The 144,179-nt window shown below is 36.8% G+C and overlaps 2 long non-coding RNA genes and 1 pseudogene across 3 annotated transcripts; 2 read left to right on the plus strand and 1 right to left on the minus strand.

Annotated features, from left to right (window-relative positions):
* The first annotated feature begins 4,920 nt into the window (after positions 1-4,920).
* Positions 4,921-77,269, plus strand: LOC144284150 (glyceraldehyde-3-phosphate dehydrogenase-like; annotated as a pseudogene).
* Positions 77,270-85,880: 8,611 nt separating this feature from the next.
* LOC144284366 (uncharacterized) lies at positions 85,881-114,487 on the minus strand. 2 transcript variants are annotated; one of them, XR_013352708.1, is made up of 3 exons: positions 114,383-114,487; positions 111,923-112,200; positions 85,881-86,791 (listed from the first exon to the last, which is right to left on the minus strand). It is a non-coding gene; the product is annotated as an uncharacterized LOC144284366 (long non-coding RNA). The 2 variants fall into 2 exon arrangements; XR_013352707.1 differs by lacking the exon at positions 85,881-86,791 and adding an exon at positions 106,770-106,963.
* Positions 114,488-130,193: 15,706 nt separating this feature from the next.
* On the plus strand, positions 130,194-131,619 carry LOC144283978 (uncharacterized). Its single transcript, XR_013352460.1, has 3 exons — positions 130,194-130,275; positions 130,348-130,591; positions 130,823-131,619. It is a non-coding gene; the product is annotated as an uncharacterized LOC144283978 (long non-coding RNA).
* The last annotated feature ends 12,560 nt before the right edge of the window (positions 131,620-144,179 follow it).

The following is a 144,179-nucleotide window of genomic DNA, read 5'->3' on the forward strand; positions in this document are numbered from 1 at the left end:
TATCTCAGCACAGATGCTCAAATGGGATGGTTACTTTCTTAGAAATGAAGAAATAGTAATACATGTCCCTAGGGATAAGTAAGTCATAACAAGAGAAAAAAATATTTAAGAAAAAGTACAAGGGGCTAAAGTAGCATCAAGCATTTCTAGGTTTAAAGAAGTTGCATGACAAAATAAGAGGAAGATACAGTAATAAAGAGCTTCCTGAATGGTTATCAATAAAAATACTTCTCATAGAAATTAATGGTTTTGGGGATGCCTGGGTGGCTCAGTGGTTAAGCGTCTGCCTTTGACTCAGTTCATGATACTGGGGCTCCAGGATAGTGTCCCCATGGGGTTCCCTGTGGGGAACCTACTTCTCCCTCTGCCTATGTCTCTGTCTCTGTGTCTCTCTCATGAATAAATAAAGTCTTTTAAAAAAAAAAAAAAGAAATTAGTGGGTTTTGTTTTGATTGTTTTTTAATTAGTAATTGGAACTTTCCCCATTTCCTGGATCAATGAGTCCCAAACTGGATGTACAGAAGTACACAGGTACAGTATTCAGGTAGCTTTTGAGGATAAGCTATTGAAATAGATTGAGGACTGACTTCTTTTCATAGCTGTGAGCAAAGTATCAGGAAACAAGTCTGCTCCAGACTGTGAAATAGAAAAAGTTGACCTGGGGAAAGGGGCCTTTCCATAGTCCATTTCTGGCCTTTCTCTTTCTTGTGTTCTCATGTACTCTTCAGTTGAAATGAATTCAATTTTGTTTACACTAAGGAACTGATATCTGTTAACAGCTTAATGTGTTTTCTCTCCCACTGATTTTTGCAACAATTCCTTAGATTCAAAAGGATGAATTGTTTGGGGCAGGTTGATGGAAAAGATGAAGTGTTGGAGAAGGGCAGGTTCTCAACCTCCTGTGGTTTGCTGACTGGGCTAGCTTACAGAATTAGATCAGGAGGGACCTAGACCACTGCTCCATGTGCAGGCAGGGACACTCAGAGACCCTGAGAATCTGTCAGTGATGATGTAAGGTCAAAACTACTTATACAATAAGAAGAAATCATTTGCCATTTTTACTCTCATTCTTTCACACAGTAAAGTTTTCCAGAGATTGATGACAGTGAGTATCACAACAGATCAAATGCCAAAATGGGAGAATCCAGACATCTATTGCCACATATAAAGGAGATATGGAAAAATGTAAAAACAATTTTTAAAAAAATTTTTGATTTTAGTGTTTAAAAAAAATGTTTAATAAAAATATTTTAAAGTAAAAATTCAATAAAATTTAAAAAGTGAGTTAATTTTCAATTCAACTTAAATTAAAATTTTAAAAATTTTTTACATTTAAAAACCTAATTTTTAACAAAAAACTTTATTTTACCTATGTTGGTTATTAATACTTTCTAAATTTTCTATTTTTAGTTATAATAACAAATATTTACAAATTTGTTTATAAATATATAATTTTATTAACATATATTCTATGTCTTTGTAAATTTATATCCTATATAAACAGAAATTCTTAAGGTTCTCAATACTTTTTTTTTTTTTTTAATGACTCCAGCTCCTTCTCACCAATTTGGTTTCTTTCTTTCTTTCCTGTTTTTTTTTTTTTTTTTTTAGTAAACCCTACCCCTAACATAAGTCTGTAACTCATGAGCCTGAGATCAAGAGTCATACACTCTAGTGACTAAGCCAGCCAGACACTATAGATCCTTAATAATTTTTGAAGCATGTAAAGAAGCTCCTGAGACCAAACAGTTTGGGGACCATTGAATTGGACATCTTTGCTCTGACCCTGTCAGTTCTGTGCAGTTTATCTGTTTAATTCTTCTGGGCGATATTTAAGTTACAGAACATTCATGGAACCTGTATCTCATAAATAAGGCCAGCAAGGGAGAGAGGGAAGAAAAGGGGGAAAAAAAGAAAAGAAAGAGGAAGGAAAAGAGGAAAGAGATAGATTAAAGAAGTAGAGGAAATGTACTAAACTGCTTAGGAATGTGCCCTGAAAGGACCACTGAGTTATTTATTCAATTCCTACCAGGTTCATAGTCAATACTGTCACATATAAACGTAACATGTGTTTGTTTACTTAACATGTTGTAAATAGATTTGCCTTTAAGATAGGTTTTGTTTGGTCTACTTGCTGCTTTTCCAAAAAGAAAAAAAAAAAAAAGCCTCAAAAACAAAGAATAAAAACAAACAAAAAACTGCCAGCAGTTTAATCTAGAAAGTTTTATGAAAAAATCTGGATTTCCAGTTGCTCTTGAAACTTGAAAATAACTGCTATAACAGATTACAAAAGACCTGTAATACAGCAAACTAGCTGGGACTAAGGAGCCCTAGTCTGTTTCTGCAGACTGTGGATTCAACAGATTTCTTGCTCTATAAGATTTACAGCTTACCTGCCCCAATCATCTGTTACGTGCCTCACCGGGCAGGCTCTGAGACACTGACTTCTGTCATCAAGATAATCTTTAAACCTCTTCAAATCCAAGATAAGAATGTTCTATATGTCAAGAAAAATATAACTTGAAATGCAAAAAATTTCTAAAAATCACCCAATCTCACCACACAATGGCAGCCCTCAACAGTTTAATGTGTTTTTCCTATGCTTAGTGTGACATAGTCGTGATCATATATGGAATACAATTACAATTCCGTTATCTTCCCTAGCTATTTTAGAATAACTATTTGACATCATTAAAAAATCTTTTAAACATAGGGTCAACTGTTGTGTAATATTTCATTGTGTGAATCTGCCATACTGCATTATTTCTTTTGTTAAATATTTAGGTTTATTGTTTCTTATCATAAAAAATGGTGATGAATATCTCATATCCCAAGTTAAAAACTAAAAACACTATTTAACTGAAATTGGAATCCCCGAAATGTATCTTAAGTGGTACATTTTAAATACATTAGGGTTGTCTATGTTAAACTACACAGAAACATCCAAAATATGGATTTGTGCCCAAATATTGGGTAGCACCATTCTTTTTGGGATAGTATTCTCATTTTTAAACTCCTGTGATATTTTCAGGGGGTTTTGTATCTCCATTAGGGTATTTTGGATTACTACGTCAAGGCAACCTTCCTAACAGGCTGCTATTATTTTATTGTAATTAATGTCTACATGAGCAGCTGTGCAGAAGTCCTGAACAAAATTCTGTTTAAATATTGAGTGTCAGACACTAATGGACATTCAAATTGGCTGGTAATAAAATGGGTGTGGGAAAGCTTTCACCAACTGAGCAGAAGGGCAGAAAATTAAAATAAAATCACTGAGTGGGTGTGACTCAGCCAGGAGACAAGCACAACCTGACAGAAAAATCAAGCATCAATTAAAACCGTATCCCAGGAAAGCAAAGAAAACCATCTATGATATCATTCAGCAAAATGAGCACATGACAGCTATGATATGTGTGGCAGTTTCTGTGTACCTTCTCTCCTGGTCAGACATAGCAAAGATTCTATGATGCAGACTTCAAAGAAAGTTTCACTACAAGAAACCCACTTCAAAGTCATCCACATCTGGATGGCTCAGTGGTTGAGTATCTGCCCTGGCTCAGGGCGTGATCCCAGAGTCCTAGGATCGAGTCCCATATCAGGCTTCCCGCAGGGAACCTGCTCCTCCCTCTGCCTATGTCTCTGCCTCTGTGTTTCTCATGAAAAAAAAAAAAAAAAAGTCATCTACACAAACAATGAAACCCTCATGCAACCCATGCTAAATATAATGCAGCACAGCAAAATGACCTCCACTTTTGGAGAAGTAGTCAGGAAGAGGGAAATAGTACAGTTTTGTTATCATGTCCCTTGAAGAAACAAGAATGCATGATGTTTTATTAATAGGCATGATCCCTTTATCTAAGTAACCTGGTAAAAGGTAATAGGGTGATTTCATGCTCTGCTGAAAAGAAGTGGGATGGCTTTCTACCCTAAAGCCATTGGTGCTCTTTCAAGCAGCACAGGACGCATATTTGCTATTTCTTTACCACAAATACCACTACAGTTATATGAAAGAGTTGATCAGAATTCCTGCAGAAATGCTCATATGCTCCAGGGCCTGATGGCTCATGCAGTCATATACAATATGGACACTGACAACTGGAATCCAATGACAGCAATCCTTTTTCTTTCCTGTCATTGGGTTATATCACAATATGCTCATTAACACAAGATCATAAGGTCAGTACTTTGTCATGTTGAAGTGATACCTTTTATAGTGTGAAAATTCCTAAGAAAGATTTTAAGACATATTACCAAGAACCACAAAATTCTGATATTTTTAACAGGATTTATTAATCATAAAGTCCTGGAGGTAGATCTTCCATCCCACCTTGATTCAAAAATGCTATTCATTTACTCAATTAACAAATAAGTCTGTACTAAATGCTAGTATGGGCAGGCACTTCTAGCCTCTAAGCCTAAAGCAGTAAATAAAACCAATAAAAATGCCTGGCCTTATGAAGAAAAATAAAGCAGTGCAGAGACAGGGAGTGCAACCTTGCCGTTTGAAACATGATCAGGGAAGGCTTCACTTAGAAGCCAGTTGAGCAAGATATAAAGAAGTGAGAGAGCAATCCACAAGGGTATCTGGAGAAATAATGTTCCAAGCAGAGGCCCCAAAAAAGGAGCATAACCTCCCAAGATTGAAGAGTAGCAAGGTGTATGGAACAGGGTGAACAAGAGGATACAGGAGGTGCAGGAAGAAGGGCAAAGTGGCAACCAGGTGGTATGAGTCTTAAATGCTGTTGTAGGGTTTTTGGTTTCTACTGAGTAGGGTGGGAAGCCATTGGAGGTTTTGTACAAAGAACTGATATTACCAGATCTGCCTTTTAACAGGACCCCTATATAGAAAATAGTCTGCCAAGAAGTACAAATAGAAGAGGGAGCCCAGTTAAAAGACTACTGCAATAATACAAGTGCAAGATGATGGTAATTGGGACCAAGGTGCAGCAAGGTAGGTAATGAGAAGTTATCGGAATATGAAAGTGGTATCACAGAATTTGCTGACAGGTTGAATGTAGTGCATAGGACAAAGAGGAATGCAAGAATTATATCCAACACAGCTGGATATGCAAGTTTAGAGCTCAGGGACAGGGTCTGGGCTCAAATTTGAATCTGAGTGATCAGTGTATAAATGGTACTTAAAGCTCTAAGACTGTGTGAGAGCTCTGAGGCAATAAGTGAAGTTGTAGAAGATGTTAGATGAGTGAGCTCCAGTGAGTAGAGGTCAAGATGAAGAGAAGAAACCAGCATGCCCAGGAATGGCCAGTGACGAAGGAGTATGGTATGATAAAACTAGGTGAGAAAGTGTTTTAGGAAAGAGAGGAAATGAGGGCACCTGTCTGGTTCAGTTGGCATAGCATACAACTTTTAATCTCAGGGTTGTGAGCTTGAGTCCCATGTTGGGTGTGAAGATTACTAAAATGGAATGGAATGGAATGGAATGGAATGGAATGGAATGGAATGGAATGGAATGGAATGGAATGGAATGGAATGGGAATGGGAATGGGAATGGGAGAGGGAGAGGGGGAGGGCGAGGGAGGAGAGTAAATCACCAGTTGTGCAAATGCCAGCTGACCACTGGATTTAACATGGGAGTTATTAGTACTCTAACATTAGAAATTCCTTTGATATGATGGAAGCAAACATCTGATTGAAGTGAGTTTAAGAGGAATAGTGAGGTGAGAAATGGAGACAGCAAATATGGAAACTCAAAGAATTTCACTCCAAAGAAAACAGAAATAGGGCAGTAGCTAGAGGGAAACTGAAGATCAGGAAAAGTTACATTTAGTGGGAGAAATTCCACTGTCATAGAGAGGTAACTAACAGTCGGTGCTATGGGGGCAGGGAGAGAAAGGCTGGATTGGAGGGAGATGTTGAGACTTAGTGCCCCAGCATAACCCATAGAGTAAGGGGAAAGAAGGTGGAGTGTCTGCACACAGAGATAGATTGCCGTGTCGATGAGGGAACGGTGGTCTATAGAAACTGTCATCTTTGTACTTCTGTTCTTGTTTTTTCAGTGAAATATGGTCCAAGGTCACCAACTGAGAGTGAAGATGGGAGAGGAAATGCTGGAGGCTTTGAAGTGGCCTCAGGCAAGCATGAATGAACTATGGAAAGAGTAGGATGTTGGTGTCCACAGGAGTCCATGAGGGTCACAGGACCATCTTCATTGACATGTGACCTATACAATTACACAGGACCCTATACTCAGAAAGGCTCCATGGTTAGTTTTAAGTATTGCTATTTCCATCTTAAAATTCATAATATTATCTTTGAAATCCTGTTGTGTAAGCCTGGTGGGACAATGGAGCACATGAATCAGCAGAGATATGTCAGGGTGCAGCACACACAGATGGCTGTAGTCCATTGGTAGCCTGCACTGGCATAGAACCCAACCTATGGGCAGATGAGGGCTGCAGACTTACACTGCAGTTAGCCTGATGGATGACTCAGGGCAGTCCTGGGCACCACAGTCTAGACAGGTGGCTCAGAATAGCAGTCACAACTATAGAGACAGGAGCACAAGTGGTAGGGGCCCCAGGAGAAGGAAAAAAACTCTGCATTCAGGCAGCTCCTAGAACCATGAAGAGAAGGCATTTGCCCCTCTGTTGGAACCTGCCTTGCATTGTCTGCCCAAGTATTAATTCACTGGCCCCCACAGTGGGACAGGAACTGTTGGCTCTCAGGCAGCAAACTTGTTAGTAAATTGTTATAAAATAAAAGAATACACATGAATACTGCAGCAAGGCATAGAAGGGAATTATTGGAACTCTTCAAAAAATGTAGAATCTCTAGTTTCAAAACCTGCTGCTACATTACACAGCAAAGAGCCACAAGCTTAGAAATAGGAATGAAATTAAAAATCATCATACTCAGCAGAAAATATTATTTTCATATGAAGCTTCAGATGAAGTTATTACTAATGAAGAAACGATTTTGTTCTTGCAACTGAAGATACAGCAAGAGCGTATATAAACTAGTATTGTGAATTACATATACTTTCAGTTATGTATGCGATCTGTAGCCATTACAAGAAATATCAGAAGAAATATTAAAATACTATTGTATAAATTTATATCTAAATTTAAATTCAGATTTATTTTAAAATGATTTTATGAGAAAATAAAATAAAATGATTTTATGAAGTTAAATATTTCTAGAAAAATTGGTCAAAAAGAATCATTAGTTCCAGCAGTACTAAAATTTGTATTTCAAAGTAATTTTTCAGAATATAGGCCAGTCTTGTCATAGTATAAAGAAACTTTTGAAAGTTCCAATAGCAGTTGCATCACCAGAAAGATCCTTCTCAAAATTAAAATTTGTTAAAAAAATTTAGTGTTGTTTGCTTGAAGTTGCTTTTAATTATATTGACTGAAAATGTTTATTAAAAAATGTTTTGATCATCTAATATAAATTTCATTGTATTAAATTGTGACACCAAAAATATTAATTTTCTTGCAATTTACAAATGTCTTTTATAAAATGTCCCACTTTTTTTTTTAGTAGAATCTTTTTTATTCAGAAAAAAAAAAAAAAGTTTTCCAACCACACAGCGGAGGGGTTTGGGTAGGGGGAGATGTCTGTCCATCCACCCCCAGCCCCCAGCCCATGTGGTTTTGGCAGCAATAAGGGGTGTGGGATAATGGCCCAAAAAATAAAACTGGTGTATGTGTATATGGGGAGGAGAGGGGTGCAAAAGCAGTGGGGAGTGGGGGCGGGGGGGGGGGGCGGGGACGGATGAGGTCAGTACTGGGAACGCCGCAGATGGTGGTTATTACTATTCATGTACCACTATTACCCTGTAATATGGTTTATAAGTCATAAAATATTTTTAAAGTGAAAAAACTTTGATTATTTTAGTGCACTTAATGACTTTTTTCCTGCCTTTCAAACAAGGGGCCCCACAGTTTCATCTGGCACTAGACCTGCAAATTATGAAGCCAACCTGGCTAGTGATCATGAATTTTAAGCAAGACCAATCAATGTGCCGGTGGGTTTTTTCCAGCCACATTTAGCTGGGTTGGAAAAGTGGCATTTCAAAAGTTGGAGTTGTGCCAGGTAGGTATCATGATGTAAGAGAGGGACAAGTTTGTTGAGAATATATGAAATTGATAAATTAAAGATCAATTGGTAGTGAATAGACTCCAACTTGCCCCACTGAATATAAAAGTGAGGGCATCAGTATATATTTTAAGTATCATATAAAACCTCGGAGAATGACCATTCTCCAGGGCTCTTTGCATGGGATCCAGTAGTGTCTGGGCTAGCTCACTAGTTCTTTTGATAGAAGTACCTGTAATTATATCAGCTAATGCTGGTTACAGGCAGACTGTCGTTCAGTGGTAGATTGCTCTCAGAGGGTATAACACCTGGGTAACTGCCAAGGTTTCCTCTGAGAAAGTTACCTTAGATAAGCACGTAAATTGAAATTCTCCTTCAGCCAAGAAAATTCTTCAGTATGCACATGCTTATCCCCTTTCAAGTTCACATACTCATTCGACATATTGGCTTTCGCTACTACTCTATTAACAGCACATCATTTCCTATTCCAGTAATAGTTATCCCAATTACTTTTTCTGATGATTAATTTTATGCATCAACTTGACTGGGCCATGAAGTGCTCAGATATCTGGGCAAACATTCTAGGTGTGTCTGTGAGGGCGACTTAGACAAGATTCACATTTGAATTGGTTGACAGAATAAAGCATTTCCTGAGGTAGATGGACTATTCATCTGATCAGCCTCAAGCCTGAGTAGAGCAAAGGACCCTCCTGCAAATGAAAGGGAACTCCTTGTGCCTATTTGAGCTAGAACATCAGTCTTTTCCAGATTTTGGACTTGACCCAAAACAAGTACTCTTCTTGGGTCTTGAATCCACAAGCTTTTGGATTGGAATTTACATATTCACTCTCCTGGTTCTCAGGACCTTGGACTCAGACTTAGGACCTTGTCAGCCTCCATGATCACAGAAGCCAACTCTTTATAATAAGTACACATGAACACACAAACACATGCATGCATCCATCCTGTCTGCTCTATATCTGTGGAAAACACCAAAACACTCTTATTCCTTAGTTTAAAGATATTACTCTTTATTGCAAAAAGATATTACTCTCTTTATTGCAATAGCCATAATGTGTTAATATTCCTCAGCCACTGCATAGCCATGGGCTGCACAACAAATTCTAGCCAGCCAGTCAATTGAATATAATTCACAATACAATCCAGGTAAAAGAACTTAGGGTGCCTTGCCCAAAACCCCACTGCAAAAACAATTCAAACATCTGATATGCTGATGGTTGCTCAGTAGTGTCATTGTCATACTTTCATATGCAATAAATATATTAAGAAAGCTTGACTTTGAGGTGCCTGGGTGATGCTATCATTGAGCATCGACTCTTGGTTTCAGCTCAGGTCATAATCTCAGGGTCATGGGATCAAGCTCCCAGCCTAGAGCTCTGTGATCAGTGCAGATTCTGTTTGGGACCCTCTCCTCCCCCTTTGCCTCTCCTTTCCCCTCTCTAAATAAATAAATAAATCTTAAAAAAAAAAAAAAAACATGTGAAATGTGAAAAAATGTGAAACATTTTTACAACTATTAACTCCTGAAATTCTTAAAATATTTCTGTGAAGAAATTATTAATATGCCCATTTGAAAATGAGGCACAGGGAGATTAAGTAGTTTGATGAAGTTCATACAGTTAGAACTGAAGACAGAACATGAGTTTTTTGAAATCCTAACTTGTCCACTAACCCTTTATAATTTACCTCAACTCTGAGATTGAAATTTGCCATATACGAAATGGGAATAACACTGTCCACTGCATTTGGTCACTGTGAAGAAGTAGGCAATCACATAAGTCCAAATACCTAATATGATGCCTGATGTTTATTAGACACTCAATAAATTTTAGTCCTTTCTCATGCAAGTTCTTATTGTAAAATCAGGAAAGATAGTAAATTGCATAGATATCTCTGAAATAAGAATGAAAATAGTTCTTCAAACTCTAATTTACTCAAAACTGGTAATTATAAGGCTATAATTTATTGTTGTTTTATGAGCACAGTCTTTGTTTTCCACACCTAAACTTGAAAATCCTTAGGAGAAGCATATAATTTTAGTTCTCCACAGACTTCACCATTCTCTATTGTCCTACATCCTATCTGATTCATGTATTCATGTCACCCTTCTAGTTCCTACAAGGTTGGAAATTTCAGAATTTACAATGAGTGTATCCTATGATTCTGCCAATGACTTCCTGGTTTGGGCACAATTACTTGATTTTTAAAATTTGGAAAATAATACAAAGAATACTTTGGAGAGTGATACAAAGAATCCACATGGTCTGATGAACAAATTAAATTCCTTTCCCTTCATCACCAGCAATATTGCCACATTAGCTACATACAAAGTTTAGAGCTCAGCAATAATTCATAACTGTCAATATACCTAGCAACTCTAAAAAAAAAAAGAGGGGGTGAGGAGGTGGGAAGGGATTAAATTTATAGTGAAATAACCTAATTTTCAATGAATTGTTAAGTCCATGTCTTCAAGTTATATGTGGTCTTTTTTTTTTTCTTTTCTCTGGAGTGCCTTCAAAAATAACTATTGTAATTTGAGATGTAGACCATACAAAATGGACAAAATGATAAGATAATGAGCAAAAGCATTTCCAAAATGAGACCAGCTGTCGACCTTGTCTTTGGAAGGGAGGTTCTGGCAAACTTCCATTGGCCCCTAGCCTACTCTTGTTTCGAACTGATTAGCAAACATTCTAGTCAATCAATCCTGTCCCAAATTAAGTTGTTGGTAAGAAGCAGGATGATTTGCATTTCAAAGCTCTCAGGAATCTGATGATGAGATGTGACTTCCCTGAGGCTTCTTCATATTCAGTAAAAACAAGATTCCTCTTCTTTCTAAATCAACAGTGAGGGACAAGTAAGCTCAGAGTATTTTATGTACTACGAATGGACTAAAATTGAGCATTCAAATGTTTCTATATTTGTTGGCAATGTAAATGAATAGTCTTTATATAAACTGTATTTCTACCTTCATAGGTATCTTGGCTCATATGCAGAAATGCTTACACAACTCCCCTTGGTTCTAGAAATAGATAGCTGGCCTATTCTGAGATAGGACCATTGTCTTTGTTATTGGCTAACCCTATTAAATTAGGCTCTTATCATATTTTACAATGCTTTAAGAATTATGATGTAACCTGAGACATATTCCAATCTTCAGGACAACAATGCTAAAATAAAATTCTCTTTTTCTCCAGTTACCTGCAGATTCTATAAAAATTGAATGTTATTCTAAGTTACTGCCTGAAAGTATGTTACTTCCAGAGTATTAAACTAAATTATGGCCTTAGAGCATAAAACAAACTTTATATTCAGGATAGGTCTAAGAGACCATCTAGGTCAAAGTTGTGGTTTTAAAGTTTAGGAGACTGTGGCTCAAAGACATTAAATGAACTACTGTCTATTAGTACCAGAGCTTGAACCAAAAGGTAGGTTTTCCTGATTCTATTCCAAATGCTTTTCTACTGTAAGACTAATAATTTTGTGTTCTTGGGAAGCCAAAGTTATTGTCCCAGAATAACTTAAAAGAATGTTAATCCTCGTGAATCATTTGAAATACAGATATAAGGTGGTTTTTAATGTGTCTAGAATTGATCATGTGACCCTTTATAAAACAGTAAGCCAGAGACAGATGTGAAATAAAGCTAGCAATAAGCCATGCCATGCTTAATATACCCAAGCTAGAGGATAATATAATTTCTACCTTACCCACCTTATGACAGTATGAGTCACTTCTAAGTATTCAAATCCTAAAGTGCTGTCTGCATTCTAGTGATAGCAGTTGGGGTGCACATAAGCTTGGAAGCTCTTTAAGCTATAGTACCCTCAAAATGTAAGAATGGAGGAGAAAGAATCAAATCCATCATTATTGTAAATCAGAGAGAAATATTTTCATCCTAAGCATTCTGTAGAGCAGAAAAAACTTTTTGTCTACTCTCTTATTTTCTTTGTCTGAAGCCCTGTGAATTAAACTGACACAAGAAAGATCAACAGAAGAAAAAAGGCATACAAATATAATTGATGCTTTGAATTTTACATGCATAAGGGCAACACAGAAAAGTAGTGAAAACCTAAAAAAAAAAAAAAAAGACTTGGAAGCTTATATACTATTTTAACAAAGGATGATAAATTATGGAGAACTGACTAGACAAAGGAAAGGGGAGGTTTGTGCTTCAAGGGAGTTAAATTGTGGGAAGGAAAATATATGGGGGAGCTAAAGAAAAATAAAGATTATTTAAGTAAGGTTTGTTTGTACAGACTCTTGATGCCAATTTGTCATCTTCATGGATACAATTCCCCCAGAAAGATTTATGGCAGTCATCATTTCTCAGCATTTTTTGCATTTAGTCAGATAAGGGAAAGCTCTGAGGCATCTTTCTGTATCTATTGACTCTCGATTGCCTTGAGCTCAAAAGAATCCATATGTCAAAATGGCATATTTTGATCCCCTTCAATCCAATAAGAAACAGGAAAGACCACACAGAACCACTTTATACAGAAAAAGAATCTAGTGGATAGAAGAACAAGTGAAATTTTAAATATTAGTTGCTGGAAGATGATTTAAAGACAAATGTACAGCTCACAGATTTTATGGTTGAGGAAAGCAAGGCTGCTATAGTTTTGTCCATGGTCTTTAGCTAATGGATAACAAAGAAAGTGCTTGGGCAGCCTGGGTGGCTCAGGGGTTTAGTGCCACCTTCAGCCCAGGGCATGATCCTGGAGACCTGGGATTGAGTCCCACCTCAGGCTCCCTGCATGGAGCCTGCTTCTCCCTCTGCCTGTGTCTCTGCCTCTCTCTCTGTCTCTCTCATGAATAAATAAATAAAATCTTTAAAAAAAAAAAAAAAAAAAGAAAGTGCTTAAGCAGATCTCTTGACTTCCAGTCCAGCTCAATACTTCAGTAAAGTCAATTCATCAATCAAGGATTTGCCAGCAGATGTGCCCTACAATATTACATAGAAAACATGATCTTCATCCTTGACATAATCAACATCAATACAAACAGAATGGCTATAGCACTTTCTTATAAGCACCCATATCTCTGATTCCAAGTGGGACTTGAAAGATTGTTCTCATACCAATTATAATCTAATATATATCAATAAAATTCAGACCAAAAACCCACAAAGAAAAAATAGATCTCAGTATTCTTTTTCTAGCAATCCTACAGAAAGCAAGTTATAACTGAAAAAAATATTCATTATAGAAAAAGAAAAGTATGCCTATTACCTAACAAATATCATGGATTATTATTATTTGAAAATAAAGACTCCAAATTTCAAATAGATGTATCTTTTGATACTATTTTTCCTTTCATTTGAGGAGTCCCAAAGTGCTATCTGAATAGAACGAAGCTTATAAAATGGAAAGACCATTTGTAGGCTGAACATTTCCTTACATCTGGCCACAAACATTGAGGCCAGTTTCAGAGATTCTTTAAAAATATATTCCTGGGATAATCTTTGACTCTTTCAATATAAAACTTTAAGTATTAAAACTATGCTAAACTGGGATGCCTGCATGGCTCAGTGTTTGGGTGGCTTACCTCCAGCTCAGGTCATGATCCCAGCATCCAGGATCGAGTCCCACATCGGGCTTCAGTGAAGAGCCTGCCTCTCTCTCTCTGTCTATGTCTCTCGTGAATGAGTGAATAAATCTTAAAAAAATAATAATAATAAAGTAAAATAAAACTATGCTAAACATGAGGAAAAGAGGGTTAGACTGACACTAACACTTCACAGCACAGTTCCATTTTTGTAATTCTAGAATAGCTCCTACCGATCTCACCAAAGTAGGAGAGGCATACAAATCAGCATTTGAAAATGAAAAGTTATATGGGCAGTAGGAGTTTCAGTTTGGAGGAAATATAAGCAAATATATAGAAATGGAAATTTATTAGTATGTTCCAAGAAATTAATTCTGGAAATATGTTCCAGGTGAGAAATTCCACTGCCATTTTGGCTCTGGAGTCCAACAAATCTGAGCCTAAATTGCTCGTTTGTCTTCTATCAGAAAATGTACCCCTTTACCTCAATTGCTGTCCTGTAGAATGGGTACAAAAATAGAACTTACAGTGTTGAGGCAAAGATAAAATGAAATAAATGAATATAAGGTTTTTCCCACAATTCCTCACAAATAATGAGATAAGCAAATATAAGCATTAATTATTACTATAACAAGTTTATATAAACAAATAGGAAGATGTGGACTAGTATATAGTTGGGTTAGAAAAATTTCAGAAGTCAAGCTGTTCCAAGAAAAACCAACTGCACCCATCAATAGCTCATAATCTGGGCACTTAAACAGGATTTCTTCTCATTCGGAGATGCTTTGGATTAGTGTTTAGGAGAGGCACTGGCTCCTAATAAATTTTGCTTTGTAGTCGTTAAAGTGAAAAGCCAACAATGCTTTCTTGGATCCTTTTCTGATATGGCAATAACTATCCAAATCACATGCTCTGTTAAAGCATTTCAAAGAACATATACAACAAAGCTAGTGAACTGCTCTGAATGTCTCCTAAATGAAATAGTCTCTGTATCTCCTAAAATAAAACTGTCATTTTGAAGACTTTAGTACAAAAACTTTTCCTGAGGAACAAGAGAAGCCTACTAGCTTGATATGTAGTTACATTTACCTTTGCTGATTGTGCATGGTTACTGATAATTCTTAGCAAATGTGTTTAACTTGTATGATGTAATATTTAACTTTTTCATGGAGTTGTTCTGTGTATGTCTCTTTCTAAATCTTCATAATACAAGTTCCTCAGAGGCAGCACAATCATGTTTGGGGTTATTCTTCATGACAAAAGTAGTCATAGTAAAGTTCAGTGCACACACAATAAATATTGAATAAATTGGACTTTTAGCCAAAAGCATGAACTACCCTTCCCAAACATATTACCATGTATATAGGATATTTTGTATCCAGGGAATTTAAGAATTAATAAAACTAGATGAAAGACCTTGGAGTATCAGACATAGTGAAATAAGCTCCAGTTACTAGAGTTTTAGAAAGTCTGTGCACCACGAGAGTGTTTCAAGAGATTCATAGATAGAGGTTGCACAAAATGAATCACTAATGTCCCTCAAAACTCAAAATATGTGATTTAATATTCTATCAATGCTATTTCACAAAAATATATATGTATTTAATGGTTCTTACCAGATTCTATTTTACTCACTTTTGAAAGGTCATTTAAATTTTTTTAAGTGAGCTAATTAGTGAGCAAGGTAGTCTTGAATGATTGCAGGTGGCAATACTATCCTATTACCCTACTAAAAGCTAAGGTGACACCAATTAAATTAAGGGTGACTGATAATTCTCCTTTATTACTACACCTGTATTCATATTTAGATACTTTTCATTAATGCTCTTGGGGTCAGTTAAAAGATAAAGGAGAACTCAACTTAGCTCATTAATAAAATTTAAAAGTTAAGTTTCCAGGCTCTATGTATTAATTACTCTCTGCCACCACTAAGGCATTTTAAATCTGCACAGATGAGCACACAAGCAATGAAAAGAGACTCTCTAGAAAGTGAACCAAGAAGAAGAAAAAAAGATAAGAGAGTATAAACAAGATCAGCAGTCCTGCCAATTCTTCTCTCATCCCAATGGTACTTTCAACTTATTAATGTTGGCTAATGCTGTACTCAGGTGACCTGCTGTTATAAATGCCTCATTGTTTGGGGACTAAAGGAAAAAAGCAGTCTTATTGCTGATAACCTGATTAAGAATTTTGAAAACAGACATAGCAGGTAATGATCTTTCTGCATGGGACCTCTGCATTTTGTAACCACTCAAGCTTTCAAAATATTAAGATGTGACCTTTCCAGTCCTTGTGCTTCCTCCATTGTTCACTGCTGGTTGGTACAAGGAAAACACCTATAGAATACTTCTAATTAGTTCCCAACACAAAGGGAGTGATCATCATGTAAACCATTATGCCAGACTCATGTTATTTACTCTAAATAAAAAAGCGTTAACAAGTTTATTCTATTTAAATGTGCCTTTGTGTGTGTGTCCATCTTTTAAAAGTATAACTAGATAGTACCCTGAAGACCTTTCCTGGTAATGTAAGCTCTTGTTTATTTCCAGCTTTTTCCTGACATTGGCATTCCATTGAATGCTGATTATTAAAATGTTTTAATGAAATAATTTAGAGCATCCTATAATTCCATTTTTTAAATGCAGTACATATGAATATTTCCCTTAAGATGCTGGTAAGTAGTGAAAACTCTACACTGGCATTTTTCTATTAAACTGTAAAGCTAAAGTTAGAATATCACTTGATGCTTTCTCCCACAGTGTGAAAGGTGACTTTCCATAGGGAAATTGACTACATTTTATCTATTCTACATATTGTTAAAGGACCCCATTCCTTCTTTAAACAATTGTTCTTTAAGAAAAACATACAATTCCCTTGAAGTCAATACACACAGTGTAATTGATACCTCCAAATAATACCTCTTCTGGAGAATCTTTCTTGATATACTCCCAAATGAAGTAGATTTTTCCTCCACTTACCATTTTCCACATGTATATTCTTTTGCATTTGTTTTCTCTTTTATATGAGTCCATGGTAATGGTATATGATATGAAAGATGCTTTATAAATTCTTGTTAAGTGAAATGAGTAAGTGGTCTGATGCCAATTTTTCTCAAAATTACTTTCATTCTCAATATGAGGGACACTTAGTACTCTATGCTTTCCTGATGATTAAACATAGGGAAATCCTTGGTCATCCACAAAGCATATGATTCTGATCATTTTGCCTTCTAATTTTTCCCAGGTACCATTTGAGCATAAAATGTCTATTAACACCTCTATACCCAGGTTTCACCTAAGCACTCATTCTGACCCACTCCAACTTACTAACCAGCACTGACCACAACGTTCTAAGCAAACTTAATTGCCCCAGTAGTAGTAGTACCCACTATAATGATAAAAGCAGAGAAAAGGAAAGGTTACACATTTGGAGAGATAGGTAGTCTTTTGCCAAACATTGACATCTCCTACTGATACATCATATGTAAAATATGTTAAGAATAAAAATGTAGTAAGCATTGGCAATACATATTAAACTATTCCCAAGCCTTAGAAAAGTCTAGGAGCTCCATTAGAGATGTGGACTAGAGTACTATTAGGTGACATGCCAACCATAGTGCATAAACAGCATCTCTCACCACTGTTCCTAGAAATGACACTAAAAGCAGCAAAAATATTTTTTTAAAATACAAATACCATTTTCAGCAAAATTAGGGAAAAATACACAAACTCTAGACTCCAAAAATATCTGTAGAAACTCAAAATAGCTGAGATCAAGAAAGTCATGTAGCTAGGCGCAATGGTAGCTGATTTCAGATAGTGTTGGCAAAAATCACACATCCTAAAGGCCAGAGAGTCACTCTGAAATACAAAAATTATACACTTTGTTTGCAACAATGGCTTTAGGAACTGAGATAAACAATATGTCACCAGAAGCCCTCTTGGATCCAATCTATCTAGGCTATAAAAAAAGTGGCACTATTAAAAAAGAAACAAAGCTATTAGCCACATTTGCAGCAGCAGTCTGTTTCTATGGTAACAGAAGACAGACTCTTTGGGTTGTTAAGCCTGCAAGAAACTTTGCCCCCCCCCACCCCCCCCCACCCCCCCCCCCCGTGTTCTCTGCAGGAACTTCCCATGAATTATTGATTCAAAAAAATCAATTAATTCAGTAACAAATAATTACTGATTTATATGAAATCACTATATTATGTAAAAGAAAAGCAAAATTTAGGTATGGATTAAAAAGTACATAACAAGTATCTTTGCCAAAGATAAGATGAAAAATTTGTCCAAATATTTTGCCATGAAATAAAATTTAGTGATGATGGCACTTAAAAAATAGAAGACCATGAAGCAGAAATACAAGAACTCAGGGAAGAAGTGGTAATATGATAAAAAGAGGTCAAATATATGCTGGAAAAAGCTAGGAAAAAATAAAACTCAAAAATCACCGAAATGAATGTAAACATGAAAGAAATACAAAGATGAAAAGAGACTATGGAAAACACACTAAAGAATATAGAGGATAGGGCAGCCTGGTGGCTCAGTGGTTTAGAGCCACCGTCAGCCAAGGGCATGATTCTGAAGACCTGGGATCAAGTCCCATGTCAGGCTCCCTGCATGGAGCCTGCTTCTCCCTCTGCCTGTGTCTCTGCCTCTCTCTCTGTGTTTCTCATGAATAAATAAATAAAATCTTAAAGAAAAAATATATAGAGGATAGAAATGAAAGAAATAAATGAAATGAAATTGAAATAAAGGAAGAGTTTTAAAGGGATTAGAGAGAAAATAATGACTACAGAAAATAAGCCAAGATGATGAGATACCACCTCCCCCAAACAGAGGGGAGTATTGAAAGAAGAAAATCAAAGTATTGAAACAGCACAATGACTTGAAGAGCTAATTCAAGAAAACTTTTCAAAAATAAGATTAGGTTCCCAAAAAAGGAAAATACTAAGAATATCCTAGAAACTCTTAAAAACTCACAGAAAAAAATCCTTTAGTCTGTCAGGAAAAAGGATCAAGTCTTTCGCAAAAAAAGAGAATGCAACTATCTGACATATTTTTTTCACAACAGCATTTAAAACCAAAAATACAGTGAAACATTTACAAGCTATTCTAAAAGAGAAACTGAAAGGGGCACCTGGGTGGCTCAGTTGATTGTGTCCAACTCATGATTTCATCTTAGGTCATGATCTCAGGGTCATGAGATTGAGCCCCACCTAGGGCTCCACACTCAGCAGAGAATCTATTTGATATTCTTTCTCTCTCCCTCTGCTCCTCTCCCTGCTTGTACTCTCTCTCCTCCCTCTTTCTCTCTCCCTCTCATTCTCTCTCTCTCAAATTAATAAATAAAATCTTTTTTAAAAAAGAGAAACAGAGAACCAAAAGTTTTATACCCAGCCAAACTGGCTTTCAAATACAGACCTCAGGCAGTTTTAAATACACAAGAACTCAGGCAATATACAAATATTACAGCTAACAAAAACCAAAAGAAGAAAGAATGTAATACAGAGAGAGTAAATTAAGAGTCTGCACACAGATATGCAGTTTGTATAATTCACAATGCCAAATTATATCATTCTCCTAAATTCTAATATGAATGGCAACCTCTAGAGCTGTGTAGAGACAATGTAGTCAAACACAGTAATCCTGAGATTTACCTAATTACCTTATCTATAATCACTAGGAGTCAAAGTTTATCATTTAAAGTGATAAATCACTAAATACTACCTCTAAAACTAATAATACATTATATGTTAATTAACTGAATTTAAATTTAAAAACTAAAATTAAAGAATCACCTGCAAAAAAAGAAATTAAATTTTAAAAAATAAAGTGATAAATCAAATTTTAGAAATTAAATCATATTTAACAGTAAAATGGCAAATACTAAATAGGAAAACACTGAGATTCTTATTGATTAAATTCCAGAAGCGAAAGAGATAGGAGGAAGAAGCATAAAGAGAAACCTAATTTTAATACTGAGCAATATAGGAGAACAGCACTGTAAATTAATGGATGATTTAAAATATTATATAAAGTTATCATTTAAAAAGTAACTACCAAGCAATTATGCAAACCTAACTGCCACAAAGATTGTTCGTAAACAAATCAGACCACATAGTGAAAAACTTTGAAAATTGATAAACACATAAAAAACAGATGAAAAGCCAGTCATAACTATTATATCAGTAAATCTTTACACACACATCACATATTTAAATGTGATATTTATAAAAAACTGTTATATTAAAACATTGATAAGAACACAAAAAATTTGATGAGACTTTCAAAATAGCTGCATAAGGAACTTGCATATTATAAAATACAAATTTTTAAAGTACCTGGAAATGTTTTTAAAAAGTATCTGGAAACTAAGTGCATACAGTAAATTAATAAGCATTTATTCCAAAAAGTCACCTAAATGTCCATAAGAATGGTGGGAGGCTATAACATTTGAGGCAGAACCTGCTCCCATTCCTTCCTCAGCTACATATTACAGAATGCCTACTCCATATCTGGCGGCCAAGAAAATGGGAGCTCCTTTTTAACATCACTGACAGTTAAAAAGCTAGGATCTCACCCCAGGAGGGCAATTTGCCAGGATTTCTCACCTGGGTCACTCTCCATCCCATTTTCATGTAAATGAGATAAAGATGGCATCTCAAATTGTAGAACAAAGATGGAACGTTTTGACAAACGGTGTTTTGATAACTAGGTAGAAATATGAAAAAATGAAATTGAATCCATTTTTCGCATTACATACTGGAATAAATTTCTCTCAAAATTTAAATAAAATAAGGATAAAACCATAAAAGTAACATAGTATGAAATTTTTTAAAGCCTAATAGAGAGTAAAGCCTTTCTACCTAGTTCTGAAAAATGAGAATCCATGAAATATTAACAATTTACTACACAAACATAAAAAGTTTCTAATGGCAAAAACAATAAGCAAAACTAAAAGACATATAAGTTGGAAAAAACATCTGTAACCATATCAAAGCTAAAGTGCTAATCTAATATATAGTAAGTTCTTAAAAACTGAAATGGAAAGATTTAACAATAAGCAAATATATCCAAAGATATAAACAGATAGTTCTCAGAAAAATTTAAATGACTGTTTGACAGATGTCAACCTCAGTTATAAAATGAGAAATGCAAATTAAATTATGCTGAAATACTATTTGTTACCTTTTAGATTGGCAAAAACTCAGTTTTATAACATATGCCATACATGAGGCTATGGAATATAAAATTTTATATCCCTATGGAGGGCAAATAGTACCTATCAAAGTTACAAATACATATAATCTTTGACAACGTAATTTCACTTTTGGATTTATAAGCACATGAATGTGTGCAAAATAATGTATGCATAAGCATACTTGTTGAAGCATTATTAGCAAACAATTGGAAATTAACCTTACCATTTTTCAATAAAGGGACTAGTTAAGTAAATTATAGCATATAGATATCTATACAATGTAATGCTATGCAATCATAAAAGAATTGCAGATGGGGATATGATGTACAACATGGTGACTACAGTTAATAATATAGTATTGTATACCTGAAAGTTGCTAAGAGAATAAATCATAAAGTTCTCATCACAAGAAAAAGAATTGTAAATATGTACGGTGACAGATGTTAGCTGTACCTTTATGGTGATCATTTCACTATACGTTTAAGTATCAAGTCATCATATTGTATACCTGAAACTAATATGTTATATTTCAATTATACCTCAATATATTTTTTTAGTTGCAAAAACACTGCATATTGGCTGATATGGAATATGTTTAGAGAAAAAGCAAGGTTTAATACAAGTGTGTTTATTATGATATCTTTATGTAAAAAGCAAGAAGGGAATACATTTTTGTTTGCATGTGCAAATAGAAATTCAAGAAGGATGCACAACAAACAAATAAAAATAATATTTTAATGATGTGGGACCATGGCAGCTGGACGGGGGACAAGTATGAGATTCGGAGGCAGAATTTTCAGTGTTTACTTTTTTAAATATTTTAAATATTTAGCCACATGCATTAGTTTCTTAATAAAAATACAATTTTTAATTTAAAAAATTATGGTATAGGTCAAGTAATTCACTCTCCATAAACCAGTCATCACTCCTTCCTGTGAAACCCTCTAGAAAAACATACCCACAGAGAACAATTGTAAAATTTTTTTTAAAAAGTAAAGCAACATTTATTACTTTTGATTACTAGATGAGTGAGGTTTGGGTCCAAACTCCACAGGCTAAATCACCTGAAGAACTCATACAGCTTTGTACTAAAACCTAAATGGACTACTACTTCTTGAAAGGAAATGTGAATCTCAGAGTTACATACCCACCAGGCCGATAGAAAAGGAAAGCAGGAAGAAGACAGAAACAACACTTTCTTCAAAGCCCAGCATTAACCTAGGCCTTAGCCAGTCAGAGCAATAGCTGAGGGCCAGGGTGCCATGAAGCTAGAGGCAGATACCAACATTGGCTGTGAAGCCCTCACTCTGCCTCCTCCTAGAAATGTCTAAAAGGAGATAACTATCTGTTCAGTGACATGGTGGTTAGAATGAAAAGGAAGACCAAAAACACAATGATTTATAACCTATAGAAAATGTGAACCTATCAGTATCACAAAATGAGAACACTATACTTTGTTTTGTGGAAATGGATGTTAGTATCCTTAATCGACACTCAGAAACAAGAGGTTAGAGAAAGAGCCCCATGATCCCTGAAGGAACTAACTGGTTTGTTTTTTTTTTTTTTTTCCAAGGGTAAATTCAGGAGTTTATTAGTTACAGAAGACATGAGTTTAATGCTTCCTATCAATAAATATTTGAATATACATAACCATCGTGAATTGAATCTCCAATGAGCATATATTTCTTGTAACTTGAAAAACTCTAACATTAAACCAAGTAGAAATGTAATTATAGATATTACAATACACACAGTTATAGCTTAAATTTTAAATGGAGCGTTTTTGCATGCTAGGGTAGACACAGAAGCTGTTTGCTACTGAGGCCCTGGAGAGACATCTATGAAATCACTTCCATAATATTAAATGATACTTTTCTAGTGAAACTAGAAAATATTAAACCTATATCCATGTGTTTCCCAATCTATTTGATCAATGTTGCCATGAGAGATTCAGAGATTGAATATTTCCATGTGTGGCTCTTCCATTTTATTCATAGTACATATAAATTAGAAGTTTAAATGTAGAGTAAAAATTTATAGAAAACTCAATTCCCTGAAGTCTTTGGAATAGGAGAATTCTAGGCAGCCAAAAATTCTAAATAATTGAGTTATTCATAACTATGAATATTAAGTTATACCTATATTAGGTATATATAATTTTATTCTATGCACATATACACAATAGATAAATTACTAAAGTATATGGGTTTGTTTTGCTTAGTTTTGTCATCTATGTCATGATTGCTGTCAGCACCCCCATGTAGAAGTTTTTCTCCCTATTTTATATCTACTGCAGGCTTTGAGATAATATATTGAAGTTTCTTCAAATAATATGTAACATAAGATTAGACTTTGAAATAAGGGCTAAAAGGAATTGCTGGAAGCCATGACCATAAGATTTTAATGCAGGCACTTAGAGCCATTCACTTTGGATGTGTAGGGCTTTGTTGTTCATTGCTTAGGTCTGTGTGTAATGGAACACCGTGTGAATATGTGAGTTTGAGCAAGATTAGGCATCACTTCGTGTAAAAAAAAAAAATCTACCCTATTTATGCCTTGCTTTTTAATAAAAAATGAATTTTATTAAAATGTATACAAAATCACAAAATAAAATACTTTTTCTAAGTAAAGAAAAATTAGGTACAGTGTAAGGCAAAGGATAAGAAAAGACAGGCTCATCATATGGAGCATGCCAACTGGTCCTCTTCTGCTTGCCAGAGTAACAAGTTTGGTTTTATGCTCTGTATTCATTCCAAAGAAGGTAACAAAACTCATACTGTCTACTTAGAGTAAATAAAACAGCTGCTTCAATATAGCACAAAGTTTTTTGGATAGTGTGTCCAGAAAGCAATTTTTCTTTAGTTCTTCATCAAGAAATCACTGTGAAATATTAAACTATCATCTGCAACAACTTTATAAGAATCAAAGATGAGTTTCAACAGACTTTTTGTAAAACTCTACAATGTGAATCAACAGCACAACTCGAAAGGAAAAAAAATCAAGGGAAAAAGAAAAGGTTCCAGTTCACTGAAAACAATAAAATGACCAATTCCAAAACACAACAGCTATCTGTGGCTGTTCCTGGTGGCCCACTGGCAGTGTCCTTGAGTGTCGAGCACACAGTAAGTTGACAACATAAGTCTACTTAGCTCCTCAAGTCCCTGCAGGGTGCTCAAAAGAACTTTCTAGTTCCCACCAGTTTGTCCCAGTTCCTGAACACATTAAGTCTTGATGTAAGCCAAAGAAACACAGTGGGAAACTTCATTGTTATTCCAAATATCCACTTAAAATATGGTTGCTGGCTATAGGATTTAGAACAAGGGAAATAGAGACAAATTAATCAGAAGAAACAAAACATTCATTAAAGACATTACTGTCAGTAGTTAATGACCACTGCATGAAGCAACCTGAAGTACTCACTTATTGCTGCAGGCACAATTCAACATAAAGAGAGGGAAAGTGGGAAAAAAAAAAAAAAAAAAAAACTTGCAACACATGAATACAGTACTTCTCTTTCTTGCCTGTGAAAGCAAGCCAAAATGTCAGAACTGACTCCTTTGCTTTACTTTCTATATAAACAAGCATCATTAGCATTTCCCCAGAGGAAAGAGAAGAAAATTGTTCATAATGAGGTAAGATTTGGAATTAAGAATACAAACAGTGGTGTGCTTGAACAAAGCCAGATTATTTAATGCAAACAATGGATCAATTGTCAGTTGAGTGAAAGATAACCAAATCTTTAATGCCTAGAGGCCTGGAAGGATAGTTATTACACCAGAAGTTTTTATGCATCAATTTTCCTATGTGTTAGAGAAGGGAATGGTTTAACTTTAACCAAGAGCTCCATCCATACCAATGCCTAAATGTAACCTAGCACTCCATTGGAGTAGGTCTGAATCTCCTGGAAAGATGGATGATGACTTTCAACTATTAATTTTTAACACGTACCCCAAAAGTGAACATTAAAGATTCATTGAGATTAGCAGTCCTAGAGAGAGTGCCAGACTTACAGCTCTTAGAATGCAAACCATTAAAATACAGAGACTGTATCTACATAAATCACTTTGTCACCAAAAATATGTCCACGAGTAACAAAGTATTTACCAATATTTTTTTGATGAAGATGCTAAGGAATCAGAACTCTTGACTGGAAGAGATATTTACCCAACCCAAACCAGCCATCTCAAGAAAAGTAACTGGCAGCTTCCCTAACCAAACTTCAGGATGATTGTGGGCAAAGCTGGACCTCAAGTGGGAACCAAGGCATGAGAAGAGGCCAGAACTCCCTATCTCTTTGGTTCTTGCATTGCCAATTTCTTGGTATGTTGGCTTTATCTTCTCCAACCTAAAACCTATTTCTTCCCCCACAGCAGGAAACATATGTCCAATGGCTCTCTGCTGGCATCTTAGATGAAAAGCTTCTCTTAATTTATTTTTGTGTTTGGTCCAATCGAATCACCAGTCTAATCTTAGACTGATGCTATATCTAGGGGTGGGGTGTTTTGCCATTGGTCCAGATTGGGTCATGGGCCTACCATTATACAAGGCACAAGGATTTATGATGGGGCTGAAGAAAGAGAATAGTCCCTGTAAAAAAAAAAAAAAAAAAAAAAAAAAAAAGGAGAATGCACTGCACTACAAGAATAGAGGTAAGTAATGAGTCAAATAAACTACCCATATGAAACTTTGCTTATTTTGCTCTACTGGAGCATTTTGGTCACTTCAGGTCATACAGAAGTTGCCTACAGAATGTACAATTGCCTTGGAACAGTGGATACAGGATCTCATTAAGGTCATTAAGGTCTTAGCAATCTTCATTTATGACCTACCTTGGACCAGCATGGATTTAAGGATGATTTGAATGTTATATAACTGGCAACAAGAGTCACACTAATGTATACTGATGGTAATAGAAGCCAATAGTCCATAAGGAACAAACAAAATTATAAAGTTCATTCAAAGAAGTACAATTGTGTTAAGAGAACAAAGATTATTATGTGGCTCAGCAGGACTACTTGAGAGTCCCATGTGTCAAGAGGCAAGAATGGCTTTTATATAAGCTATTACTTGAATGGAATTGGATATTTCTAAGGTACATTAAAACAAACCTCTTCTAGCAATAAGTTGAACTGGATATTCTGAAAAGCCCTTACTGCAAAACACATAGAAATAGTAGATAAAATATAGCAAACATCCATTTAAATGCATAGTTGTGCTTCCAAGAGAGCAAGGGAAATATCCAAGGGGAAACAATAAGACAAAGCAGAAAACCTGAATGATCAATGAATACAAACACCATGGCTGCTCTGCAAACATTTGCCAATCCCAACACTCTAGGGATGTGGATTTCAAGGCTGTGCAGGGGACAGAGGAAAAGGCTTTGGACCCCAGCAAGGTAGAGTATAAATTCAGTATAAATTTCTGTATAAATTAAGAAGTCATGAATCGGGATCCCTGGGTGGCTCAGCGGTTGAGCACCTGCCTTTGGCCCAGGGCATGATCCTGGAGACCCGGGATCGGGTCCCACGTCGGGCTCCCTGCATGGAGCCTGCTTCTCCCTCCTCCTGTGTCTCTGCCCCTCTCTCTCTCCCTCTCTCTCTCTCTCTGTGTGTCTCTCATGAATAAATAAATAAAATCTAAAAAAAAAAAAAAAAAAAAAAAAAAAAAAGAAGTCATGAATCAGGAAAGAAAATCCCCTAGTGAAAGTAAAGAGATGAAAGGGAAGCTTGTCCATCTCAGTCTGAGTCCTGGGAAAGGGAAAAAAAAAATTCCTCCTTGAGAATGAAAAACCACAGTCCTACCTCCAAACAGGTTTGGATTTTGAATTTGTACAAAGCGGGGTCTAAGAAAATTTAAGCCTAGAAAAAAGGCATAGAAATCCCAAGTAGGAATGTTTTAGAACACAAGGCTAAACAAATGTAAAACTTACCTTAGTGACATACTCACAAGGGGGACCTCAGACTTCCCATCAATTAAGAAAAGCTGAACAAGCACTCACAAGTCAAAATGGCAAAACAAAAAATTTGTTGGTTCTGCTGACTCTGGTCCATGGTAGCAAATTTCCTTAAGTAGAAGTAGAAGGGGGTAAGAATTTTTAAAAACTTCATTGATCTATTAGAAGGAAAGGAAAGGGGGGGAGAATCGTAAAAATTTTAAGGCAAAAAAAAAAAAAAAAAAAAGCACCTAAATAGTATAATAAATTTAAATGTCTGTAATCACTATAAATCTAAATAGCTTAACCCAATCATCTAAACACAATAAGACAAGGCTCAAAAACTGAATCTAGGGGCACCTGGGTGGCTCAGTGGTTGAGTGTCTGCCTTTGACTCAGGTCATGATCCTGGGGTCCTGGGATCAAGGCCCACACTAGGCTCCCCACAGAGAATCTGCTTCTCCCTTGCCTATGTCTCTGTATGCCTCTAAATAAATAAATAAATAAATAAATAAATAAATAAATAAATAAATAAATAAAATATTAAAAGGAAAAAATGAATCTAGCAATATGCAGTGTAAGTATAAGAGCCCATTATGGGTGCTTGGGTGGCTCAATCGGTTAAGCATCAGACTCTTGATTTCAGCCCAGGCCATGATCTCAGGGTTGTGAAATCAAGCCCTGTGCCAGCTCTGTGCTGGGCATGGAACCTGTTTAAGATTCTCTCTTTCTTGGGATACCTGGATGGTACAGTCAGTTAAGCTTCTGACTCTTGGTTTTGGCTCAGGTTGTGATCTCAGCATCATGAAATCAAGCCCTGCATCAGGCTCTGCACTCAGTAAGGAGTCTGCTTAAGACTCTCTCTGTCCCTTCTCCCTGTACTCTCTCTCTCTCAAATAAATAAATCTTTTCTTAAAAAAAAAAAAAATCTCCTTTCTTAAAAAAAAAAAAAAAAAGATTCTCCCCCTCTCTCTACACCTTCCTCCTCTCTAAAAAATAAAATAAATATAAATAAACAAAAGAGCCACCCAAAATGATATATATATACAAAGAACTCCTAAAACTCAACAATAAAAAAGCAAACAACATTATTTAAAAATGAACCAAAGACTTTAACAGGTACTTCACCAATGAAGATATCCAGTTGGCAAATAAGCAAATGAAAAGATGCTTCACATCACATGTCATCAGGGAAATGTAAATTAAGACAAGGTTCCACTAAATACGTATTAAAATAACCAAAATCCAGAACACTGAGAATGCCAAAAGCTGGGATGTTGTGGAATCACAGGAATGTTCATCCACTGCTAGAAGAAATACAAAATAGTACAACCGCTTTGGAAGAGAGTTTAGTTTCTTACAAAACTAAACATGTGGGGATTCCCTGGGTGGCTCAGCGGTTTGGTGCCTGCCTTCAGCCCAGGGCGTGATCCTGGAGACCCGGGATGGAGTCCCATGTCGGGCTCCCTGCATGGAGCCTGCTTCTCCCTCTGCCTGTATCTCTGCGCCTCTCTCTCTCTCGTTCTCTTTCTGTGTGTGTCTTTCATGAATAAATAAATAAAATCTTAAAAAAAAACTAAACATGATCTTACCATGTGATCTAACAACCATATTCCTTAGCAGTTACGCAAAAGTGTTGAAAACATGTCCACACAAAAACCTGCACACAGATGTTTACAGCAGTTCCATTCCTAACTGCCAAAACTTAGAAAAAACTAAGATATCCTTCAGTAGGTGAATTGTGGCACATCTATACAAAAAACTATTATTCAACAATAAAAGTCTATAAACTATCAAGCCATGCAAAAACATAGAAGAAGCTTAAATTCATATTACTAACTGAAAGAAGCCAATCTTAATAAGGCTATATACTGTATAATTCCCATTTACAACATTCTGGAAGAGGCAAAACTATGAAGACAATGAAAAAACAGTTGCTTGGGGAAAGAGAATGGTGAAGGGATGAACAAAAAGCACATATGATTTTTAGAGGAGTGAAAATATTCTGTATAATATTGTAATGATAGATATAAATCATTATATTTTTGTCCAAACCCATGGAAGGTACAACACCAAGAGTGAACCCTGAGGTAAACTATGGACTTTGGGTGATTATAATGTGTTCATATAGGCTCATCATTGGTAAAAAATATATATATATTCTAGCAGTGATGCTGATAACGAAGGAGGCTATGCAAGCATAAGGGTAAGGAATATATGAGAAATCTCTGTACCACCTTCTCAATTTTATTGTAAACTTAATACTACTTTATTTTTTTTAATACTACTTTAAAATCATGATGATAAAGCTTGGAATTAAAAGATAGGAGTTACCAAGCAAATGTTAATATTAACCAAAAGAAAACTGATATAACATTGTTAATATCTGTTAAAATAGATTAAAAGTTAAAAGCAATATGAGATTATAATGGTCAAACTCTTAGCTATAGAGAACAAACTGATGGTTATCAGAGGGGAGGGACATGGGGGGGATGGGTGAAATAGGTGATGGAAATTGAGGAATGCATTTGTTCTGATAGACACTAGGTACTGTATGTAAGTGCTAAAATCACTATATTTTAAAATGAATGAATGAATCCCTACAAAAATACCAACAGTATTTCTCACAAAACTAGAACAAATAATCCTAAAATTTGTATGGAACCACAAAAGACCTGTAATAGCCAAAGCAATCTTGAAAAAGAACAAAGCTAGAGGTATCACAATTCTAGATTTTAAGTTATATTACAAAGCTGCAGCGATCAAAACAGTATGATACTGGCATTAAAAACATGCATAGATTAATAGAATAGGACAGAAGGCCCAGAAATAAACCCATGATTATATGGTCAGTTAACCTTCAACAAAGACAGCAAGAATAATCAATTGGAAAGAGACTGTCTCTTCAGCGAATTGTGTTGGGGAAACTGTACAGTTACATGCAAAAGAATGAAACTAGAACAAATGGATTAAGGACCTAAATATGAGACCGGAAACCACAAAAATCCTAGAGGAGAATACAGTCCTTAACATTGACTGTAGTAACTTTTTTCTAATGATGTCTCTGGAGGCAAAGGAAACAAAAGCAAAAATAAACAATTGGGACTACATCAAAATTAAAAGGTTCTGCACAACAAAGGAAACAATCAATAAAACTAAAATACAATCTAATGGAATGGGAGAAGATATTTACAAATGTCATAACCAATAAGAGATTGGTATTCAAAGTAATAAAGAACTTACATAACTCAACACTAAAACCCCACAAATAATCCAATCAAAAATGGGCAGAAGACATGAACAGCTATTTCTCAGGAAAAAAAACAACAACCACAGATGGCCAACAGACAATGAAAAGATATTTGACATCACTCAACAGGGAAATGCAAATCAAAACTATAATGAAATACCACCTCACAGCTATCAAAATGGCTTAACAGCACAAGGAACAGCAAGTGCTGGTAAGAATGTGGAGAGAAAGGAATCCTTGTGCACTGCTGGTGGGAATGCAAACTGGTGCAGCCACTGTGGTAAACAGTTATGGAGATTCCTCAAAAAATTAAAAATAGAACTACCCTACGATCCAGTAATTCTTCCACTGGGTTTTTACCCATAAAATACAAAAAATACTAATTTGAAAAGATATATGCACCTATATGTTTGTTGCAGCATTATTTACAATAGTCAGATTATGGGAGCAACCCTATTGTCTCTGGGTATTTGAATGGATAAAGATGTAGTAGAATATTATATATATATATATATATATATATATATATATATATATATATATATATAAAATACACAATGAAATATTACTCTGCCATAAAAAAAATAAAATCTTGCCATTTGCAACAACATGGATGGATATAGAGAGTATAATGCTAAGTGAAATAAGTCAGTCAGAATCAGACAAATACCATACAATTTCACTCATGTGTAAAAGAAAAAAAAAGAGAAAGAGAGAGAGTAAAAAAGAGAGAGAGAGAAGCAAATAAATATACTCTTAACTATAGAGAACAAACTGATAGTTACCAGAGGGGAAGTGGATGAGGGCATGGGAAACAGATAAAGGGCATTAAGAGTACACTTATCCTAATGAGCAGAGTAATATATAGAACTGTTAAATCACTATATTATGCACCTGAAACTAGTAGAACACTGTATGTTAACTATACTGGAATTAAAATTAAAAACTCAATAAAAAATGTTTAAGTCAAACTCTTAAAACGGTAAAAAAGTGGTTGCCAGGGGCTAGGGGTAATAAGATGAAGTTAGTGAAAGTGTACAAACCTTCAGTTATAAAATGAATAAAGTCTGAGGATCTGCTATATAACCTGGTGACTGTAGTTGCTAACAATGTATTCTATAATTGAAATTTGCTAACAGAGTAGAACTTAAATATTCTCAACAGAATAGTTTTTAAAAAGATAAATATGCTGGGTGATGCATGTGTAAATTATGCCAATGAGGGAATTCTTTCACAATGTATATGTATATTCAATCATCATGTTGTACACCTTAAATATTTTACAATTATATTTGTCAACTAGACTGCAATGAAGCTAAAAAATGAAAATAAACAAAAAATGAATGAATGAAATGATCTAGCAACTCTACTTCTGGGTATACACCCAAAAGAATTTAAAACAAGATCTTGAAGAGACATTTGCACATCCATGTTCATTGCAGCATTATTCACAATAGTCTAAAGGTAAAAGTAACTTGAATGTACATCAACAGATGAACGGATAAAGAAAATATGAAATACGCATACAATGGAATATTACTCAGTTCTAAAAAAGGAAACCCTCTCATATGCTACAAATGGATGAACCTTGAGAACATTATGCTAAGTGAAATGTCATTTACAAAAAAATACTACATGATTCTACTTATATGAGGTATCTGAAGTAGTCAAAATCTTAGAAACAGAAAGTAGAAATACAGTCAATGTGGCTAGGCAAGGAAGAAAAGAGCTTTTGTAATATAGGTACAGACTTTCAGTTTTCTAGGATTAAAAAGTTCTAAGGATCTGTCATACTATATTATACACATATTAACACTACTACACTATACACTTAAAAATAGTTAAGATAGTAATTTTTATATTATTTATTTGTACCTCATTAAAAAAACTAAGAAATGAAGTATCTAAGGTAAAAAGGGGGAAAAGGTAGAGTAAATCTAAAGAAACAGAAGAAAGGAAATAATAAAATCAAGAGCAAATAGTAATTAAATGGGGAAAGTTTTCAATGAAAAGGATCAACAAAACTCAATGTTAATTCTTTCAACAGATTAATAAGATAATCAACCCTATCTAAAATGGACCAATAAAGAAGGGAATAGAGAAGAGATTGTTACCAGAGGGGAGGTGGGTGCAGGGTGGATGAAATAGCTGACAGGGATTAAGGAGCGTACTTGTGATGAGCACTGGTTGTTGTATGGAAGTGTTGAATTACTATATTGCACACCTGAAACCAATATAACACTGTATGTTAACAAACTGGAATTTAAATAAAAACTTTTAAAAATAAAATATTTAAAGTATATTTCAATAAAATATTTTTAAATGAGAATCTCTCAAAAAGAAAAAGACTGAAACACAAGATATGCCTGTAGATATAGCCGAAATTTATAGGATTATAATATGAATAACTTTACAGTAATAAAATTGAAAACATGGATGAAATGGATGATTTTCTGTAAAAGTACAATACTGAAGAAGAATAAGCTGAAAATAAGAATGGCATAATAGCCTTTACAGAGGTTTAACTGGCAATTAAAAATAGACTTCACCATTCTTCTTTCCTCACCAAAATTTAAACTAATAAAAAATACACTGAGTTCAACAGTTTCATAGGTAAATTCCAAACTCCAATCCTACTCAAGCTGGTCTAAAGAACAAAAAAACAATGGAGAGAAGAGTACAGATTTTTGAAGGGTAAAGTGCATAAACCAACCATTCTATAAATAGCCAAATTGTCATTCTTACATGAAGAAAAAAAATTCTCAGACAAGATCTTATGATGCAACATCATTTGTATAACCTTACTGAAATCCATTCTCCAAAATAAAGTCTAAACAGAGATCAAATTATTAAAAATTATAATACCTAGGCTTTAGCAAGTACTTTATCACTTCTAAGATTTTTACTAAACATTTGACAATTAGGTATTTTTGTCTATTCAAACGTGTAAAATAGATATTCTACCCATTTCATAGATGAAAAATCTGAGAGTCAGAGTGGTTAAGGAATTTATAAAACATCACATAGTTGGAACTGGAGTTTGATCTGGATCTTACCCATCTTTTGAGTTAAGTTCATGATGAAACGTGTTGGGTTGACTAGCCGACAACTCAAACTCAGCCTAGAGCCCAAGGACCTTGGAACTCTGTCCCAACTGGTAAAGGGCCGACCACTAAAATAACCAGTCCATCAATCCTCCCTCTTGAGGACTCACATCATCAAAAGTGTATCAAATCTTAGTGTAATATCATGTATACAAGAAGCATTCAATCTACATTTTCAATAAAAATAGAGGTTTTAGGAAAAGAACTATAGTAGTAATAGCTGAAGGCCAAACTGTATTCTATCTCATACTTCAAGGTTTCAATCTTCCACCCCCACCACCATTTCTACCTCCCTGCTCTGTGATCTTTCTTATTTCTATTTCTAGATCTAGATACTGCTTTCCTTTCTTCCATTCAGACTCAAAGTGACAGAACAGGAAGGGATGGAAATCACAGACTGATGAGACCTGGAAAATGGGGCCCAAGATGACCTTTTGACCCATATTACACAGGGCCAGACCTCCTTGTTAGGTGCTTTTCTGTGTTGGATCTTTCTTAGTTCCTCCTTTTCTTTCACTGGCTCCTATCAAAGGGTCACCTGCTCTGACTTTAAACACTGCTTCTATCATCTCGTAACACAAAGGAACAACTGAAGCCCTGAAAGGGTTGGAGATCAGTGATAGATACTTCAAGCATTTGACTTTAAACTAATTCTTAAGAAATCCATCACCTTCAACATGGCATCTACATACACACAGAAAAATGCATCCACACATCACCACAAAAGCAGTAGTAGCCCTTGTCATGGATCTTGTGCCTCCTCACCTTTCTCCTTAGATGCAAAGGATCAGTAGGCCTACTTTGTCAGGGATGACGTTGTGTTATATAAGAATCATAGTTGGGTGGGGCTGCTGGATGTGTTAATGGTTTATAAAGATGAAAGTGGGAGGTATTTATTTAAAAAAAAAAAGATTTACTTACTTATTTTAGAGAGAGAGAGAAAGCATGAGCAGAAGGGATAGTGGGAGAGGAAGAGAGTATCTCAAGCAGACTCCACCCACACTGAATGTAGAACTGGACATGGGGCTCAATCCCACAAACCTGATATCACCATTTGAGCTGAATCCAGGAGTCAGTCGCTTAACCAACTGGGCCAGCCAGGCACTCCTGGGAGATGTTTATTTACAAAGGTTTGTTCTTTATTCTCCAGAATCTGTGTTCACACCCCTCAGATTCTTCATATCTTTGCGCAAAATCTCACTGCATTGATGTCATAATTCCATTGACTTTAATCTGATTTTATATGCACTTATCTTTTAAAAAAAAGAGTAGTTTTTTTTCCAGCAAAGAATTTACCATGCCTACAGTATATATGGAACTAGTTTTCTTTTAGACATAATGTATTTAAAGGATAGTGTCTATAAATCTGTGTTGCATCATGCATTTCATATAGATTAATGTCCTCAGCTTGATTTGATATTGTTCTTACCTTTGTTGCCATCACTGCAGAATTAATATTTTTGTCATTATTAGAGAATCAAAACTATCATCTTATTTCACCACATTTTGAAGTCAGTACATGCTTAGAACCCCTTTCAAAGGTCATTAAGCATCACAGAATGAGTGATGACATAAGTTTCCTTGCACATCCAGGAAGCAGAAACCCCAACACTCTAATTGATTTGGCTACCATATGAGGAACTGGTACCTGGAAATACGGCTTATTAGCATTGAGTTCCTGTGTAACCATTTACACAGAACTTCATTTATGTTACCAAATAAAAATTGACTAGGGGCCATTAGTGTGATGGTATTTGGGACTGACAATGGTGCTGGAGGAATAAGGACCAATGCTCAGAGCAGATCTATAAATGGCAAGGTGATAATGTATTTTCAATCACACGATTTCTACAATGAGCAAATAGTATTCCAGAGAGCTAATCCAACCCTGAAGTGAATATACAGTTAAAAGCGACCATATCTTGACTCTAAATCCCAAAATCAGTGAGTTTTATGAATATGCTATTTTGTTCTATCAAATTCTATTCCTTGATTCCTTAAAACAACTTCTGCAGCACTTTATAGGTAAAACTAAAATTTTCATTTGAAGTAAGTCTGCAAAATTGACTCAACTGATTTTCACTGAATTTTAATCATTAAGTAAAACAGTACTTTTCCCCTCAAAAACATACCAATTTCCTGGAAATGTATTTCATGGCTTTATTTCCTTTGCTAATTGATTCTGGTCATTTAATTCAATAAATTTTATAAAGTTAAAATTATGAGGAATTAATTGACTTTTGCTTAACTTCCAATTATGCCTAATTTGTTTCTATTCAGTCTCATTAAATTCAATTATTGTTGGACTAATTGTAATTTCTGCCAATAGTTCATTTACTTTAAAATAAGGATTCTGTCCTCTGTTACTTACAAGTAATTTTTCATCAGGGTTAGGTAGGGTCTCTTAATTATATTAATACAAATGGCTTTCTATATGCATCAATAAGTTTGCATTTAGTACCTAAGCAATTCCTTGCAACTCAGCAAAGCTGGCTAGACCCTAGATACAGCATAGTAGCTATATGGGTAGCTTTCCAGTAGCCAAAATTAGTTTTAGTTGTAACTGGGACAATTTCTTCACATTTCACTTCATGTTTCATTACCCTAGTTATAGAAAATTGTAAAAGAAAAAATACAGAATTTGAATAAAAGGGACTGAAGTACAAACTTTAGCACTTGGGACTCTCCCAAAACTTTACAATGTATCTCTTCATCTGGTTGTCCTCTGTATCCTTTATATAGCTTTTATGATATAACAAACTGGTAAATGCAATCATTTGATTACATCAAATTGGAGTGGGGCAGTCTTATGGGATCTGATGCCATCTCCAGGTAGATAGTGTCAGAATTGAGTTAAACTGTAGGGCATCCAGCTGGTATCACAGAATTGTTAGGTGGGGGCATGGAGGGAGGAGGAATCCCCATACATCTGGTGTTAGAAGTGTCCTGAGTGTGATAGCAGAGGAGATACACACCAGAGAAGGAGCATAGGCTTTCTCTCCAAAAACAATATTTATATTTATAAAGAGACAGTAATGGTAAGAAATTTAAATGTGGGAATAAAGGATAATCTTGATAAGATTGCATTGGCAAAATACATAGAAAAGACAAAATAAAGGAATTGGGAAAAAAAAATCAAATATCCCAGGATTGTGGGGAAATCCTGGGACTGAGGAAAAAGAGAGCTGGAATTATATTATTTTTCTGCCTCAAAACTGTTCTATAATCTTATATAACTCATTCCCTTTTCCTCAACTCTTAATTTCCTTTCTACAAAGAATGAAATAGGTCATCTCCAAAGTCCCAAAATACTGGCATTCTCATGATCCATATGGAGTGTGACTTGTTCCCTAATTTCAATTTTAATAATGCTTATGCACAGTACTGCAAGTGGTATGTCTAAACACTCATGCTAGTCCTAATAAATAATTAAATCTAGCATTTGGCAGCTGGAGGCTATTGCACTCTGTTAAGTATTCTTGAAGTTTATTCTATCAGTGTATCAAAATAAAATGCCAACAACTTAGTAGATATAAAGCCTATTAGCAACTGTGACTGCTGTGTTATCTCAGAAAAGCTTGCGAGGATAGTGCTAAGTGGATCATGCTGAAAATTAGCCTAATTTTTCCTCCAAGATGCACCAAAATGATTAACCATTCCATTTATGGAAATTCACTGCTCTCAAATATTCAAAAACCTTCCTAAGATTTTCAGTTTAAAGGCTGACACTCCTCCAGTTCCTTATGTAATTATTAATTGCACCTTCACTGGATTAAATATCAGGCATAATAGCAGCCTTGCCATTCATTGCAAATTTTTGATATATCTGTTCATAATTGTGATCATGATAATATCAACCTTAAAATTCTTATCAAAAATTTTAGGGAAAAAGTATATAACATGGGGTTAAATATCTAGGATGCCTATACATAATCAAAAGGTAAAAGCAATACCAGTAACCTTTAACAATCCTATGAAAAGACATCAAGTTTAGAATTATCAAGTTAATAAAAAAAAATTCTTAACAAGCTGCTGGACTTTAAAGTTGTAATGTTGCCTGCAACTGAGATATGGGCCTATTCAAGATTATAGGTAAATATACACATGAACATTTCTAGTAAACTCTACATGACCTCATCATGAGCGGAAACAGGGAGAATGGATAGTGAGAGAAAAGCTCTCTCAATACAAGTCTTGAAACTTCAAGAAGTGAGGGAATAGGATTCTTGCCCCATTGTGCCTCTTTTCCATCTATTTTGATCAGGTACACAGACCTATACCGAAACAAAATGAAAGTACTAACAGAGTTTTCTTGGCTGTATTTTTCTTAGTTTCACACTGAGAAACACTTAGTAACTGCACTCCTGACCCCAGAACTTTGCATTTTCAGGCTATTGGTTATAAGATACAGAAGGTAGTACAAATTCATCACTCTAACTGGAAATATTGAACAAAAGAGACATGCTACAGATGACTGTCAAAGCAAAAACATGGTTCTGGAACATCAAAAACCTCACCTAACATGTCTTAACTGTTTTGTGGACTACCGGTTGCTCCCCACCCCACTTCTGGCACAGCAGAATGCAAACAGGCCAATCAATAGATTCACCAGCTCCCTGGGAGATTGTCAGACATTAGAAATTCTGTGCAAAGATAGAAAATGAACCAGTGTGATTCTCTTCCTTGGCAATTTAAATTAGAAATGTGTAGAAATCAGGCACTTGGCAATAGAAGCTCAAGTGGAAAAACTGTGATAGAGAAGAACCAAAAGTGAGCCAAGGTTAACACAAGAATGCAGACTAACTGCTAGGCCCTCCCCAACCTCCAGTCTGAGCTAGAGTACAGAAATACATGGAGACAATTTATAGCTCAGATCAGATAGATAATACTTTTAACTGCCCAGTTCAAAGGGAGCTATATTCCCCAGTGCCAAACTCCCATACTGTACTAAGCCCAGACAGAAATGGTTTAGAGACTTTTACTCACCACAGAAAGACATAATAAAGGACAAAGAGAATTTTGAAGGAAGGCATTCAGAAAGCCAAGAGAATAGGCCACTTAATCTTCCTCCAATTGATGTGATTGTATGATAGGTGGGGAATCTAAGGCCAGCATACTTGAAAAATCTGTGAAATTTGGATCACACCAGGATCCCCAAAAAGTAAAGGGTGGTGGGTCAAAGATTCTCAGGTTATTTGTGGTCATAGAAAAGCCACAGAAGACATTTAGATAACAGGTGGCCTACTAGTCTCCCTCATTTAAGGGCTTCAAATAGGATAAATGGATTTTCATGGAGAATATGTACATGGAATTGCCTGATATTTATGAAAGGAATGAAGACTGTGAAAGTAAACCTCTCTGTGTACCTAAGACCACTAATTTCTCTCCAATAGACAAAGTTTCAGCGCCTACTTGCATGTCAAAAGACCAGACCAGATGCAAACAATATCCCAAGTTGCCAGTGGCATGACCATGAAACAGCTGCCGAACTATCTTTTTCTATCAGCCCTCACCCCTGTTTGTATCCTGCCCTCTTTCCCTGATGCCTCTTCTTCCTGGATGTGAATAAATATGGAGTTATCTGGGAGTTTAGGGATAGCCTGCCAGAAATAGAAAGGAAGCTGAGAGAGCACTTGTATAACCATTTTGGTATACTATTTGTTGATACTAAAACTGAAACTTTTCATACCTAAGTCCCAGGAATTCCAATCCTAATGATATACTAAACAAAAATTATTATATTTGTGTACCAAAATCCACAAAATGAATGTTAATAGCACTTGAAATCAGTAAAAAATGGAAGCAACTAAAATGTCCATCAACAACAGAGTGGTAAATTTATGTGGGGATATTGTACAATAGTAACAAAAATGGAAATACTATTTCTACATACGATAACATGTATTAAATCTCACAAACAGAATGTAAAGCAAAAGAATCCAGCCACAAATAAAATTCAAAGTATAATTTCAGTTACATAAGATTTCAAATCTGGCAAAACTAATCTATGGTGTGTGAAATCAGGAGAGCAATTTCTTTGAGGTAGGTAGTAAAAGTAATGCCTAGAAGGGGACTTATAAAAGAGCTTCAAAAGGGCAAGTAACACTTTGTATTTTGATCAGGATTGTGGTTATATGAGCATGTTCACTTCAGGATGATTCATCAACCTGTACACTTTTGATTTGTTTGCTTTTATGTAATATATACCATACTTTAGTAAAAAGTTTATTTGAAAAAAGATAAATACATACACCCCAAAAAGGGCATGCTATGACATTAATTAAAATAGAGATAATGAGAAAAATCTTAAAAGCAACCAGAGAAAAATTACAATGCACACAGAGGAACATAGAGATCATGAGATTAGATAAAAATTCAAGAATCTATAATATGCTGCCTGCAAGAAACACACTTTAAATACAAGAGAATAAGAGGATGAAGATAGATGTACAGTATAAACACTAATAATTAAAAAGGAGAATGCTTTTAATATCATAAAAAGCAGACTTAAGAAGAAATATTATCAGCAACAACAAAAAAGAAATTTCAAAATGACAAATGGTCAATTCATCAAGACTTAGCAATCCTAAATATGTATGATAATATAGCCTCAAAGTACAGAAAGCAAGCACTATTAGAACAGGAAAAATAGAGATTTCAACACTCCTCTTTTGAAACTTGATAGTAGGCCAAAAATCAGTAAGATAATGAAGACTCATAATGTCAAATAACTTGACCAATTATCAGCACAATACACAGATTTTTTTCAATTACACATGATACATTCACTAATATGAGCCATATTCTGGCATTCAAATAACAATAAATTTAAAAGGATTAGTTTAGTATCCTGCAGTTAATTCTCTGGCCAGAATTAAAGTAAACCAAAAAATATTCAAAATTTCTAAATATTTTAAAATTAAACAACACATTTCTAAATAAGCCAGATAAGGCAGAAGAAAGGGGGCTGTAAGAAAAGCTAGAAAGTAATTTTAATAATTAAATCACAAATACCAAAATTTATGGAATGTAGCAAATCAAGTATTATATATATTTTTAGATACTTCCATTATAATCAACTACCTAAGCCACCACCTTAAAAAAAAGGAACAAATTAAACCAAAAGTAGAAGAAAATAATATAGGAAATCAGAGATATACAAAACAAAAACAACAGAACAAACCTGGTTCTCATAAAAGATCATTAAAATTGCAAGCCTTTAGTCAGACTGATTAAGGGGGGAAAAGTAGAAAGAAGACACAAATTTTCAAATCAGGAATAAAAGATGGGACATCACTGAGGCTGTAGACTTTAAAGAGTTAATAAAGGATATTTTTAACAACTTTATGACAATAAATTCAACAACTTTGATGATATGAATTCCTTTAAGACACCTAAGCAAAATATGGGCAAAACACTTGAGCAGAAATATCCAAGTGGCTGATAACCACATGAAAATTTCTCCATATCGTTAGTCATCAGAGAAATTTGTATTTAAGCTATGATGAGATTCCACTTCACAACCACTAGAATAATGAAAATTATAAAAAACTGAAAATATCAAGTGTAAGTGAGCATGTGAAGCAACTGGTAAACTTGTACTTGGCAAGGGGCAGAGCAGAATGGTAGAACTACTTAGGAAAACAGTTTATTTGGCAATATCTTATAAAGTTAAAAATACCGTATGACCCAGCAACTACATTCCTTAGGCATTTATCCAAGAATATAAAGATATGTCTAGGGCAACCAGGGTGGCTCAGCAGTTTAGTGCCGCCTTCAGCCTAGGGCGTGATCCTGGAGACCCGGGATCGAGTCCCGTCAGGCTCCCTACATGAAGCCTGCTTCTCCCTCTGCCTGTGTCTCTGCCTTTCTTTCTCTGTGTGTCTCATGAATAAATAAAATCTTAAAAAAATATTTTAAAAAAAGGATATGTCTACACAAAGACCAGTACCAGCTGATTCACATCAGTTATATTCATAACATCTAGTAACTGGACACAATCCAAATGTCCATCAACAGATGAACTGTGGTACATCTGTTACTCAGCAGTACAAGAAACCAAATAAAAGAAGAAGGAATAAACTACTGATGCATGCTACAACTTGGATAAATCTCAAAAACCTTATACTAAACAAAAGAAGACAAACACAAGAGTCATACTGTAGGAGTCCAAATGTACTAAATTCTGAAATAGGTATTGACATAAAACGAGTCAGTAGTTGCCGGGGACTGGGGATAAGGGGATTAATTTCAAAATAACATGAAGGAACTTTGAGGGGACAGGAAATGTTCTCTACCTTGATTGCAGTGGTGATTACCCAGATATACACATTTGTCAAAATTCATTGAGCTATACCTTTAAAATGTACGCATGCTCAGAATTCTATGTAACTCTTGTAAATTCTTATGTAGTGTGTTCAGTTCCAATAAATATGATGTTTCAACATTACCCACTGTAGAAATTTTAACCTTATTTTTTAGAGATCCCCCTGATTGGATGCATACTCTATCAAATAAATAAATCTTTTTAAAATGACTATTTATTTGAGAGAGAATGAGAAGGTGAGTGAAAGAGAGAGCATGAGTTGGGTGGAGGGGCAGAGGGAGAGGGAAAAGCAGACTCCTCGTCAAGCAGGGAGTCCCTACATGGGGCTTGATCCTAGGATCCTGGGATCATGACCTGAGCCAAAGGCAGATGCTTAACCAACTGACTCATGCAGGTTCCCCTAACCTTATTTTTTTAACTCCATACATGTATTGAAATGTTAATAACTCTCATATACCTACATATATCTATATAGATCTGTATCTACATCTATAAATAATATAGATGTATATCTCTTAGCCTAAATAAAGAGAAGGGACCATGAAATCCCTAAGTGGACACAAAGGGCTCTTTCCATGGTGTTCAAGTGAGTCCACACAGAGTTCCCTATTCTGCCTCCACTGCAGGAGACCTGAAGTTCCTTCTAATAACTTAAAGACTGAAAAAGAGCACAGTAGGAAAGATTGCAGGGGTCACAATTTGGGATGACGAGGTGAAAGATGAATATAAAGTGGCAGATTTAAAACTGAGAAAATTAACATCAATGTACTCTTTCATCCCTATTATAACTCATAAACAATGAAAAGTTTCCAGCAACTGAGGAATTATTTAGGAGAGAGCAATACAGGTTACCCAAGAGGATGAATACTCAGGAACTATGACAAGGAAATTTAGAAATTATAACACTAATAAACTGTCTCAGAATACCTACCTTTGGTGTATTTAAACATATGTATAAAACAGACCATGAGGTAGAGCTAGGAGAGCTCTTTTACATCTACCTACTGTGTGAAACAAAACATCTCCATACGTTCCTATGAGGGCCAGGCAATGAGAGCCAGATTTAAGCTCTAGGTTTTCCTGCCTAATATCAGCCTAGATTACTTCTCAAAAATAGATCCTGACATAAGGGCCCGAGTGCAAGTAGTATAGTTTGTAATTAATTCCTGGAAATAAGAGTGTGGTCTTGGAATAGTGAAGCAGGGAATGAGGGAAAGTGACTCCAAAGGTACATCATGTAACTCATCACCACTGTGGGTAATAGAGGCTCAACCCTACTGGGACACTGAGGAATTTGTGTAGAATGAGTTGTCTTTGTAGAACGCACTGAGAAATTTCCACCCAAGAGATGAATTTCTACCAGTTCTATCCACCGTTGATCGAGGGCAGAAAGCCCTAGACAATTCTCAACCTTGGCTGTTTATCAGAATCACTTGGATAGTTATTAAATATCCTGATTCTGGCTGCACAATAAAGCAACTAAGTCAGAATATCCACAGGTGGTACCCAGGAATATGTTTTTTTAATCATCCCCAGATTCCAATGTTAGTCATTTTTTAGTTCCACTGCCCTAGACAATAATGCCCTCATACTTCCAGATGTCAGGAAGTTTCCCTTAGTGTTCTACACCAGAGCATCAGAGAAGCCCCAGAGCATTCAAGGGAAAAGCACCTTAGTACAGCTGAGGTGAGGTGCTTTCAGATGCACCTGTGAAAGGTGGGCAGAGAGAATGAGTCAGGGCATGAGATGGCTCACACACTATCCCCACTGTGGCTGTCTACTCACTTCTAGCTCCAAATGTTGGGTTGAGAAAAAAAAAAAAGATCACACGCATCACTCCTGAGAAAGGCAAATGTGAACTATTAAGAGCCCAGGACGATCTAATTATCCTTGATCACCGTGAGGCTCTTATTAGTCACATGCATTGTACATAGTAGATACTCCATTAATGTTGTTCAATTGAACTAAAAAATTCTCAAAGACACCAGTGACACAGTCTCAAGGGAGGAAGGAATACATCACTGGAGTGATCTGTTTATTTTGTCACCTACCCCACATCAACACACTTGTGTTATTTTTATGTGGTATCCCTCAATATAGATCCCCATGACTCCCCAAATCCCAAAAATATCTCAATATTTTGAATACATTGTGGATTAAACAAAAAACTCTATTTTGCAGTGATATTTGATGGGAATACTTTAATAAGGTATCATCAGAGTTGGACTTCACAAAGTGTGGGGTGACTTTCCCATTACCTTGGGGAGAAGAGAGATTCCCACGATCCCCCCGCCCCCATTTCTAGAAGGAATGTCACCAATGTCTCTCTGGACACAAAGAAAGACTAAAGAGCTTGGCTTCAATGTCTCTGACAAGTAATGTGACCTTGCCGTAGTTATGAATATTCTCTATGCCTTAGTTTTTTTACCTTCAAGTCAAAGCACTGGACTATATAATCTCAATCTTTCCATCGGAAAAATTCTACTTCATTCTAAATTTCCTTTAAGTATCAATCTAAGGAAAGAGTTTTACTACTGTTCTTAAATATCTCAATTAATAATGTCTTTCCAAAATGTGGGTAGGATGACAATGAGTTTGGCAAATATGCACAGATTGTTGTCATGAATTTTAAATTTACTTCTCACTGGGAGTTTCTATGAACTTTTTAGTCTGTACTAATTTTATATTAGTACATTTTATATATATAGTTCTTTTTACCAATTAATCTGAAAGCTACTTGAATAAACAGCTGTGTCTCAAACATATTTACTGTCATCTATAATGCACAGAAAGTCCTATCTGTTCTGGAGGTGCTTATGATTAATTACTAAATTGAATACGATTCAAAGTACTTCTCCAAAATATACAGCCAGATGATTTAATAAGAAAAAAGAATAGTAAGACTATCAAGTTTTTTTTTCTTTCACTATTCAATTCTATATTCTATTCAACAAATATATTAGTCAATTTTGGATACTGGGCATAAAAAAGTGTTTACCGTCGTGCCCGAGTTTTTTGTAAAAGGTGTGAAAGAAACGTATCAAGTGTGGCATTAGAATTATAAGCTTCAATATTTTAATACATTTTGGGTTAAATGAAAAGACTACAAGCTGCAATTATATTTGATGGGAAAATTAAGAAGGAAATAATGATATTGACCGTAATTACTTTGAGAATTCAAATGGTATGACAGTCATAATTCTTCTCAGCAACATAAAAGAGAGAAGGTGGAAGACTATTTTGGGGATGTAAGACAATAAATTATTAGAGATCAACGAGGGAGGAACTTCTTCAAATGTAAAACTATGCATGCTCTATTTTTTGTTAGAATTCTTCCTTATGATTACTCTCATTCAAGAAGGAGAAATGAGTGTGGGCTGTTTTATCATAGTTGTGGTTAATGTCTTATTTCTTTTCTTTTTCTTTTTGTTTTTAGGGGGTTTTGTTTGTTTGTTTTTTTCATCTTCCAGGAAAGCAGTCAAATAATGTTGAAGCATGAAGTTGGCCCCATGTGCCATGGCTCCATAATAACTACAAATCTTAGCAAAATTGTTTGTCATGGGAAATAGGATTCATTCATTGGGCTGTGGAATATGTTTTTGACAAGAAACTGAATTTTCTCACTCAAGGTATAAATCAATTTATCAATTTTGTTTTGACTAACTCACACTCTTTAGACAAATTCACAAACTTGGTGCTAATTAATTTGTCCCAATCTTTTTTTCATAAGAACTTTTTTTTTGGAGGGGGGGGGTGGGGGGCGTCCAGGTTTCTCCTTGAAGAGCTACTTGAAATAAAGGATACCTAGAGCTGATCCTGATTCATATAAAACATAGAGGTTTTTTTTTTCTTCTATAAAAAGGGTAGCCCTGAAAAAAAAAAAAAAAAAAAAAGGGTAGCCCTGGACAGCCTGGATGGCTCAGCGGTTTAGTGCCGCCTTCAGTCCAGGGCGTGATCCTGGAGACCCAGGATCGAGTCCCACGTCGGGCTCCCTGCATGAAGCCAGCTTCTCCTTCTGCCTGTGTCTCTGCCCACCCCCGCACTCTCTCTCTCTGTGTCTCATGAATAAATAAATAATAAAATCTTAAAAAACCTGATTAAAAAAGGGGGTAGCCCTTAATTTTGTGCTAGGGGTCTATATTTTAAATTATTTTCTAAAGCAAGTAAAGATGTCTCCTTTGGGTGATTTTATAAATAACAGTATTTTTCCCTTGAAGTCTTCAAAGTATTTTCAAATTCCTTATCTTATTTGACTTCCATATTCATACCGTGAGCTAAGTATTTTCCAATTTTATAAATGTAGAACTAAAAAAAGAGGCTAACAACTTGCCAAAGTTTGTTCAACTTATGAGTTAAGGGGAACCAATCAGGTCTTTTCTGTTCAGCACCTCCTTCTGAAATTGCCTCCAAGATCCAAAGAGACTCAATGTTTCATGTTAAAAATCAGTACCCTAAATGCTGCCTATGCTGGCACTTTTTTTAAAAATTTTATTTATTTATGATAGTCACAGAGAGAGAGAGAGAGAGGCATAGACACAGGCAGAGAGAGAAGCAGGCTCCATGCACCAGGAGCCTGATGTGGGACTCGATCCCGAGTCTCCAGGATCGCACCCTGGGCCAAAGGCAGGCACCAAACCACTGCACCACCCAGGGATCCCCTATGCTGGCACTTTAAATCCCCTGTCTCTTTCCTTCAGTCTCTAAGCTTGGTCTCCTTCACCCACTTTACCTGGTCCTTTCCCAGCCAGTCAAACAAAATGGAAAAAAATGATCTAAATGAATCATCATTTCCCATACTCTGGCCCACATCCACTCAGTGAATATCTACTGAGCATCCACTCTATCAAGCCAATGTCTTGCTGTGGCTGATACAGGTGTTAATAAGACAGACAAAATTCTTAGAACTCCATGAAGTAATATTGACTCTTATCTACCATTTCAATGTTTTTATTTTACTTCTGTCTTCTACTCAGACCTCTCAAATCCTTCCTGAGGTGGAGTTGTAATAAGGCTCTGATCACATATTGACTTATTTCCATTGCAAATTTATACCATTCATAGCAAATATTTGTCTCATTCTTGGTTTTAGTTTTGAGGGATGAGGAAGGGAGATCATGTTTTGCTACTTTTTTCCCTTCCAGCAGTGCCTTGTTTTAAGTTCCCTTGTTGTGTTGGTTTCTTGGAAAGTAAATCCAGACATCTGTCTCACACTGTAATCAAAAAGAGGTTTCCCCTTCCAGCCTCAGGGTCCTGTAAGTAGGCATGCAACCAGACTGAGGTGGGCCATTCCTACCACGCAGGGCTTGGGTTTCTGATTCACAGAAATTAGACTGGCAGTGTCATGGGACATTATCCCAGGAACAGGATGTCAATTTGATTTTTCCTGCTCAAAGATAAATGCAAGAGTTCCTGCTTCCTCTGATTCTATTTCCAAGACTAGTTTTCCAGCCTCCAGTTGACTCTTTGAGCCTTGCTCCCATCACTTCCACCAATCTTTGCAATAACTTCCCTTTTCTTTACTGCTATTTTCAAATGTTTGAAATTGAAGAGCATTAAGTGACATAGGGCTCTTGTGATACTTATGTTCCCCACCTAAACAGCAAGCTTCAAGTTCCACAAAGGCAAGATCAGATCTCCCTTAATTAGCACTGGACATGCAATCTAGTAGATCATAAGTAATTAACCAATGTTTATGAAAGGTGAAAAAAAAAGTGGGTGAGAGAGAGGGAAGGAAAGAGAAAAGGAAGAGAGAGGGATAAACGCAAGATCTTAGAGAGTAATTCCATGTGGCCATTTCTGACCAAAAATGCCAAAATACCAAAAAAAAAAAAAAAAGAAAAGAAAGAAAGAAAGAAAAGACCACTGGAGAACCACCTAATTTCTGCTTAGGTATATGTTATTTCCTGAAGGAACAGAGAAATTATAGTTCATATATTTTATATGAGAATTAAAGACAATTAGCATTTGAAGGAAATTCAGATAAATATATGAATACACAAAATTAGTTACCTAAATTCAGAGAAGTTGGTAAATATTAGTGTAGTGAAAGATTAAGCAAAGATATCAGGGAATGGAGTAGGACTCAAAGTAGATCTGAATATAAGCATTAAGTGTTCTTTTAAATTCAGTTGAAAAACATTGGTAGGGATGGAAATCTACAGCATTCTGACTCTTCTATTTAACCACTTTGATTGGAAGTACAGTACTTAAAAGAGGTTAGGGGGATCAGAAAATAATCATGAATGATCTTCCTGCTTAAGCATAATTGTATCCCGAACAAACAAAAAAATCCCAGAACTTTTTGTTTTGGTCTCCTACTGTGGAAATCACTTTCAATATATATTTTACATATTTATATATTTTACATTTTTGATTACTTGGCTGTTTAGATTTCCACTCCTTAAAATGCTCTTTCCCCTCAGTTCTTGCTATTTGCTGAGGTTTTCATGCAGACGCTCTCTATCCCCTTGTTACCAAATTCCCAATTAATAGAAGGATTTCATCTCTCCCTTATAACCTCCAGGCTTTATTGATGCTCCTTTCAGCATGCATCAGTTATGTAACCCAGGGCCCCTGATGTGCTCAGCTGTTTTCATTTTATGGCATAGAAATTTAACATGTCCAGCCCTTCCAAGCAGAAATGGGAATAAGCAATTATCTGTTGAATTGATATTTCCCAGACACAAGTTATTTGATGTTTTTATTAACCCTCAGAATGGCAACGTTATTCAGTCCCCAAGCCCAGTGAATACTCCATGGGAAATTCAGCTACTGTATTTATATAATCATCATTTAAAAACTAAAGGGAAAAAATTAAAATGTCTCCTTAGCCAAATATACCTCTTGACAAGGCCCTTTTTAATATTCCTGTCATAAAATATAAATCTAAAACTATTTTTAAGTCACTGACAGGGGAAAAAGGCTTATTTTAAAATCTGATGCTTAAAAGAAATGAGAGATAAATCTAGCCAACTTTACCAAAATGAAATTCTACAGGAATTATGCATGATGAGCATCCAAATAGAAACCTTCGCTTACTTTATATAGGAAGAAACTATAAATATTGGATGGGAACAATCCTGTTTCATCCTTTCTCAAGAGTACATTGAAACTATTCATCTTTTTCATTTCAAGCATAAACCAGAATTCACACATACACAAATTGTTAATCATAAGAGTAATAGCAAATTTAAATCTAGATTCTTAAAGCCACTCTCAGGTTACAATAATTGACATGTTTCCACAAACAGCTAGAACAGCACCAGCTACCAGAAGGTAATAGGTAGATATTTGTTGGACAGCTTAGATCATCACCCAAACTAGTGCAAAATAAAATGCCGCCGGAGGCAAGTCCCCTTTCAGCATCTCCCTTACTTTGTACAATCCTATTCCCCGGGATCCCTGGGTGGCGCAGCGGTTTGGCGCCTGCCTTTGGCCCAGGGCGCGGTCCTGGAGACCCGGGATCGAATCCCACGTCGGGCTCCCGGTGCATGGAGCCTGCTTCTCCCTCTGCCTGTGTCTCTGCCTCTCTCTCTCTCTCACTGTGTGCCTATCATAAATAAATAAAAGTTTAAAAAAAAAAAACAAAAACAAAAAAACAATCCTATTCCCCACTTGATCTCACCATCCCCTTCCCTCTGCCCTCAGAACCCTACTGCTTTCATAAGCCCTTCCCAGGCCAGCCACACTACTCCCAGTCTACTACTAGCCTCACTCCCCCAGAGGTCAGGGCACCAGCAAATGAAACCAGAAACAGCAGACCAGGTAACAGGGCTCAGGTCATAGTGTAACCACAGATGGCTGGACTGGAGTTCAAACTCAAAATATGACATCTGACCACATAGGGAGAAAATGTAGCACCTGCCAAGACCCTGTGCGCAGAGGCCTAAGCACAGCCATTGAATTGAGGGCATGATCCATTAGCTGTCTACTGGATGCTAGCTTCCCCTCCCCCGAGCCCATGTACAACAGGTCATCTCAGGTCTTTCCTCACCAATTTCACCTCTGAGGTCTTTCTTCTTCATTTTCCACCTCTTTCCTTTATCCTCAGCCTATCCCACATTTCTTCTTAGTTCTCCAGAAAGATGATGTCTTTCCAAAAGGAAAAAGAATATTTTCCTGCATCTTGCTCTTTACCAGTGGTTCTCAAACAGAGCAACGTCTAGGGACACAACTAGGGGAGAGTGGTTGCTGCTGGCATTAGGGAGTAGAAGCCAGAACACTGCTGCTAAACATCCACAGGACAGCCCCCACAAGAAGAATCACAGGGCCCAAAATGTCAGCAGTGCTGGAGTTAAGAAATCTTGCTTTAGACATCACTCTACACTTCACAGCTAAGCTTCCTGCCACGTCATATACCCTCAGTGATTTTCTACCATCACCCTTCCCACTCACTGCTGAACCCACAAGAAATTTGCTCTCTGCTTTCTCTGTTCTAGTCATACTGCTCTTGCAAAAGTCACACGCAATTCTCATACAGAAAAATTGAGTAGATACTTTAGTCTCTCTTTTCTTCTTTGCTTTTAAACAAAAATGCTTTTCAAAACTGCATTCTCTTCTTCTTTCTGTGATTTCCTCACTTCGTGGGCATCATCACTGGTACTTGCACGATAAAATCTGAATACCTCTGTCCAGCTCCCAAGGCTCTTATCCACATGTCTGCCATTGAATCCCAAAGGTCTTCCACTCACACTTCGCTTTCCAGCCATGCAAGCAAACTGTGTGGATTCCCAAATAAGCCAGGTGCTCTCTAAACTCTTCTATTCTGCACATGCCATCTACTCTGCCCAGAAGTCCTTCCCACCAGCCTACCTACTGAGTCCCTACCCAAATTTCATAATTCAGAGAAAAATATCTCCTGGCAACTTCCTATGCTACTCTCTCACAACTTCTTATGTTGCAAACAGAAATTTGTGCTACTCTGGTGTCTCCTACTTGCATGACATAGAACTTCTAACACTTTGAATCTATATCTAATTGTTCATATTCTCCCATCACCCCTTCCTGTGAAAATAGGAGCCCCTGAATCTGGATTCTCTGTATTTTTGTATAGCCAGAGCCTAGCATAGTGCCTGGTAAGTGGCTGATGCTAAACAATAAGAGTTTGTAAAATAAATAAGTCATTTCAAAGCAAACATAATTATCATCTCAATGAATCCTCTAGCTATATTCCACTACCTTTAAATGCTCTCTGGTTTTCCCTCTTCCCCACCCCTTATCAAGAAAAAGACTCATGATCTCTAAACCATCCTATCAAGGTGTGAGGTTGCTAGGAGCTAATACAATGAATTAGCCTGTTTCAGAGATGAAGTTGCTGAGGCACAGAGAAGCTAAGGAGCAGAGTCTAGCAATCAGAGTGGGCTCTTACAAGATCCTTGGAAGACAGGGAGTGGGGAATCCAGCTCCATTAATATAGGAATAAAAGAGTCAGTGGCAATGTCCCTTTATGATATACAAATTTCACCTGAACTGACTGAAATATTAGCATCTTAGTGATCAGTTAGATGGGGGTAGCAGATATTTTGCATGACTCTAATGTATTCAATTTTGTTTGTTGTTTTTTGCTGTTCTTTTTTTTTTTTAAGATTTTATTTATTTATTCATGAGAGACACAGAAAGAGAGGCAAAGACACAGGCAGAGGGAGGAGAAGTAGGCTTCATGCAAGGAGCCTGATGTGGGACTCAATCCCAGGAATCTGGGATCAGGCCCTGAGCCAAAGGCAGATGCTCAACTGCTGTTGTGCATCCCAGGCATCCCAGCTGCTGTGTTTTTTACTGGAGCTGCTGACTCATAGTTAGGTATCACTGAAGGTGACCTTGCTTTGTTCCACTGTACTTATACACTAGTCAAATGTTTCCTAGTGCAATGGGACAGCCAACCAAACATCCTCCCCAAATATAATTCTCTGTTTTTATTCTTCCTAACACATTTGTCTCTGACAACCTTTCCAATTAGATATGGTATTTTTTTAAATATATTTATTTATTCATGAGAGACACACAGAGAGGCAGAGACATAAGCAGAGGGATAAGCAGGCTTCCTGTGGAAAGCCTGATACAGGACTTGATCCCAGGACCCCAGGACCATGACCTGAGCTAAAGGCAAATGCTCAACCACTGAGCCACCCAGGTGCCCCTATTTATGGCCATTTTTTTTTAATTTTACTTATTTAAGTAATCTCTACATCCAGCATGGGACTTGAACTCACAACCCCAAGATCAAGAGTCTCAGTGCTCTTCTGACCAAGCCAGTCAGGAGCCCCAGACATGGTCATTCTTGAGACTTAATTCCCAGCTCAAAAGTGAAGAAAAGACAAAACCCCAACTTGGCCTAAATCAAAATTAAATTAAATTCATATGTATGCTGTTTAAAAAAAAAAAGAAAAGAAAAGAAAACTAGATGTTTTCAACTAAACCAGCTCAGTGGAAAACAAAAGGGAAAAATTGGTTCAAATTTCTTTGTCCAAAGGGCTGTGTCATGTCTTAAAGGTAAATGTTAGTCAAAAGGTAGAGTTCATATAAAATCCCCCCACAAAAATGGCATTCTGCTTGAAAAAGCAATTTCTATAAAATTGCATGTGTTTATGTATACATAAAATACAGCATATACTATATATCATACTTCATAATATATACAATCTATATATCAATATTTTAAGAGGAGAGCTATATTAACATGACATAATTTTGTTATAATTTTGAAAACCACTACAGTATGTTTAAACAATTTGTTTTGTTGTTTTAATAATATGTTTAAAATGTGGAACTGAATGGCAATGGATGCTTTAATGCCATTTCTCTCTCCAAAACAAATATTTAGCATTCATTATTTATATATATTTCCAAGTAAATGAACTTTATTTCTCACTTGCCAGCACTTTCTTAGAAAAATAAACCTAAAAGAAACAACTTCTGTTTAAAGATATTTCAAAAACTCCAGACAAGTTATCTAATGTACAAAAATTTCCCATAATTTATAATACTAGTATGTGAATGTTAAATTCCACTTTTATTTTAATGACTATTAAAATTAATTTCTTTTGCCATTTTTCTTAACCTGAAAAGCAATTAATAGATAATATTATTTTTCTATTTTGGGTATACCCATGGGGCTATTTGAATTCTTCTTAACTGAGTTATGTAAGCAAAGTAAGAAGTTTCTCTGAGAAATAATTAGGCTTTTGAAACTGAAATGTTATTATATTAGGTCAGAGGGATCCACAGCTAAATTTATCATTTTCATATGTCTCTTTTCATCTGCTAAATATAATTACCTTGTTATTTGCCTTTTTTAACCATAAAACTCAGTGAATAAATAAAAAATCAATGCAGTTCAACACATAAAAGTTGTTTTCACAGTGATTCAAAAATCAAAGCCATCTTTTCCCATCCTGGTCTCATTGAAAATGGTTTCAGTTAGAACAGAAAGGTGCTGATGAGTAATAGCCAATCTGTAGTGAAAGAAATCCCCAACTATGAACTAGAAGGCACCAGTGTTCAAAGCTTAATTACCCAGATGTCACAAGTACAAAATTACATGCTTTTATAATGTTAAAATAATTAAGACAGCTCACAAATTTTTCCCAGTGATTTTTAAATCCAGTTAATCCCAATGGCCTGTGAAAGAAACTTTTATTTTAGTGACACTTTCCTTACTGTCTTAAAAATGCTCATTGTAGGGATCCCTGGGTGGCTCAGCAGTTTAGCGCCTGCCTTCGGCCTATGGTGTGATCCTGGAGTCCCAGGATCGAGTCCCACATCGGGCTCCCTGCATGGAGCCTGCTTGTGTCTCTGCCCCTCTCTCTCTCTCTCTCTCTCTCTCTCTGTGTGTGTGTGTATCTCTCATGAATAAATAAATAAAATATTTTTTAAAAATGCACATTGTATGGGGCACCTAGGTGGCTCAGTCGGTTAAGTGTCTGCCTTCAGCTCAGGTCTGAATTCAAGGGTCCTAGGATCAGGTTCCATATGGGGTTCCCTGCCCCACAGGAAGTCTGTTTATTACTCTGCCCCTCCCCCCACTCATTCTCTTTCTGTGTTTCTCTCTTGCTCACTTTCTCTCTCAAATAAATAAATAAATTCTTTAAAAAAAAAAATGCACCTTGTGACCCCATACCTCTCTACCTATGAACAGAGATGGACAAGACTATATACTAGCACCTTGGCTTCTGGGCAAAAAAAATAGGATATCCTAGCCTACTGCATGTTTACCACTGTGCTAGATACTTTCATAGACATTTAGCCTCATACTTCAATCCTTTGTGCTGCAGATAAGAATGTGGAGATCCAGAGAGTATGAATAAATTTGCCCAGGCCAGTGCCGAACTGGGATTTTTACCAACTTCTATTGATCTAGAAGACAGTTTCTAAAAAATTTCACTAAAAGGGTCAGATATAAAGATATGGACACAGAATGAGCATAGATGAGATATTCAACTGGTCATATCCTCTCTTAACTATGTATCTGAATAATAATTCAAATGAAAAGGAGTAATATATTAATAACTAACACATTACACTAGTTGTCTTGGAAGCAGCTCTTTTTCTTCCTTATATATTCCTAATGTCAAATTATTTCAAGCACTTATTCAAAATGCACAAAATGCCACTATTAAAAACATGTGCTGAAATTGTAATGACAGCCCTCTCATAGCAATCCCCACCCATATGGACAGGCCCATCCTACAAAATGCATTGTCACCAGCTATAAATAAAACAGTCGTTAGAGCTGACAAAAAAGTTGTAACAGCAAGGTTTCCATCATTCCCTGTCATGATTTCAAGTTTTTCCAAAGTGAGCATAAGAATATAAAGGCATTTCACTGCACCACATTTTGTGTTTCAGATTCAAAAGTTTCATAGAAGAAAACCAAGTGGAACTTAATTCATTATATCAAATACTAGGTCATATAACCCTTCTCACAGAATCAAGTCAGATGAACTGGCAGTGAGATTGGAAGTTTTGCCAAGAGTTTGCATGTGGGTATTTCTCAAGGAATGAGACAGAAAGTGAGAGAGTACAATTGGAGTTCAGGGGCAGCCATCAGGATACAGTCAGTTCTTCCTGAATCCCAAGCACTTCAGTGATTAGAATTATGCTGTCCAGTAGAGTAGCCACTAATCACATGTGCATACTGACCACTTGAAATGAGCTAGTTCAAGTTGAGATGTACTAGAAGTACAGAAATATACCCTGGATTTCAAAGACTTAATATGAAAAAATAATGAAAATATTTAAAATTTCAATTATTCATGTTGAAATGATAATATATAGACTGGGCTAAATTAAATATTAACTCTACTTGTTTGTGTTTTGACTTTTTTAATGTGGCTACTAAAAAATTTTAAATAAAAAAGTCCTAATTACCCATATATCCAAAAGAATTGAAAGAAATATCTCAGAGAGTGATTTGTACATCCTTGTTTATAACAGCATGATTGAGAATAGCCAAAGGTGGAAATAATGCAGATGTTCATCAACAGATAAAAATAAACAAAATATGGTATATCTCTACAATTGAAACTTACTAAACCATAAAAAAATACTATTCCATGTTATAACATGGTTAAACTTAAGAACATTATGTTAAGTGAAAGAAGACAGTCACCAAAAGACTACATAGTATACAATTCTAATCATATAAAAGTCCAGAATAGAGAAATCTATAGAGGCAGAAAGTAGATTCCAAGATGCTTAGCTCTGGGAGTGAGGGGAATGGGGGATAAGAAAGGGTGATAGCTAAAGAGTACAAGGTCTTTTTTTAAGTGATTAAAACATTCTAAAATAGACTTTGGTGAGGAATGCATATATTTGTGAATATAATAAAAATTACTGTGTTGTATACTTCAAATGGTGAATTGTATGGTACATGAATTACATCTCAATAAAGCTGTTCTTTAGAAAGAAAACAATAAGGGAAAAATCCATTTTTAAAAAATGAGGTCTAGGTGAAAAGGGGAGAAAAAAGAATCCCAGGCCACAGAAGTGGCCTCTGCAAATACACAAAGCTAGCAAGGGCAAATCTGTTCTCTTCTCTATCAAGGGGGATGGACAATCCACATTTTTCCAGATTCAGTCCAAAGTTTTCAATGGTCCTATGGCACAGGAGCAGAATCCTTACCAGGAGAGCCCTCCAGGTCTGCCCTACCCACAACACTACATACTGCTCCCCTAAATGTGTATATATGCATGCAACCCTACTAAAACTTACACCCTTCCTATTCAGAAACGGTTAGGAATAAAGGCTGCACAGCAGGGAAAGGGGAAAAAAAAAAAACCTTCACACAATGCATTAACCATTTACTTGTTAGCAAAGCTATGTAATTAGCATTGTTGCTAAGAGCCACAGAAGTTGCTAGACAAGGATAATGTAACTTTTCAAAGTAACAAAGAATGGATGTATTTATAAAAATGAAAATTGTAGAAGAGTTTTTTTCTTACTGAATTGCATAAAATATGTTGTATTTGAAACAAAGAAAAATGTTTCTCCCCCAACAGAATTTTAAAAGCCAGAAATATGACTAATGCCATTCCATCCAAGAACAGAGACACTTTGCATTATTGCTTCTTAACAGTCCTCTGTAAGGCTACATTCTCAAACCTGAATAAAAAGAGATTGCAAAACTGCTCCAGTGAAATGGAACTTTTGACCTGTGTTTCGTTGAACTGGCAGAAAGTTGCAAAAGCTGACCTGCTCAGCCTACAGATGAATCCAAGGGATTCATAAAAAGAAAACTGTGTTATATGCCCCCATTCATTCTGTGTACATGCAACAGGATGAAGACAACAGAATTCACCCCCAAATTACAGAAATACCATAATGCTATTCTCCCAAATAGAAGAAGGCCACATGACACATATGATACCTGTCACATGACTCAAAAAACACAAAGAGAATTGTATCATATTTTCATTTTTTTAATTCAAGTATCTGTGGATGCTATTACTAAACTCGGTTGACTAACCCCTTGAGTAGTAAGGAATTCATGGGGGAAAAAACAACTTAATTATACAGCCTTTTTTACATTTTCAAAATGTATCTTAGTCTTGGGCAGAAATACTTTTGGTTTCTAAATGGTGATTTATGTGATCTTATAAAGCAGCATAATAGGATTAGCATGCAATTAGCAAGAGTTCCAAACCACAGCTGAGGACCCACAGTGCACTATTTAGGACTCAAAAAGGCAGAATTTGCTTCTCTTGCATATCACTTTCCAGTGATGAGAATGAAAGAGAGATAAATAATCTACCTAATAAAGAGTTCAAAATAATGGTCATAAAAATCTTCATGGAGGAAGAATGGAGAAGAATGGAGGAACACAGTGAGAACATCAGCAGAAAGATAAAATGTAAGGCAGTGCCAATCAGAGTTGAAGAATACAAAAACTAAAATTAAGGATACACTAGAGGGAATTGATAGCAGATTAGAAAATACAGAAGAATAAATCAGTGATCTAGAAGACAGGGTAGTGGGAATCATCCCAGCAGAATAGCAAAAAGAAAAAAAAAATTAATGGAGATAGTTTAAGGGAACCATCAGGCAACATCAGGTATGCTAACACTCATATTACAAGGGTCCTAGAAGAAGATGAGAAAGAGAAAGGGGTAGAAAACATATTTGAAGTAATGGTTGAACATTCTAAAATGTGGAAGAAAACAGACACCCAAGCCCAGGAAACATAGAAAGTCTCAAACAAGATAAATCTAGAGATCCATACTGAGACACATTATAATTAAAATGGCAAAAAGCAAAGATAGAGAATCTTAAAGACAACAAAAGGAAAATAAATAGTCACATCCAGAAAACTATCAGCTGATTTTTCAACAGAAATTTTGCAAGCCAGCAGAAAGTGGCAGGATATATTTTGAAAGGGAGAAACTTACAACCAAGAATACTTTGCATTAAAATTCAGAATAGAAAGGGACAAACAGGGCAACCCCAGTAGCTCAGAGATTTAGTGCCACCTTCAGCCCAGGACGTGATCCTGGAGGTCCGGGATGGAGTCCCCAAGTCAGGCTCCCTGTATGGACTCTGCCTCTGCCTGCCTCTCTCTCTCTCTCTCTCTCTCTCATAAATAAATAAATAAAAATATTTGAAAGAAAGAAAGAAAGAAGAAAGAAAGAAAGAAAGAAAGAAAGAAAGAAAGAAAGAAAGAAAGAAAGAAAAACATTTTCCCAAACAAGCAAAACTACACAAATTCATTACCACTAAATTGGCCTTATAAGAAATGTTAATGGGTTTCCTTTAGTGGAAGAAAAAGGCCATCACTGGAAGTAAGAAAGTATCTTGCTCGTAAAGGCAAATATATGGTAAAGGCAGTAGACCAGCTGCTTGAAAAACTAGTATGAAAATTAAAAGACAAAAATAGTAAAATCACTAAAAGTAAATAAGTAGTTGAGAGCTACACAAAACAAGATGTCAAATGTGATGTCAAAAACATAAAATGAAGGGGGTATAAAAATGCAGTACTTAAATGATTATCAGCTTAAAATAGACTGTGATAGATAGATCAATATTTGTGAACTTTATGATAACCATAAATTTAAAACTATGATATATCTACAAAAAATAAAGAAAAAGGAACCCAAACATAACACTGAATGATAAAAAAAAAAAAAAAGAAGAAGAAAAGAAAAAAGACCCATCTATACGCTGCCTACAAGTGTCTCACTTCATATCAAAAGACACTCGGAAACTGAAAGTGAGGGATGGAAAAAGATATTCCATGCCAGTGAAAATAAAAAGAAAGCTAGGGTGGCTATATTTATATTAAAACAAAATAGACTTTAAAACAAAGACTGTGACAAAAGATAAATGTATTACATAACGATAAAAGGTCCATCCAAGAGGATAGGACATTAACAAATATTTATGTATACTACATAGGAGTAGCTAAATATATAAAATCTTAACAGACATAAAGACAAAAATTGAAAGCAATGCAACAATAACCTGGAGACTTTAATACCCCATTAAATCAATAGATATATCAGACAGAAAATCAATAGACAAACACTGGGCTTAAACAACATATTAGACCAGATGGACGTAAAAGATATGTACAGAATATTCCAACCCAAACTGCAGAATACATTCAAGTGCACGTGAAACAATCTCCAGGACAGATCACATGTTAGCCCATAAAACAAGTCAAATAAATGCAAGAAGACTGAAATCATATCACACACCTTTTTCAACCACAATGGTACAAAACTTAAAATCAATCACAAGAATAAAAGTAGGGGAAAACCAAACACATGGAGACTAAACAACATCCTATTCAACAACCAATGGATCCATGAAGAAATCAAAGAAAATAAAAAATACCATGAGACAAATGAAAATAGAAAGACAACTTTGCAAAATCTATGGGAGGCAACAGAGACAGTTGTAAGAGGAAAGTTCACAATAACACAAGCTACTTTAAGAAACAAGAAAAATCCCAAATAAGTAATCTAACTTTACACCAAAAGGAAATGGAAAAAGAATACCAAACAAAATAAGTAGGATAAAGGAAATAGTAAAGATCAGGGCAGAAATAAATGCAATAGACTAAAATAAAAATAATAATAATAGAAAAGATCAATGAAACTAAAAGCTGACTCTGAAAAAAATAAAACCAACAAAACCGTAGCCAGACTCATCAAGAAAAAGAGAGCTCAAATAAATAAAATCAAAAATGAAAGAGAAGTTACAACTGACATCACAGAAATACAAAGGATCATAAGAGACTGCTACAAACAATCACATGCCACCGAATTGGACAACCTGGAAGAAATGAATTAATTTCTAGAAACACACAATCTTCCAAGACTGAATCATGAAGAAACAGAAAATCTGAACAAACTGAAACAGTTATTCAAGAATTCCCAACAAAAAAAAGTCCAGGACCAAACAGAACTCTGGTGAATTCTAGCAAACATTTAGAGTTAGCAGCTATCCTTCTCAAATTATTCCAAAACAAAGCAAAACAAAACAAAACAAAAACTAATGAGGAAGGTATACTTCTAAATTCATTTTAAGAAAGTCAGGAGATGGGTACATGGAGAGGTTAGTGTGGCCACTCTGAATTTAGCAAAGCATTTTTATGTTTCTTAGTTTGTATACTTTGAAAATTAGATTTTCAAAGCTATTTGACAGGGTTGTTTTTGTTTTTGTTTTAACTCATGTCCCAACTTTTCTATACTTTCTATAACTTCCCACCCAAACCCATCCTCCCAAATTCTTATATCTGGAAGAAATGTACTATCTATATCAACTAGGGTCCTTTGAGGTATGTGCCATCTGACTATACCACTTGCTACTCCCTGTGATCATCTTCAGACCTCCTGTGTTCTTTCCTGTATCCACCAAGGGATTTAGCACCTGGTTCTGTCCTTCCCATTACACTACTCGTGTTATAATTTTCTATGACTTAAGGTTCTAGATGAATATTGCACCAAGTAGTGAATTCCCAAATCCTTAGCCTCCTCCCTTACAACTCAAGGTCACACCACAAGGCCACTCCCATGATCATGCCTTAGACTTTATCATCCTATTCAATATAAAAGATAAAAATAAAACAACTACCTGGTGTAGTTGTGAACTACAACCTGCCAGCAGTTTTGCCTTTATGAACACTCCTCTTCTTATAACAGCATCAAGGTGTTCCTATTCCTACCTCAAGGCAATACCTCCACTTGCACTCTGGACCCCATCATCTCTCAGCAGCTCAAAGGCTTGGCTTCAGCAGTCACCTTCTCCCTGTATCATCATATCTACACTAAATAGTTCTCATCAGCATATGAACCAACTGAAGATACGCCTCATTTAAAACCCATGTAAACTTAAAATATGATCTAAAAAGGTACTCCCTTGACCTACTGCCTCTTTTCCAGCTCTTTCCCCCATTTCCATTTCCTTACACTGCGTTCTCTCCTCCTTCTATTCCATAAAGCCCCTTTTATCAACATCATCAGTCACCTCCACACAGCCAAATAAAGTGATTCCTTTTCATTCTACATTTCACTCTACTACCCAGCAGAATTTGACAGATTTAACATTCTTGTTGAAACTTTTCCTTCGGTTGGTTTCCATGACATTATACTCTACTGATTTTCCTCCTACTGTTTTCGATATTCTTCAGTCTTCTTAAATGTCTGCTCTTCTTCTACCAGGATCTAAAACCCCTAGGTCTTCTTCCCTTCTATGCCTCTCCTCTCTTCTACTTAAGCCAGTTTAGGCCCATGCTATCAAATACTATCTCTAAGCTAATGACTCCCAAATTTACAGTTTCTAGTCCTGAGATCCAGATGAGTATGTCTAACTGCCTTCTCAATATTCCCACTTAAATGTCTAATAAGCTTCTGCAACTTAAATCCAGAAGAAGACTCTTGACTTTCACTCCAAGTAAATGGTACTATCCACCCAGTTCTAAAGGCCAAAAATCTGGAAGTTCCATCTTTTTTTCCTTATCCCCCATAATTAGCCCACCATCCGAATTCTCCTTCTTGCATTTTCCCTAATGTAATTACACCACCCTAGGCCTACTCATTACCTACTGTCCAACTACTGGAAAGGCCTCTTAACCTATTATCTGGTTTTGATTCTTGTCTGCTTATATAATCCCTATCCACAAAGGGATCACAATAACCTTTCTAAGGCATAAACCAAATCATAGTATTCTTTGCTTAAACCATACAGCAGCTTCCTGTTCATCCCAGATTAAATTCAAATTGTTTATTATATATCCCACAATGTCCTACCTGGTCTGGTTCTTGCTCATCTTTCTGGTTTTGTCTCCTTTGGCCTTCTGTGACTATTTCACATATTCTATTCTTTTTTTTTTTTAATTTTATTTATTTATGATAGTCATCACAGAGAGAGAGAGAGGCAGAGACATAGGCAGAGGGAGAAGCAGGCTCCATGCAGGGAGCCTGACGTGGGATTCGATCCTGGGTCTCCAGGATCGCGCCCTGGGCCAAAGGCAGGCGCTAAACCACTGCGCCACCCAGGGATCCCACATATTCTATTCTTAATCACTCTCAAAACTTTTGTTCCTGCCTTTTCTCTACCTGAAATGTTTTCTCCTAAATCTATGTCTCCTCTATTCCTAAAAATTTCATTCATTTTTGTTTGTGGCAAACATTCATATCAATGAGTTTAAAGTACATATATTTCATATTTATATTATACTTAGATCAACTATGAGTTTATGTAAACTTTAATCCCAATTATTTAGATCATTCATGAATACAAGCATGTTTTTTATAGTTTAGTTAATTAAATATGGTTTAATACAGAAAAACTATCTAATAATAAAGTTATCTTGGTTGAGAAATATTTTTAATTCTGTTGATCACTGACTTTTCCTTCCACTGGAATGTTATACTGTATGAATCAAGCACTTTGTTAAAAAAAAAAAAAAAAAGCACTACCTTGTTAAAAATTAAACACCAAAGTTATAGAAGCAAGTTCAGAATTGAAAAAAATAGTTGATTCTAACAACATTATATACTCTATTTTATTATGGTTTGTTTATAAATATTCTTGTAAATGGTTCAGAATTAAAACATTTGACAAATCCTAATGCTACAAGCAACTTCTCTTATTTACACAGTAAAGCTAATTTTATTTATCATTATAAAAATTTCTCAGAGAACTATATTCTAGTGGTGGGAGACAGGCAATAAATAAGTGGATGTATGGATAATAACATCTAATAATGACAAAGCTCTGTAAAGATTTAACAGTGTAATATACAATGGCTGGAGAGTGAGCCTGATTTACACAGCAGAGCAACAATGATCTCTGGAGAGAGGACACTTAGGTTCGTAAGTACAGATAATTGTGTTGTAAGATGATATATTCAGATCTTCAAGTAATTTGAATATTCATCATATATTTAGTAGTGAGTTTTGGAGAAAACAAGAATTTGAATAAGAACATGTTACAAGAAAAAAAGATAACCCTACCCCAAAACATTCTTAAAATATGATTATAAAGACTTCCTTATTCAAAGAACAACAAAGTGGGATCCCTGGGTGGCGCAGCGGTTTGGCGCCTGCCTTTGGCCCAGGGCGCGATCCTGGAGACCCGGGATCGAATCCCACATCGGGCTCCCAGTGCATGGAGCCTGCTTCTCCCTCTGCCTGTGTCTCTGCCTCTCTCTCTCTCTGTGACTATCATAAATAAATAAAAATTTTAAAAAATTTTTTAAAAAAAAGAAGAACAAAGTTATCTTGATTAATAAATTTTTGAATGCCCAAATAAGACAGGGTAGCCATCCCAAACAGAGAAGCCTCTTCATTTATAGGTTTCTGCTGCTTCTTATCTTACACTATTCAAACACCACCATCCAGAACCTTTAAGCAGCAGCATTTTTCCTCAAAGTCAAGGACCATTCATCTTTGTCTTCCTATAGCCCTACACAGCTCTGGGCATATCATAGGCATTCAACAACCATTTAATCAACTAAATCAGTCAATCTTCTTATCCTCTTATATCAAACTAATCTTGTTCCTAACATATAGGAGGCACTAAATCAATATGTTTGTTGAAGTAACATGTTGCAAATACATCATTCATCTAAATCTGTAAGATTGGGTAGCAGTAAAATAAAAAACATTGGCTTTAAAGACAGGTCTAGAGTTCAGGGATCCCAGCCCCACTCCTCAGTATCTACTTGAACTCAGACAAGTTGAGTAACCTTTCTGAACTTAGAATCTTCATCTGTTAGAAAAAGATAACAGTGTGCAAGGTAAGGTACTGTGAGGATTAAAAGAACAATGTGTGGAGCTCCTGCTATAGTTTCTGGCCCAAAGATCTGTACAGTAAGAATAGAGATCACAATGGTGTTATTATTACCTTATTAAGCACGTGTTCATGCCTTGAGTACCCACAAATACAATTAGTAATGACTATTTTCATCATTGTGGGCATCAGGAGTATTTCTGAGGTTTTTCCCAAGGAGAGCAGGGAACAAATCATAGTACTCCAAACACACAGCCCATCTCAGTACTGAGCAGAACAAGACATGAGCATCAGAGCTCTCTCTGGAGATGTGCCTCTGCTATAAGCAAACTGATCGAACACGCATACAGTGAAGTCTTCTAACAGAGAACCATAAATTGTAAACAGTTTTTACAGAAGGCTATTTTTCTCAGACCAAAAGTGTTATTCTGTTGGCATTTTCAAATGACCATGTGCAATTACAATATAAAAACAGGGGTTGCTATTATGAGATACCATCTTTTACATTTTTTTTAAATTTCTGTATATTAAGAATTTCTATTAATGCATGACTCAGGCCAAAAACTTTAGCATCATCCTTAACTCTAACTTTCTCTCACATTCCACATCCAATCCCTTGGAAAATTCTGCTGGCCCTACTTTCAAAATACAGCCAGGATCTGACTTTCCTCATCACCTCCTGAGCTACCACTTGGTTCAAGCAGTCATCATTTTCATGTGGATTTTGCACTAGCTTCCTACTGGTCTTACTGCTACTGCCTTTGACCCCTTTAGTCTATTCTGAGCATAACAATCAGAAGTATCCTTTTAAAACTTACATCTTATCTTGTCACTCCTCTGCTCAACATCCTGCATGACTCCCCACTATGCTCAGCATAAAAACCAACACCCTCAGCATGGCCTTTAAGGCCATCCATGGTCTGGCACCCTTCCTGTCCACCGTCCTTTCCTATACTCTACCCTCACTCACCACTGCAGCCACATTGGCTTTCTTGCTTGCTCAGGAATGAAAAGGCAAGTGTCTACATTGTGATCTTTGTTCTATCTGCTCTATCTAAAAAGCTCTTGTTCCAAACACCCTTTGTCTATCCTTTCATCTCCTTCAAGTCTTTCCTCAAGTCTCATCTTAATGAGGGCTGCCCTCGACAGTCTACTTAATACTAGAAACCCTCCCCCCCCACAACACACACACACACACACACACACACACACACACACATTTACCATTCCCCACTTTTCTACTTCTTTAGTGTTCAGTAAATGCATAATTAATGAATATAAATTAAGAAGATTAAAATGTCCCATAATTAGTGGCAATATGCCTTTTATGTAGGAAGCAAGCAAACCTTTGCATGTGCAAAACTCAAGGTCTTTCTACTTGGTTTAGAGCCACCGTGCCTGGTGGCATCAACAGGACATAAACTAATATTTAGTAGAGGGTATAAACAGTTCAGTTCTCAGAACTTATAATACACGAAGATTCTACCCACATGGATTATGATATGTTGAGCCTAAGAGTTTGGTGATTTAGACAAAATCAACATAAAGTACACTGAAAAAATTCAAATTAGCAATTAGTACCTACTATCATTTTTCTCATCTATAAAACAAACCTAGTAAAAGAATTTTTCTTTTAAGTTATGAAAGTTATTGTTACTTTTGTCTATAATTCTCATACCCTATTTGTCTTTCACTAAAATAGATACCTTATCATCTGTCGTTATTTCTATTATTCCTACCTATATATTTTGGGGATAAAATGTTTAACATTGTTTCTTTGAATTTCATCCCTTGTCTCAAAGCTTCTCTCTAGATAATTGTGAATTCCAAGATTAAAGAATAAGGAACAGCTAAATAAAATGTTATATTAGGCCAGAAAACTACTGCCTGATGGTCAAATTTGGTCCACTTGTGTTTAAAATAATTATTTAAAATAATTATTGAAATAGCCATGCCCGTTCATTTATAACTTGTTTATGGCTACTTTCACACAGTAATATCAGAGCTGAGTAGTTGCAAGAGAGGCCATATGTCCCAAAAAGCCATATTTACTATCTAAGCCTTTACAGAAAAGGTGTGCCTGTGTTAGGTGATTTACCTTTCTGCTGACTGTTCACAAGGTGCTGTGTACCACTACATGAGTCATTCGTTGAGCACCAACTATGTGTCGTGACTGCTAGTCCTATACATAAGAGTGACATTCACAAACATTAACGATAGTTGTCAAAGGTGGCCATGAACAAGTATAGCTCCCCTTTTTTCATTTTAGAGAGAAGGTGGAACATGGAGTGGGGAGAAATTGTTCATATCCAAAGAATAGATATCCTTCACTAAAAGGCACTGCTTACCCCCTTGACTTGCAAGAAAATAAAAACAGAAAGGTTAAGTACGCAGGAAACAGGAATGAGGAACAGATCCTTATTTTCGCTAGCAACTCATGATATCACTAGTGCCAGAGCTGACTTACATTACTGCACCATAACCTGGGATAAGACAAACTCGAAACTTGTTGGAGACCTCAAGCCGCAGTCTGATTCCATCTGCTTACCCGCGGCAGCCAGCAAATGCTGGAGCTGCATTCTGGCCCTCCTGCTGCTAGGATGCTGACAGTAACTCCATCTTCATGTCACCCTGCCACATTCACCAACATTGTCAAAACAAGGCTCATGCGACCTGAATACTATGACTCAGGCTTCAGTTCAGAAATGTGAAGTACCAGCTGCTACTCCCATACTCTAGCATTTCACAGCAGCATTTTTGCCAGTGAAAATCTCATAGAAATTATATTAGCATCACAGAGGCCCAGTTATGTCTACATTTTTCCAGTCTGCTGGTCAACAGACACCTGAACAGTCATTAGGAAAGCATTCCTTAAGCCAGTCTCAATACTAATCCATTACTTGAGAATATGTACTGTTCCACAAGAAAATTTTACAAAGCATTGATCCTAAGAATTTCTGTTTGTGGTGGTTCATGACATACTATGAGTTATAGAGAACAGAATTATATTTGCCCTATGAATAAGTTTTTTCCAACTGATTATTGTGGTAAACTATATATAACATAAAATCTACTATATTAATCATTCTTTAAGATTCATTCATTTGAGAGAAAGAGCGAGCATGAGTGGGGGTAGGGATAGAGGGAAAAAATCATCAAGCAGATTCCCTGATCAGTGCAGAATTCAATATCTGGACCCATAAGATCAGAATCTGAGCCGAAACCAAAAGTTGGATGCTCAACCAACTGAGCATCCCAGGCATCCCTTTGTTAATCATTTTTAAGTTGAGAATTGAGTGGCATTAAGTACATTCATGTTATTGTGTAACCATCACCACCATCCATCTGCAGAACTTTAGGATCTCATACTAAAACTCTGAGTCCATTAAACAATAACTTTCCATACCCCTCTCCATTATTTTTTAAATTTCCTTTTCAAATTTTTAATTATGAGTATATAGGAATGTTGATTTTTCCATGTTAATTTTATATCCTTTTACTTTATTAATTCTAGTGGAGTCTGTGAAATCATTCGTTTTCTTCATATATCATCATCTCCTTTTTAGATTAGATGCCATTTTGGTTTTGCCTCCTTGCTCTGGCTATAATTTCCAGGGCTATGTTGGATAAAAATGCCAAAAGTGGGCATCTTTGTCTTATTCTTGATCTTAAAGGAAAAGCTTTCAGTCTCATCATTAAGTATGATGTTAGCTCTGGGGTTTTGATATGTGGATTTATTATATTTACCTGCTTTTCTGATATGCCAGGCTCCTTTAATGTTTTTATCATGAAAGAATATTAAATTTTGTCAAAATTTTTTCCACATCAATTGGGATGATCACATGATTTGTTTCCATTGGTTCTTTTTTTAATAAATTTATTTTTTATTGGTGTTCAATTTACCAACATACAGAATAACACCCAGTGCTCATCCCGTCAAGTGCCCCCCTCAGTGCCCGTCACCCATTCACCCCCACCCCCCGCCCTCCTCCCCTTCCACCACCCCTAGTTCATTTCCCAGAGTTAGGAGTCTTTATGTTCTGTCTCCCTTTCTGATATTTCCCACACATTTCTTCTCCCTTCCCTTATATTTCCCTTTCACTATTAATGTGGTATATTACATTGATCAGTTTTTGTGTTGAACCATTCTTGCATCCAGAAATAAATTCCACTTGGTAATTGTATATAACCCTTTTTATATGCTGCTGGATTCTGTTTGCTAGTATTTGGCTAAGGACTTTACATCAATATCCATCAGGGATATTGGTCTGCAGTTTTGTTTTATTATAGTGTCTTTGTCTGGCTTTGATATCAGGGTAATGTTGTCCTCATAGAATGAATTTGGAAGTATTTTCTCCTCTTTAATTTTATGGAAGAGTTTAAAAAGGATTAGTTTCCAGTCCCAGGGCCTTTCTTTCTTGAGAAGTTCTTGGTTATTGACTCAACATCCTTACCAGTTTTAGATATATTCAGTATGTCTCTTTGTGATTCAGTCTTTAAAAGTTTTAAATACCTAGGAATTTACCCATTTCATCTAGGTTATTGATTTGTTGGCACACAATTATTCACAGTACTCTCCTGTAATCCTTTTTATTTCTGTAGATAGTAATATCCCTACTTTAATTTCAGATTTTAGTAATTCAAGCTTTTCATAATCTAGCTAAAGGTTTATCAATTTTGTTAATCTTTTTGAAAAACTTACTTTTGTTTGCATTGATTTTCTCTATTGTTTTCCTATTCTCTTTTATTTATCTCTGTTCTGACCTTATTTTTTAGAAGATTCTATGTATTTATTCATGAGAGATACAGAGGGAGAGGCAGAGACATAGGCAGAGGGAGAGGCAGGCTCCCTGTGGGGAGCCTGATGTGGGACTCAATCCCACGACCTGGGGATTGTGACCTGAGCCAAAGGCAGACGCTCAACTGCTGAGCTACCCAAGCATCCCAGCTCTGATCTTTATTATTGCCTTCCTTTTACTAGCTTTGGGTTTAATTTATTCTTATCAATATAATTCATTTTTAAATTCTGTTTAATATCATCTATGGGCTTCCCCCCTCCTTCGAACACCAAAAGACTTTCACTTTCTTATAGTAGTCTACAAGGCCAGAGTTAATGTCTGATTCATTTTTGTAGACTATATATCAATATTTCAATCATAAGGATAGAGTTTAGCATCCTTTAGTGCCTACTACTATGTGGGAGGTGATACACCAAGTGCTTTCTATACATAGTCTCATCTAATCTCACAGCATCTTCACTATATAAATGAGAAGACTTAAGCTCAAAGAGAAAATAACCTGTGAAATTCATATGACTACTACATAACAGAAACAGGATGTAAATAAAGGTCTGTGTGACCTCAAAGACCAGACTCTCCTATTAAACTTATCTCTCCTATTCATTCATTTATTCAATCATTATGTATTGATCATCCCTATTATATGTGCCAGGAAATGTTCTGGTATAGAGGATACATTAATGAACAAGACAGACAAAGATATCTGCCCTATGGAGCTTTTATTCTATTGTAGGAGAAAACACCAAAGGGCCATATGATATATAGTATTAGAGTGGTCAAGGTAAGTAAAGACTTGAATGCAGAGGGAACTAGAACAAAGGCAAATCAAGCAGGATGACACTTTGGGTTCATGAACAGGCAAGGAAGTCAGGGTGGCTAAAGCAAAGTGGGAGCAAGATTAATAGGAGAGGAGAAAGTCATAGAGAAAATGAGATTAACAGAGTAATGGGATAAATTTAAGTAAATAATCTTTCATAATTATGTGATATATCACATATGTAAGTATATTTAATATATATATTTAAATGACCTTAAAATGAACCACTTTGTACCAATCCCATTAAAAAAATGTGTGCCACAGTCTCTAACCAGAGAAAACAATTTTTCTTATTGTATTATTCCCATACAATATATTAGTTAATTTAGCATGGTTTAGACATTTATATTAATTCAAACAAACTGCATGTATTTTTCTATCCATTGTTATTTATTCATTCATTCATTCATTCATGAGAGACACACAGAGAGAGAGAGAGAGAGAGAGAGAGAGGCAGAAACAGAAGCAGGCTCCTTGCAGGGAGCCCAGTGTAGGACTCGATCCCAGGTCCCTAGGATCACACCCTGGGCTTGAAGGTGGCGTTAAAACGCTGAGCCACCCAAGCTGCCCTCCATTGCTTTTTTCAATCAAGAGTGGCTGAGATCCATTTTTATATTTGCAGCTATAACTCATTAATTTATACTTCTGTATTATATTAATACACAGTATGAAAATACAATTTATCCATATTATGAATGGATACGTGGATTTTTTCCCCCAGGATTTTGTTATTATAATGTAGTTATCAACACTCTTATATGTGTCTCCTGTGAAAATGTATAAGAGGTTTTGTTCTTAAGTCTAGTGAAATTGCTAGGTCATGGAGAATGCACATGATCAATTTTGCTGGGTAATGTTTACTGTTCTCCAGAGTGATTTACATTCATAAACATTCTATAAACATATCCAATAAGCATTTAAAGAGCAAACTCTAAGTGTTCTACTTAACTTTGAAATATTAGATTTACAGAAAAAAATTAATAATATAAAGAATTTCCCTATACTCTCCATCCAGCTTCCATTAATATTAACATCTTATATAAGCATGGTACATTTATCAAAACTGAGAAATTAACACTGGTACAGGCTATTGGCTAAACTAGATTATATCTGGGTTTCATCAGTTTTTTTAATAATCTTTTTTCTGTTTGAGAATCCAATCTAGAATACCATACTGCATCTAGTTGTCATGTCTCCTTAGTCTCTTCCAACCTGTGACAGTTTCTGTCTTTCCTTTTACTCATAACCTTGACACTTTCAAAGAATACAAGTTAGGTATTTTGTAGAACATTCCTCAACTTGCGCTTACTGATGTTTTCTCATACAGATTTGGAAAGAATATATCACAGAGGTGAATTTCCTTTTTCATTACAGCATATCAGGGGTAAAAGTTGTTAACATGACCTATGACTGGTGATGGTAACCTTTATCACTTTATTAAGTTTCTATCCACTAAGTTTTTCTGCTGTAAAGTTGCAATGTTTCCCATTCCCATATTCTAGTTATTACAAGCAAGTCACTCAGCCCCAGCCCACTATCACAGGAGAGAAATTAAGCTCTACCTCCTACAAGAGTATCAAAGAATTTATGGACATGGGTTAAATTCACTACAGTAATTAATAAATACTTAGGGAAAGATATTTTAGCAAGTATCCTGTTGCTGCTGAATACTTCAGTCACTAACTTTGACATTTACACATGAAGTTTCCCTGCAGCAATTATTACTATGGTATTCCACAGGTCTTTTTCTATTTCCCTCTTTCCTTCTGTATTTAATATTTGGAATTCTCCTATAAGGGAGATCGGTCACTTCTCCACCACTTATTTATTCAATTATTTATTTATATCAATATGAACTCTGGGTATGTGTTCTATTTGGGGGTTGTATTTCAGTAGTAGTTACTTGGTCACTTGAATTGATCCAGCTCTGGCCATTGAGAGCTCTTATAAGTCCACTCCTGTGTTCTTCTGACATGCCCTATTCCTTTCTTTCTTTTTTGTTTTTCCTTTTTGGCACCACTAAATGCTCCAGGCTCATCGTGAATTTTCTCTGCCCTGATGCCCTAGAATCAGCCATTTCTCTAGAGAACTCTAATTCAGAAGGTACAATTTTTAAAGTCAATTTCCATGTGTTATTATTGCGATTCCTAGATTGTTTCTATGCTATAATTAATGCTATAATTAACTATAGATTTTCTATAACTAAGCCATGCATATTATAGTCCCCAAGCTACTAGACCATGTTAAAGTGGAACATGAATCCATCAACAGTGTTTTATCCTTCTGTCTTCTAGCACTTACCTACATAATCTCTATGGGCCCTATAGGCTATACAATTTCGTGATTCTACAATGGAAAGACAAAGGGCAAAAATGTTCCCATAAGGAACTTTTCCTTGTTTCAGACAAATGTTTCATTTTGACAAACTGTAAGAGACTTTTTTCTAAGATTTTTATTTATTTATTCATGGGAGACACACACACAGAGAGAGAGAGAGAGAAGCAGAGACACAGGCAGAGGCAGAAGCAGGCTCCCTGCAGGGGGCCCGATGTGGGACTTGATCCCAGGTCTCCAGGATCACGCCTTGGGCTGAAGGCAGGCTCTAAACCACTGAGCCACCCAGGCATCCCAGAGACTCTTAATCATAGGACATAAACTGAAGGTCGCTGGAGGGGAGGGTTGGGGGGGATGGGGTAACTAGGTCATGGACATTAATGAGGGCACGTGAGGTAATGAGCACTAGGTATAAGACCGATGAATCACTGACCTCTACCTCTGACCTAATAACACATTATATGTCATTAATTTAATTTAAATAAAAAACCTTTAGTTTCATTTTGCCAAAAATGTATTTAACCCCTAGTTAAGCTCTATTTTATCTTTCCTAGCCCCTCCCCCAAGGTTTACCCTTATTCCTTCCGTTTTATTAACTTTGAAATAAATTTTTAAGTTTGTTTTACTGTATCAAATTACTATAGCAATAAGATAATAAAAATATAGAACAATGAATTCTGCTTACTTATAAACCCTTTCTTCTTGACATTAACCTAATATGATCTACTGTTGCCTAAATCATAGTCACCACACAATTTAAACACTAGAGCAGTGGTTCTCAACAGAAGGGAATCCCATCCCCAGGGGACATTTGACAATATCTGAAGACATTTTTCTTTGTGGACAAGTGGAAAGGATCTTACTGGTACCCAGTGGGTAGAGTTTTGTAATGCTACTAAACATCCTATGCAAGAGCCCTTTACAACAAAGAAATATCCAACTCAAAATTCAACAATGCCAAGATTGAAAAATGCTTCAGTAAAGGAATTTTCCATTTTCAAATTGCTTAAATAGTTAAATAGCAGACATTTTCCTCTGAAACTCTTAAAGAAAATATTTTCAAATACCAAGGACTATCTCCACTAAAAATTTCGATACAATAAAGGATTTTATGGAAGAATCAGATGGCAAAATATGAAAGATCCTCTGGAGCTACAAAACACCAAGAAAACAAAGGCAGAGTTAAAGGCTCATGGTGCACCTTAACTGATTCTGTTGTGAGTTATTTATGTGACACTGCCAATGCTTAAATAGATCATAAAAATTGTTAAGTAAGTGGATTATCGTTGAGTTTGCATCTTAAATCAAAACAAGAATGTTCTTCTGGCTAACATAATTCTAGTGTGATGCAGCTAAGAGAATTTGAGGACAGGAGATAGAAGCTAGGAGTCTAGACAGGGCTCCATCTTTACCTGACTGTTTGACTCTGGGCAAGTCATATATATAGCTTTCCTGGGCTCTAGTTCCCCCATCTGTAAACTTTCCTCTCAAAGTTGATAATAAAATGTGAATGCTAGTGCCTGTCTTATCTACATCACAGAGTTATTTTGAGAACTGTTTTTTTTTAATTATTTATTTATTCATGAGAGACACAAAGAGAGGCAGAGACATAGACAGAGGGAGAAGCAGGCTCCTTGTAAGGAGCCCAATGTGGGACTCAATCCCAGGACCCTGGAATCATGCCCTGAGCCAAAGGCAGATGCTCAACCACTGAGCCACGCAGGCATCCGGAGACCTGATTTTTTTTTAATGTACTTTCCTTTTACTTATTTGAGTACTGATATCTTATTATATCTTCTTACACTTCATATATAAGATTTTGTAAAGAACAGTGCCTTTGGAAGACTAATAAAAGGTAGATTGCTAGAGAGAGAAGGTTGAACAATCCCATAGAGATACTATTGAGCTCTTCAAATTGATTAATTTCTTTTCCTCTTAAAAGGTCCCATTGGAGTGCAAAAACACATTGAAAAACAAAAATCACATACAAGCCACAACTGGGAGAAAAATTTGTAAAACACAAACCTGATAAGGAACTTACACCTAAAACATACATAGCATTCTTAAAATGCAGCAATAACTCCATTTTACTTATTTACTTATTTATTTGAGAAAGAGAGAGAGTGTACACGCAAGTGGTGGGGTTGGGGTGGGGTGCAGAGGGTGATGGAGAGAGAGAATCCTAAGCAGGCTCCAAACCCAGTGCTGAACCTGATGCAGGGCTCCACATAGGGCTCCATCTCACAACCCTGAGATCATGACCTGAGCTGAAATCAAGAGTGTGAGGTTTAACTGACTGAGCCACCTAGATGTCCCAACAATAACCTCATTTTAAAATGTGGGGGGAAAAAAATGAAAATAAATAAAAAAATAAAATGTGGGAAAGACGGGTGCTTGGGTGGCTCAGTTGCCTAAGTGGCACTCTTGATTTCAGCTCAGGTCATGATCTCAGGGTGCTGGGATCAAGACGGAGCAGGCTTCATGCTCAGCAGGGAGTTTGCTTGAGGATTTTCTCTCTCCCTCTCTTTCTTTTTCAAATAAATAAATAAATCTTTAAAAAAATAAAATGTGGGAAAGATCTGAATAGACATCCTTCCCCCAAAGAAAGTATACAGGTACCAAATAAGAATATGAAAAGATGGCCAATAACAGTGTTCATTAGAGAATTGCAAATTAAAATACCAATGAGATACTACTACCTACCTATTAAAATGGGCAAGCATTTTTTTTAAAAAACTGACGATACCAATTCCTGGCAAAAATGTACAGCAACAACTACTCTCATTCACTGCTGGCAGGAAAGCAAAATGGTACAGCCACTTTGGAAGATAGCTTGTTAGTTTCTTACAAAGCTAAACATATGATCCAGCAATCACACTCCTAGGTATTTACCAAACTGGTTTGAAAACTTAAGTCCTCACAAAAATCTTCATGCAAATGTTTATACAACTTTATTCATAAGTTCCCAAAACTGGAAGAAGATATCTTTCAAATATGAATGAATAAACAAACTGTGGTACATTTATACAAGGAAATATTATTCCATTATAAAAATAAAGGAGCTATCAATACACTCAGAGACATGGCTGAACATTAAATGCATGATGCTAAGTGTAAGCAGTCTGAGAAGGTGTATACTATATAATTCCAATTCTAGAACACTCTAGAAAAAGCAAAAGTATAGCAACAGTTAAAAAAAATCAATAGTTACCGGGGATTTGAGGGATTGAATAACTGAATTACAGGGGATTTTATAGATCAGTGGAGCTATTCTACATAATACAGTAATGGGGGATACATGACATTCTGCATTTGTCAAAACCGGCAAAACTTTAGAGAACAATGAGCAAATCTTAACACATACAAATATTTTAAAATCATTTAGAAGGCTGGGGATCCCTTAATGGTCCACAGACTGTGACAAAAGAATCAAACTGTATTACAGATATGTGGAACAGTCTTACTGAAAAAAATGGGGGGTAATGGTGCTGACCTGACTATTTTCGGAAATGACTGCAGTCTAAGGATAAAGACAAAATAAATTGTACATAAGTACTGTACTCTAGTCAATAAAGTTGTTTCCCACAGGGTATAGGTTAAAAATTCTAATTTTACTATGCAAGTGTATTGAAACTTAATAATTAGGTAAATCAATCATGGATGGTGGGAAGCAGGCTGCTCACTGCTGGAGAGGAAACTTACAGATAAGCAAGGGAAAAAGATTAGAATGATCCATGTAGTATGGATTAGAGTTGAAAACGTCAATATGTATGACATTTAGCTTAATACAGATATAATTGATTATATGTATAAATACTGAAATGTATATATACAGGGATTTGTATACATACAAACATTCCCTCACTCTGTCAGCTGGAAGGGCCTAAAAGAAATGATACCCCACCAGCAATAAGTATAACTAGCACTCAGATGTTGGTCTCTAGTACCATTCTCCAATAAAAGGAACCAGGGCTCCTTGAAGAAGTGGTAGATTTTAGATCTAGGGCAAAATGTAGACAAGACAATCCAAGAGCATCTTATAGTATCAAAGATTAAGGAAATGTTCCCCCCAAAAATGATGAAGGTATGGCAAAGAGACACAAGAATTCCAAAGCTAGCCAAAGCTACAACGATTTGAGCAAAATAAATAGTATAACTTGGGACTATAACCCAAAGTATAAAATATATATCTGTAAGTCCATGCTGATATAAATAAATGATTGAATAAATAATTAAATTAGAGATAAGAGACAAATCTCTCATACAGAAGAATTCCAAATACTTTATATTGGGTACTCTACCCTCAAGGAAGTGGAGCATAACTCCTTACTCCTTAAAGTTTAAGATGTGCAAAGTGACTTTCTCCCAAAGAGTATGCTACAGAAAGGAAGAAAAAGGACTTAAATTAACCTGATAAATACTACCTTAGCCACAAGATCAACATCAACAGTGATAAGTCATGTTGATAACATGTACTTTTGATGAGATATGATGACAATGGCATTTAACATCGGAGGTTCTTCTCCCCAAAACCTATAAGCTCAGTCTAAATCAGGAGAGAAACAACAAAAAAAAGTCCAGGAGAGGAGCATCCTACAGTACTCCTGATTAGTGCTCCTCAAAACTTTCAAGTCATTCATAGCAAAGTCTGAAAAACACTCACAGTGAAGAGAAGCCCAAGGAAACTGGACAATTCAATGTAATCAGGGTTCCTAGAGGAAGTACTAGAACAGAAAAAGCACATTCATAGAAAACAAAGTAAATCCAAATAAAATATGAACTTTGGTTATGACAGCATATCCATATTAGTTCATTAACTACAAGAGATACGCCATAATAACGCAATACAGTCAGTGATGGGAGATATGATGAGTTTATGCAAACTCTTCATACTCTATGTTCACATGGTCCTGTGAATATAAAACATAAAACTGCTCTGAAAAGTAATCAGTGTGGCTGTCTGCTCCTCCCTATTTGACAGACAGCCACATCTGCTGGTCCAGTGCCAGCTGCATCCCCGAGACATGATGGTGAAAGTCGGAGAGAACGAATTGGCTATATTAGGCACCTGGTCACCAGGGCTGCTTTTAACTGGCAAAGTGGATATTGTCGCCATCAATGACCCCTTCATTGACCTCAACTACATGGTGTACATGTTCCAGTATGACTCTACCCATGGCAAATTCCATGGCACGGTCAAGGCTGAGAATGGGAAACTTGTCATCAATGGGAAGTATCTCCATCTTCCAGGAGCAAGATCCCGCCAACATCAAATGGGGTGATGCTGGTGCTGAGTATGTTGTGGAGTCCACTGGGGTCTTCACCACCATGGAGAAGGCTGGGCCTCACTTGAAGGGCAGGACCAAGAGTGTCATCATCTCTGCTCCTTCTGCTTATGCCCCCATGTTTGTGATGGGCGTGAACCATGAAAAGTAGGACAACTCTCTCAAGATTGTCAGCAATGCCTCCTGCACCACCAACTGCTTGGCTCCTCTGGCCAAAGTCATCCATGACCACTTCAGCATCGTGGAGGGCCTCATGACCACCAGCCATGCCATCACTGCCACCCAGAAGACCGTGGACTGCTCCTCTAGGAAGCTGTGGTGTGACAGCCAAGGGGCTGCCCAGATAATCATTCCTGCTTCCACTGGCTTCACCAAGGCTGTGGGCAAGGTCATCCCTGAGCTGAACGGGAAGTTCACTGGCATGGCCTCCCATGTCCCCACCCCCAACATGTCAGTTGTAGATCTGACCTGCTGCCTGGAGAAAGCTGCCAAATATAACATGAAGAAGGTGGTGAAGCAGTTATCGGAGGGCCCCCTCAAGGGCATCCTGGGCTATACTGAGGACCAGATTGTCTCCTGCGACTTCAACAGTGACACCCACTCTTCCACCTTCGACGCGGCGGCTGGCATTGCCCTCAATGACCACTTCATCAAGCTCATTCCCTGGTATGACAATGAATTCGGCTACAGCAACCAGGTGGTGAACCTCGTGGTCCAGATGGCCTCCAAGGAGTAAGAGCCTCCTGGACCACCAGCCCCAGCAAGAACATGAGGAAGAGAGAGGCCCTCAGCTGCTGGGGAGTCCCTGCCCCAACTTAATCCCCCAACACACTGAGAATCTCCTGACCTCCAATTTACATCCCGACCCCGAGGAAGGGGAGGGGCTTGGGGAGTCCTACCTTGTCATGTACCATCAATAAAGTATACTGTACCCAGCTTAAAAAAAAAAATAGTGTAAAAAATCATTAGAGAGAGAAACCCTGAATTAAACTATAATTTAATGGATTAAACTATAACTGCACTTTTTCACAAGCATCTGGTTTTACAAAAGAAGAAGAGACCAGAAGACTTAATTTTGAAATTTGCTCAGTAGACTACCCTAGGGCAGCTAGAGCCCTCATTCACTCATCAGCCACTTATAAACTAACAGAAAGGCATTGGTCTGGGCACCTGGGTGGCTCAGTTGGGTAAGGGGCCACCTTCAGCTCAGGTCATGATTCCAGGGTCCTGTGATCCAGTCCTGCATCAGGCTCCCTGATGAGCAGGGAGCCTGTTTCTCTCTCTCTGCCTCTCACCCTGCTTGGACTCTCTCTCTCTCTTTCTCTGTCAAATAATTTTTTTTTTTTTTTGTCAAATAAATTTTTAAAACTTTCAAAAATAGGGCAGCCCGGTGGAGCAGTAGTTTAGCGCCACCTGCAGCCCAGGGCCTGATCCTGGAGACCCGGGATCAAGTCCCATGTCCGGCTCCCTGCATGGAGCCTGCTTCTCCCTCTGCCTGTGTCTCTGCCCCTCTCTCTCTCTCTTCCTCTCTCTCTCTCTCTCTCTCGCTCTGTATCTCTCATGAGTAAATAAAATAATTTTTTTAAAAAACTTTAAAAAATAAAAGAAAGAAAAGTGTTGGTCCTTAAGTACATATCAGAATATATATCAGAGGGAGCCTTGTAGACTAGAGGAAAAAAATGGAATAAGCTAGAAAATCTTTCCTTTTACATGAAAAGTAAGCCTGATTTTTACTCCCCAGCTCCTTAAGAAAGGGCAAAGGACCTTCACTATACAATTGAGGAAGTGTCACAAGTGTTTCCCATTTTGGATGAAGAGCATTCAGATGCTCTTCTCAGAATACTGGAGCCCTGGTGAAAAAGTGCATCTGAATGTGCCCTTCTCCAATTCCAGGATCTGGTGATCTATTGGGTGTTGCAAAATACATATTCAAGTATTTTCTTTAAAAAAGCAGATAAAAAGAATTTTTAAAGTGTAAATAATTAAACTTGTCAGAGAGAAGCTGGCTAGGGCCCCCTTGATGGAAAATGTGGTGGATTAACCATCCTTCCCTTTCTCTCTGCTCCAACTATTCATATTGGCATCAGGTTTACTGCAAAAAAAACAATGAAAGTTGTTGTTCATTTAGAACAAAGATCAGTTTGCTTTTGCATACTGTATGTATAAGATATTTCTCCCCCCAAATTCTACCCCAGAACACAGCTTTCTGACCCACAGAAATTTCCCTCTCAGCTAGATTCAAGTTTTTCCCTCTTGAGAAATCACTGGAGATGTTGTTACCAGCCTGACTAGTTTTGAATGCTCTAATGCACCTGAAACTGAACTGCTGGCATAAAAGAGGGGAGCGTCATGAAGGCACTCATTCTATAGCAAATCTTAAAAACACCTAGTAAATTGAGCTAAAAACAAAACAAAAAACAAAACAAAAAAAAAAAACCTTTATTCTTTTTCCCCACGCTTGTACAAATGACCTAAGTATATACATAAAATCACAATTAAAACAACTAAAACCCAGTCTGTAGTATTAATTGCTGATCAAGAGACCAGCATGATGTGTGGCCCACAGAGACGTGGTCCAAATTCAGTTTCATTTCTTTCATGGAGCACAACTATTCTCCCCTCACTTCACAATACTACTAGGAAGACTTCTTTGTCTATGCACTTGAAGCCCCTTGGGGATGGCACACGGGAGCAAAAGTGACCAGGCAAAAGGAACCTCAAATTCAGGGAGCATACTGAGGCAGTCTGCATGCTCTGCAGTTTAATTCTGACATCAGGTTATTGAAATTGAAGATGGAAAACCCATATTGAGTCATTTGGTTCTCTCTCCTGAGGGCAGTAGATTATGGTGGACAGCATATTATTTAGCACTTTGGCCAGTTCTATTCTAAATAGCCCTTCCTTGGAGGCTATTAACTCAAATCTGGCAAGGATTTTATTACAAATGGAGGGCTTTCTACTGGTTTATCATTTCTTCCACAAAATGCACGTTCTCCTGCTAAGATATTAAAAAAATAAAACTTGCCAAACAACATGAAAACAGTGTGGTATTATAGAAAGAGTGTGAAACACTAAGCAAATTGTCCCAAAGTGGTCCCAGATGCTCACTCTGACTTGCCTGGACAACAGCTTACTGAGAGTACTTTCCTCTCTACCTTTTCCCTGGAAGGAGGGGCTATATACAAGCTCAGCTTCCCATAGGACTTGTGGCCTCATCTCCTTTCCTTACAGTAACATCTCACAGGTCCCAAGATCCCCAGGTGCAGTTAATGTTCCTAGGCACTCTCATAAACTGCTGACACCCATATCCAGACTTCTTGGTGCTCAGAGTCTGATTATTCCCCACTTGTAAGATTTTTTTTTCTATTTTCTTTATTGGAGTTTGCTTTGCCAACATATAACACCTAGTGCTCATCCCATCAAGTGCCCTCCTCAGTGCCCGGCACCCAGTCACCCCAACCCCCCACCTACCTCCCCTTCCACTACCCCTTGTTCATTTCCCATAATTAGGAGTCTCTAATGTTTTGTCTCACTCTCTGATTTTTCCCACTCATTTTCTCTCCTTTCCCCTATAATCCCTTTCAATATTTTTTATATTCCCCATATAAGTGAAACCATATGATTGTCCTTCAATTGACTTACTTCACTCAGCATAATATCCTCCAGTTCCATCCACATCAAAGCAAATGGTGAGTACTCATCGTTTCTAATGGCTGAGTAATATTCCATTGTATATATAGTCCACATCTTCTTTATCTATTCACCTTTCAATGCACACCAAGGCTCCTTCCACAGTTTGGCTATTGTGAACATTGCTGCTATAAACATTGGGGTGCAGATGTCTCAGTTTTTCACTGCATCTGTATCTTTGGGTCCACTTGTAAGTTTGCTTTCAGGCTCATCCTTTTAGGAGGGGAAACATGCTACTTGTCAACAAAGCACCTTGGCCCTTGTATTTTCTCTATGAGAAAAATGAGAGGCTGGGAGACACATCTTTTCTCCTCTTTGGCTTTGGAAGAGTTGCCTTCCCCGATACAGCAGATTCCCTTACCCATACCATGCCCTACCTAGTGCATGACAGAGAGTGACCCAGATGGGACCCTCCTTGAGCAACAAGGATTGAAGACTTCAGAGCCAAACACCGGGCCAACTATGTGCTCTGATGCTCATTAGTTATATGAGCCTCAGTTTTTTCGTCTATCAACTAGAAGTAATACCTATCCCAGATTCTAAGAGCTAGTGATAATGTATCCTAAGTAAATGGTTATAGTTGGCACATTAAGAAACTCAGTAAATGGTAGCTACTATTATCAGTATAATTATTCTCAGCAGATGACTTTTGAATATTTTTTTAAATGTGTAAACTAAAATGTACAATTTGATTACACAGAAATAAAGCTTTTTAATCCAATAATAGATGATAAATGATATAGCACCACTTTCTGGTTATATGAGTGAGGAAGAAAATAAAGAAATGCCCATCTTGATCTAGGGTACATTAGTGAGTCTAGCCCTCTACTGTCAAGATGCAAACCCAAATGCATGATATTCAAGGAGGTAGCAGTTCCAAAATCGCCCTCAACTTCTCTCCAAATCTGGGATCTTGAAGATTTTGATCTCCTGTAGTCACTTAACATGGCTCAGTAGGTTACACAGGAAACCTCAGTCACCTCCAAATGCTAGGTTCTAAATGCTATGGAACCAGAAAATGTTATAGAGTACATAAGATACGAAGGTGTGAAGAAAGTATGAAAGTACAAGAGCACGAACAGTCAAGAATACAAAGTGTGGGTGACAATCTTGCAGACGAAAGGAGGACAGACAAGGCCTCTTTCTAATCACCACTAAGGCTGTAAGTGGAGCTCAGAGATATCCTGGCTTCATTCCTAAATCTCTTAGCACTGCTCCCAGGTCTCTACCCATCAAGCTATGACGGAAGACAGACAATAGAGGACCATGAGTTAAAATAAATTAGCATTAGGCATTAAAGACCTATATTCCTCCACCATGTTTGCAGCATCTCAAGCTGAGTTAAAATGAAATCCGACATGAACTCTGAGATACTGCCTACTAGAAACACAAGGAAAGCTGAAAGACAAAGTAACCAATTAAGGGCTGGGTACATTTTAATCAACCTAACTTACACAAAAAGGAAGGAGGCTTGGCAATATTACTTCAGGCAATATAGTATTTAAAGCATTTTAAATTGAATGAGCATGGTATTATGCTAAATCAATAAACTAATAATAAAGATGACATTCATAAATTTCAATACGCCAGCCATAAGAGCCTCAAAGTGTATAAAACAAAAACATACAAATGTCTGGCAGAAATTGATGTTTTTAATCCACTGCTATCAATGTATAACAGATCCCAAATTCAAAAATGAAACAAAATAAGGATCCCCCCCAAAAAAGAATAAATAGCTAATGAGGTAGAACTAATAGACTGTGTCAACTTCTTTATCTTAAAAATAGAGACCTCATCCTATTTCATACTCTTGGTCAATCACCAACTGTAAAAATAAATTTATCAGTCTATTTCAAGGAATTATTATGGCAAAGAGCTGATAAAAATATTTACCCAAATGAACCATTAGACTATTAAGTGACAGTGATGTACATGATGGCTTAACTGCTGTTTGCATGCTTCACTAGGCCCCCTAATTCAGATATTTGTGTTTTAACTTTTACAACCTTCTGGGCCGCAATAATAATTTTATAGTTTGCTATGGAACTGGACCAAATCTATAAAATCTGCAAAGCCCTCAAAACTCCACATATGTGGGCTGTCACTGGTCCTAATAATTGCTCTCCAAGTTTTGCACCAAATTCTTAACAAATTAAAAACAAATACACCACATGCACAGAGAAATGAATGAAAAGGACCTACCAGAAGACTGCTGAGCTGACACTCAGCACCTTCCAAAATTTTGCATTTGAGTCCTTCTTAGACAGTTCCGCCTTTCAGTTCCCCAATCAACACGTTAAATAGGCAGCCTTTTCAAAAATTATTGTCTGTATACCTTATGAATCTAAATACCAAAACGACTTCACCAGAAGGGTGGGAATCTTTTCCATGTTTGCTGTGAATGACAAAAATCACATAGCTCAATTGAGCCATGAGTGTGCAAATCTAGGTGAACACCAGGAACAGCAGGATACTGAGTGTGTAGACAGGACCGTAAAACTTACAAAGTTGTTAATTTTTCCTGCAAAGCAAACTGCTCAGGAGGTTAGTAGCTGGTTTTCTTTTTCTTCCCTCTTCTCGTTGACATTCTGAACCATTACTGCTGCCACCACCCCTACCCACTAATGAATCAGTTCATTGCATGAATTGAGGGAGAGACACCTTGTCACCCATTTCCTCTCTTTCCAGCAGTGATATGGTAAGTAGCAGAGCTCAGGAAGCTGGCTTCACTCTAAAGGTTATTTTGTGTACCGGAGGGGAGGGGAGGGGAGTGGCAGGATGAGTGAAATAGGTGATGGGGATTAGAGTACCCCTGCCATGATGAGCACTGAGCAACATATGAAATTATTGAATCACTATATCATATGCTGTATGTTAACTATACTGGAATTAATATTAAAAACTTGATTAAAATGTTTTAAAAGATTATTTTTTGGACATGGTTCTTTGACATACTGAGGAACAAAGTGTGTCTTTCCATGTGTTTTAATGAGGCAAATTAAGGATCCCTGTGGGTCACAGACTTTTCTAATAGCAAAGTATTGCTCCATACGACACAAAAGAATTGATTTATGAAGCCCTTCAGAAAACCAGTATTGTTTTCATTTGCTTTATAGACTAAATTTTCAAGGAAATACAAAAATCTGTTTTCCTCAAAGATATACACATGAATACCCATGAATACAAGCTTGTGTGCTATGATAATGTAATAAAAAGCAAACAAAATGGGGATCAAACTTACCCTCTCCATCTCCAAGCTTCTCTCAATGAAAATGATTCCAAAAATGATTAGATATAATTATCTCCTATAAAATCAATCTCAAGATTGAAGGCAGCCCCTGTAACTTCCTAGATTTCACTCATTGTGAAATAATTCTCTCAATAAGATATAAGATAAATCATAACCTTTGTACTTTCAAATTTATCTATCCATCCATTACCCTGTGAAAAAAAAATCTAAACAGTGGTTTTTTGGGGGAGGGGTTTGTTTTCGTTTTTGCATTTCAAGTCCTGTGAAATGACTGTGCAGAGGAATATAAAAATAACAATCTACACTTGTTATCAGTCCACTCCTATAATCTTGCAGGTTCTGGTTCAAGATGACGACAGTAGGAAGATGGTGAACTCACCCTCCCAGTAGATACGCCACATCTACAGCATATAAAAAAACTTCCTTTGAAAAAAATTAAAAGTGTCTAAGCAACTCCTAAGCATCTAGCAAACACTACCAGGCCAACAAGGAAGCAGGTAGGAGGGTCTAGAACACAACTTCTTCATAAACACCCCACTGCGGCAACCTACAGTTAGGAGAGAACTCAAAACCCAGAGCTTCTCCCTGAAAAGGGGAGGGTTTAAACTCTGCCTCAGACACCCCAACATTTAAAATCTGTACCTGAGAGATGAGCCTCCGAAGCATGTAGCTTTGCAAACCAGCAGGGCTTACGTCCACCATCTGAGAAATCAGCTCTGAAAGGACTGATGCCCTCTGATGCACCTGCCCCAGGACTCAGCACTGACACAGCTGAGAGGCAACCAAGACGACTGGATGTGAATAAGCCTCATTTGCTAATTTTAAAACCTCCACCCGAGGGGCAGGCATCAAATTTGGCACACATCTAGAGGCTGCTAGCTGGCAGGTACCATTTTTTTTTTCTTTTAGGTGCCCTCTCTACTTCCCCCTCAGCCTTGGAGGACATGGTTCCAGTTGACAGGTGCCATATGTTTAGTTTTGGGGTTTTTTTTTTCCTTTTCTTTTTCTTCTTCCTGGATGGCCCCACCTACAATCTTTGCCTTACTGCATTCAATGGGAGCCATTTTTGTCTTCTCCCTCTGTCACACTCCAGAGCACCAGGATCTCCCAGAAGAGAGCTTTTACCTGTGACTAGTGTCCTGGTATTTGCAGCTGGTGCCCAGGGACACTCCCTTAATCACCTGAGTCAGAGGGCCAGTGGGGCTTAATTACCCTTTTCAATTACCCCAATTAACCTTTCCAAACACTTGGAGGATGGGCGCTATCTTGTGGTCTTCCCTGACCAACCTCCAGAGTGCCAGTATTTGCCAGAAAGAAGCTTTCACATACATACAGTACCCCAGATTTTATGTCTAGTGCCTTGGTTTTTGTGACTGCTGCCTAGATGATGCTCCTTGATCATCTAGTTCTGAATGTCAGCGGAGGAGGGTGGACTTGTGTTCCTGGGTCCCATGGGATTGCAACAAGCAGAGTTCTCGGCAGGCCCCACCCCCAGGGCACTGAATACAGAGCACACTGAACATGCCCCCAGTCTTTCTGTGAAAGAGGCCTATTTGCTTATCTAAAAGTTTCAGACTTAGGGGCAGGTTTCAGGTCTGGCACACTTATAGGGGCTACAGAGATACTCTCAGAGAATGGAGGCTAGTGGACACCATCTTGATGCATGCCCTCTGTCTCCTTATAGCTTGCTTATATCTCTGAGATAGAAGTTTATATGCTCTTCTGAAGTCCTAATTTTTGCCACTGCTACCCAAGGGACCTTCAGATCACCTGGATCTGGTGGCCAGCAGGGCTGACATATGTGGTCCCACAAGACTGTATGTTTATACTTTAAAAGCTGCCACTTGAGGGTCTGGATTCCAAACATTCTTTTTTTTTTTAATTTTTATTTATTTATGATAGTCACAGAGAGAGAGAGAGAGAGAGGCAGAGACACAGGCAGAGGGAGAAGCAGGCTCCATGCACCGGGAGCCCGACGTGGGACTCGATCCCGGGTCTCCAGGATCGCGCCCTGGGCCAAAGGCAGGCGCCAAACCACTGCACCACCCAGGGATCCCTGGATTCCAAACATTCTTAATGTCATCCTTCTCTTTGGGACACTGACTACACCTGGCACACTCTCAACTACAGATTTGAGGGTATATTAAAGATATATAGGCTGTTTAGACAATCACAAATGTTTGAGAGATGACCCAGAGCTCAGGTAGGGTGAAATGATGAGGTTCATCTCCTATACAACACCACTCCTTTAAGACTGAGAAGTGACTATTTCATCTCATACATAGAACCAACACAGAGAGTCGAGAAAAGTGAAGAAGCAGAGGGATATATTCCAAATGAAAGAATAATATAAAACCTCAGGAAAAAATCTTAATTAATGGAGATACTTCACCTGATTAAAAAAAAAAGTTCAAAATAATGGTCACGAAGATGCTCAGTGAACTCAGGAGAAGAATGACTGAACACAGTGAGAACTCCAACAGAGACAATACCAGAAAGTGGCAAAAAGAAATCGCAGAGCCAAAGAATACAATAAATGAATTGGAAAATTAATCCATTTCTGCTTAAATCCCAGAAAGATGAAACAACGTAATGGAAAGGCTAGTGGTCTGGAGGACAGTAGACCCAGCTCTTCAGCCCAGTTATCAATTGCTCCTGAGTCCAAACCTGACTGTTTGTCAGCAGGGTGTTAAACCAGGTATTATCTTACATGCCTCACAGAGTTAATACTCTTTGCTTTGAACTTGCTACCAAATATAGTTTCTAGAATCTGTCTGTATTTCATCCAGCAAATAGGAAAGTAGGCTAAAGATGAACAGAGAAGTCAACCAGGACAGAAGACCATGCTCTCCTTTACTGACTCTGCCATCCGCCTTTCTTCCCTTTATGTGTCAAAATGATTGGAAGAATTAGAGGCACTTGTAGAGAAAATGTGTTCATGGTCTGTTTCTCACCTTCAACAAACAAAAAGTTATAAGTTGTCCTTTATCATGTTCAGCATTCAGAAATTTATGTTCCAATGTTGAGGCCCTGTGTAAGGAAGCATAACCTATTGAACGCAATGATAGCCCACACCTGTTGCACTGACCTTCCAGATCATTCTCTGAGCTCAAGTACAAACCATTAACTTGACACTGTAATTTATTTGCCTATGAGAGTATCTCAGACATCCCAAATCACGGACATGAAGTGTGCTGTGAAGAGCACAGTGGCCCTGAACTCTTAAGACATCCTAGAAACATAATGGATAGGCTCGCCTGTTATGATTGTGGTAAATAAACGGTTTGGCTTGCTCTGGGAAAGCAAGTAGAAGTTGTAACTGGCAGCTGGCATAACTGACTTCATCACAGACTGCCCCAAAGGGGGAAGTTTGATACCATCTTGCCTTGTTCTAAATGTTAGTTCTTCAGCTTCTCCACAGACACCCAGAAGAGTTTTGGCCTATGGAGAAAACATATGAAGTGAATTCTTTTTCATAAATCTAACCTTAAGCACAATTATGCTTGTTAGCCCAAGAAAAGAGGGGATTGAGAATTGGTCAGGCATCAGGGCAGGTGTGGCTTCAGATGATAACTGTGACTTCACTGCTGTTGTCATTTGGGCAGCTAATTCTGACATTTCCATCCATTCGTGAGGGATATGAGATCTTATCTTTTACAGAAAAAAAAAAGATCTTTTATAGAAAATGTTGGGTTATACCACAGGGTGGCTAGATATTCCCCCAAGGGCTGGGAGATGGTGCCCCAGGAGCACCTGAACTGCTGGATCCAACATCAAGCTTCATGTCTTTATCACAGAGTTGTCAGTCCTCAAAAATCAACTCTAGGGGCACCAAGGTGGCTCAGTTGGTTGAGCATCTGCCTTCGGCTCAGGTCATGATCCTGGGGTCCTGTGATTGAGCCCCACATTGAGCTCCCTGCTCAGTGAGGAGCCTGCTTCTCCCTCTCTTCCCTGCTTGGGCTCTCTCATTTGCTCTCTCTCTCTCTCAACTAAATAAATAAAATCTTAAAGAACAAAAATCACCCACTCTAGAAGTGCCACCCCAAGCAGGAAACTCCATGACCGAAAGTAATACAATCATGATTTTTTTTATGCATGATTACAACTTCTCTTCATGTTATTATTATTTAAATTGTTTGATGATACAGCCTTATGTTTTTTCTAAGCTATTTATCAGCATTTATATAAACAAGCCACAACTGCTAATTCAAAAATAGGAGGATTTTTTTTCCCCAATAGGAGTACATTCTTTAATAAGACTCTATTTGAATAGGAATTCCATACAAATAGTATACTTAACATAAGAAAGTAAGGAAAGATTTTACATTACACAGAATAGACATTCATTTGGTTCAATTGTGATGAGTTACTCTTTCAACCAAATGCTCACTCTTTATATTTATTACAAATATTGCAGTCAGTTCACTATGTGTCAACAATCACACATTTAACATTTTTTTTAACATTTAGTAGCATGAAGCACACTTAACACATTTCTTTTTTTTTTTTTCTTAACACATTTCTAAAGGGAAATGTGATATAGTCTTCATTTCAAAGGACCAGAATTCATTGAATGACTATCTGCTCTAATGTTCCAACTAACCTTTCCATTGCCTCATCAGGCCAATGCCTTTGGTTGCTGAAGTTTTGAATAATTGCCATCTTTGCTCTCCTTCCATACAAGAAACTCAAATGAATTTGTCATCTCTGAGAGAGTCATGGCCTGTTCCATGTCGGTTCACTTGCAAACACCTCTAAAATGGCTTTTCTCAGCTCTTCTTCCTCCAATGTGACAACTAACTCTTATTTGGAAATGCCAATTCTGTCTCCATCACAACTACCTGCTACAAGATGATTGCATCTGTGTTTGAATAATAGCATTCCCAGTATGGCCTGATACTTGTCTCTCCTCCTAACTCCCAGACTTGGAATTTTAAGGCTCTTGTATGTTACAGACTCAACTTTAAATCCAGTAGTAGGAATAGTAGTAACGACTTCTCCAATCTATAATCTGTACAAAAGTGTAGGTTCTTTCCACCACACAATGCCCCCCTCCTTCCATCTAATCCCACTCCTGCTGCAGCTATACCTCCATCTCCATCTCCAGCCTGGGCTCCTGCTACCCTCTGCCTCCCACTCTAGTTATGGCACGGTTTCCTGGGAAGTCACATCCAGCAACTTCCATGTCCTACCAGGCAATGCAGCCTTATTTTGATTTACAACTCTCAGAAGTATTCTTTCAAGTTAAAAAATTCTACCTTTATTTTGGCTCAAAATATTTTTTTTTAACTTAAGGATAAAATAAGTAGCATTAAGTACCACATAACTCCATTCTTGGGGCTGACATGAATAACCAATTTTCATTTTATCATCCAACTTCAGAAATCACCTGGCCACATGAACACTTTAAAACAACAATGTTGGGTAGCCCGGGTGGTACAGTGGTTTAGCGCCGCCTTCAGCCCAGAGCTGATCCTGAAAACCCGGATTGAGTCCCAGTCGGGCTCCCTGCATGGAGCCTGCTTCTCCCTCTGCCTGTGTCTCTGTCTCTCTGTCTCTCTCTCTCTCTCTCTCTCTCTCTTTGTGTCTCTCATGGATAAATAAATAAAATCTTTTTTAAAAAAAATAAATAAAAAATAAAACAATGTTTAAAATTATACATACATACATACATAAGCCTTTTACTGGAGATGAATGCACCAATATATACATTATGGTGGGGTTACAATGATTTTTATTTTATTTTTAATACTTTTCTGTATTTTCCAGTTTTCTGGAGTATAAATAAAAGTTGTTGTTGTTGAAACTGTAACTACCTTTTGAGAATATACACATTTAATAATATGAAATTACTAGTAAATGGAACATTCTTAAAGAAAAAAAAAAAAAGATTAAGCTCCAGCCAGCCCAGTGTTACTATTCTATATATCAAAACCACTTAGAAGGTGCCCAGTACACAAATGTTCTGAGAACTCCTCAGGCAGCAGTTAAGTAAAAAACTTGAATTCACCAATTACAACAGGAAAAATTGAATTATAGAATAATTGATTTGTCTAAGATGCACAGGTACTCTTGGGCACTCCTGGGGGAAAAAAAAGAAAAACAACTATGCCTAACTCCTATCATGTGACCACTCCACATTTTGCTCCAAGACTTTCTGCATTACCCTTAGAGAGGGCATGGTATGGAACCACACTGAAAAAGTCTTAACTTCCCCAGGGATTTTCCTTCCTTTTTCTTCTTAATAAATTGAAGTTTACCTTTGTCATAATCATGCAACCAATGGAAAGACTTTTTAAAAGCCATCTTATAGTGTTGTTGTGGGGCACCTGGCTGGCATAGTCAGTTGGGCGGGGGACACTGGGTCTCTGCTGGGGCTGTGATCTCAGCCTCAAGATCTTAGGGTCCTGAGATCAAGCACCACATAGAGCTCTGGGCTCAGCATAGAGCTTGGTATTCTCCTCTCCTTCTCCCTCTGCCCCTCCTGCTTGTGTTTTCTCTCTCTGTCTCTCTCTCTCTCTGTCTTTCTCTTTCAAGTAAATAGATAAATCTTTCAGAAAAAAAAGGTATTGCTGCTTTTGTTCCTCAGAACAGGAAATAAGGAGTCTAATATTTTCATGGAATTGGCAATTGGTTTGACTCGCTTCCGAACTGGTATTTTTTTGTCCTCTGGTATCATGTAGAAACAACTTTAAAAGTCACTCACAACTAAATATAAGATTATTGATGTAGCTGCATAGAAAACCCAAAAATTGATATCCTGATGAAAAAGATTCATACATTTTTATAAGAAGAGGTAACAGAGAGCATTTAGTATGTGCCAAATGGTATTAGCACTTTGCATGTATTAATTTAATCCCTGTAACAACCACAGGAAAATGCATATCATTATCCTCATTTTAAAGAGAAAGAAACTGAAACACAGAGCAATTCAATAATACCTCATTAGTAAAGCTGCAAATAATTGATCTGAGGCAGTCTTGGTCTGAGCCCTGCACTCTTAACCACTGAGCTGGAACTGTACCACCACCTCGCAAACAGTGCTCTGGCTTATTAATCTTGTCAGACTAATATAGTGATCAGGACTATGAGCTTTGGTGTCAGACTCAAGTGTTAATGCCCAGTCTGCCCCTTACTAGCTGAGCATCCTTAGACAAATTACTTTATTAAGTAAATATCTTTGCCTCATTTTCCTTAATTTAATACCTAATTTATGTGACTGTCATAAGGGTTAAATTAGATAATGTTTGCAAAGTGTTCACCCAGCATAACCACATATTAAGGATCCTGTAAATGGTTCTTATCCGAATTATATCTACTTTCTTTTTTTTAATATTTTATTTGTTTGAGAGAGAGGAGAGAGAAAGATAGCACAAGTGAGGGAGAGGGGCAGAGGGAGAGGGAGAGGCAGACGCCCCACTGAGCAGGGAGCCTGGCACATGACTCAATCTCAGGACCCTGAAATCATGACCTGGGCCAAAGGCAGATGCTTAACCAACTGAGTCATGGAGGTGCCCCTAGAATTTTATCTACGTTCTAACATAAATTTTGTCTTCAAAGATAGTAGAATGTATTTAGAATGTTAACAGTCAAATGAGAAATTTTCTAAGAAGAAGGCAGATTCTCTTGTTTCAGAACTAAAGAAGAATCAAAAGCCAAGACTTAGCTGTTGTTGGAAAGTCTTGCAGATCTCAAGTGAGTAGCACTTTCATCTAGTTCTTTTATTTCAGGGCACGGGAAATACCCATACTGGAGTGTTTTTAAACTCCTTTTTTGCTGCCAAAAGGCAGAAACACAAACAATGCACTGCTTGTAATCCTTGCCTCAAGAGATCTGTGAACAAAATGAAGAAACAAAGAACTGGCAAGAAGGCCTGTGCTGGACCAGCTCAATACTACACTGTTTTTAGAATGAGGGAAAAAAGGAGCAATTTCTTCCATGAGAACAGCCAATGCATATTATTCTAGTGAAAGTACTTAAACACAGAGAATAGAGACAGAACATAAAAAACAGCAAATTGTTTTAAGAAAAGTATAAATTCCTATGGGAAAAAGATGCTCTAGTTTACTTTTGTACCAGGAGAGCAGAGATTAATGCTGAGAGGGAATGTCTAGCATGGGGTCTGGCATGGAATAGATAAGGAGGTCAATTAACATTTACTAGATGAGGAATAGAAGAATTTTCTACACAACAACCAAAACCTCTTTCAGGAAAGACAACTACATATTTGCTTTGATTTGCTCTTGGATATATAATTTATTCAACTAGTCACAAAGAGAGGATGTTGGTTTATAGTAAACTATTGCCAACATTTTTAACTATTTGCTCTATTAATACATATTTCAAAGTTTAAAATTTCATGGAGAATAAAATTATTTTCCTCTCTTGAAATGATTAAACTTTGCAACTCTTTGCTGAATAATTCCAAAAACTGTGAATGTGCAGAGTTAAGAGATTAGAAGAGATGATGGATACAAAGTATATGAGATAGTTTTTGTTCCCTATTCTAAACCTGGTGATTGTGATGGCCACTTGTATGTGTCAACATGGCTAGGCAATGAACCAGGGTATTAGGTCAAACACCAGTTTGTCACTTTGAAGGTATTTTTTAGGTGATATTAACATTAATATGAAAATCTGTAGACACTGAGTAAGGCAGATTACCCTCCATTAACTTGGTGGGCATCATCCAATCAACTGAAAGCGGAAAAAAATCACTGAAGTCTATAGAAGAGGGAATTCTGGCTCTAGGTTACCTTTGGGTTCAAGCTGAAATATCAGCTCTTCCCTGGGTCTCTAGCCAGCCAGCCTATTCTAACAGATTTCAAACTTGCCAGCCCCACAGTCACATGGACCAATTCCTTAAAATAACACCCCCCATAGATAAGTAGATAGGTAGGTAGGATGGATAGATAGATAGATGATAGATAGATAGATAGATAGATAGATAGATAGATGATAGATAGATGAGATGTCATATACATATAGCCTATATATATACATATATATGTCTTATATACATACATATATATTACAAAGTCATACACACATACATATATACACACACATAAATATACACATCCTATTGGTTCTGTTTCTCTACAGAACCATGATTTACACAACAACCTTTATTTAGCTTACAGTTTGTGAGTTGGCAATTTGAGCTACCTTCCTCAAGGTAGCTCTGACAGTACTGGCCAGATAGAGCTGATCTTGGCTGATCTCTTATACAACTGCAATCAGCTGCATGGTTGGCCAGGGGCTGACTGGTTTAGGATGGCTTAACTGGGATGACTCATCTCTGTTCCACAGGGCCTTTCATTCACCAGCAGGCTAGATAGAGTTTATTCACATGGTGGCTGGGCAGGTTTCCTAGAGGAAACAGAAGCGTGCAAAGCCTCTGGAGGCCCAGGCCTGGAATTTGCACAAATCACTCCTGCTGCATTCTGTTGTCCAAAGTGAATACAAGGTCAGACTAGATCCAGCAGGGAGCAAAATATGCTCTACTTCCTGATGACAGGAAGTGCAAAGGGATTGTGGCAATTTGCAGTCTATCACACAGCTGAATTGACGCTCACAAAGTGTTAGTGGATGGGAGACTATTGCTGCAGTGGTTACTTTGACTTATATAGTATAAAAGATGAGCAAGATGTTAAATTTGACTTAAAGGACCTTATAATTAGTGAAAGTGTGGAAGGGCTAAGAATAACAGTAATAGTGGGAAATGGTGATACATGCAATAAATGAAACTATGAAAGCCCTAAAATGGGAAATTTAAATCAGGTCAAGTGGACAACAGACTTCCTGGAAGACACAACACTTGAATGATTATAGTTAGAGAAACCTACAATCGACTAATATGTGTGCCTGGAAGAATGCCAAATTTTCACTTAATTAGGATAAAAAATATGTTATTAGTAACCTTAGGCAGTGGTGAATAGAGCTGGTCTTTGACTTAAAAAGAACTGAGTTGGGTGCTTGGCTTTGCCATTTACTAGCTAAGAGAAACTTGAGTAAATTATTCAACTGCATTACTACCTAAATTCCTTATTGTAAGATAGAAACAAGAAACTACCTACCTATTGAAAGGTTGCTGTGTGTGTTAAGCGAAGCATATGCAAAGTTTGACAACAGTGTTTGGAGCATAGTAAGCACCCAATAAATTATGTTATTGTTGCTACACTTATTCTTTTAAATATTCATTATTGCATATTTTGTTTTTTAAACTCCAACAGAGATAATTATCAAAAACTCTTTTTAGTGTTAGAGCTATGAAAGTTAAATCAAATGCTTGAATAACTGCTTCTCTTGATCTTAAAAAAAAAAAAAAAAAAACCTTTCTTGGAAGGAAGAGGTACTCTATACTCTATGGCTGCTCTTCAGAACAGCAGTGTTCAGTGTGGGTCCCACCAACCCATGGATGTCCCCGAGAACCTTTATGGGTTAGGCAAGTACTATTATTTCATAATAATATAAAGACACATTTGCTTTTCCCAGTGTTGACATTTATACCGATGTTACAATAGCAATGGCAGGTAAACTGCTGGTAACTTAGCACAAATCAAGGAAGAAAACGGCAAACTCTGCTAATAGTCATTGTATTTTCACCTCCAAGCACTCATATTAGGAAAACATGTTCAGAAGAACTTAGGGATTGCCTTAAGGATGCAACATACATTATCAATTTTATCAAATTCAATCCTTGTGTAAGGTTATTTTAATATTCTATGTAATGAAATAAGAAACACAAAGCACTTCTGTTGCACATTTAATTAAGATAATTGCCTTAAAGAAAATCATTGTGTGACTGTCTGAATTGTGAACTTGGCTAGCCAGTGTTTTCCAAGGAAACATTTTTAGTTGAAAGAATGGCAGATAAACTATTGTTGTTCAGACTTGAGAATTTCAAACACATGTTCACAAAAATTAAATGAAGTGGGTCTGTGACTTCAAGGAGAGTGTTTATTGCCAACAATACATTTCCAGCATGAAAGCTTCTGATACTTCAAGACTTTTCTAATGATATTGGTGATGAGAGAAATGAATGTGATTTTGGAGTATTATATTTTAAAGCGGAACAATATTTGGAAGATATGCATAAGTCATAACCAATATTTTCAAAATGACTAATATGTAATATTACAAAATCACGCATGTATAACAAATCCATTCAACATTCAAGACACAACAGTGAGTTTTAATATAATAGGATGAAAGTTTATCGATATAACTTCAGATTCTATATTGTAATTAACTTTTAAGAAGCTTTTACTAGTCAAGCTTTGGTGAATTATCAAAGAAGAATGTCCATAAATAGGTGAAAAAGTTATTAAAATACTCCTTTTTCTAATTATATATCTATATGAGGCTGAGTTTTCTCTTATACAATTAAAACAATTTATCACAACAGACTACATGTAGAAAGATATGTGATCCAGCTGCCATCTGTTACTCAAACATTAAAAAATTCTACAAAAATGTAAAACAATTTTTCTCACTGATTTTTTGGAAAATATAGTTATTTTTATAAAAATAGTATTTTAAAGTATATTGGGCTCATCATTTTTAAATGGGTTAATAAAGTTTTTTAATTTCTCAGTTTAATTTCTAATATAATAAATATAGATAGTTATAACCCATAAAAGCAAAAGCTCTTACGAGTCCTCAATAATTTTAAGGTATGTAAAGGAATCCTGACAACAAAAAATTTGTGAATCACTGCTTCACAAAACATCACTATCATCTGAAAGTAGTTACAATGGGTTACAGCTTTAATTGTCAGTCTCCACCTACTAGAATATAAATTCTACGAGGGCAAGGCTTATTCTCTTTTGTATCCCAAACACCTGGAATATTGCCCAACATGTTGTCAGTGCTCCATGAAGTCTTGCTGAATATGTTAATTGATTAAGATGTCCATTGAGATTCATGCACAGAGATATTCACTACAGCATTGGTTACAATAGCTAAATACTGGGAAAATATAAATGTCAACCAATGGGAGATTAAGAAAATAAAGATACCACCATACAATAGAATATTCTGTGATCATTAGAATGTAAGTCAATTAAGACAATCAAAGGCTATTAGAAAATGTTCACGATATGTTAAAAAGTTAAGAAAGTACTAGAAAAGCATATAGACAATAACATATTAATTTATTAAGAATTAATGATTATGTCTGCCTAGTGAGGTTCTAGTGACCTAGTGAGGTCATTTTTACTTTCTTCTTTATGTTTTCCATATTTTCTACAAGCATGTAAATAAAATTTTGATTCATCCACGTACTCCACAATCTTCTTTGTATATTTCATCACACCGAAGGCTGTAATAATAGTGTTTATGCTAATAATAGGAGGTAATTTTATAAATTTTAAATTGTATTCAATATTCTATATTTATAAAAGGAACATCTGTGTGATGGCAACATGGATTTGATTAATCTTTATGCTTTTTATCTTTAAATTCAGGAGGTGAGCCATGCAATTCTTCAATCTTTTCATTCAAACAAGTTAAAATTTGAAAAAGTTAAAGTTCTTTAGGGGGTAACTTTCAATAACCTGAAAAAGTCATTTATATGTTCCCATATCGCTGGTTAAATGAAACATGATTGCACGTATTACAGGAGGAAAGGTATTTATTTGACCTTTGGCAGCTTCAATAGTGCAATTTAATACTATATGTTGTGTACTGCTCAAGTTGATCATATAATTTAAGTGGCAGAACTATGAAAAATTAATCCTACATTAGAATCAATGTATTGTATCAATTAGCATCAATTAGGTATTCTACATAATATCTAAAAGTTTTATGAATACTTTAAGTCTCACGACAAGTTTACAAAATACAGTATGAGGGAAACAGAGGCATGAAGAGTTTGTGTGGCAGTTCAGGCTTACACAAGAGAGCATGCCTACATTGACATATTCAACAGGCGAATTAGAGATGGGAGTTGAGTCAAGGGTTCCTCTGAAGCCATTATGGCAGGTTCAGAACAATTTAACAACATGTGTAATTGTGTTTTTCTTCATCAATACACTCCATTAACTAGACTTTTTTAACTTAGTGAAAGGTGACCAAATTCAATCCTACCGCTTATAGGAATAGAAACAATTTCTTCCCATTGATCTTCTAGTTGTCATTAAAGAAAGTTAACTTTAGGACTCCCATTTTGACTTCAGCATGGCTCTCTTCATGAAGATCTACCTGGGGGGTTTACTTAGGCCTCAGAGCTGAGATATGCTGAGAATTCAGCCAGAAGCTGATTCCATAAATGGCACTAAACTCCAATGCATACTATTGGTTTGATATGGTTGTTATATTCAGATTTTTACCATCTGCTTCTTTCATCTCACAAGTCTATGTGTACCTGGGATAATATTCTATAAAGAAGTACGTAAATTGAAGAAATACCAGGCTCACAATAAATACTTCAAATAAAGTATGTCATGATGTATATATTAGGCTCTGTCTACTGTGCATTGATTAATAGCCCTTTGGCCCTGTTGATTGATTCATCACCTGAACATGTTTATTTAAATATATTCCCTCCTCCTTCTTTCACATCCAGGAATCATTTTTTTCACTATCTCCCATACACATATTTTTATTCTTTTTAACACAGCAATTACAAAGAACTAGTCCTAACTCCTATTTCTCTGTGTATGGTTATAGAAATACTAGATAGGCATACTGGTAATATAATAGGCACAATATCTTTAAACCTTTTTAAAGTACACTGGTGAGCTGGCAAGAAAGTAAAAAATATTAAGAATTATAAACCTAAGTCAAACCAGAGACCTGGAAAGTAAGCAGAGCACTAAGACCAAAACTGAGTTGTAACCATTGGATTTTTGCCAAACTCAATGAACCTTAGCTACAACTTTTATAACCTGGTAGGTAGTAAGTGGTAAGAAATAGAAAGACAAAGGTCAAGGCTGACTCCAGAGCCCACCCAGCTTTTAAAAGAGTGGGAATTTTTGAAGTCCAGAGAAAAGAATAGTCAAAATAAATAAAACTTAAAAAGCAGTGCCCACATTTTCTAATTGGAACGTTTCCCATTACAGAAGTCAAAGAGAGAGCAGACATCTGATCTCTTTGCTCCCAGGAGCTGAGCAGAGGCACATAACCAAGGCTTGACCAATCAGAGCTTCTGCCCAGGCCTAGGATCTTGAGAAAGTGATGCAAAGCTAGGAGGATTGTAGCCATTGTAACAGTGGCATTGATAGCACAGCGGCATCAAGGAAGCAGCTATTCAAAGCTTCCTGGTTTCACTGGGCTCCTGGATATTTTGAGTATGGTTCTCAAGACTTGTAACTGATTCTTCTAATATCACTTCTAATGAATTTAAACTTAAATTAGCCAAAATTGGTTTCTAATATTTGCAAATGAGTACCTCATTGATATGCTCTTCCTCCAAACTCAGAAATTAATACCAACACCACAGGATTCTAACTGGGTGAGAGGTCACCCAGGAAAGCCTAAATGTAAATAAAAGATGTTAACCTGGAAGGTTTTCTAACAATTATAGTTGCTGTAGATCAGGGATCTATCCAAGGTTCTCACCTCCATTATAACGGTATGACCTTGAAAGCCTTGGTTGTGATCCTAATCTTCCTGCTTTTTATCTTCCTAAACTCTCATCCCTATGACTATGACTCATGACCATTCCAATAAACTCTCTTGAATCTTCATGGTCCAGTCACACCTTAATTCACATCAAGAAGAATTATGATGCTCATTTTCCAAATCATAAAACTGAAATTAGTTTAGTAGCTTGACAGAGTTATCAGTGAGGAACAAAAAGTCTGTATCCTATTCTTTCCTAGTGAATGTTGCCTCATGGTACTAATAAGTTGTTTCACTTTGTTTACATAGAAGTATTTTCATTCATTTTCAAATAAATACACATTCAGCACCTATAATACCAGCACTTTGCCATGTGTTCTAGTTGATGTAAAGAAATGATCTTCAACAGGCAAGCCTGAATTAAGAATATCTTAATTTGAATACTGGTTTATTTAATCACTATGTGTGAATTTGGACAAATTTTCTAATGCTTTAAGCCCCAATTTCCTTATCTATTTATTGGGTATGATTCATTTGCCCTATCCGCCTAACAGGATTGTTGTGAAGGTCAAATAGTAATTGTTGCCAGGAAAACAATAAAATGTTCTTCTAACCACTTGGAAACAAGAAAATTAAGATCACTCTCCGAGAATTTTGTATCACTTATGCGTGGAATCTAGCAAGCTGAACTCATAAAAACAGTAGAATGATGGCAAATAGGGATGAGGGAATTGGGGAGACATTGTTTAAAGGTACAAACTTGGAACCAGTAGATAAATAGTCCAGGAGATCTAACGTACAGCATATAAATTTCAAAGTTGTTATGATTTAATGGGTTTAGATTGATTATTGATCTGGCAATGATGGGAATAACTAAAGGGGAAAGACCAGTGAAAGAAATTATTATAAGAATCCAATTGCAAAGTTATTTAGGACTTGACTAAAGTTGTTTGCTTGTTTTCTACCCTGTGCTTCTCCTTTATTCTGCAAATAAGACATCACTTCATGGGGAGAACGATTTCCTCTGCCTCTCCATCCTGTACAGACATAGTGGAAGTTGATGTAATCATACTCCACCTGGTTTCTGCTCACTGATCAAGGATTGGGCATATGATCCCAACCAAAGCAATCACAGTCCTTTAGTGGGATTTTCCAATTGATTCCTACCTGAAAGTAAAGCCACTAGTCTAGTCAGTTGAATTGGGCAGCTTAATCATATGGCAAAATTTTTCTCAATAGTACTACTAAATTCTAATTATCAATTTTATGAGCTGGCTTTGCTCCATTTGCTGTTTGCTCTAGTCACTCAGCACATCACTACACAATGCCCACCTCCATGCCTCATAGCAATGCAAGGAATCCCAATTATTTCCAGTTCTCAACTGGCAGGTCACAACTTGTAACTGCTCATCCATACTCATTTGAGACATTATATTTCCAAACATTCTTTTTCAATTTTAATTAAGTCTGATACAAATTGATATTTCACTCTAAAATCTTTTCAGTGGCTAAATATTCTAATTATTACACCAAAAAAAAAAATGAGGAGTAAGCCTGTTTAACACACTCAAAATCTTTTTAATTCTCCTATTTCTTACTTATTCCCTACCACCCCCACAGTCACAAACATCTTTCTTTGTATTTACTCTAGTGATAAAAGAAAGCCATTCAGCAAATGTTTTCTGCCCTCCTCTGCCCCCCATATTTGGAGAAGTACATGCATAAAGATATTTCCAGGACTTCAAAATTCCAAGTGCCAGCATTCCATACAGACAGTTCTTGATAGGACAAACTATAGTATGGAGGAGTCTATTCATCACCTAGAAGAATATCTCATAAACATTTTGATCAGAAGCCCATTACATGTGGGGTACCTGGGTGGCTCAGTGGGTTGAACATCAGACTCTTGATTTCAGCTCAGGTCATGATCCAGTATCATGAGATCAAGCCCTGCATCAGGCTCTGTACTGGTCATGGAGCTTGCTTAAAATTCCCTCTCCCTCTCCCTCTGCCCTTTTCCCTACCTCTCTTTCTCTAAAAAATAAAAATAAAAAAAGAAGTCCATACAACTCAAAAGTTAAATACTTCAAAGAGCTTTTGTTTATTTAATTTCTACTTACTGGTATTTACTATATTAAAATCAAAATTAATAGTTAAAACTAATAATTTTTGAAATACTTATTAATTCAGTTTATAACAATAATAAGTTTAATATATATTAACATAAGTAACATATTTTTATGAAAAATATCTTCCAAAACAAAAGGAGAGTAGTTAGAGGAGCTCATTACTTTCAAATTTTTCACATTTCTTTAATCTTGCTTAGTAGAAGTCATCTAAATCCTCCCATCCGCTTCTCTAGTCAGTCTGTTATAGTAACATGACTCTGTATATTTGGAAGAGAACAAGAGTGAAAAGAGCAAAGGAGCTCTAGATATTATTGTGAAATTTTTGACTTCCTGGATCCACGAATTTTCAAGGTTCTCCAAACCACGCTTTGAGAACAGCCAACCTACAGTATGTAAGGATGGCCCAAAACCAAATTCTAAAATAAAAAAGTTTGCTTTCAGCTCACTTCAAATTCCTATCCCTTATTTTAGCACTTCAAATATCTGGTGTTCGGGGTCCTCATGCTCTCTTCTGGTTGCCCAGAAATCCTTATCCCACTATGACTCCAAGGTGGGGCTTTTCTTTTTACAGTAGCCCATGTTCCCTACTTTCCAATTTCTTTAAGTCAAAATATAATATATCCATTCTCTGATTATTCCCTGAGGGTCCAAATGGGTAACATGCTAGTTTAATAAACTAACTTGTTAATTAGTGGTAATCATTTAATGGCTCAGCCACCCTTCATACAATATCATATTTAAACTCAGTGCTTCAGTGTCTTCACCCAAAGAAGTTACTTATATGTGAGTATATCCAGTCAAAGTGTTTTTGTGTCATTTTCCTCAGATAACATCACCTCTTCTCTCTTTGGTTAGTACTGACTGTGCATAAATGGGCTGTGAATATTGTCAGATATATATGTGAGATATTTGAATAAATGCTTAGATTATTTTGCATCCCCTTTGTAAGTGCCACTTTTAGTCATAGAAAGTGGACAAAAACTAGATGAAAAGCAAAAGATACTAGCTAAAAACAACAGAACAACAAAAATACAAATTCAGGTATAGGAAGAAATTCCATAGCTCTGACATACAAGGACTAAGAATAACAGTATCATTTAGTAATTTTCAATTTAACTTCTTTTAAGAGTAAAAATCAATAGCATTTTTAAAATTATTTATAATATAAGAGTTCTTAAAATTATAAGCATGATACAACTACTGATTGAGAGACTGTACTACTTTCACATCTCATCTATCCAAAAAGAGGAGAAAATAGATCTGGGCTGGTTTCACAGAGTCATCTGAAACCCACAAAAAGATAAAATTGAGCTATTGACTTATGGTGTTAATGAGCATCCATTCACACATCGCCTCAAGATAATGAGGCTACATTCTCAGGGTGTAGGATGGGTAATTAATGCTTCCAATTACCATGAATTTTCAGAGGAAACAATGGTTAGGAACTGCCACAAGCTATGCTTTACAGTTTGGAATAGTCAAGGGAGAAAAACCTCTCAGAGAATTTTATATTGCTTTCTGTGCTGGAAGACACAAGCCAAGCTATTTAGAAAAATATTTTTATTACGTGGGAAACAAAAATATTTTTTTCTAAAGTACCAGACTTACAGCATCTATTCAAGCATAACTAAAGGTTTCACAAACTCTCTAGTCCCACGTGGTGGGTCTGTTCTCCAGTAACTTGATCCATTTTTAACCCAGACTCTTTCCATGGATTGATTTCTAATTTTGTAAAATCCAAATGTATAGCAATATGAAAATTCAGAACAGGCTCACAAGTTTTTCACTTCAGTTACTGAAAGGGATGTTGCCTTGTTAATCTCAAAGGATTGGCAGAGCAATTTTATCACATTTTCTGAAAAAATCTATACAGATTTAAGGTCGCGTTCTGGATTTAATTGAAGTAACCTTTTGTACAATCTAGCTTTAATGAAGTGCAATGAAGTTAAACTCCATGGGGGCCATTAATCTGAAACACTCCATTTAAAAACTACAAGGGGAGTTTTTAATAAACAGTGTGAACTAATGCCCATGTGGAAAGGTAATTGAGAGGGAACTGGTGTCTGGGCCAGATTGTTATTAAACCCTTATCACAGGTAAAACTAAAACCCCCAATGGCAAGCTGCCCTGTGATTTATATTGCCCTTCTCATCCTAACTTTAAAGGAAAGGCTACGTTTAATAATGAAAAAATCCTGTGACTAAGCTATAAAATAACTGAGCAATTACTTAGAATAATTTATACAGTGCAATACACTGACCTTGCTTTAAGCATAAAATCTACAAAATAACTTTGGCAATAAAACTGTGAACTACTAAAAGGACTAAAGGTTTTAACCATTTTTATTGTGTGGCGCCTGGGGGGAACATAAATACATATTACACTCTAATCACAGGGCTTAAGAAAATTCATAATTTTTTTCTCTTAAAATGGCTTTTCAGAGAAAAGTTTGCTCAATTTGGCCAATTGCAAATCAAGAATTTCAATGTCCTTACTTTAAAAGAATTACATATAATTCCTATAATATTTTTTTCTCCATATGCAAATTCTGCCTCTCTCTTTTAACTCCTAACCATGGCCCATGGAAGAAAACTGGCAATAATTTTTCTGTATTACCTATTTAAATATTTACTCTTTCAAAATTAAAAAAAAGAAAGCAACTGAGCTCTATTACAATAGTAAGGATTGATGCTATCTCCCTTGCCCACTAAAGCAAGGATGCTTCTATTTCTGAAAAAGAAAATAATACTCCACCACTCAGCAATCCACAGTCAATGTTTCCACTTTCCATGGTGGCTTTCAAAAACAAAGTTCAGCTTTTACTCTGAACTGGCATCAGAGCAGCACATAACCAAGCATGACATACTACTCTAGCTTCCTTCAATTTCTCAATCACCGTAGCTAAGCAAACATTTTTTCTCTGAATGCTTTGAATTCATGAAATGATTCCAACAGACTGTCTTTCAATTGACTTCAAATTCCATGAAATCTTGTTGATTTCTGCAAGATTGGAATATCAGTACATTGAAACCCTGCAGAACCAAATTGTCAAAGCAGCATCTTCTCTTTGGAACACAAAAACTCTGTACTCTTACCTTACTTTACTCCCAATAGAATTAGCTAGATTAGGTCTCAAATGAGAACAAAGATTTTAAAATGTTCTCCTAGGGTGGCTTTACATAAACAGATGCTAAAGAAGAAACTCTCTGTCAAAAATACTGCCTGAATATTTCACCTTTATTACTCTTTGAACTATAGGTGTAAGAAAGTTAGTGCTTGAAAGCAAATAGGTTTTAAGGTATAATGCATTTTACAGCTTTATTAGTCTTTGAAAAATATCTAGTAAAGTAGGTAACCCATCATCTGGAGAGGAAGTAAAAGAATGGTAAATATGATAGTGGCATAGAAAAATTTCTAGGAGTTCTAGGCCCATTTAAGTTCTCCAGAAAATAAGCTCTGGGAACCTCAGGGAAGCAAGCATTCAATTCAGGTTATCTGAGATAGGGGACTAACTAGGGTTGCACATGGTCATAGAATAAAGGATGGATACAGAAGAAGAAGAAGAAGAAGAAGAAGAAGAAGAAGAAGAAGAAGAAGAAGAAGTCGACGATGACAGTGACAAGATTCAGCATTGGGGCCCTGTTGTTGGAAAACTAGTCTTGACCCCATAAGGCAGACTGAGTCTCAGAGAACAATACAGCTATGAATAAAAATCTGATTCTTCACTAGCCCATAGGCCACCAAATCCCACATTCTCCAGGACAGAAGGGAGGCTTTCTGAATGGGAGATGTAGCTACCTCCTTTCAGGACCAAGAAACAGCCTTAGGAAAGAAACTAAGATTCCACATACCTAATTTCATTCTCTTTCAAAATTCCACTAAAACAGTACAGGGGATCCCTGGGTGGCGCAGTGGTTTGGCGCCTGCCTTTGCCCCAGGGCGCGATCCTGGAGACCCGGGATCGAATCCCACGTCGGGCTCCTGGTGCATGGAGCCTGCTTCTCCCTCTGCCTGTGTCATGGAGCCTGCTTCTCCCTCTGCCTGTGTCTCTGCCTCTCTCTCTGTGTGTGTGTGTGTGTGACTATCATAAATAAATAAAAATAAAAAAATAAAAATAAATTAAAAAATAAAAAATAAAAAAAAAAACATCAGTACAGGAACTTTTCAGGGCCAAGACCTACAAGGATGGAAAAGACCAGAGCTGGAAAGCAGAGGGTCATGTGGTAATTGATTGATGGACCAAAGAGAGACAACTCCTCAGTCAGTAGTAAAGAAAGCCAATCAACAATTTGATTAAAATTGCAATACCCTTAGAGATCTGGGGAACCATATAGCTCCAAAGTGGAGGTGAAGGTGGACGAATGTTTAGAAGCCTATCTAAAAACAGATGTCTAGATTTCCACTCCAACAGGAAAATGAAAGTCTAGTCTTTTGAGAAGATCAAATATACAAATGAGATAGTAAGGGGTTCAAAATGGCATCAAAGGAAGACCTTAAACTCACCTTCTCCTATAGACACAAAAAATTTATAGCTACATACAATAATCTTACTCTGAAAAGGACCTAAGAACTAGGTTAACAGCCCCCACAACAAAAGACAAAAGAGACTCATCAAGAAGGATGGAAGAGGCAGAGACAGCCTTACCCAGGATCTTCCTCCAGACATGGTGTGGTGACCCTGCAATTGGGAGAGATCCCAAAATATGGAACTCCCCCTTAAGGGGCAAAGGGATTATGGTCCAATAAGGCACCTCACACTGGTGGCCTGTTCTGAAAAGACAAGCCCTCAATATGTCTGGTTTTAAAACTCAACAGGATTAATATCAGGAGAACCACAAAGAATAAAGACCCCACCCTTAAAGGGCTTACATACAAACCCACTCACCCTGAGACACAGTGCAAAATAAACAGACTTAAAAGCACCTAGACCACAATCAAAAGAAACCCACTAACTCATTTTAAATTGGCTGCCAAAGGGACAGGAACCTGTAGGGACTTATATAAGGATAAAAGTAGTAGGGGCACCTGAGTGGCTCAGTTGGTTAAGTGTCCAAACTCTCAGTTTCTGCTCAGGTCATGATTTCACGGTAGTGAGATTGAACCCTGCATCAGGCTCTGTGCTCAGGGCAGAGTCTGCTTGAGATTCTCCCCACTCCCCCCCCACTCCTCTCTCTAAAATTAAACAAATAAATACATCTTTATAAGGGAAAAAAATACTGGCAGACGCCATTGTTGCATCTCATCCTACCTTGTTGGTGATAGAACGAATAAGTGCCACTTTGGAATCTTCCTTCTAGCCTGCTAGTACTAGAAGGCATGCTCTGTACCCCCATACCATATCTGGGCTGGTTGAGCACTCTGCACCATGCCATTCCTGCCTAGCACCCAAGCCATAACCAGAACAGATAAGCACACCAAGTGCCATCTACCCAGTGTAGTCACTGCAGCCCTATTACAGCCCAGTGGGCACATGAGCCCATTTGAAAGATTCCCATAGAATTCCTGGCTCTAGTGACAAGGGAGATTGCATTTCTGGGCCATACAGAACAGCTTCTACATAAGACTGCTCCTTCAAAACTGAGGGAGATGATTGTTTCACCTAATATAAATGGACAAACACAGAGAGAAAGGCAAAATGAGGAGACAGAGCACTATGTTCCAAACCAAAGAACAAGGCAAATCCCCAGAAAAAGACCTTAATGAAGTGAGATAAGCAACCTGTCTGATAAAGAGTTGAAAGTAATGGTCATAAAAATGCTCACTGGTTTTGAAGAACAGATGAATAACCAAGAAGTTCTACACAAGATAAAAAATATAAGAAAGTAGCAAACAGAAGTTATAATTGAACTGAATCATATCCTAGAGGGGTTCAACAGCAGAATAGATGAAATAGGAGCACAGATAAGTGAGCTGGAAGACAGTTTTAACTTTTATGCATACAACATGGAAGCACCTAAATATATAAAGTAATTAATAACAAAAGTAAAGGGAGAAATAGAGAGCAATACAATAATACTAGGGGACTTCTATACCTAACTTACATCAATAGATACATACATCAATAGATCAATAGATTTTCTCCAAAGAGAAAATCAATACGGAAGCATTGACCTTAAACAACACATTAGACTGATAGACTTAAGAGAAACATGAAGAACACCCCATCTAAATATACAGAATACATTCTTTGTGAATGCACATGAAATATCCTCTAGGATACATCATATGTTAGACCACAGAACATCTCTCAATACACTAAAGTAGACTGAAATCATATCAACCATTTTTTCCAACCACAACAATATGAAACAAAAATCAATAGCAAGAAAAAAACTGGGGAAAACACAAATGCATGAAAACTAAACAACATATAACCAATGGGTCAATGAAGAAATCAAAGAAAAATTTAAAAATACATTGAGACAACTGAAAATGAAAATAAAATTTTCCAAAATTTTGCAGCAAAAACAGTTCTAAGAGGGAAATTTTCATGATTTGGCCTATCTCAAGAAATAAGAAAATTCCCAAATAAACAATCTAAATTTACACTGGTAAAGGAACTGGAACTGGTAAATAAGGAACTGGTAAATAAGGACTAACAAACTTGGTTTTTAAACCAAATTTAAAAGGAAGAAAGCATAAAGATCAGAGTGAAAATAAATAAAACAAACACAAAAAATAGGAAAGATCAATGAAACTAAGACCTGGTTCTTTGAAAAGATTTAAAAAATTTGTATTTCCCTGATGGCAAGTGATGCAGAGCATTTTCTCATGTGCATGTTGGCCATGTCTATGTCTTCCTCTGTGAGATTTCTGTTCATGTCTTTTGCCCATTTCATGATTGGATTGTTTGTTTCTTTGGTGTTGAGTTTAAGAAGTTCTTTATAGATCTTAACAAAACTTCAGCTTGACTCATCTAGAAAAAGCGAGAAAGCCCAAATAAATAAAATTGGATATGAAAGAAAAATTACAGCCAATACTACAGAAATTAGATAACCTAGAAGAAACGTATAACTTTCTAAAAATGTACAATTTTCTAAGACTGAATAATAAAAAAAAATAAAAATCTGAATAGAATGATCACTAGTAATGAAATTAAATCAGTAATCAAAAAACTCCCAACAAATAAAAGTCAAGGTCCAGATGGCTTCACAGGTGAATTCTACCAAGCATTTAAAGAGTTAGTATCTACCCTTCTCAGCTTATTCCCATAAAGTTGAAGAGGAAGGAATACTTCCAAACTCATTTTGCAAGGCCAGTATACCCTGATAACAAAACTGGACAAAGATACTACAAAAAAAGGAAGAAGAAAGAAGAAAAGAAATAAAGAAAGAAGAAAGAAAGAAAGAAAGAAAGAAAGAAAGAAAGAAAGAAAGAAAGAAAAGAAAAGAAAAGAAAAGAAAAGAAAAGAAAAGAAAAGAAAGAAGGAAGGAAGGAAGGAAGGAAGGAAGGAAGGAAGGAAGAAAGAAAGAAAGAAAGAAAGAAAGAAAGAAAGAAAGAAAGAAGAAAGAGAGAAAGGGAAAATAAAAAGGAAAGAAAGAAAGAAAGAAAGAAAGAAAGAAAGAAAGAAAGAAAGAAAGAAAGAAAATTATAGGCCATTATCACTGATGAACATAGATGCAAAAATACTCAAAAATATATCATCAAACCAAATTCAGAATACATTAAAGGAATCATATGCTATCACCAAGTGAGACTCATTCCAGGGATGCAAGGATGGTTTAACATCTGCATATCAATCAACATGGTACACCACTTTAACAAAACAAAGGATAAAAATCATATAATTATCTCAATAGGTTCAGAAAAAGTATTTGACAAAATTCAAAATCCATTCCAAAACTCTCAACAAAATGTGTAGAGAGGGAATATTCCTCAACATAATAAAGGCCATATATGACCAACACTAACATCATACTCAACGGGTAAAAGCTAAAAGATTTCCTCTAAGATTAATAACAAGACAAAGATGTCCAATTTCACCACTTTAGTTCAATGAAGCATTGAAAGTCCTAGCTTCAGCAACTAGGCAAGAAAAAAATAAAAGACATTGAAATTGGTAAGAAAGAAGTAAAACTCTATTTGCAGATATATAAAAAGCCCTAAAGACTCCACCAAAAAAACTTAGAATAAATGAATTCAGTAAAAGTGCAAGATTAAAAAAAATCAACATATAGAAATCTGTTTTGTTTCCCTAATAATGAGCTATAAGAAAGAGAATTTAAGAAAACAATCTTATATACAATTGTACCGAAAAGAACAAAATACTTAAGAATAAATATAACAAAGGTGGTAAAAGACCTGTACTCTGAAAACTAGAAAACATGGATGAAAGAAATTGGAGATAGCACAGATAAATGGGAAAAAAATACAAAGCTAATTAATTAGAAGACGTGATGTTGTTAAAATGTCCATACTACCCAAAGCAACCTACAGATTTAATGCAATCCATATCAGAATACCAATGACATTTTTCATAGAACTACGATAAATATTCCTAAAATTGTTATGGAACCACAAAAGACCTTGAATAGCCAAAGCAATCTTGAGAAAGAACAAACCTGGAGGTACCTCCTGGAGGTTTGGAGGTACCATCTGCCAAACCTGCCAGATTTCAAACTATACAACAAAGCTATAGTAATCAAAACAGTATGATACTGGCACAAAAACATACAAAGATCATTGGAAAAGAATACATAGAGAAATAAGCCCACATTTATATGGTCAATTAATTTATAATAAAGGAGGCAAGAAATACACTGAAAAGAAATTTCTTCAATAAAAGTACTGGAAAACTGGATAGCTACCTGGAAAAGAATGAAATTGGACCACTTTCTTACAGTAAATACAAAAATAAACTTAAAATTGACTAAAGGCTTAAATGTAAGACCTGAAATCTTAAAATTCCTATAAGAAAACATAAGCAGTAAACTCTCTGACATGAAGTGTTATCCATACTTTTTTGGATATGTCTCCTCAGACAAAGGCAACAAAAGCAAAAATAAACAAATTGGACTACATAAAACTACAAAGCTTTTGTGCAGTGAAGTAAATCATCGACAAAACAAAAATGGAACCTACTGAATAGGAGGAGATAGTTGTAAATAGTGTATCTGATATGGGGTTAATATCCAATATATATGAAGAATATATATAAAGAACTCATACAGCTCAAAACAACAACAACAAACTAATTAAAAAGTGGGCAGAAGGGCACCTGGGTGGCTCAGAGGTTGAGCTTCTGCCTTAAGCTCAGGTCGTGATTCCAGGGTCCTGGGATCAAGTCCCACATTGGGCTCCCCATTGGGAGCCTGCTTCTCCCTCTGCCTACGTCTCTGCCTCTCTCTTTCTGTCTCTCATGAATAAATAATAAAATCTTTAAAAATTGGACAGAGGACCTGAATAGACATTGTTCAAAAAAAGACATACAGATAGCCCATAGGCACATGATGCTCAACATCACTTATCATCAGGGAAATACAGATTAAAACTACAAGGAGGTACTATCTCACACCTGCCAAAATGGATAAAATAAAAAACACAAGAAATAACCAGACTTAGCAAGGATATAGAGAAAAGAGAAGCTCCATGTACTATTGGTGGAAATATAAATTTGCGTAGCACCATGGAAAGCCTATGGAGATTCCTCAAAATTTTAAAATAGAAGTACCATATAATCCAGCAATTCCATTTTTGAGTATCTACCCCCTAAGATGAAAACATGAATTCAAAAAGATACACACACACACACACACACACACACACACACAATGGACTGTTACTCAGCCATGTAAATAAAACCTTGCTATTCACAACAGCATAGATGGACCTATAGAGTATCATGCTAAGTGAAATAAGTCAGACAGAGAAAAATAAATACCATAAGATTTCACTTATATGAGGAATCTAAAAAACAAAGCAAACAAACTAAACTAAACAGAAACAGACTCAGTTAAGCTGGGTCCTGGCAACTCCCACACAAACTCAATGTGTATGACTAAAATTCTTGGCCTTCTACTCACTTGTAGATACTCATTACCATTTCACCAAGGAGACCCACAAGACCTTGGACCTCAATTTGTGAAGATATTCTAATACCACATTTCCCTACCTTCAATCCCTTCCCTCCCCTTGGACCAGTAGTTAGTTTTTTGCATCTGAGGGGATGGGTTTTATTCTATGTAAGCACTTCCACTGAGCCTAGATTTTGAAAATACAAAGACATGTGCTTAACTGTTTAGCTTGTACATTTGAACAACTCCAAGCTACCACTGACATATACTATGGAGAGAGAACCCTCTTCAGAGTCATCGTGGATAATCTTACTCAACCCTGCAACAAATCAGCACAGCTGTGCCCACCTTGTTCTATTACATAGGAACCCCACAGCAAGAGTTGTTGTTCAAATATTATCTAGTATTTTAATCCTTAGCTAGATTTTCAACCATGGGCATCTACTCACTTAACCCTTCTAGCGGAATCTCTTTCCCATCCCTCAAAACGTAAGTTGATATCTTATCAAAATATGAAAATAAAAATATGGTCCCAACTTAAGTAATTCCTTCATTACCACACTATAAATCCCTTCAATTCACTGAATATTGCAACTGTAAAATAGTAAACACCATATACTGTTTCAGCAGAACAATTAGACCATAATCTTCCCATGCTAAGATGACTTATTACCTGACACCCAAGTCCCATCACATAATTATATGTCTTAATAATACCATGATTGATAGTCAGATTTCCCTCTTGTAGTCAACTTGAGAAAAATATGAATAAATATAGAAAATATCTATCTATCTTACAAGGGCTAAGATAGTCTTCATAGCCCAAGCTGATAAATAAAGAATCCTAGGAACGTACTTGCAGGTACAGCATCAAATGAGACCATAAAATTAATAGCTGTGCTCTTCCAGCATTGGAAAATCAAATAACATTGCTCTTTCCTTTGCACTTCTCTAGACTAAAATTAAGGCTTAGAAAGCACAAACCACAACCAATCAGCAGAAAGAGTGTGATATAGGACACTGAGCGTGAACAACATTGAGAGGAGGAGTACAGCACTGAGTCTCCAGGATGCACTCCCAGAAACCCCTGCAGAATTGGTCATCCAGGGGAAGCAGCCCAATCAGGAAAGTTAGGAACTGAAAAAGCAAGTGCCATTCAATACCCATTGGAGCTAGTGATCAGACTCAAACAAGGCTACAGAAAAAAGTCTCTCTACTACCAGATTTGCCAGCAGGGTGACTGCCTCCTTCTCATTTCTGCCTTCCAAACCTTACTGAGAAAGTCCAAATCATAAGGTCAACTGATTAAGGTTCTAGGCAGAAAGATGTCTCAGAAATGTACTTTTGGAATCTGCAGCCTCTGTAGTACAGGACAATGCAGTAAAAGGAGAGAAGATGTCCTCAGCCTTAACCTGCCACAGATTAAGTCATTAATTTAATCTACCTAATTTACCATATAGACCTGAAAACATTATTTTCCCAATAGTCTCAAAGTGTATTCAATACTCCACAAAGTCTATCTTCCCTATGTCAACCTGGACCCATAACCACACCCACAGGTATAAACATGATAAATATAATAGCTAATAGTAACATGTACTTACTTCATTATTATTATCCCAATTTTAAAGTTGAAGACACTACGAAACAGAGAGCTGAAGTAATGTGTCCCAGATGACAAAGTTAAAAAGTGGCAGAGCAATCTGCCTCCAAAATTTGTGTAATCTCTATAAATGGAAACCACAGAAAAACCTGCAGTCCAGACTCTCCAGACAGGAGATGTATGAGGCATGCATAGGTTATGTACACACAACCAGGTATCCTTGAATTCAGATGTTCGGATATTTCACTAAGCCCAGTACCTTAATCTCTTGCCAAGAGGAACCCTAGATAGACAGTGCTTATCACTCTCCTTCCTCTTCACTCCCAGAAAGTGCTGGACCACAGAAGATGGATTGCTAAAAGAGAACATGAGGGGGGCATCTGGGCGGCTCAGTAGTTGAGCATCTGCCTTTGGCTTGGGTCACAATCCTGGAGTCCCAGGATCAAGTTCCGCATTAGGCTCCTTGTTGGGAAGCTTGCTTCTCCTTCTATGCATGTCTCTGCCTCTCTATGTCTCTCTTGAATAAATAGATAGAATCTAGAAAAAAAAAAAAAGGAGAGAGAGAACATGAGGAGCTGAAGCACTGATTTCCTTGGACATATAGCCATATATCGTTGACAACACATGATCCACCATAAACAAGGACTCAGATATTTTTATTCATGTTCAGATTCTGTTTGAATAAGGATGGCCCTTTAGGAAGTTAGTTCTACCATGAGAGATAGAGGAGACATGAATTGTCCATGTAGAAGGGACAGCAAGAGAGCTCCAGTATGCCAGCAGAGAAAGAAGCCTTACTCATAGCTGACCTTGGACTCAGCACCAGAGCCTGCCTCACAGCTCACCAGCCTTAATCTCTGCCCGTTGGTCAGCAAAGGTCCCAAGCCCTTGGGCCAAGCCTTAAATTTCCCTTCATCCAGCAATCTTGCCTTTCCAGATTCCTGCCATTATCAGACTCTATCTTGACAACAATCTTCTTCCTTCCTTCCTTCTTTCTTTCTTTCTTTCTTTCTTTCTTTCTTTCTTTCTTTCTTTCTTTCTTTTAATTTTTTATTTAAATTTAATATACCAACATAGTATAACACCCAGTGCTCATCTCATCAAGTGCCCTCCTTAGTGTCTGTCACCCAGTTACCCCATTCGCTCCCCCCACATCCCCTTCGGCAACCCTTTGTTTGTTTCCCAGAGTTAGGAATCTCTCATGGTTTGTCTCTCTCTCTTAATTTAATCTGTGTTCACATTCTTGCCCTCCCAAACCTGCCACTGTCCCTCAAGGACTGGACATAGATACATATGAAACAGTTTTCTCCTGCTTCACAGTTTTCGGAGGATTAGTTTCATGTAGCTTCCATAACACAAAGACAGGCAAAGCGACCTTTTTGTGAGCAAAGAAATAGAACTCCCAAGAAAAATTTGGTCTTCAAGTGTTTGGGATAGTTTTACTCAAAAAATGTAATGTTACCATTTCAGGAAAGAAAAAAAAACAATCTTTAAGACTTTTCAAAGGCTCATTGGCCATCAAATAGTCCTTATAAAACTGGCTATAGTATAAATTAATCAAAATTACATACCTTTAATGTCCCTTAAAAATCTAGCATTTTATATTTTTTAAGGACCCACTGAACCTTCAAAGCTATCAGGGAAAGGAGAAATAAGAAGGTAAAGGATGAAGGATATAAGAATTTGGGGAGGAGTGAAGAGGACATTAGAAAGGGAGCAATTTATGGAGAAAGAATAATATAGGCACAGAATGGAGCAACTGAAGTGGAAGATAAGAGGAAAATGAAAGAGAATATGAAGAGGGTAATGATGGTGGCAGACAACAAGAAGGGAATAAACAACAAAAGATACTTGCTTACCTACAGAACACATATACACGTTGCTCATACACTCACACACAGTCCCACTTTGCTACTTTCGAAACTCGTTTATGCATTTCAGCTAGTGAATCTTCATCTAGCAAATAAATATAGCAGAAAAGGCTAGCCTGAAATTCAGAAAACCCAAAATCTAGCCTCCATTGTGCAAATGGCTAATTGTATGTGACTTTTAGCAAGTTGCCTAATCTTTTTTCATTTAATCTCTGTATCTAAGGGCATAGACTTAAACATTTCCAGGCATGGGAGTACTGGGTCCTTACGGACAAAGAGAGCAAGAAGACACTGAAAGAGAAAAAAATGAGAACCAATGTACAATAAATGAAGAATGAAGTTCATCTAATTGATTCAAAACCCTGGCCTTGTAGGCAAACTAGCTGGAGCCCCATGGTTAGGCCACCAGAGATGTGGTCCACGTTCCTGTTTCCACCAGGAGCCATCAGGCTGATGCTCCAGGGGGATCAGTATGAGAAGAGTACCTGCTACTCTCTTCCAAAAGAAGCCTTCAAAAAAATAAATAAATAAAAGAACAAGGGGTCAGAGGAGAGTCCTGAATGCCCTCTTTTCCCCCTAATGTCTTCTGAATGCCTTTCCGCAGTGCTCCAGCAGCCTTTTCTGTTAGCCTACCAACCTGGTTACAGCTGTCTCTAGCTATTCTGGGCTATTGTAGAGGTGATATTAGGTGATGATTGATTATTATAATTATCATGGTGATGATGATAATAATGATGGCAATTATATTCAATAACTATGATAAGTAGAAGGAAAAAAAGAAAAAGGAATGAAAATAAAAAGTATGAAAAAGAGAATAGTTACCATATTCTAGTAGCTGGGCTAATTACCTTGTTCCTTGATTCCTTCAATAAATGTTTATGGCATCCCTATGGTCTACTGTGCTTGCAATACAGTGCTGTCAGGGCAAACATGATTCTCCTCCATCAGAGAGCTCACAGGAGAGGAAAAATTACAAACAAACCTGTGTCCTAATACATCACAATTGGTGCCGTGACAAGGAAACACAAAGGTCATGTAGATGCACACAGCCCAAACATGGATGGTCTAGAAGTTTTCACATTTGTGTGTTGTAAACATGAACTGATGGGAAGGGGACACAACTGTGGAAGCAGGATAACCATTTACAGATTATCATGGAGAACAAGGAAAGAATGTTGACACTATGGACTAGGGTAGTAGAAGTGGGTAAAGGGAAGAGAGTGGATGAATTGACAAGGCTTAGTGGTTAATTAGGTCTGGAGAGAAAAGAGGAGGAAGAAATCACGAACAAATGCCCAGGTCATAGAGTGGATAGACATTTACTTAGCTGGAGGACACAAGAAGCAGAACAAGTTTAGGATAATGAGGTCAACCTTAGACACATTAATTTTACATGTATACATGTCACCTGGCTGTAAATAATCAGTGGACAGGTGAAGATATAGGACTGCTGTAGGGAATAGAAAAAGAGGTGCTATTAGGGAAACAGGATTTCTGAGTCACACTGAGGGCTCAGAGAAAATCAGAGATCGTGATAGTGGCCCTCATCTTTGCAGTAACACACATTATCTCTTCTAATTCTTTTTTCAACTGTGTATGGTATAAACCATTATTCTCCTTTTTCAGTGGTGAAAAACAAGTCTCAAAAATGTTTTTTGCCTAATTCTCAACTCTTGTCTAAGTTGATATGTAGGGATGCCTGGGTGGCTCAGTGGTTGAGTGTCTGCCTTTGGCTCAAGGCATGGTCCCAGAGTCCTGGGATTGAGTCCCACATGGGGCTTCCCACAGGGAGCCTGCTTCTCCCTCTCCCTATGTCTCTACCTCTCTCTCTTTGTGTCTTGCATGAATAAATAAATAAAATCTTTAAAAAAAAATCAATGAAGTGTAAACATAAATCTGAGCCCAAAGCTTACACTCTGACCATACCATGCTCTTCTCAGCAAAGCGCTCATTTTTGTCCCTTCCCAGGGTAATTGTTCTAAGGATACAAAAATAATGATAATGAAATGTAGATCCCCCCCCCCAAGAAAATCAGTCTAGTGGATGGAGAGAGACATAATGGCCATTAAAATGGAATGTGCTTGAGGCACCTGGGTGGCTCAGTGGGTTAAGCATCCAACTCTTCATTTTGGCTCAGATCCTGATCTCAGGGTCATGAGATGGAGCCCCACCTGGGGCTCCACATTTAGCAGGGAGTCTGCTTGAGATTTCTTTCCTTATCCCTCTGGCTGTCCGCTCCCTCTAAAAAAGTAAGTAAATTAAATTAAATTAAATTAAATTAAATTAAATTAAATTAAATGGGATGTGGTAAAAATACAATATGATCAGTATAAATAAGGTAGTATAAAATCTATAAGAACACAGAGGAGGGACTCCTGGGTGGCTCAGTGATGAGTGTCTGCCTTCAGCTCAGAGCATGATCCCAGCGTCCTAGGATCGAGTCCCACATCAAGCTCCCTGTGGGAAGCCTGCGTCTACCTGTGTCTCTGCCTCTCTCTGTGTCTCTCATGAATAAATAAAACCTTTAGAAAAAGAGAGAGAGAACACAGGAAGGGACAGTCAAGGGAGCAGAGAGAAAACTATAGCTGGGTTAGTGTATTTGAATCAACCTGAAGGAATGAATAATCCCCAAATATTCCTTGAATGATGATTTTTTTCCCACATTTACAAATGAGGTGAAAAGGCTAAACTAATAAACTCTTGCCAACCAAACACATGTCTTTCCACTAAAGTCCCCAACGGTTGCCTGCAAGTGCAGCCCAGATGGAGGCCTGTTTCAGGGCCTAACTCCATAGTCGTGACTGCTTTGCTCATTTTGAACAACATACACACATGTCACAAGTCAAACAGCTAATTTGCTAATGTCATTCTCTAACACTTCCTTTTTATAACACCCCTCTGTAAAAAAATGCTGTTCTGTAGACAGTAGGAGCTATTCCTGGTAAGAACATCTTCATATTGAGGGAACTTTTCCTCTGAACTTTCAATATCACCCTGTTAGAATAACCATCTCTTGCTTCAGACTGCAGTTCCCCCATGCTCCACATAAGTCTATTCATTACACGTTAATGATTGTCATTTATTACCCCCTTGTTCATTGCTAAAATTAGGAATAGCAAAGTAATAAGAATCTACTTGGAACATGCTCAAGAAATAAGTTCCACATTGTTTCAAAGTTCCTCTTCTGACTTTATTGTGTCTTTTAGGGATAATTTTTTTTTCTCTTGTATAGAAAGAAAAGTTGTCTCTCTTTGATCACTAACTTACATACATACATCCACTATTTTAGATTAGAGAAAAAGAATGACTGATTTATTTTTTTTAAAAAAAAAGATTTTATTTATTTATTTATGAAAGACACAGAAAGAGAGGCAGGGACACAGGCAGAGGGAGAAGCAGGCTCCATGCAGGGAGCCCAATGCAGGACTTGATCCTGGGTCTCCAGGATCACGCTCTGGACTGATGCTTAACTGTTGAGCACCCAGGCATCCCAAGAATGGCTGATTTAGAAGAATTTGTATGGTCAAATCCTATTGTTTTACAATTTTGAGGATAGTTTGTACAACACAGCCAGATTAATTTCCTACAGCACTACCTTTGTATCACATTCCTGCTTAAGTGGATCCCTACTGCTACCATATCTCATTGAAATTCTTCCTTGAAAAAAAAAAAAAAAAAAAAAAAAAAAAGAAATTCTTCCTTGATTACCTTGATGGTACTATCCATCAGTGCCTCTCAAACTTGGTTCTAATATTCTCCGCACAAGTTCTGCTCTAGCCAGTGGCATTTCCTGACTGAGCCCATCTTCTCCTCTTTACCCTACACTTGCATATACATGACAAACTCACTTCCAGCTCTGAGTCTTACTCCCTTATGCAATCAGTGTTTATTAACTTTCTACTATGGGACTCCTAAATATTTAAGACAGGGCCTTCCCCCTGAATAGCTTACACCACTAATAGGGGAGATGGGGCATCCAGGTTAATAATTACCAGAGTATGACAGGCACTCGACAAAGGTATATGTAAAGGCTGCCTCAGGGTCTAAGTAGAGTTAGTGCCCTGGACACCCCTCACCTTCCTGCCTCGTGGTATTCTACTTCCAATATCTGGTTCAAATCCTACCTCACTCATGGTTTCACTAAACCGCATCTGTCTCCATCATTTTCTCTCTACTCCTAACTTAAATTATACTCCTAATCTTCAATAAAGAAATCTAATTCTGAATGATAAACTCTCTTATATGATCCTTAGTACTTTCATGTGGGTTGGCATCAATTCCCCATTTATATTGTAAACTTCAAGGGCAAGGTTTGTTTATTCCTATTTCTTTACTTATTTCTTTATACCTAGCAGAGCAGGTAATTATTAAAGACATTTATATTTTATTTAAGTTTATTGTATAATGTACTCATGTCATAAAGATTAGATTTCAATCATTTCTGAAAGAGTAATAGGAAAACTTAATAAATGGACTGAAATAATATTTTTAATAGGAAAAAATTGCAGTTTGCAAAGGGAAAATATATAGGTCATGTATGTCTAGTGCAAATAATCAATTGATTTGGTCCTTATTTTTTTTATTTGGTCCTTATTTTTAAAAGCTAATTATTCACATCATGGACACCTGGGTGGCTCTTTGGGTTAAGCATCAGACTCTTGATTTCAGCTCAGGTCATGATCTCAAGGTTGTGAGATCGAGCCCTGCATTGGGCTCTCGACCTAGCATGGAGCCTGCTTAAGATTCTCTCCCTCTGCCCCTCAAGCCCCTGCCATTCTCCTGCATGCTGTCTCTCAAATAAATAAGTAAGTAAATAAATAAAATAATCCACATCATTCATTCATTCAGCAATTGTGTACTGAGGATCTACCATGGGATAAGTGCTGGTATTTCCTTCATGAAGTGAGTCTACCTTGAAGAGCTTCTGATTTGGGAACTCTCCAAGAAGGACAAAATCCTGCAACTTTACCTTCAAGGGTTTCCTGATGCCACAGAACCATCACTTATTTGGAGCTAAACCTACAATAGGTCATTTTAAGAATTTCTAAACTAAGAATATGCAAGTGTGTGTGTGTGTGAGTGTGTGCAGTCCTTTGCAGTTTTTTCTCCTTTTATTTACTAGGTCATTGATACGTTATGTAACGTGACTGCCTCCTGGTCAGCTCCAGCATGGACCACAAACAATGGGGTGGCTGCAGAAAGCACAAATAAAACAGTGGTATGCCACACTCCATTATTTTGCACGAGATTTTTCATGATTTCCTCAAAAAAAAAAAAAAAAAAACATAGGAATTAGTGGTTCTGAACTATTTATGCCCATAGCATTCTACTCCAATTTGACCATACAAATAGCTTATTGTGGCACCTGCATTATACAGCAACCTTTTTGAAAAGTTCCACATAGCATTTCCATCCACCTAAACAAGGGTTGACACCCAAAACACCAAGGGAATGCACCAGACTCCCACCATAGTTCTCTACATTCCTTTGTGACCTTTGAGGATTTATTTCTCTTAAGAAAAAAAGAAAAATGATCTTTGTTTTCCACATAAGCCAAATTGCCAGAAAACTTCCAAGAAAAATTTGGAGGGAGGAAGGAAATTGGAGGTGTAGGGAGAAGGAACATAAACCTCCTTCCATCTTTTAAAATTCCAGTACTCAAGAGAAAGCAGAAGCTCAAAAGCAATTGGAAAAAATAATTCCTTTATAAGCAGCCAGGTAAAATCTTACTCTAATACAGTCGCAGAGAATACTGTGGTTATTCAAACAAAATAAAGCAACACAAAAATGTTTGACCCATGAAGTTCACTGTATGCATGATACCACCAGTCAATGAGTGCTAGGCATATCTTCCAGTTCTGCACTGTCATATTAAAGGGTCAGATCTGCAGAGAAATCTTGACAAAGAATTTCATTGACCTCACAATACATTTTATGTTTCTCCTCAGAAATGTTTAATGTCTGCAATTACATGTCAGCCACCTGAGAGCTTCAGAACACTACCCAACTGCAGTCATCTGAAAGGAAACCAGTCAGAAAAGAAAACTGGGACTTTACTGTCCTCTGGTGGATACCCAGACTAAAGACTATTTCTGAATTATCTTTAGAAGTTTTTTGAGAAATACTGTGAATAGCTGCATGTGGCTGGAGGAGGTTCTTGTTACTTAAAACAAGCAAACAATGCTTAATCCATGCCATGTATACACGACCCTTTTGACAGCTTAAATAATCCAGTGCACATTCACCTACATCAGACTGGATTAATATTAAAATCAAGGAGTGATTTTTAAAATATTTTAGTTGTTCATTTTAAGAGCTCTTAATTCCAATGTTCACATTAAAAGCATTTTTTTGGTCAACGTGAAAGATGCTTATTGACATTTATTTCTAATACTAAATAATTACCACCACCATCTGTCGAAAGAAATGGAGACACCAGGATTAATTAAAGGAATGCTATTTCACAGGTCAACATTATACAAGCCATTAAGTACATTTGTGTATGTTGTTTACAGATTTGGTTTGTTTTTGAAACTAAAATTTCTTTAAATATTGTCTTTATGCTTAAATTTCAATGTGGCTGAAGACAACTCTGGAAAGAAGATATGCAGATGGCTAACAGACACATGAAAAGATGCTCAACATCAGTCATCATCAGAGAAATGCAAACCAAAACCACAATGAGATATTACTTCATACTTGTCAGAATGGCTAAAATCAAAAACACAAGAATCAACAAGTGTTGGCAACGATGTGGAGGAAAGGGAACCTTTGTGCACTGTTGGTGGGAATGCAAACTGGTGCAGCTATTGTGGAAAACAGTATGAAGTTTCCCCAAAAAATTAGAAATAGAATTACAATATGATCTAGTAATTCCACTACTGGGTATTTACCCAAAGAATATGAAAACACTAATTCAAAAAGATATATCCACCCCTATGTTTATTGCAGTGTCATTTATAATAGCCAAATTATGGAAGCGGCCCAAGTGGCCATTGATAGCCGAAAAGATAAAGAAGATATGGTGTGTGTATGTGTGTGTGTGTATATATATATATTATATATATATATATATACATTATATATATATAATGGAATATGAATAAGCCGCGAAAAAGAATAAGATCTTGACATTTGCAATGACATGGATGGATCTAGAGGGTACAGTGTGAAATAAGTAAAATAAGTCAGTCAAAGAAAGACAAATACCATATGATTTCACTCATATGTTGAATTTAAGAAACAAAACAAATGAAGAAGAAAAAAGGACAAACAACCATATTCTTAACTATAGAGAACAAACTCATGGTTACAGAGGGTAGAGGGGACAGATGGGTGAAATAGGATAAGGGGATTAAGAATACACTTACTTATCTGGGGATCCCTGGGTGGCTCAGCAGTTTGGCATCTACCTTCAGCCCAGGGCGTGATCCTGGAAACCCAAGATCGAGTCCCACGCCGGGCTTCCTGCTTGGAGCCTGCTTCTCCTCTGTCTGTGTCTCTGCTTCTCTCTCTCTCTATCTGTGTCTCTCATGAATAAATAAATAAAATCTTTTTTAAAAAAAGAATATACTTATCTTGATGAGCACTGAGGAATGTATAGAATTGCTGAATCACTATATTGTACACCTGAAACTAATAGTGTATATCATTTTTTTAATTCAATGGGGATGAATTATTTTGAAAATCATTTTGTGTCTGTAATCATGGCTATAAATTGACTGTGTCCTGGACACTCCAAATGCGGCCCAATGAAGACCTTCTATATTCAATAAACTGAAAAATCAGTATATTCCATTTCCAGCCATAATAACATCACTGTAAAGATGAGCCACTGATGTCTGTTTTTATCCAAACCTAGCCCATTTGGAAGACAAGGGAAACAATATTTACTGAGCCCCTTTTCTGCCCAAGTATTATCTCATGTAACCCCATAGCAATACTGTGAGGTACCCATTGCTATATACATTTCAGAGCTGAGAGAACAGACTCAAAGCCCACATACAAGGCAGCCTGGGTGGCTCAGTGGTTTAGCGCCGCCTTCAGCCCAGGGCCTGATCCTGGAGACCTGGGATCGAGTCCCACGTTGGGCTTCCTGAGTGGAACCTGCTCTTCCTCTGCCTGTGTCTCTGCCTCTCTCCCTCTGTGTCTCTCAAGAATAAATAAATAAAATCTTTAAAAAAAAAAAAAAAAAAAAAACAAAGCACACATACAGAAAGGACTGCTAGCATTTACCACTCCACCCTCCCAGCTCAGGCTTCAAAGACATGATCTCACCCCTACCTTAGACTCTCTCTCAACGAGACTTTTCTACACTTAATAGAGAAAGGAAAGTCAAGGAGAAAATATCTAGAGCTTCACCCTTGATGCTGCCACTGACATACGCATAACCTGGGATACATCATAACCTTTTTAAACCTCACTATCTACATCTGTACAAGGGGAATAGTATTAGTCCCATATCTTTCTCACTTCATAGTCATTTAAATGAAATGTTTTTACTAGCAAATTTTTTGTACTGAGAAGAACTTATTTCAATTAGTATTCTTTAAGGGGGCTGCTTAGGGCAAAGAGCTCTGACTCTGGAAGTAGACAGAACTGGGTGCGAACCCCAGCTCCACACCTCGCCCACCAAATAACACTGCTCAGCAGCAAGCCCAAGAATACTGGCTGCTAAAGAGATCAGTAACAACCCTCTGCCAGTGTTGTTCTGAGGATCAAATTAATGTGGTAAATGTTCAACATATACTCATTAATTTTTATCTCCCCAATATCTTTAACTTGATCGAAACTTCGTCTATCTGAAATTCTTAAATCCGGCTGGGAAAAAGGACTAGATTCTACTCAGAGTCCCTTCCAGTCCTGTACTTTTTTTTTTTTTTCAGTCCTGTACTTTTGAAACCATTATTATATAAGACTTTCTAAAGTGCTTAGGAAATAGGGAGGAATAAATAGGAGGCTTCCATGATCTCATCATGATTATAGGAAGTGAAAGAAACTTCAAGAACACCTAGTCCAGTTTCTTACTTTAGATACAAAAAACCTTGGCCCAGTCTATTTGCCCCAAGAAAGAGCCAAGACTAGAATCCTATCCCAGTGGGTTCCAAAAGACATCATGATGCTTCTCTGACCCTACCCGAGCCAAATCTTGCTGAAGCACACACTGCTGAACAAGCTGACTTATAATATGGGGTTGGTAGATCAATCCACCCCTCAAATCCTGAAAGGTAGTATAATAATCAGGCCTCAGCTGAGGTAATGCCTTAAATGAACATCATTAGAGATATTTTTTTTATATCTGGATAGAAATAAGCCTATAGTCTTAAACACAACTTTTAAAAATCTGCAGGATTTATGTTCTGTGTAGAGAATGTGAATACATTACCCAAAACTGCTGCTAAGCACATTAGTGTAAAACTAAATAAATAAATAAAACCAGAAGGTCAGAAGGAATTGTTGTTGGCAAAACTGAGAAAGAGATGGTGTTTAGCCACAGAAATGCCCCCATCTCTTGGCTTATCCTTGGCTCCATATCCCCCATCTTTGGAATGTTGAAGTATTGTTCACCCAGTCACATCATGCTTTGTAGAAGGCAACCTCATTATATTCTTTCCTGAATTCATTACAGAATTAAAAAGCCCTGCCCAGGATCTATAATAGAATATTACCACAATTTAGTCCTTGCCAACATTCAGCATCCGAAGCATCCTGTCTCCCAGAATATATTACAAAGATATTTCATCATAAACTTAGTTGTCTTTCAGAAATGAATACAAACAGCAAATAGCACCTTGTTTGATCTAATTAGGCTGGAAAGGAACTTTGATCTGTCTTCCAAATTTAATAATGGGTGACCCATCATGTGTCGATTCTGCTTCCTTCCCAGCAAGCACCCCCTACTCCCTCAGATTTCATAGGCTTCCCCATTACTCTTTGTGGTGTGTTGTTTACTTGGGTGATTAGTTTAGTAGAATCCCTGCCTGGAGAATGATTTTGGATTTACTAGGCCTGATTTATTTACGTGCCAATGCCGCAGCAGCAGTACCAGGCATTTGCATTGGAAAACAAAAATTATTACCATTACATCTTTGGTGTCATACCTGCACATACATATAATTATGAATGAAGATACATTGCCTTTCAAAAACTGACAATATTTTTTTGGTAGTAGCCTATGTCCATGTGCTTTCTGAGAAAATGGTAATATAATATTTTTAGGAGTATTGACTTGTCAATATAGCACTGTACAACCCCAACATTCTCAAGTACTAACCAAACATATGTTTAAAAGAAATATTCCACCACAGAGAGTAATACATAAACACAAATCTAAACTTTCCTTTTATCTACCTCAGTTAACATACATTTTAGGTGTATCTCTCCTTAAATTATAAACCCAGAAGTCAGGTCTGCTGGAGAAGTTCATAATCAGCCAGGGAACATTCCTATATTACTTATAACTTAATGACATATGCATTTGTATAGTTGTCTACATTAGACAAAGACTTGTTTTCAAGCTTCTGGTAATCCCTAGAAGTAGGAAAATATGGGTAGGCCAATCCAAGATTTTATAAAAAGAGACTTACAATACCCCAGTGTCCCCAAGATCCATTCAAAATATCACCTTAGAGAAGAGGCCCTTTTAATAAAATAGTCACTCAACTCTTTGGATGAGATCCCAAGGAAGATCTTTCAAACATCAAATTATACTGCACAGCAAATTTGCAGAGTTGGAATACATTTATGTCTTGTATCATCTCTTGGTAAAACAGAAAGGCAGGGAATTTGACTTTTGACTATCTTTCAGTAAGAAAGCAAGCTATTCTTTTTCCTTCACTTATTTTTAAACCCACTAAGCTTTTACTGGTAGTAGAAACATGGAAATAGTCTGGGAAAGAAATTCTAAAAAGTAGAACTGCATCATTCATTTTAAAATATTTTTCTGAAATTGTGAATGTTCCTTCCCTAAAAATTAGGTTGAATTAACAAGGGGTGCTCTTTAGGGCTGATTTGCCTCTCCTCTGCATGTTCCTGCAATTCAGGGGACTCTCACCAGCTAGATAATTATGACTTGCATTTTATAGCAAGAGCCCCAACATCTCTACTTTGTAGGGAAGAGAGAAAATTTGAGAGATCAGCTGAAGCAGGAGAACCAGACATTTCCCTGAGATTTATCTATAAAAACCAAGTTCTCTGTTTGAAATATATCATATTGATTAACGTATAATACATTATCATTGATCAATTATTAACTGCTTATCATTTTATATTATCTTATAATAAGGTATAACTTGAAATATTTTTTAAAAATTATTTAGAGATGGATAAGTATAGTTCCTACTCTCCAATTATTCTCAACACTAGTTTTGCTTCTCAGACCTTTCATAGAATTATTTGGTATATTTAGTCATTAGTCATGATAAGCCATATTTTCCCATAACAGCAAATTAACCCCCCAAATTATCAGGGTCTTAACACAGTAAAGATGTATTTCTCACTCAAGTCCAATACAGGTCAGAGGGCCTCTGCTTGACCTAGTTATTCAGGAAGCCAGGTGATGGACACTCACATCTCAGCATGTGGTCTCACGACCAAGACAGAGAAGAGAAAACATGAACTCAGTCTAAGCTTCATCCCAGAACTCACATAAATGACTTTACAACATTCAGCCTCAGCCAGTACAAATGACATGGCTCCAACCTAAGTAGAATGGAAGCTGTGAACTGTAAGTGAGCAAATTGATATTCAAAGAGTATCCCAGCATACCTGGAATCCTTTTCCTGAAAGTCAGAGACTCTCACACTCTACTCACTCAAAATTAGGTTTGGTACTCTTCACTTTAGACAGATGAAAACTGTCTTGAAACATGATAGCTCTTCCTTGTACGTGCCTCCTGCTTTTATAATCAAAAGCCATTGGTCAAATTGATTCTTGTTTTTCAAAGACAAGTCCAGTGTATCATTTAATTTCTCATTAAAAAGGCACTAATGATAATAGCAAGAGCTCTTGCTTAAAATAAACAGCAGAATCAGAACATAGCTCTAGCCTTTATTAGCTAAGATGCTTAACTTTCTGTACTTCTGTTATTTCAGCTTATTATGGGGATTGTTCTATTATTTAATTCCTTTTTAAAGATTTACTTATTATTTTAGAGCAAGAGCTCACTTGAGTGTGGAGAGGAGGGGCAGAGGGAGAGAGAGAATCTCAAGCAGACTCAGCTGCTGAGCACAGAGCCCGAAGTGGGTTCAATCTCACCACCCTGAGATCATGACCTGAGCCAATATCAAGAGTTGGATGCTTAACAACCAAAGGACCCACGTTGGTGCCTAAATGATAACCTACTTAACAAAAGAATAGATATCCTAACACATCTCAGTATGTGCCATAACACCTAGCATATCACCCTGCCCAGGTGTTCGGTTGATTTACAGGTACATCAGGAGTCTTTTTTTCACATTGGGTATATCATATATTCATTCTCAACAGCATAGATCTGGCATTGACTTTTACAGAAAACTGCAAGTTGTAACCAAATTTTTGACAGGTAAGTTTCAGTATTTCTGATTCTGTCAAGTGAGCTTCTGGCTCAGGTGAACTCTCCCTTAGCTTAGGGCATGAGGCTTTGATTAAGATGTTGATTTGTGAGGTCTCCCACATTAACACTCTCAGAGAATAACTTTGGTGCATCTGATCTTCTTTTTATAAAGAAGATAAAATGTTCCACTCATTGCACATCATATATTTTCTCTTAAAAGCTAAGCCAATCTTCATTTTCTGACCTAATCACTTCTAGCTTTCTCCTCTTGGCTTTTAGACATTATTTAGTCTGACCTTACCCTAGTTCTCTAACCTCATGTGGACTAAGGCTTGCAAAGACTAGTATTAAAGAATAACATATTTTGGACTAAACACAGCTGTCTTTACAGAGGAAATAGTTACAGGAAATTGAGAATGTTTTAAAACATTGCACACATTGCCCTCCTTCACATTCAGCCTTGAATCTAGACAGGTTTGTAACTACCTAGACTAAAGGAGAATGGCAGAAGTAACTCTGGCTAACTCCCAAAATGGGTTCTACAAGGTAATGCAACTTCTGCTCATACACTGGAACATTCATGCTTGAAGTACTGAACCACCACGCAAGGGCAACTATCCTAAAGCCATTAAGATGTTATGGAAAGGCCACATGTAGGAGGAAACCAAGCCACATGGAAAGGCCATTTGTAGTGCTCAGTAGCTCCAGTCTTTGCATTGTCCCAGCCCCAGATCTGACGTGTGAATGAAGAAGGCTTCAGCTGATTCCATTCAACCGTCTCTTTAGTCTTTCCAGCTGAAGAGGAGATGTTATGGAAATCAGACAAGTCATCCACACTGTCCAGTCTGAGTGCTTGACCTAAATAATCAATTAACGTAATAAAATGGTTGTTCTAAGTCTTAAAGATTTGAGGTAATTTGTTATGCAGCACTAAGAACTGAATGAAGTATATGCCTACAGCTCCTACACTAGTTTTCTAAGAATGCTGTTAAAAAAAAAAAAAAAAAAAAAAAAAAGTACCACATACTGCATGGTTTAAACCCATGTCTCACAGTTCTGGAAGTTTAGAAGTCCAATATCAAGGTATCAGCAGGATTGTTTCCTTGAGTGTCAAGAAAGGATCTGTCCCAGGCCTCTCACCTTGGCTTACAGGTGACTGTCTCCTCCTTGTGCTTTTCTTTTTTTTAAGATTCATTTTTTGTTCATTTATTTGAGAGAGCAAGAGAGCAGAAGAGAGCATGAGTAGGGGGAGGGGCAGAGGCAGAGGGAGAAGCAGGCTCTCCGCTGAGCAGGAAGCTCCAAGTGGGGCTCAATCCTAGGATCCCGGGATCATGAACTGAGCCAAAAGTAGATATTTAACTGACTGAGCCACCCAGGTGCTCCTCCTCCCTGTGTCTTTACATTATTTTTCCTCTGTGCCTGTCTTTGCTCAAATATTCCCTTTATAAGTGGACAGTAGCCATATTGTATTAGGGCCCAACCTAAAAACCTCATTTTAACTTGATTACCTTTTGACAGAGCATTAAACATCTCTGTCTTATGTCTCCAGATAGTCACATTCTGTCTCCAAGTACAGTCACAGTCTGAGGTAAGTAGAGGTTAAAATTGTAACACATGAATTATTGGAGTATATAATTCAACCCATGACAGGTCCAAAGGCAATTTACATATGGCTTTATATTGAGAGGCATTTACATATGGTATCTCTGAGGTAGGGAAAGAAATTGCTTAAAAAGATTATTGGGCAAAGTTCCATCTTTTTATGCACGTAAATATGGTGTGTGTGTGTGTGTGTGTGTTTTGAGACATGAATGGATTTTTTAAAGATTTTATTTATTTATTCATGAGAGAGAGAGAGGCAGAGACATAGGCAGAGGGAGAAGCAAGCTCCCAGTGGAGAGCCTGATGAGGGACTTAATTCCAGGACCTGAGTCAAAGGCAGATGATCAACCACTGAGCCACCCAGTCACCCAAAACATGGATGGATCTTGAGGGAATTATGCTAAGTAAAATAATGAGACAAAGAAAGAAAAATACTGTGCAATATTACTTGTATGTGGGATCTAAAAAAAAACAAATTTTCAGAAAAAGAATAGAATGGTGGCTACTAAGGGCTGACACACAAGGAGAAGTGGGGAGATACTAGTCAAAGGGTATAAACTTCCAGTTTTAAGATGAATAAATTCTGGGGAATATAATGTACAGCATGGTGACTATACTTAACAATACTATGTTATATACTTGAAGTTTCTGAGAGAATAGACCTTAAATATTCTTATCATATGCACACACATACACACACACACACAAATGGTAATCATGTGAGATGATAAAGGTGTTAACTAACCCTACGGTAGTAATCATTTCACAATATATACATATATCAAATCATCACATTGTATACCTTAAACATACACAATATTATATGTCAATTATATGTCATTATATTTTGGGTGATGGGGGGGGGTGAGAGGAAAAGCAATCAGATTCAAGTCCTAGGCATGAAAAACATAGTAATAAAGATGAAGAATATGTCAGATCCAAGAGCTCAGAGAAAACTAAGCTGGAATAAATAACAAAACACATGTGTATGCACAAATGCATGCACACCTAGGCACCTCATACTCAAACTATGAAAACAAAACACAAATAGGAAATCCTAAAGACAAGAAAAAAGGGAGAAATACTTTCAATTGGGAGACAACTCTCCATTTGTCTCTTGTTTCTAAATGTCTCACAAAGGGAGGCACTGATTGCCTATTGTTACAGACTATCTGTATAATTGTATACAAAACAACTTAAGACAGAAATGCTGTCTCCTGCTATAGCAAAGAGCAGGTTTGCTTCCAGTCATAGAAGATACAGTGTCTCTCTCCATAACAAAGGTCAAACAGGCTTACTCCTCATTATAAAAGATTTGGTTCCCCTAAATTAAGGGTTCCTCTCCTGAGGTCCCTCTGGGACCATTTGCCTTGTCATTGTAGGACTTGGGGGCAAGTGGAACACATGCAAATATACTGGTATTCATGCTACTTTCTGTGCCATGAGTAATAAAATTCTTTGTTTCTCCCTCAGGAGTCTTGTATCATCTGCCAGCTTCGATGAACCTGTAGTGAGCTAAACTTGTAGCCTGCAAGTAGAGTAAAATCCTGGACCCTTTACTGTTCCTTACAGTATGAAAAAATTATAGTAGACTTCTCATCAGAAAACATGCAACACAAAATACAATGGGGTACTGCTTAAAAGTGCTGAAAGAAAAAACTGTCAACCCATTGCTCTATTCTAAGGATGTCTTTCAAAAAATTAAGGAGAAATAGACTTTCTCAGATAAGCAAAAACTGAAAAGACTCATTGCCAACAAATCTGCACTATAAGAAATAGTTTTTAAGGATTTATTTATTTATTTGAGAAAGAGAGCATGAGCAGGAGGGTCGGGGGGAGAGAATTTCAAGAAGACTTCACACTAAGTGCAGAGCCCCACTCAGCTCAATTTCATGACCCTGAGATCACGACCTGAGCCAAAACCAAGAACTGGACACTTAACTGACTATGCCACCCAGGCACACTGGAGCATAAGAAATATTAAAAGAGTTCTTCAGAAGGAAAGAACATGATAGCAGACAGAAACTTGTATTTACACAAAACCATAAAGTATGTTAGAAATGGAATGAATAAATATTGGATCTCCTGGACACCAATACCTGCCCCAGTCATCCCTAAATTTGTCTTTTCCCTTTGGAGACTAAGTAGACAGTCACCCCAAGGGGGTGGGGGGAAGGGACCAGTCCTACAACCATGTCAGGAAACCCAGAAAAAATGTGCACAAATGGTATTGAGACCAACCACATCATAACAACATTGGATACCTTTACGATAGTGCACGGAAGATTCAGAGTTGAAGTAATTCCCATCTGGAGATGTTGATGAATACATCAGTTCCCAGGGCTACAGCTTCTGCAAAAGGAATTCAGGCTCTGCCTAAGGACTTGAGCAGCATTCCTTTGGCTAAAACATAGAATAAGAGAAAAGGGAAAAAGCAGATATTCTGTGAGAGGAACTTCATCTTGGGAACTTCTAACGCTTCATAGAAACAAGAAGTGGACTTCACAATGGAAGGAGTTCCACTTAGTTTGTAGGGTGGCAGCAAACTTGGGAGTTTATCATGTTCACTTAGACTACATGCCATTTGGATTATGCTGATGTCTGGTGAGTTTCATTGGATAACATGTCTACGGCTGCCACTTTGTGCTCACCAATATCTAGTTCTCTTCTTTCTAGGCACATGGAAGACTATGCTTCCCAGACTCCTACAGTTACACAGGGTCACAAGAAAACTTCTAGCCAATGAAATAGCAGCAGAAATGGTATGTGTCACTTCCAAGCTGAAACCATGAAAAATTTCTAACAACCCGTTAGCTTCTTTTTATCTTCATCCAAGAATGTGGAGGTCTTGTATGGAGTTGGTAGACAAGATTAAAGCGGTCTGAACTGCTGAGCCATCACAAGGACCACGCTTGCCCTGGTAAGTTGCCTGGTCATATAAATTTTTTGTGTGTCAAGCCACTTGGGGAAAAAAATTAACACAGGAAATTAACAACTTTCTGAAGTTTGCTTTTACCTAAACCTCTCTCCATAGTTTTAAAATAGTTTCTAAGATACAAAAGGAAAGAAAAACAGAAGGCAAGGATTAAAAAACCACCTTGAGTAGAAATAGTTCTGAATTCTTGTTCAGTTTTTTTTTTTTTTTTTTCAGATATGTCAGCAAGCATGAGGCCATCTTTGGTTCTGATACAACTGTCATTGATCATGTTCATGAGTGTAGCTATGATACCAGGTCTAACCTGTATATCCTCACTTGTTTTCTATGTCAGAAGAACACAATAGTGAAAAGCGATGTTCTTAACGTGATGAAAATCTCTCCAATTCACAATCAGTTGAAAATGCTACGGGCCCACTGCCAGAGAGCATTCTTATGCTGGATCTTTTTCTCAGCACCCTAAATTAACCAGCTGGAATTCCCTTTTAAGTGCCAACCTATTCAGCCTTTCAAAATGCAGTTTTTCTTTTAGTGGGAGATCTGCCTCTCATCATAGAGATGGAACAATGCATTCTTGACTTCTCCCACAAAGCAGACTTTTTTGAAACAATAAACTCAAAGGAAGGTAAAGACAGATCCCAGAGCACTTGTTTCAGGCAGGATATATGGACCCTGCCCATAGATCAAGGCAGACTCCTAGAGCACTGACTGTCACCTCACAAACGCTTCAGCAGTAACAGCCAGGCGTGCCTGCCTCATAAGTAATTCTTCAGGGCAAAATAAGTCAAGAGAGAAAGAGCTCTTGTAAATGACTAATTGAACTAATTAAGTCTACTGATGAAGAAGAGCTCCCTGGTCCAGAAGCAAAACACTTGGCACGATGTTTCAAAAATGAAGAAATGCATATTCTTCTGGTATATCTCAAATTCTTGTTTGGGAAAATACAACGCACTACTCAACATCATTGTAATGCCGAGATACCCAACATTAAAAAGAAGGACAGGCATATATAACACTATAAAACATACATTTCAAAAAGATTAAGTGATGTAAGAGAAGTTTTTTCATTTATTTGTTCAAAAAAACATTTATTGCACATTTATTTTATGCCAGGCTTTGAACTGACCTAATTTACACAAGGGATAATATTTTGAGATATCAATACTTTGTCCTCCTTGCATTTTTCCCTTTTCCCAATATAACAGAGTACGTATCCTGTAGAGTGTGGCTACCGAGTCAAACTATCATGCTTCATTCCATAGCTGTCCCCCTACCAGCTATGTGACTTTAACAAGCTAATCTTTGCGTTTAAATTCCCTCATCTATACAATGAAGGATGATGAAAGAGTCAATATATGTAAAGTATTTAGAACGGTGTTTGTAAGACAATAGTAGCTCAGTACTACCCATTATTATTTGCTATTTTTATTTCCTTATCCCAAATTCAAACTGGTAGCTATTCCTTGTCTCAGAAGTATATGGCAGAGAATGGTGTAAATGTCCCCAAAAATCACTCTGAGGGCCTAAAGGAATCAATATCTTAGCATACTGTGAGGAGGCTCTGAGTGCTTAGCTTGCCGCTGGTCTGAACCCCTCCCTGGAGGAGCTTCTTCACATAGTTCCATTCCTGATTAGTACAACAGCCCTACATTCCTCTAGGGCAGCAGAGCTTGCTCCTGATTTTTGTCAATCTGCTCTCAGAAAACCTTCCCTCAGGGGCACAGCTTGTCATTCACGCTATCTCCTCTCTGGGCAACCGGAACCAGGCCTCTGTCCTGCTCCTCCCTGGATCAAGTCCCATCAAGTGCTTGATGGCCTCAGCTACTTCTGGTGCAGAGTAGGTTTTGACCTGTTCCATAAAAATCAAGGTTTTGACCCACTTCCTATTATGTCCCTACGATGAACCAAATGTTTGTGTCTTCTCGAAATTCATATGTTGAAATCCTGACCCCCAATGTGATGGTACTGGGAGATAGGGTCTTTGGGAAGTGATTAGGCCTTGGAATTGGAGCTCGAAAATGGGATTAGTGCCTTTATAAAAGAGGCCCCAGAGAGCAATCTTGCCCCTTCAGCCACAGGGGAATACAGTGAGAAGACAGCCATCTACAAATCAGAAATTGCACCCCATTCCGCACCCCCGCCAGACACTGGACCTGCTAGCACCTTGTCTTGGACCTCCCAGCTTGTTATAGCACCCTAGACAGACTAAGACACTCACTTTGGCTTCTTTTCGCTTCTTTTCACATTAAAGGAAAGTCTCTTCGCCTCCCAGTAGTACGCTAGAGCCAGTTTGCACTCGCTGGGAGAATAGACCGTGCTAATCTCTTCCTAATTCTGTTCAGTAATGAGATGTTGGGAGCTTGAAAGTAGCCATAGTAGGCATATTTATGTACACCTCAGAGATTCTGCAAGTCCTAGAGATCAGGACTTTTTATTTTTCCGGAAAGCTGGTTTACCAGCATACCACTGTCTTTGCCTCAGACACAGAATTCCTGCATCTTCCCTGACTCTTAAAGACCCTACTGTAGGCCATACCTCGGCCTCTCAGTTAGGAAGAAAGGTTGAACAATATTCTCCTAAATTGGTCTCTCTGTAATTTCAGATTCTCCTCCACACTGCTGCCAAAGTAATCTTTCTAAAACACAAATCTCATCTGATATGCAAAGTTTAAACTTTAACATGACATTCAAAGTCCTTCTAATCAGGCACCAATTTTTCTTTTACCTGCTTTTATCTTAATATATATTCATCTCATTTCCTTCCACTTTCCTCCAGATCCCAAATATGCTAAAGCACTTATTATTCCCTAAAGATTCCACACACTTTCAGACTCTCCTGCCTCTAATCTATACTGTTGCCTTAGCCTGGAACATCCTCTCTTTGCTTGAATGCACCCTCTGCTCCAAAGCTTTCCTTGCAATAGTGGGCAGAATGACAACTTTGTTTCTCTTCTCTCATTCCTCTATTGAGCACTAGTTCCATTAATTCCAGATGGCTATACTCATGTTTTAATTTCCTTGCTGTGTTACACTCCCAAAGGGTCAACTGGGTGACCCATCTTTGTATCTACTAGACAAAGTAAGTACCCAGCAAAATATTGGTGCTCAAACATTTTTGAATGACTTAATGAAGATCTAGAAGAGGCACCAAAGGACAACCATGACAACAAAAGTTCTGTCTTCCTCTTCCCCTCCTGAATGATTCACCCCAAAAGCCATTAGGTGGGGCTGGGCAAGAAAGAAGTCTATGCCATTTATGAGAGGAGGGGAGGGAATGCAGCTGAAATGCCCAGAGCAGGGTGCCAGGGGCTGAGCAAGGGAAAGAGGGTATCCAAGAGGTAGGGCAAGAGGGAAACCTGGTGTACTTTTAGATTTCAAGTGAGGTATAAAGGACATTCACACTGAGATGTGCTAAAAGATCAAAAGCCAAATTAAGGGGCTTCCAGGAGCAAAAGCCAGTGGGGGGAATGAAACATCAAATAATGGTAGCAATGGATTCTAGTCCATGGAATAATGTAGAAAAACATAAATCCATATGGATATAAACAAGTATATAAATTAATTCAAGTTTGCTGAGGAATGCAATACTTTCACAGATTCAAAGTACTTCCCACAAAGTACTTGTTAATTACAAAGGGAAAATGAGCAACTTTAGAATACTAGTAGACACTTATATTAATCAAGTGAACAAACATTATCAGAAACATTATCAGAGGGACACCTGGGTGGCTCAGCGGTTGAGCGTCTGCCTTTGGTTCAGGGCATGATCCCAGGTCTGGGATCGAGTCTCACATCAGGCTTCCTGCATGGAGCCTGCTCCTCCCTCTGTCTGTGTATCTGCCTCTCTTTCTCTCTCTCTCTCTCTCTCTCTCTCAAATAAATAAATAAAATCTTTAAAAAAAAAAAAACATTATCAGAAATGGGACAAATAGAAACTGTGCTTCCCTGGGTAGAATGCAATGAGAAGAATGAAGTCACTTGTTTGATATTTCTGCCAAAGATGCATGTCTTGAATGTAATCATGGGGAAACATCACACAAATCCAAATTGATGGACATTCTACAAAATAACTGGCTTGTAATCTTCAAAAGTGTCAAGATGATGGAGGTTAAGGAAAGAAAGAGGAACAACTTTTCCAGACTTAACGAAACAAATATACATGACAGCTGAAAACGACATTTGATTCTGCACTGGATCCTTTTGCTGTAAAGAGTAATATTACCAGGACAATTGGCAAACTTAAATGGTGTCTGCATTTTATATGGTGGTAATGTAGCAGTGATGATTTTCTAATTTTGATGGTTATATTGAGGACATCTAGGAAAATGCTCTTATTTTTTGGAAATATATCATAGAATATTTAAAAGATATAGGGCATCATATCAGTAATTTGCTTTCAAGAGAATCAGGGAAAACGTTCTTTACATTGTGCTTATAACTTTCCTGTAAATTCTAGAATAAAAGCAATAAGACTGTGTTTATACATAAATTATTCCTTGACATTGATAATGCATCATTACTGGAAAACCAGCCAGCCACATTGGTTCTATGTGCACACTATTTGTACTAAGTATCAGAAATAAGACATTTTGATTTTCTTTCTCTTTTGGTATATTTGAAGCATATCATTAGCTGTAAAAAATATATATATACTTTTTACTTAATAAATACTCTTTCTTAAAACTTCTATATATGAGTGTTGAATTTTTCTAGTAAAAAAATTATATTTTGGTTTTGTTTCAGTGCTTTTTTTAAAAAATTGATGGTAGCAGAAAATATTAATGTCTTTAAAACCCTGACTTTCTTGCTGTATCCACATTTGCTTTCCGTGTTTTTGTGTAATTGATAAAATTAGTTTAGACACTCTTGCTTGTGGTGTTTTGAAATAGAAATGGAATACGTCAAAGCAGTCAACCACAAACATACACACCTACCCTCAGAGGGGCCAAATGCAGCTAAAAGGTTATCAGACATGAGGCAGGGACAGATGAGGTTTACCAACTCATTTGCCCAGCCAGTCACCTTCCTAGGAAACAACATGCCCCCCTCTGTTTGAATCACTCTATTTCCTTGATTCTAAGATCTAAGTTTTTTATACTTATTTCTGAAATAAAAATTAATTCTGCAATCTCTGTCAAAACAAATTTGCCATCTGCAAGGTACTAGTTATTATTGTAACTAATGTAACTAGTGTTATAACTAGTGTTGTAATTTGTTATGGCCTCTACACGTATGAACTTAGCTAGATCTCTTGATCTAGAATTTTTAGAGCTATGAAAGGTTATTATGAATCCATGAAGAATTGCCTCTCAAGGTCTAAACACCTGCCTAGCAGACGCATCGGGTTGTTTACCTTTCAGAGACTTTTCAGAAATTCATAAATCAAGTAAGGAAAAAGTGAAACAACAAATTTAGACATAGTATTCTTCAATGTGTCTCAAAGGTATAGTAGCCAGTCATTCTCCTAGTGCTAAGGAGGTCCAGAGCAGGAGTATGGGTTATAGGAAACCATCTGTCATTATTATATTATGCATCACTGTGAACACTAAAAATGATTCAGGAGAAATGCTAGATTCTGAAAATGACAAAGATTTAGACTCAAACTTCAGGAAATAAAATAAATTTGTATAAGTAAACACATGCTATTGTCAGTTTTAAAAATAGTCTACATTTAATGCATTTTAATCTTATAAAAGTTGTATATATTGGCATCATGGAATTTTTATTGGCATCATGGAATTTTTAAAAAATAAAGGCACCAGTTCCATAGACAATGTCCCCTGACATAGTGCAAATAGTATTATGCAAATAGCTCAATACAATCACTGGATGTATTTCTGTCGGTTCACAATCACCTTTTCCCTTCTGAATTCTTTTCCAACTGTGGCAACAGAAGACCAAAACCTAGTAATGTTCTGGACACATAGATAGTTCTCCATAAATATTTGCTAATTAAACAAATAAACTAATTAATTGAGTTGAATCAGTTCATCCACATAAAAAAGAATGCATATTGATGCCTAAGAAAGTTTATATTAGCTCTGCCCTCTACTGCTTCTAACTCGAAAGATTTTCCAAGTCTCATTTTCATTTCTATTTATGTGACCTTTAAACTCCTTACTATGGGACTTTTTGTAGTTCTATGAAAAAAAAATGCATCTTATAGATCATATTCAACTACAAAAGAAACTTGTCAGAGAATTTTATTCTTAAAATAACAAAACACCTGTCTGTTTTGAAAGCTAACCTATAAACCTATTCCTTTTTAGATTATATTTCATTATGCTGTTTTGATTAGAACTCGGTTTTACTATGCCCTAGGGTGCCAGCATGAAGAGTTAGGTTGAAATAAAATTCTGATTCATGGACTAATGAAAATCTTGATACTTCACTTCCAACATGACCTTTATCTTCACTCCAGTGCTCTTATTCAAGGAGTTAAAAGTCATAACTGGCTCAGGGAATACCTATGTTCCCTCTGTCTTCCATCTCCTAGATGCCACTGTTTATAAGTATACAGCAGATGCATATGAATAAATATGAATTAGACACAAAAAAAGGGTCATCTTTGATCTCTCCAACTTGATCTACTCTCTTCTTCAACAGCAAAAGATGCCCAATATCAGCATACAGTCACCACTTGCCTTTCGTGATTTCTCTAGCAATAGACTTTCTCCCTGATAAGTGTGACTGGCAGTTGAATCTAACAAGAAAGGTTTTGGCCTTTATTCTCTTCTGCTGATAAAATCGTATAAACTTGAAATAAACAATGGCTTGGGCCATGTGGACATGATACACAACTGCAGACTTCTCTAAAAAAACAACTTTATCTGACCCACGTAACTTGGCATTTTGAACATAATTCTTTGGTTAAGAAATACTAAGACTGGGCAGCCTGGGTGGCTCAGCAATTTAGTGCCACCTTCAGCTCAGGGCATGATCCTGGGGACCCGGGATCGAGCCCCACGTCAGTCTCCCTGCATGGAACTTGCTTCTCCCTCTCCCTGTGTCTCTGCCTCTCTCTCTCTCTCTCTCCCTCTCTCTGCATGTGTCTCTTGTGAATAAGTAAAATCTTAAAAAAAAAGAAATACTAAGCCTATGTAGAACTCTTAGATGTTTACTTCATAGTAAAATCATGTAAAATCAATAAGCATTAAAAACCTAATAGGGGTTTATATCCAAAATATATAAAGAACTTACACAACTCAACACCAAAAAAATAATAATAATCTGATTTTAAAATACCCAGAGGGCCTGAATAGACATTTTTCCAAAGAAAACATACAGATAACCAACAGACTCATGAAAAGATGTTTAACATTAACAATCATCAGAGAAATGCAAATTAAAACCACGATGGAATACCACCTCACATCTGTTAGAATAGCTAAAATTAACAACACAGGAAGCAACAATGCTGGTGCAAATGCTGGTTCCCCAGAAAGGGGAACCCTCTTACATTGTTGGTGGGAATGCTTTCTGGTGTGGTCACTCTGGAAAACAGTATGGAGTTTCTCCAAAAAGTTAAAAATAGAGCTAACCCATGATCCAGCAATTGCACTACTAGGTATTTATCCAAAGGATACAGAAATACTGACTCTAAGGGCACATGCACCCTGATTTTTATAGCAGCATATCAACAATAGCTGAATTATGTAAAGAGCCCAAGTGTTCATCAATGACGAATGGATAAAGATGATGTGGTGTATATGTGTATATATACATATATATAATGGAATATATATATAAGGGACTATTACTCAGCCATCAAAAAGAATGAAGTCTTGGGGTACCTGAATGGCTCAGTTGGTTAAGCTACCTACTTTTGATTCTGCTCAGGTCATGGTCTCAGGGTTGCGAGATCAAGCCCCACGTTGGGCTCTGCACTGGGCATAGAGCCTGCTTAAATTCTCTCTCTCCTCTCCCTCTGCCCCATCCCATTCCTCTTTCTATCTTAAAAAAAAAAAGTAAAAGAAATCTGACCATTTACAGTGACATGGATGAAGCTAGAGTACATTATGCTAAGCAAAGAAGTCAATCAGAGAAAGACAAATACCATATGATTTCACTTATATGTGGAATTTAAGAAACAGATGAACATAGGGGAAGGGAAAAAAGGGGGGGAGGCAAACCATAAGACACTCATAACTGTAGAGAACAAATTGAGAGTTGCTGAGGGGGAGGTGGGTAGGGAAGGGGCTAAATGGTGATGGGCATTCAGGAGGGCACTTATGATGAGCACTGAGTGTTTTACGTAAGAGACAAATCACTAAATTCTACTCCTGAAACCAATATTACACTATATGTTAACTGACATTTAAATAAAAACTTTTTAAAAATAAAATAAAATAACAAATGAGTAAACAAACAAATAAAAAGCAGAAACAGACCCGCTAAATATATAAAACAAATTGCTAGTTGCCATCTGGAAAGTGTAGAGGAGGCTAGGTAAAAATGGTAGAGAGAAGTAGGAGATACAGGTTTCCAGTTACATGATGAATATGTCACAGGGATAAAAGGTATAGCATAGGGAATATAATCAATGGTATAGTAATATCACTGTACTTAGTACAATACATGGACTTGCCAAATTACTATGTTGTACACCTGAAACTAATGTAACATTTTGTATCAACTATGAAAGAATTAGAAAGAATCCGTAAAATATGAGAAAGAAAAAATCCAAAAAAATGAGCAAGGTAAGAAAAAAATGGACCATCTAAATACTACATTATGTTAAGAGGTGAATAGAACACAAGATATGTAATCAGAAATTCTGTTCTTGAATTGAAGTACTGATTTCATTTCAAGTTAACTAGCTGTGTAAACTTTGGCAAGACATTTGACTTCTTTACTCAAAAAATGGGAAAAAAATGGAGAAAAGATAATCATACAAATAATAATAATAACATAATTATTACACTTATCTCACAACATTATTTGGGAAATCAAAGATAATTTTTGTGCAATAATTTGTAAATAAGAACGATGTAAATGAAATCATCAAAGTAACACTAAACAACACAGTAACTAAGAAATCATCATGTTTGCCAACCCCACAAGTATACTGTTTCTTCCAAGAATTCTACATACTAGGAACTTTTACATGATACAATCCCCAGTGTCCTTATTGCAGGGAATGCCTGTGGTACAAGGAGCCATTCTCCTTATAACAAATTCATCATTCTAGGTGGTAAGATACACAGCCCAACATAGTCAAGCATAACACCATAATTAGGTAACTTGAAACTGACCTATATCTAGTGCCATAATTTTGTTAGGTTCTTTTAGGATGGTCCCTAGTTCAACGTAAATTTTAAAATATGGAGGAGATAAGCACACACACACAATTTGTGGGAAATGTAAACCAACAAATGGTAAATTGGCTATGAGGTGTGTTTGGATCTTGTCCAAAGACCCAAAGGTGAACAAGCACACACACACACAAGCTTGACCTACATAATTTAAGACTAAGTTTGAGGGTTGCCTGGTGATATTGTGAACTCCCAGTCCTTGGAAATGTTCAAGCAGAAACTAAATAACCCTCTGTAAGAAATATTATGGGAAAGAGTCTCATTTCCAGTCACCCTCTATGACTCAGTGGCTTAGCTGGTTTGATTGGTTTAACTATCCATGCAACTAATAAATTGAATAATGCTTATGTAAATTTAATTGAAAAATATTTCAAGATTCTTTCTCTCAGACCATGTCTATTATTATTTCCATAATCTAAGTACAGGTTCTGCTTAAATATTCCAAAAAACAATAGTTTAAAAATTTTATATCCAACATTTAAAAATATGTAGGATGAAAAAAAAATATATGTAGGATGTAATCATTCTCATCCATTTCTAGTTGAAATATAATAAAGGGAAATTAAGAGCCTTAAAAAATAGGGCTGCCTGGGTGGCTCAGTAGGTTTTGGCTCAGGTCATGACCTCAGGGTCATGGTATGGAACCACAGGTCAGGATTCATGCTCAGTGTGGGGTTTAAATTTCTCCCTCTCTCACACTCTCTGCCACTCCCTCTGCTTGAGCATGTGTTCTGTCTCTCTCTCTCTCAAATTAATTAATTAATTAATTAGTTATTTAATTAATTAAACCTTTTTTAAAAAAGAGCCTAACTTAAAAAATAATCATCCCTATAGCTCAGTAGTTCCAGTAATTCTTCTTATAGAAATTTATCCTATGAATCACTAAATTCTACCCCTGAAACCAATGCTACACTATATGTTAACAAAGTTGAATTTAAATATATAGGAAAAGAGAAAAAAAAAGAGGGAAACTGAAGGAGTAAGGAGAAGCTGAGGAAGATGATACTTTGCTTCCCATATGAACCCTCAGCTATCTCTTTGCACTTTGTATGGCTCTTGTCCATTCAGGAAAAACTTTGATTTTTTTTTTTCTTTTGTTCATAGTTGTTGATAATTATAAGTTGAACTCTTAGCTTTTTATTCCCTGGTGCGTGACCCTGAGCAAGTCACATAATCTCTTTAGCCTCAGTTTCCTCATCAATAAGTGAGCATAATGCTAGAAGCTAGGAGCCAGAGTCAACTCAATGAGATAAGGCATATAAGGAAACACAATAGCAACCAGGCCAGTAATATGGTAACCTCGCAATAAATGTTCATTATCATAAAAAAAAAATAGAAATTTATCCTACAAATGGTCAAAGGCATATACAAAGATTTATATATAAAGATACTTAATTAGAAGTTTTGTATAGTAGTCAAAACTTTAAAATAACCTTAATATCCAGTTTATTCATATTCACATAATATTCTGTAATCCATTAAAAATCATATTTTATGAAACTCTACTACTTAAAAGCAATGTGACATATTAAATTTTAAAAGCAATTTTAAAATTAACATAAACTGATATCAATTTTGTTTCAGGGGTTTTTTGTTTTATATAAATATATATAATAATATTTCTTTTTTGCTTTATATATATATATGTGTGTGTAGGCCAGAAGAAATGTATCGAAATATTAATGGTATTAGCTATCTCTGGGTAATAGAATTATGCACAATTTTTACTTTCTTCCTCATGTTTTCTAGAAAGTTCCCATTTTTATATAATAAACAAGTAATACTCTGTAGTCAGGAAATCATAAATGATATTTTACTTTTTTTTTAAAGATCTTATTTATTTATCATGATAGAGAGAGAGGCAGAGACACAGGCAGAGGGAGAAGCAGGCTCCATACAGGGATCCTGATATAAGACTTGATCGGAGACCCCAGGATGACACCCTGGGCCGAAGGCAGGCGCTTAAACCGCTGATCCACCCTGGCTGCCCCAGATATTTTCCTTTTAAAGCTCTTCACGCATCACTTGCCATCAGGGAAATACAAATCAAAACCACAATGAGATACCACCTCACACCAGTGAGAATGGGGAAAATTAACAAGGCAGGAAACAACAAATGTTGGAGAAGATGTGGAGAAAGGGGAACCCTCTTGCACTGTCTGTGGGAATGTGAACTGGTGCAGCCACTCTGGAAAACTGTGTGGAGGTTCCTCAAAGAGTTAAAAATAGACCTGCCCTACGACCCAGCAATTGCACTGCTGGGGATTTACCCCAAAGATACAGATGCAGTGAAACGCCGGGACACCTGCACCCTGATGTTTATAGCAGCAATGGCCACAATAGCCAAACTGTGGAAGGAGCCTCGGTGTCCATCAAAAGATGAATGGATAAAGAAGATGTGTTCTATGTATACAATGGAATATTACTAAGCCATTAGAAATGACAAATACCCACTATTTGCTTCGACATGGATGGAACTGGAGGGTATTATGCTGAGTGAAGTAAGTCAATGGGAGAAGGACAAACATTATATGGTTTCATTCATTTAGGGAATATAAAAAATAGTGAAAGGGAATAAAGGGGAAAGGAGAAAAAATGAGTGGGAAATACCAGAAAGGGAGACAGAACATGAGAGACTCCTAACTCTGGGAAACGAACTAGGGGTGGTGGACGAGGAGGTGGGTGGGGGGTGGGGAGACTGGGTGACGGGCACTGGGGGGGGGCACTTGATGGGATGAGCACTGGGTGTTATTCTGTATGTTGGCTAATTGAACAACAATAAAAAATAAATTTATAAAAAATAAATAAAAAAATAAATCCCTTCAACTAAGCCCTTCTGAATCCCATAGACATCATTCAATTCAACAAACATATTTTGAGGATAAAGTTGAGCTAAATTTTTAAAGTGTTCTTTTGCCATCTTGATCATTACCATCAAAATAAGGTACAACTGATGGAGATTTTTAAAAGTTTTTATTTATATACTTTGATAAACTACTTAAATGTAATTATTGCTGATGGCAGAGTTGCTCTGTGTAATTTCTATACACTATTTAAAGATTCATACTATACAACATAAAAGATACTTGAGGTCTTAATTGCCACTGTATACTAAATACTCAATATTTCCTAAGGAAAGAATAAAGAGTGGGAGGGTGGGAGGAAGAAGTAAATGTAGTATTTTTATTAAGATGGGTATAATCCATCTTACACTATTTCTATGAAAACATAGATTTGACTTCTATCATGTCAGCTTATGTCGTATTTTTCCAGAATATATTCAATAGAACAAGACAGAAACTGAGAAGTGGTTTTCCAAAGCCTCAGAGTGAAGCAGTGACAGGAGAAGTTCATAGATATGATCTCAAACTACACCTTGGCTCTGTGCTAGATGTGGAAATGGAGGCATTTTGTGACATCTTGACTTTTCCCAGAACCATTTTGAAAGAAGGCAAGTACAGGAGCAAAAATGTAGCTGAATCCTTAGTTCTGAGATCTCATGTTGGCCGGCCCATTCCACTCTACAACCTGGCTTCGCATTTTCCTCCCGCTGTGTTACTTATTTCTACATGCCAGTTGGCCTGAAGCTGTTGATGATTGGTTACACAAGACTGGCATTGTGTTCTGGAGAAACGAAATACCAAATTACATAGATTTAGCAAATACATGTGGAACGCAAAAGAAAAGTAGGACAGAATTTGGTATAGGCAGCCCTTTGTTAAATAAACTCAACCAACTTGGTTTCAGGTGATTATGTACAGAGTTGAAAGGTTTGGGAAGCCTCAGTAAATTCAGAAACTTTGTTGAAAAAAATTAAGAAAGTAGGTGTTTTCTAAATAACAATAGAATGTCCATAAAAGTACCATAACATTTCTGAAGAAGTGTCCTATATTGAGTCTTACCACTGGGGCCCAAGCTAAAAACCATCAGCCAAACTCAATGGAAATAAAAGGCTGACAGATGGTTTGGGGAAAATATACACCAGGAGTCAACATATTCTCTCTCAGTATGGTTTACCTAAGTGATCTGAATATTTTCTTTAAGAGGCAAGAAGCAAGTTAGTATGGTATTCCTTTTTATAAGAAGAAGGGATGGTTTCTATCAGAGCTGATAGTAGTTAATGGGATGAATGAAGATAGCATAGAAAACACGAAAAGCTGGCCTTCTGAATGCACCATTAAAAGTGAAAAGCCTCACTGCTATATGCAATTGGTTTTGAAATTCTCATGACTGGAAGTCAGAAATGTTAGAAGTTAATAT

This window comes from Canis aureus, chromosome 15 (genome assembly GCF_053574225.1).
Source record: "Canis aureus isolate CA01 chromosome 15, VMU_Caureus_v.1.0, whole genome shotgun sequence".
NCBI classification, from domain to species: Eukaryota; Metazoa; Chordata; class Mammalia; order Carnivora; family Canidae; genus Canis; species Canis aureus.